The 138,684-nt window shown below is 50.3% G+C and overlaps 6 protein-coding genes across 10 annotated transcripts in view; 2 read left to right on the forward strand and 4 right to left on the reverse strand.

The window, feature by feature from the left end:
• Window positions 1–14,337: 14,337 nt before the first annotated feature.
• Window positions 14,338–16,666, reverse strand: Tff2 (trefoil factor 2). The gene is made up of 4 exons (XM_075978799.1): window positions 16,522–16,666; window positions 15,808–15,957; window positions 14,906–15,052; window positions 14,338–14,426 (listed from the first exon to the last, which is right to left on the reverse strand). Exons 1-4 carry the CDS (start codon window positions 16,598–16,600, stop codon window positions 14,413–14,415), a joined length of 390 nt encoding a protein of 129 aa, XP_075834914.1. The 5' UTR covers window positions 16,601–16,666; the 3' UTR covers window positions 14,338–14,412.
• A 12,390-nt stretch (window positions 16,667–29,056) lies between these two features.
• On the reverse strand, window positions 29,057–32,542 carry Tff1 (trefoil factor 1). Its single transcript, XM_075978800.1, has 3 exons — window positions 32,294–32,542; window positions 29,932–30,084; window positions 29,057–29,256 (listed from the first exon to the last, which is right to left on the reverse strand). Exons 1-3 carry the CDS (start codon window positions 32,367–32,369, stop codon window positions 29,240–29,242), a joined length of 246 nt encoding a protein of 81 aa, XP_075834915.1. The 5' UTR covers window positions 32,370–32,542; the 3' UTR covers window positions 29,057–29,239.
• A 6,381-nt stretch (window positions 32,543–38,923) lies between these two features.
• Window positions 38,924–58,888, reverse strand: Tmprss3 (transmembrane serine protease 3). Of its 2 annotated transcripts, XM_075978801.1 has the most exons (13): window positions 58,871–58,888; window positions 57,672–57,813; window positions 55,471–55,581; window positions 54,480–54,596; window positions 53,998–54,121; window positions 51,035–51,160; window positions 50,213–50,256; window positions 49,738–49,903; window positions 48,823–48,992; window positions 46,962–47,057; window positions 44,881–45,023; window positions 44,093–44,245; window positions 38,924–42,150 (listed from the first exon to the last, which is right to left on the reverse strand). In XM_075978801.1, the coding sequence occupies exons 1-13, from the start codon at window positions 58,886–58,888 to the stop codon at window positions 42,133–42,135; spliced, it is 1,428 nt and encodes a 475-aa protein (XP_075834916.1). In that variant the 3' UTR covers window positions 38,924–42,132. The 2 variants fall into 2 exon arrangements, 1 of the variants encoding a protein (XP_075834916.1); XR_012911223.1 differs by lacking the exons at window positions 44,093–44,245; window positions 48,823–48,992; window positions 49,738–49,903; ... (5 more) ...; window positions 57,672–57,813; window positions 58,871–58,888 and having other exon boundaries at window positions 46,962–47,198.
• A 9,374-nt stretch (window positions 58,889–68,262) lies between these two features.
• Window positions 68,263–108,237, forward strand: Ubash3a (ubiquitin associated and SH3 domain containing A). 4 transcript variants are annotated; one of them, XR_012911323.1, is made up of 15 exons: window positions 68,263–68,405; window positions 70,062–70,115; window positions 79,571–79,757; window positions 80,966–81,164; window positions 83,776–83,945; window positions 85,074–85,282; window positions 94,314–94,440; window positions 96,331–96,430; window positions 97,656–97,778; window positions 100,536–100,628; window positions 102,131–102,275; window positions 102,870–102,976; window positions 103,824–103,933; window positions 104,691–106,701; window positions 106,764–108,236. XR_012911323.1 is itself a non-coding variant. In XM_075979764.1 (14 exons), exons 1-14 carry the CDS (start codon window positions 68,293–68,295, stop codon window positions 104,826–104,828), a joined length of 1,875 nt encoding a protein of 624 aa, XP_075835879.1. In that variant the 5' UTR covers window positions 68,263–68,292; the 3' UTR covers window positions 104,829–108,236. The 4 variants fall into 4 exon arrangements, 3 of the variants coding, with proteins under 3 accessions (XP_075835879.1, XP_075835880.1, XP_075835881.1); XM_075979764.1 differs by having other exon boundaries at window positions 104,691–108,236; XM_075979765.1 differs by lacking the exons at window positions 103,824–103,933; window positions 106,764–108,236 and having other exon boundaries at window positions 104,691–104,820.
• Window positions 108,238–116,890: 8,653 nt separating this feature from the next.
• Window positions 116,891–134,191, reverse strand: Rsph1 (radial spoke head component 1). Its single transcript, XM_075979770.1, has 9 exons — window positions 134,042–134,191; window positions 130,603–130,716; window positions 130,395–130,500; window positions 125,942–126,032; window positions 125,355–125,490; window positions 121,718–121,789; window positions 119,055–119,214; window positions 118,147–118,281; window positions 116,891–117,087 (listed from the first exon to the last, which is right to left on the reverse strand). Exons 1-9 carry the CDS (start codon window positions 134,093–134,095, stop codon window positions 117,044–117,046), a joined length of 912 nt encoding a protein of 303 aa, XP_075835885.1. The 5' UTR covers window positions 134,096–134,191; the 3' UTR covers window positions 116,891–117,043.
• Slc37a1 (solute carrier family 37 member 1) overlaps window positions 133,922–138,684 on the forward strand; it is a 63,551-nt gene continuing 58,788 nt past the window's right edge. Inside the window, exon 1 of the mRNA XM_075979769.1 lies at window positions 133,922–134,142. The gene's annotated coding sequence lies outside the window, so the exon portion shown is untranslated. The remainder of the gene's footprint in view (window positions 134,143–138,684) is intronic.

Genomic DNA, 138,684 nt, shown 5'->3' on the forward strand with positions numbered 1-138,684 from the left:
GGTCCATAGCACCACTAACACCTGAAACATAAATGACCTAGGCTAGGTCCCAGGGCCTCCCTGTCTATCACTCTTAAAGGCAGAAACTCTAGCTCTGCACTTTCCCCAGAGAAGCTATTATTATTATACACTTTAATAAATCCCTAAGATACGTTTATTCAGTGTATTTTGATAAAAGTAGTATACATTTAGTTTTTTTAAATCAAATAATAGAAAGCCCCCTTCCTGTCTGGAGACATCTCTTTTCAGCACTGTCAAACAGATTTTTAAAAATGTACTTGCTTAAGTGTGTGTGTGTGTGTGTATGTGTATGTGTGTGTATGTGTATGTGTGTGTATGTGTATGTGTGTATGTGTGTGTGTATCTGCATGTATGTAGGGCCATGCAGAGGTCCGAAGAGACATCAGATCATCTAGAACTGGAGTTACAGACAACTGTGAGCCACTATGTGCATGCTGGGATTTGAACCTTGGTCCTCTGAAGGAGCAGTCAATGCTCTTTACCACTGAGCCACCTCTCCAGCCCCTTCCTAAGCAGCTCTTAACCAAAGCAGGTGCAGACTCTTTGTCTGTGTCCAGTTCGCCTTGCCTTACTTTCAATAAGAGGCTGACATTGCAAACTGTCCTTGAGCAGCCTGTGAGGATGAGGCTGGTGTGGGAAGACCTGGCTCCTAAAGGAAGAAACTGAGGCCTATCAGAGGCCACGCTGAAGTTGCTCCAGCAGCTAGGGCTAGCCATCAGCTCAGTGTGGGTCTTCCTTGCCTGGTCCTCGCTGACCGGCAGTGTGGCATCCATAGGCTTTAACAGGAACCACCTGAGAACCCTCCAGCACATTTTGTCCATCACCCCACAAAATGGCTGCATCTGACTGCTCCCACTTGACATCCATATTGGGTGTCTCATGGACCCCTAAAGGGGTGTCCAGGAGTCATCCTCCACTGACTGGCCAGTGTGCAAGGCCCGAGGTCTGATGGACAAGTCCAAGCCTGCAAGCTGGTCCTGGCATCAGAGATGCCGTCTCCCACATGGGGAGAGCACAGAGCCCGGAGAGACTAGAGCACACAGAGCCTGGATCAAAGACCAGACGCAGCCTTCAGATACTGAGACCCCATGACACCCAGTAGAGCCCTCAGAGGACCGAAAAGCCTTACGGCAGGAATTGTGACATTTTGTCACAATTGTGTTGTCAGGATGAGGTAAACTACCTGGGTTTTGAGGCCTGGGCATGAGTTCACTAGATGAACGAGGGTCAGAAGGGCATTGCGGTGGTACTGCCCGCTTAGCGATACTCATTAGCATCCCACAAATGTAGTCCTTGAGGCAGGTGAAGGCCGAACATGGTGTACCACCTCCCTTCTCTCAGATTACCACTCTCGGTTATCTGAGCCAGCAGTTAGGTGGAGGAAGGAGGCAAAAGCCAGGCAGCGTCGCCAGGAATTCGTGCTGGCCACCTGTCACTTGGTCTGCAGCTGCACCAGGAGTGGTCCTCCCTCCCTGTGAATGCATCTCTGGCCTCCCAGCCCTTCTGAGTCATCAGAACCTAGATGTGGATGTTTGGAGATGCAAACACCGTGACTGGTTCCGGGCTGCCCCATCTTTCCGTGACAGCTGCAAATGTGACATGCCAGCTGCAGATGGTGATCAGCCCTACATAGGGCTGGGTTTCCTGCCTTGAGCACGGAGACAGGATTCACCCATCACTGTTGGTCAGGAAGGTTCAGGCCCTGCTGTTCTGGGAAAATGATGTCCAGACTAAAGAATACTTGGGGGCCTGGCTTTGGCCGCCCTGGGGGACTGGCCACAGCCATCCCTAGCTCCCAACGTCTGTAGGAGGGCGGGGCTGTGGCAGGGAATCATCTCCAGGAACACCTTGTGGAACAGAGATAAATCTAAAACACAGTAGCTGACAGCTGCGCTGCAGGACACCACAACACAAACACGGCCCTGCCCTTCACCTGCAGGTTCACGGCTCTCACAGGGACAGCAGTCACCTCTAAAGAGCCAGTCCGAGGCCTTGCGGTAACCTTGAATCCTCAGGGAAGCCAAGAGCCCTTCCCTACAAGACCAGGAGGCACCCGAGGCACGCAGCTTTTCTCAAATGTTCACGAAAGCAAAGCTGCGCTGTGGGATCAGAGCCCTGGAGCAATGGAACGAAAACTCCTCTGCGCGAAGGCTGCCCACCAGCAACCCAGATGAGCCACTGTCTCTCTAGGGCACCAGACTTCATTTGAACTAAGATGGTGTCCACATGTGCGGGGCTGGTCAGTGTCCTCAGCGTGTGACTTGGTTTAGAATAGGGTCCTTGTGGATGTAATTCAGTCAACAGTGATACCATGAAACAGGAGGAAGGGTGGCCCTAAGTCCTACTGACAGGCATTCTTTTAAGAGGAGGAAAAGACACAGAGACAGAAGGCAATGGGAACAGAAACCTGGGAGAAAATGGCAGAACAAGGGGACAGAGGCAGGAGGGACAAGTTCACGAGCCGAGGAATGCCAGCAGCAGCTATCAGGAGTGAAGAGCTGCAAAGAGTCCCCTGATCTTGAGCAGGGTGTAGTAGCGTGCGCCTTTAATCCCAGCACTCAAGAGGCAGAGACAGGAGGATCTCTGTGGGTTTGAGGCCAGCCTGGTTTACACAGTGAGTTCCAGAACAGCTAGAGTTATGTAGTGAGACTCTGTCTCAACAAAACGAAGTCTCCTGCCCAAAGTCCATGCCCGGAACAACGCTCTGCCAACACCTTCATCTTGGTCTCATGGGCTTCAGAGTTGGAGAGCCAAGTCTCTTTCAGGTGAACTGCCTCTCATGGTCCTTTCTACAGTAGCCAGTGGCTCTGAGTTCACGTCAGCTCCTGCTCCAGGCGGGAAAGTCAAGACCACTGGTGCTTTCCAAGGCTTAGCTTTGCTGGCCTCCCCTCATCTGGTGACCTCCCCTCTAGGTGGCCTCCCTCTGGTGGCCTCTCTCCAGTGGCCTCCTCTCTGGTGGCTTCCCCCCTCTGTTGGCCTCCCCACCGCTGGCCTTCCCTCTGCTGGCCTCCCCTCTGTTGCCTCCCCGGAGGCCTTCCCTTCAGTGGCCTCCCCTCTGCTGGGTCCTCTCTAGTGGTCTCTTCTCTGGTGGCCTCCCCTCTGGTGGTTCACGCCATCAAACGTCTGGTTTTGCCTCTCCTTCCATGGTGACTACACTGACTTTTCATTCTGAAATGACTGAATGACCCCATGTCCTCTAAAGCTGCCTACTTCCATGGGAGCATGGAAATTCTGAACTTTTACAGAAAATACTTGAAACCCAGATCATTGGTCAAGAGTTGGTAAAGAACTTACACTCAAACTAGGGGAAACACAACATGAATTTTTAGGCAAAAAAAAAATGGGAAATACACTAAAACACAAACTAAGAGACCCAGCCTCAGTATGCAGTTCCGAACCACAAAACTAGAGCTGACTCGCCCTTCCCTGCACGCAGGTGCGCGTGCTTCAAGAGTGCAATGACTCCCAGCATGCCAGGCACATTAACAACAACCTACATTGGAAAAGCCTGTGTTTCAACAGGGAGAAACTGAAAACAACACACCTAACTGCCTGTCAAATGGAGAATCAGTTCCAAGGCACGTTAGACCCATGTTCGTGTGAATGTGTCAGATCTACTTTTATTGAAATAAAAGAAATTTCAAAAATTAAATCTGAGTGTAAATTGAAAATATTGCATATAATTTCTGTAGTTTACAAAACCAGCAAACATTACCATGTAATGCTGATAAGTAAGTGTGGGAATGAGACACGGTGTCTTCAGAGCCGGTGCTAGGGAGGGAAGAGGAAAATGGTTGTCAATCTGACAGACCTGGGAAGAGGGAGCCTCCGCTGACCAATTGCCCCTCCTAACTGTGGCATGTCTGTGAGGCTTTCTCCTAACTGCAGGTTGATGTCCATCCCACTGTGGACAGTACTATCCCTAGGCAGGTGGGCCTGGACCATACAATTAAGCAAGTTGGGTCACCCAGGAGAAGCAAGCCTGGAAGCTTCTGTCTCCTTGCGGTCTCTCCAGCCTGCAAGTCCCTGCCTTGGTTTACACCTGTCTTGGCTTCCCTTGATGATGTAAGCTGTAAGATGGCATATTTTCTCTCGTCTGTGTGTGTGTGAATATGTCTGTCTGTGCTGTGTGACTGTCTGAGTGTCTCTGTGTATGTATGAACGTAGGTATGCATGCATAATTAATCGAAAAAAAAGGAGCCTACTTCTCCTTTCTTCTGCCATCGTGTGCAACACGCCCAACTTTCAGAATCAGGCGATCCCTGACCAAGAAACAAAAGGAAACCATCCCATTCTCCAATGGATTCTGATGAAAACAGGATCAGATATAACTCTAAGATGCTGGAGGAGACCCAAGCCTTAAGGAAATGCCTTACAACCAGATCTTATGGAGGCGTTTTCTCGATGGAGGCTCCCTCCTCTCTGGTGACTCCAGCTTGGGTCAAGTTGACATAAAACCAGTGCAGATGTATTGCTCCCGCTAACCAGAGTGGGTTTTCTCTAACACGCTGTGCTAACCTCGCTTGCTCATCTCATCAGAACACACTGAGTGGACGTGCCATCTAGTCTGTTTGGAGAGTGCCCTGTGTGACGTTTGCACAGCAGCTGGCCAACAGTGTATGTCTAAGACCCTCTCCTACTGTTGACTATATTAGCTGACACATAGAGCCTGCTTGGAGCCCAGACTGCATTCCTGAGCAGGGGAGCAGGAACGACTTAGCAAGTCGTGAGGAGGTGGGAGAGGGGACTCTGTGGACCAAGTGCACTCTTGGTGTGTCACCCTTGCTAGGAGCCGTCTTAGTGTGTCAGAGCAAAGCAGGGTGGCTGTTCTGAGTTCTAGGAAGATGCTGCTCACTGTCCCAAGAGCAAGCAGGTGATTGCTGAGTGCCTGTTGACACAGGAGGACAAATGCCAACTATGAGCTTCATAAAATGTAGAATAAGAGTCGGGGGTGGGGGTGGGGGTGGGGGAGATCCCTTGCTTTTCACAAAATCCACCACTCCGGTCCCAGAATCTTCTCCAGCCGTGCCCGCAACGGTCAGCTCTACAGCACAGTAGACAGAAGGTTTTGAGTTCAAGGGAGACTGAATACACTGATAGCCTCAGGAAAGGTGTGGGCTGCCAAAACTCCACAGCCACGGAAAGGGTGTGCCAGAGGGACCAAGCCCTCTAGTGACCGCAGGGCCTCAGGCCACTTTGTCTCAGCTTTCAGGACAGGTTTGCTGGCTTCTTCTGCTTATGGGAGAGTCACCTCACAGCTCTCACCCCCCAGGAGGCTGCACTTTGCTGTGTGGCGCTTACTTTGTCAGGAGACAACGACCTTAAATCTCTTCCCACTCACTGGCATGCCCATGTCCCCAAGGATGCTTTCTCTCCTGGCATTTACTTACCTACGGGATACCCCCCCCCCAAAGAACTGAAGCAAATTGTGAGGTCTAGGGTCCAAATGTACCGGCATGGTCTCTGTGCCCTAATGACCTCATTTTCCACACCCGCACACCAAGGCCCATCACAGACTAGCCACACTCCCAGAGCCCTCGTGACCAACTGGTTGTTATATGTCTTGGGGAGTTTTCCCAGTGAGTTAATATTTGCTGAGTTCCTGCAGGCAGAAATACTATTGAGCAAAGGACAAACAGTCAATATTTATTAGCCATCGCCAGGTGCACAGTCTTCTGCCAGCTGTTGTAGAAGATACGGAGAGGACCTGGTGGAGCTGTTGAGAAAATGCTGGTTGTGGAGGGGCAACTCAAATTCCCACCCCAGGCAGCAAGGCCACCCACAGAGTCCCCGGTCCTTGGTGGCTTGACGTATTGGGAGGGATGGAGAGGTCACATTTCCCAACATGCGCAGTGGGTTGAAAGGGAAGAACATGGCTCTGTGGTCTTGGAACTGGCATATCACTTCATCTGGCAGAGGCAAAATGGCTCTGAGCTGGCTCTGCTGAGCAGAAGGGGTGAGAGAGAGGGACAAGAGAAGGAAAGGAACAGGAGATGCTGCTAAGGCACGGGACATGGGGCGGTATGGAGAGCTAAGACCCAGGCTGAGTCAAGACGCAGAAGTTAGGGCCTGTGTATCTCACCTTTGTTTAGTGGAGTGATGTTCCTGTATGCCCTGGTGCTGCTACTGGGGATGATGGATGTCAATGACCAAGTTGGGCTTTCTCTTACATTCTAGGAATCATTGGTGTGATAGGAACTAGATATGACTAGTCACTGAATACATTTGTCATACAGGCTCACTTAGAAAACGAGATTTAAAAAAAAAGTTGTCCTAGGGGTTTTAGAACCTGAAAAATTCCCCCTTTTCGTGGTTCTAAAACTATATCGAGTCATTCTATTATATTGTCCTTTTATATGTGAATTGTATTGCTATAATTAAATTATGTTGTGAAAGAAGGAGGAGAAAAGGAAGAATAGGAAGAGGAAGATGGTGACCGTGATGACTGACGGGAGAAAGACAGGAAAAAATCTCATTGGATGATAATATCGTAACTTAATTATTCACAGAATGATGTGGGATGCTCTGTATGCTGTGAATATGTTTTATTACCATTGATTAACAAAGAAGCTTCTTTGAGCCCATGGCAGTGCAGAATAGAGCAAGGTGGGAATTCCAAGCAGAGATAGAGGAGAAAAGAAGGCGGAGTCAGAGAGACGCCCAGGAACCACTGAAGGAGACGGACGCTGGATGGTAGATAGGCCACAGCCACACGGCAATACACAAATTAATATTAATGGGTTACTTTAAGATGTAAGAGTTCCTTAATAAAAAGCTTAAGCTAATGGGTCAAGCAGTGTTGTAATTAATATAGTTTCTGTGTAATTATTTTGGGTCTGGGTGGCCAGAAAACAAATGAGCAGCCTCCACTCAAAAAATGGCTCCCAAAGTGGGGCATGAATCCACATAAGACCTAAAAAAAAGCTTTAAAAATATAGAGGGCTTCTAGACCCCAAAAAATAGGAACCCAGCACTGTTTCTTGGTAGCCATATTTTTTTTTCAGATTTATTTTTCAGAATTTTTTTTTCTTTTTTGCTGCTGGCGAGTAGAGGTGCTTCAGTCCTTTAAGAGAGGTCTTCCTGACTCAGCATTGGCAGCGAAGATTGCACAGCTTCTTTAGGGGAGGGCTTCCTGGTTCGTGCTAGTTGCACAAACAGCTCTGGCTCTTTAAGGAGGCAGAGCACTTATACGAGGTCTGTGAGCAGTGTGTTACAAACTGTTTAATGGTAACATAGACCCACTGATTAACAGAACCCCAATGAGCAGGAAGTAGTTTAGAGAACAATGCCTAAATTCCCTAAATGATTGTTTATCAATGTTTGTTTACATTTAAAGGGGGATATGCTATAGAGATGAATACTTTGCATTGGTATGGATCTTGGTTTACTGATACAAATTTAAGGTCAATTTTGTTATATGTATATTTCTGCTTTTGATCAAGGTATTGTGTTTGTGCAACTCATTTAAAAATGTAATGTATAATTAAAAATACAGGTTAATAGATGGTCATCTATAACAATCAAGCTTGTAGTCACGCTAGTTAGGTTTTCTAGATATACAGAGCTATATTTCAGATGGTTAGATAGTCTTCAAATATTTCAAGGATGCACAAAATATGGCATTTGAATGTTTTAAAAACTTAAGACATTTTATGACAGTGACACCTGTCTGCTTCTGGCAGCACCAATTACTTCAGAGAGGTTGATGGGCATTGAAAACAATCATTATGAAGTTTGTCTTCAATGTGACAAGGGCAGCCGTTTGGGTAAGAAATTGCTCTTACCTGGACCGCTGTATGAAGTAGACTTGCAGGACCCACAGAAAAATGACTGCTCAAGTTGCCTAAAGAAGGTGAGACAGTCCTTCAGGGTTTCTGCTTCATGAAAGAGTCTGCCAGACATTCTGCAGGTCACAGAAGAAAGTGACTGACAAGCTGCCAATATAGGCAGAACTGTCTTTGAAATCTGCTTCATGAAAAAATCTGCCAGACACTAAGGGCCTGTAGGCTGAAGTTGGGTGCCCACAATATAACTAAGAATTTTGGGTGACTGTCCAGGCAACAAGATATCTCTGTCAATTCTAGAGTTTTAAAAGTTGTTTACAATGCACTTCCTGTTTACTTAGGTAATATTATATTCTACTGGAGTCTTTAGTGGAGTTTTTAAAAGATAGTTACAATTATAAAAAATAAATTAAATATAAAACTTTAAACTCACAAAGACAGGATAAATGATAAAGAATTTTACTTAATTTGCCAAATGTAAATGGACTAAATATTGTAACTAATTCTTGCTTAATAACTTGATTCCATATAGTCAGATAAAACGTAATGGTGGTGGGCTGTGTAGAAGAGCCACACCGTGGACAGGAGACCAGTACGCCACTGTCATTATCATGGTTATGGCCACCCTGTGTAGCAAACTCCACACGGACTTAACACTAGGGACAGTTAGACTTGCCTCACCGTGCTGGTCAAGGCCCTCTCTTCCCGCCACAGTGACCTCCTTCCATGGGCAAAGCTTTGGCCTCTGTTGTCCTTGAGTTCTCTCCCTAGCATCATCTAATGGGGGACGTGCTCCTGGCTCACCTCGCTAGTGACCCACAAGACAGAGGGTAGCCTATGCAGGGGGTACAGTGAACAGAAGAAATACACTTGGCTAATAAACATTGATGCCTGGCCCAAAGCACACACATCAGAAGTGTGTGCCCCTGTGGTACTGTCGAGGCAGACATTAGCTATCAGCGATTGCCTGTCTGGGCAGCCGTGGGGCTCCTGGGGGATTAGAACGTAGTCTCCAAGGCTGTGCAGTTGCCTGCCGTTCTGTCTTAACAGCCCCTGGCAAAGCAGCAGCAGGCAGGATCCTGGACTGGCTCCCTCTGCTGCTATGAGGGCCATTTAGATTATATTATAATATATTTAGATTTAGATTATAGTTGATACTCTTGTGTGCCCAGGCATATGGCAAACAATGCAACCATAAAGCAGAAGAGTTGATAAGTAACTCGTGGGCCATTAGGAGGCTTCTGGGTGATAAGGACTGGGGAGCATGAGGAGCCAGGGTGTCTACCCTTCCTGACCTGGCATGCCTCCCACAAAAGATCTTTAAACCCTTGCAGGAATCCCCTAAAGTCATGCACAGGGACTTTTGGCACAGCATAAAGTGGAACAAAAGGAGTACTGACGTATTTCATCAAAAATATGTTAGAACCGGATCCTATTTTTCTTCCTGGAGACACTGTGTTATGCTGTAGCAGAGTTTTAAGTTGCTGGAGTACAGGCCTGTTGGAAAATTCTAGGCACCTCTTCGGTTTGACTAACAGAATGGATACTGTCATTCTCCTCACTGGGTCTTGTGTGTTTCCTGCCCTCTCTGCTCCTCCCAAGTTACGCTGATTGAATGGAATTCAGTGGGTTACCGAGCAAGGTTTTTAAAACATCCAATGACCAGCGGTGGTTTAGCTTCCAGGCCTCAGAGCTGGGAGTAGGGGCTGTGATTTTAATATCAGACAAGACAGAAGTCAAGCAGACACAGCATGAAACACGACAGAGGGCCGTTATATGTTACAGTCTACAGCAAAGATGGGGCAGCACTAAGCGTCCTGCTGTGGGGGCTGGAGAAAGCCCATCTGCCCTGTAGTCCTGGAACCATGGGATTGGAACAGAAATGGTCCAAGGGCACCATCGGCAGAGGAAGCACCACTGAGATAAGAGAGGCTAAGTGGACAAACCTATTTACATATTTACAGAGTATAATCAGAAAGCTGAGCATATGGTTACGTGTCTGAGGCTCTAATCCCGAAATAACACAACCTCTTCATTAGCAGCATTGAATGGTGTATTTGTTTCCAAAGAAAACAGCAAATTCTGTAAAGTGGAAATGTTACTGTCACTTTATGATCAGGCTTGACAAAACCAGGAACTGTTGACATTTAAAAGAACAACAAATCAGTGAGAAGGCACTTGCCACTCAAGCAGGGCAATCTGAGTTCCATCCCTGGAATCTGTACGTAAGGTGGAGGAGGCAGGGATCCACAGTCTTGCCCTCTGACCTCTGTGTCCATGCCATGGCACATGTGATCCCACCCAATATGACAGTAGTAACCCAGAAAACAATAGAATTGGGTGAGATGGATACATTCCTCAGAAGACAACGGCTCCATGGGGTCATCCCAGCAGAGACTTAGGCCAAAGGATGCCGGGCAAACGTTCTGAGAAGCAAGCCCGTCAGAGTCCCCATGCTTAGAGCATCCGGGAGTCCTGAAAGGGCTCCACACACCAAGTAGTTCTCACGCTACAATGGCTGCTCTGGAGGAAATGACAGAAAAACCCACAGGTCTCCCCAAGTGGTGTCACACGGGAGATGCAGGCATTGAAGTCATAGATCTTCAGAAGAAAATGTAACAGGAAGTGTTTGTGCCTTGGGTTAGGCAGATGTTATTAGGCAGGACACAGAGAGTGAGTCACACACGCACACACACACACACACACACACACACACCTGGATTTCATCAAAATTAGGATTTATTCTTTGTCAGAGAGTGCCAAAGTAAACAGAAAGACCAATCATAGACCAGAAGAAAATATCTGCTCAGCACACAGTGATAGGAGACTTGTTTGTTTCATGGGTGTAGGCCTGGCCTGGCCTGGAACTTGCTCTGCAGCCGCCTCCCATCCTCATCCCCTCAGGTACAGGGATTCCAGGGAGAGCCACCACACGCAGCTGTATGCAGGATGTAAGAACACGGACAGCCAAGCAACTAAGCACCTGATTAAAAAGCTGGGCCTGGCAAGACAGCTCAGTCAGGAAAGGTGCTTGCTGCCAAGCCTGAGGACCTCAGTTCAATCCCCAGGACCCGCATGACGTAGGGCGAAAGCCAACTCCCCTAGGTGTGCCCCCCTGAACTCCACATACCTGCCCTGGTATATGCATGACCAAATAAAAATAAAGTTTTTAATGTTAAGAAAGTAAAAATGAACTATCTAGACTACCAGACTACTGCTAAACACAAACCCCCTAAAAACAAACAAACAAACAAAATAAGGTCATGCGATGTTCAACACCATTTGCTAATTGAGAAAAGTATGTTAAGATAAAAGGGGGCTGTGCTGTCACACATACTGATAACACCGAGGGCTGGGTGAACACAGAGAGCCTCCAGTCCCCTCACCCATTGGTTGATGGGCAGGAGAAATGGCGCAACTTTTCCCATCCTGACTGATAAAGTTCAACATACCCCAAAAAATGATGGGCATTTGTCCTAAAGATCAATTACCAAAGTAAGTCCAAAGATTCGACCAGGGGATCCTGGCAGCTTCCTTTCTAACGAGGGAACAACTGTGAGAAAGAGCAGTCACACGGCAGGATACACGGACAGGAAGCTCTGAAAGAGGTGGAGTCAGGGAGAAAACAAGTTGATTATTTGGTTCTTGGAGGGGCAGGCAGTAGACAAAGGACATCAAGATATTTGGGGCGGGAGCCGAGGGAGGGCAAAATGACAGTCTATTCTTGACTAAGATAATATTTACACAATTGTGTGTATTTGTAGAACTTGCTGAATTTACTTAATTTTTATTAGTTTTGTTTTGTTTTGCTTTTTCGAGACAGGGTTTCTCTGTGGCTTTGGAGCCTTCCCTGGAACTAGCTCTGTAGACCAGGCTGGTCTCGAACTCACAGAGATCCGCCTGCCTCTGCCTCCCGAGTGCTGGGATTAAAGGCGTGCGCCACCACCGCCCGGCTATTAGTTTTGTTTTTGAGACAAGGTTTCTCTCCATATCCTTGGCTGTCCTGGAACTTGCTCTGTAGACCAGGCTTGGTCTCGAACTCAGAGATCTGCCTGCCTCTGCCTCTGCCTCTCGAGTGGTGGGAATTAAAGACGTGAGCCACCCCACCACTGGTGCTTTCTTAAATGCGCATGACTCACATATTAAAACATCTGATTTTAGATAAAACTGCATGGTATAAGTATTACCCTTATGAGTTCCCCTAGTAAAAAGGCACTGGGTTGGAGGCATGCTGCTCCCTGAATTGGCCAGCAGAGGGCACCAAAGAACGGTGGTTGCGAAGTGGGACAGACCAGGCAGGACCCGCCCTTCAGCTTTTTTTTTTTAACTTTTATTGTGCTACATGAATATCAAACAATTACTGAGTGCTGAGCAATAAATAAATAAATATGGGGGTAACTGGCCATGACTCTTTGGGGAAAAACCTGGCAGTTATGACTACGAACTGTGTCCTGTCCTCGGAGCCTCCAGGAGGCCCAGTGGGGGTGGGGCGGGTCCCTTCCAGCACAGCTGCGCAGCAAGGTGATTCTCCTTTCCCAATCTTTAAGACTAACCGGGAAGTCGGAGTTGTCCCGTGGACAGCGGGGACGCCTTCCTAGGGCTGTTTCCACAGGCACGGGGGTGTGGGGAAACGGGAGGAGCTAGAAAGGGTGACAACCGACAGTATTGAAGGGCAAAGGGGGGCAGTGACCAGGAAGAAGGATCACGTGGGCAAATCCAGACCCACAGAGCCAGGGCAGGTGAATTGAGGCTCTCAAACCCCTTGTTCACAGTCTGCTAACGGCTGTGAGACCACCAGGCACCACCACCTTTGCTGCTTCTCAGAGATACCCAATGGGATCTCAGACACAGTGGAGACCTCAGAAGGCAGTGACACAGAAGGAAAGGCAGAGAAGGCAGATGCCACTGAGGGATTGAGAACATTTGAGGAAATGGGTTAAAGGGAAAGAGAGGCCTTTTGTTGTTGTTGTTGTTTTGTTTTGTTTTTTGGTTTGTTTTTTTTTTTTTCATGAGACACTATTTCTCCAGAGCCAGGAGGAACCTGTTGGTGGCCCTCTGGGACAGGCAGAGGGAGACACAATCTGCACACTGCAAGGGGCCACACAATCAGCTAAGTCAGAGGGTAGGGCAAGCAAGCGTTTTGAGAGACTGAGCAGGCTCCAAGCCTGTGACTGGTTTTATCTGCTCTTGTGTCCCAGTTATACACCGGAGCCTCTCCTGTACCACCAGGGCTCTTCTCTGTCCCATTCTTTCTGACTTCCCATCACTAGCCCCATTCACAGGCCAATAATGGCAATATGTTTTTTTCTCCTAGCTACCTGCCTTCTCATCTCCCTCAGAAACAGCTGTCTGAGGTCTCCAGGATGGCAGCAAACCGGATGTCACTCCAGCCACACCCTCGCTGAGCGGGAGCCCACCAACTCCCAGTGCTCCCCTCTCCCATGTTGCCCCATGCCCACAGAAAGTAGCCAGACTTGAGTCGGCACCCCTTTATCCAAGGAGTCTAAAATGTTTGGTTGAGAGACTTCACCCCAGCTCCCTGGCACCCCTTTATACACAAAGTCGGGATTATTTGGCTGGGGGCTTCATCCCAGTTCCTGGAATAAGCTCCCTCCCCTGGGAGTTGCCTCAGTCCAAACTCCACCTCTGAGAAAGCCAGCCAAATGGTGACCTCTCCCCAGGGAGGGTCACAAAAGCCTGTGAAATGGTAACTCTTCCCCAGGGAAGGTCAAGACCACACCCACAGGCTGTTTAAACGGCCCCTCAGAGAATGAACACTGGTCTCTGGGTTACCCGTGGTCTCCCCTTCTCTCTCTTCCCCTCTCCATGTTTTCCTCCAGCCATCCAGCAGTATTGTCATTTATTAAACATGGGCGTCTTTTAATTTGGTCTGATTTGCATCAGCGGAGAGGTTTGTTGGCCAGAAGAAAAATACGTAACACACATCAGGAAGAGGAGGCCGTCAGTGGACAGTCAACCATGTCAAAAGTGAGCAGCTTGCTGAGCATTTGGTAAAGTGAAGGGTTTGGGGAAGTGTAATTAGAGATCACGTGTTACTCCTACAGGGTCTGACGTCAGAGTCCACCGAGCTCTGTAAAGAGCCCCGAGTGTGGAGAACCATAGCACGGTGGATTCTCACGTCCGCATGGAGTGCCCTAGCAGTGTCCAGTGGCCTGCGGCTCCCAGAGGGCATGAAAAGGTGTTAAAACCATACCTCCGACTCGTGTGCCTGCACACCTTCACACACTGTCGCTCACACATGCACACTTGTGCACACACATAAGCACGTGCATGGATGGTGTGTACGCATACCCATGTACACACCGTGTACTCCACCCAAGCACACACACACACACACACTCCTACACATACTCACACACGCACATACACACTGCCATCATACATCTGCCTCGATGAAACCCAAATACAATTCGCCAGGCTTAAAAGGTTTTCTATATTGGGAAAAATGCTGAACCTAGCCACGGCTAGGCACAGGGTTAGGATGGTTTAAGAAAACCCAGAAGTCGATGGAGTCCGATTGAGACTTTCTTCTTCTGGCTTGCAGCTCCCAGGGAAGCAGCGGCTGGGCAGCTGTACCTCTCAGCTCTCAGTAATGACAGTCTAGAGGTGGAGAAACAGGGGGGTCAGTAAGCATGCCAAGGGGCCCCCGAGTGCCTGCGCTCAGAAGTGTGGCCGACTCCGAACCACAGAGTGGGACAAGGATGGCACCCAAGCCTCAGCGTTCTCTGCGGACCTGTTCTCCCCAAACCACGAGCAGTTTCTCAGGAGGACCTGCTGACCAGCATGTGTGGCCACACAACCCACAGAAACAGGCTGGTGTGGTGGGGCATATATAACCCTCGTGTTGGCAGTGGGCGGGGTGGAGATGATAGACAGCGCTTGGAGCTCACTGCCCAGCCAGTCTCGCCTCAGCGAACTCTAAAGAGAGACCCCGTCTCAAAAGCTATCGTGGAGAGGGGCTAATTCTGGCCTCCACACACCTGTGAACACACGCACATACACGGGAGGGGCTCCTGCTGGGAGTGGTTAGGAGCGGCTCATGCCAGACCCTGAGTGGACTCCCACCTGCAACCATTTACCTTCCACAGACTGTGGGAAGAAACACCAGGGCACCTCGAAGACCAGGTCAGAGAAGCAGCACTTTTTAGAGGCACACTCCTCGGGGCTGATACCCGGGAACCCACAATTCTTGCGGGCTGACACTTCCATGACACACTGCTCCTCTTCTGCTCACGGGAGAGAACGGCATGCAAGGCTCTGTCAGGCTGACCGCTCACTGAGGGCCACCAGTCCTGGCTTCCCCGAGACATCGGATTTGCAGCCTCCGTGTATCCCGAGAAGCTCCTTGGGTTGGTATCTCTCAGGACAGTAATAGCTAGGGACTGGCTATCCTTCCCACAGGAGGACGCTAAGGTCGGGAGGTGATCACAGGTGGGAACATCTGCAGAACCGGAACCTCAGGAAAAACCATGTCACCCTTTCCGGACTCAGTGTTCAGCTCTGTGAATTGTAAGCAGACCACTGAACCAGAAGGAGGCTTGAGGACACTGATCCCAAAAGGGATCTTGCACCCACCTACCTGGTTTTCCTTTAAAGTGCACTGGACACTGGGGAGGAAATTCCCCACCGTGAGTGTGTCCCAGGGGCAAGGGCCATGCCTGTGGTGGGCACACACACTGCTAGCCTCGTGCATGCTGTATTCAGTTTGGCTTGGCTTGGAACACATTCCAAAAAACGCTGCCAGAAGCCTCAACGCCCTTCTTAACGTCTGAAGTCTGTTTGCAGGGATGGTAATGCCATCTCAGCTGAGGCCTCCATTTCCCTTCGGAAGTTTCTTTAGAATTATGGTTTTAAATCTGGCGGGGTGGGGGCACTTGGGTCTGCTCACAGGCAAGGGTAGATGCAGGGCAGGGTGTGGGGTGGGGGAGGGGGACCGGTGCTAAGCTGACAGCTGGCAAGAGGTCCCGATCACCAAATTTACCTTGGTTTGGAAGTGGGTGGAAACACCAGGGGACCCCACCGACGCTGGAGTCAAAGCAACAACCATTATCAAAGCACTCGTCACTGGTGATGCCTGGGAAGCCACAGTTCTTTCTGTTCTCCGGTGTCATCCTGGAGCACTGGCAGGCAGCTGTGGACAGATCCATTCATGGTTAGTCCTACCCGGGGTGCGATATGCTTGCCCCAACCTGCTCTGGAACCTCAGGGACCTTCTAAAATCTAATGACCAAAGGAATGACATGGAATCTTATTTTCCCATGTCTGATGTCCTCCTGAGGAAACCACAGACTTTTGTTGAAACAGCTTCATTTGTTTAAAAAAAAAATGAAAGGAAGAAACAAGGTCACACAAACCTTCTGTAAAAATGATGACCTTGTGGGCCTGGGCAAAGATCAAGGTAGAATGTGACCAAGATGGCCCAGGGCAGCAGGTCCTTCTGTCCTTCTAACCAGGCTGACACCTGTTGACATGGCCCTTCTGAATAAGGGCCGCTGGGTGCACTTCACACAGCAGCACCCAGACTGTAGGGTGCTATTTAGCTCCTTGCATGTTGTCACCCTGCCTTTGTCCTTTGAGCAAACATATGGAAAAGCCCCACCTAGTACAGGTGATGGATGAACCCCAGCCCACCACTCATGCGGACGCATGCGGATTCACCTCCCACCCATGGGGTCACCCACAAACTTCTACTTACAAGGTTTCTGGCCCTCCACCAGAGCACACAGCCCCAAGACAAGGACCACTGCCAGGAGAGGGATACCTCGAGGTCTCATGGCTACTCCACTGTTCCTGGGAAGTCTGCAGAATGCCCAGTTGCCACTGGCGGGTGTTTTATTAGCTCCTGTCTGTTTGCTCAATGGGCCCTGATAACCACCCCCTACCAGTGGCCCCAGCCGTCTGGATCCTTTGTGCAGAGGAGCTGACAGCGCCACGTGGAGGCCTGGAGCCACACAAGGCTTTCAGGTTGGGTCAGGCTGGGCCCCATAAGCACAGCTGTCTCCGGCCTGCGTCAGGAAGCAGGGTCTTGCCAGGCTACTGACGTGGGGGAAAGGGCCACGTGTGCAGCTGGGGATGAACACCCTGAGGTCACACCCAGGAAGGGATTAGCCATGGGTTACCCTGGATAAAGTTTGTGGCTATCATACAAACATCTGGTTTTAAAAAAAATATTCGGAGTAAGGCTATTGGGAAAAGAACATTCCATCCAAGAGCCTTTGGGGGAGGGAGCAGGGAACATCTCACAGGACTGTGTGAGGCACCTCCAGGGTACCTAGTTTGCACTCCTGATGCAGAGCACACCCTGCCTCCCCTTGTTTCCTGCCAGCTCAAAAACTGTGGTCCATAGAGACTAGTTGGCGGGGCCCAAAGGAACAGTTGGAACAGGCAGCTTTTTTTTTTTTTTTATGAGCCCTGAAGATGGACATTCTCTCCCATGGGAGTATTTTGTATTCCCTCAGATAGTGCTCAGCACTGAGATGCCCACAGCGAGCTACTCTGAAGAAGGACTCTGTAAATCGGACACAGAGACCAGAAGCCAGGGAATCATAGCAATACAAAAGAGAAATGGCAGGGTGAAGGAGAGAGGGCCCGTGGATGTATTCCTTGAGGCTGGAGGGACCTACCTAACTGTGGGTGGCAGGCTGCAGAGTCAGGGACCACAATACAGAACCTGAAAGTCTTGGCCTCATCCCAGGCCTACATCCTCAGTGCCTGGCCTGGATCTTACCCCTCGGTCCCGAAAACCCAGCAGGAGTCATTTCTCTGTAGCACACCCTGGTCACTCTTTGTCATTCTGCTTGTTAGGTTTTTGTTGTTGTTGTTGCTGCTTAGTTGTCAACTTGACACAAGTCAGGGTCACCCCATAGGAGGAAAACGTGGTCCTGGGTTGTATAAGACAGCAGGCTGAGCCAGCCATGGGGAACAAGCCAGTGAGCAGCGTTTCCATGGTCTCTGCTTCGGTTCCTGCCTCCAGGTTCCTGCTTGGAGGTCCTGCCCTGCCTTCCTTCAGTCACTGACTGCCGTGGGATGTCAGTCAAGCAATCCCTTTTCTGTCCAAGTTTCCTCGGGCAGCAAACTAGGACTGTCATCAAATTTACATGCTTCTCCATCACTCGCTATCCAGAACGTCCCCATTCCTTCCTCCTCTCAGGCCCACATCCTAACCCGACTCCCCTGGCCCTGCCAGGGCTTCTGCTAAAGTCACCTACCCGGCTCGGCTGCTCCCCTTGAGCATCCTCCCATGCCCCTCTAGAAGCCTGTGCTCTGCCGATAACAACTCGCATCAGTTGTGATGGTGGGGCTGTGGGTACTGTGAGCAGCCCTCTGCTCCATGTGAAGCCGAGGGTACCGTACAACAATAGATGGCCATGTCTGTGGAATCAGACCATGGTCCCACCACAGAGGCTCAGATGGTCTCAAGGCTGCAGTTTCCACGTATGCAAAAGCTGGTGGGTGCTGTGGGGTGCAAGCTCTGAGCTGAACCACATCTATTGAACCTACCCCAGTGGGGTCCCCCTAGCCTGTCTCCCGTGTCATGAACATTCCCAAGGTCACTGGTCCAAAGCTTGGGACCATCTTAAACAGCTTTAGTGCTCTAGGCATGTCACATCCAGCCTCATGGCTGCCCAGCTCCGTATCTTCCGTACCTTCTTCCGGACTCTGGCACTTTCCCCTCCCCTCTCACTTAGAACCTGAACTCCATGAGGACAAAACACAGGTGTCTTTTCAGTTCCACATGCTCTCACTTCTAGCACTTTCTCTGTGGCTACTACAGCTATCACTCCCTCTAAATGGGAGAAGCTAAACTATCCCTCTGTCTGCACCCCTTCTCCTCTAGCCCTGCCTTCACGGAACTCACATCGCTCTGCCGCCCTGGCTGCCTCCTACCTTGGGGTTCACACCTGCTGCAGAACTTGGTAGTAAAAACCTCACGCTGCTGCCGCCACGCATGCTCTCAGACCGGCCATGACTCTGCAGTAATGTGATTCCTCTCTTCTCTTCTCTTCTCCTTCCCCTTCATCCCCCTGCACACCTTAGGGGTGATGGTGTCTTATCTATTCAGGGATAACGAAGGGCAGCTCCTTGGGTCAGCCAGGCATCTCCTTCTGACCACACAGAAAGGAATCCAGGCCAGCCTCTCTGGTACAGGACTCTAAAACACTGTCAAACGACAGGGATGCAGAGGAGGGGAGCAACAAGGCAAATCCCCCACAGCCGTGGAGAAAAGGATATAGGTAAGAAAAATTGGACCAAAGAAAACCCTAGAACTAGTCTGTGTAACATCTTTACACCTGGCGCCAAGACACCTGGTGTCATCCATCACTGGGGTGCTAATAGGATTGGGCAGCCCATCTAATGGCCCTACTACTTAAAGCACACATACGTCCTCTCTTGGCCAACAGCGCTCCTTGGCAGACAGTCCACGTCACTAACATCTCCAACCTTGAGGTTCTCCACTGTGACTTACATTTCCCCATCACCAGCCCCCTTATTAGCCCCTTGGGGCCTCTCTTCAGAGACACCTGCCTGGTCTCATGGCTTTTCCCCTGGAAACTTGGAGCAAGCCTCCACAGCCCCATGACTCTTACATGCTGTGCTTTATAATATGAACAAGGCATTGGTCTGCTGCCAGAATAATATGGAGCCATGATCTTTGGGACTACTGCTACATGAGCCCCACGTGCCTGCACAACTGAACCTGGGAACTGTTTGCTAGCACGGCTCTGTCTGGACAGCAGGGCCTGGGGACTCTCCTGTCAGCTACTCCCTTTGTAGGGCCTCTTCTTTCTAAAGAAAGTCTTTCAGGTGGGTTTGTAATTTCACACTCAGGAATATTTGGGGGGTGGGATCCTGCCTGTCAGTCACCTTCTCTATTGTTCCAGGGCCGGGTGGGAGGGATTTTTGAAATGGCACTAAACTCCTTGACAATGAGATAGTTCCTCCAGCCTTGTCATGCGTAAAACTTTAAATATGATTGCATTCCTTCCTTTGCCAAACTTCACATTGTTCTTATTCTTTTGCTTTGCTTTTTGCTCTGGACTCTTGCCATAAATTTGGGTAAAAGCATTCAGGAACAGGCACACCATAACCTGATTATTATCTTGTCTTGAGATTTCTTCCACCAAAGAAAATTAGTCCATGCTTTTGAACTCAGATTCACTTGATTGATTAGGACAGGGGCAGAATGTGTCCAAATTCTTCAGCAGAATAGAAACGAATGAGCTCTGGCTCAATTCTGACAAGGTTCCTTCTCATCTGAACTCTCACGAGCATGTCTTGGCTGTTATCATTTCTATCTATCTTCTGACAGGGATTTTGAACGCCTGCCAGAATGTCCCTTTCGTTTCTGCTCGCGGCATTCTAGCATTTGTCTAACGTTGTCTACAAACGCCTCTACGCCATTCTCAGACAAGTGGCCATGAGGTCAGGTTTAATCACAACACTTATCTCCATATTAAGTCTCACAGGAGTTAATCTCCCCTTTGGAGTGATAACATATTGACAGAAGCAACTCCAGGGAGTAAATGTTAATTTTGACTCACAGTTTGAGGAAGGTTTTCAGTCCACGATAGCAGAGAAGACAAATGTGATGGAGTGGTTGGTTCCATGGGTGTAAGAGTGTGTGACAGAAGTCTTCGCAGACCAGGGATCAGAGGGCTCAGACTAAAATAGAAGATGGCATTGCCATATGTTCTACAACCTCCAAAGCCAGATGTCCATTAAGTGTCCAAACCCTTGAGCCTGTGGGAGGCATTTCAGATCAAACCATGCCACTGTGTAACAACACAGAACATCAAAGTCTACTATACACACCACGAAGCAAGGAGATGTACCCAGCTACCATTAGAAAGGTATAAATACACAAATACCAGAAACTCAAATAACTTTAAGGAAGATAAATTCAAAGAAAAAACATCCATCAAATTGCTGGAAAATGATAATTAAGAAAATTCTTAAACTAGCCAGGAAAACCATCACATAAATATTGACTGACTTTTTCCTGAAACAATGAAAACCAGAAGCGATGGAACCGTGTAAAAGGCTGGACACTCCGTGAAAACATTCCTCAAAACAGTATTATTTTTATGTGCAGAAGAAGTTGCTCTTTCCAAATCTGTCCTCCAAGATATTTCACAGGGAATCCAGGCCGAAGTGTCTCCACGTGACCCGACCCAGCCCTTCTCCCAACCCTCAGGCTGGGCTAGCTCAGTGATGGCACCTGCTTTCAATATACAGCTTAATTGAGTCCATAAAGTTTCTGATTTGGTTTGTACTTTGTGGAAAGCCAGACTGACCCATGACTTTCTCAGAGGGACAAAGGGAACTTAAGTTCTGTGTCCTTGTCCAGGAGTGGACTTGGGAAGATCAGTCTATGGCTGGAGCCAGTGCCTCGGAGAACTCAAGGTATTAGCTTATCTCCCTGGGTTGTGGTTATCAGTCAGCTGTGTCTGGGGTATCACGTGTTGTCTTTGCCAGTGTTATTTGAATTAGCTCTGCTGGTCTTAACCATCCCCCCACACCTCATGGCTGCAAATAATATATAGGCTGCTGTGTTTCTTAATAAACATGCTTGGCTTAAGTCATCAACTCAAGAGGTCCCAGTTACTGCTTTTGTCTCCTTTATCTCTTGTCCTCTTTATTTCTTATCTCTCTTTGACACCTTTGTCTCCCACTTGACGCCTTGCTATTCAGTACCCTGAGTGCTGTGGGTTCAGGCCAGCGTGTTAATGTCTTGCCATGTCACTGCAACCAAACAGCTGGTAACGCCGTTTCTAGCTGGCAGGGTTTATCCGACTCACGGTTCCAGGTCTTGCGTAGGAAGGGCCGCCCACATGACGTAAGTCCTAAAATCAGTGCTCAGTGTTGAAAGATTCCATGAATCCCAGTTGGGTTTGGGAGTTTTGAACAGCTCAGACACAAGTGCCCCTGCCTCCTCATAGGTACTTCCCTTCAAAGGACTGGTCACCTGTCCCTGCTCATCCAGAAGTAGCTGGTTGGGTCTCTAGCCCACTGCTCACCCCCAGAACAGCTTACAGACATAATCCAGGCCGTCGACAGAAACCTTGGCCTTGACACTGCAGAGCCTGACCCTCATTCACAGCAGCCCAAGTGGCTTCCCATGGGGCTCTGCGTGTGTGCTGTGTCATTCTCTCCCTTCCATGAGTGTGAGTCACAAACTCATTGTTCTCACTTCCACTATGGGTGAAAGGTTGTCTGACCAACCCTGTACTCTGGGAAGGGGTCCCCTCCCTTTCCAGAGAGCTACACATTCTTATCTTTGGGCTATCTTCAAGGATGTTTGCAGGGATACAAACCACACGGTGTATTGTATCTCCCTCAGTGCCCAATGGGAATTGAGGGGACGAAGATCTTAACAGCCCTCTCTGGGTCCCAGGTGCCTGGAAGGGAACACCTGAACCCTTAACCATGGGATACTCATGGGTCCTTCCATGCCATAGGGTTCTGATCTCAAGCACGGGAGTGGAGACTCAAGTCAAAGGCCCAAGCTGGAACACGAGCCGTGCTCTCAGCTGACCTCTGCCTTAGGGGTAAGGATCACGGTGAACCATAAACACGGGGCTTCTACTCTGAACGTTAGGATGAGCACACGTGGCCTTAATGCTGCCTCAGTGGATCCCAGGTGAGGTTGCCACAGGCAAGGCAAAGCTGTGATCCATTCCCCACCCCACCCCCACCCCTGCCCTCGTGCTGGGGATTCTAGGGCCCAGCCGTGCACTAGCCAAGCGCTCTACCACTGACTGTGTCGCAGCCTATGTTTCAGGTTTTATTCTGAGACAAGTCTCAGCAAGTTAGTTGGTCTGGTCTTGAACTCACTCTGTAGCCAAGATGACGGGACTTAAATTCATGATTCTCCTGCCTCAACTTCCTGAACCACGGTGATTACTGACATAGACCACTGGGCCTGACCCTTTGCATCATTTTTCTGACTCTTTCCTTTTCCTTGACATTTGGCAACTCTTGACCAACTTGCTTGCGGTCCACAAGGATCAAGTCTTGGGGGTGTCACTTATACTAACCCCGTCCCTGGGTGTCTCTCTACTCTGATTCTTCCCTTCTACAGACTTCCCATTTCCAGGATAGTTAGCCAGTACAAAATAACAGCAAACAACCACAACACCAAACCTTTGATGAGTGGTGTATTGATCAGGGCCCAAGGGCTTCAACATTCAGTTTCCTAGGATAGCCTTGAACTGGTGATTCTCCTGCCTCAGGCTCCTGAAGAGCTGTGATTTCAGGTTTGAACCACCAGACTGGATCAGTAAGGGCTGAGTTTGTCCTCCATGGCCCAGATCCACAATCTAAAGCCCAACCCCAGTGTCTTTGAGCTGCCTGTATTTGGAGACAGTGTCTTTTTCTTGTTTATTGTTCTTTCCAAAGCAATTTACTCAAGTGAAACTGTTCACTGTGCCAGCAGCCGTCTCCCATGTGTGAGAGGCTTCAAGAAGACATAAGTTCTTGGCTTTTGGTTAAGATCAAGTATCTGGGTCTGAGCTTATTCCACCATGGGGTTCATATTTTCTGTCATCCATTGAAGGTGTTCTATTTTGAACAGATCTTGGTTTGTTTTTTTTAAGTCCTTGATCCTGAGAATTCTGCATGAGTTGAATTGTCTTGTCGGAGTATGAACTAACCTCTCACGGCAGGAGTCACTCCCCTCTGCCAGGACCACTGCTGTGGTATCTGTTTAATTAAAGCTCGCTGTCCCACCTTCCACAGACTTAAAAATCACAATTACAGCCATTCTTTCCAACACGGTGACTCGTTTCTAAAGGCAGAATTTCGGTTGGCGTAGGCAGTGACACACCCGTAAGTGCAAGGTGGCCATGACCCACAGAGCACGGGGCTTCTACTCTGAATGTTAGGATGAGCACACGTGGCCTTAATGCCACCTCAGTGGGTCCCTCGTTCTTATTCATAAGCTCGGCTTCCTTACAAAGTAGGGAACAGAAGCCAAAAGAACAGAGGGGCCGCAGGTACAGCGCAGAGCTCTGTCCACAAAGGATGGGTGGGCCCCAGGATCGATCCAGCTACGGAGATTAATGACGGGGTGACGTGGTGATTGCACAAGGCGCTATTAGCTCTCATCATTAATAGCTTAAACAGCCCGGTGGCACTAATTGCTGTTTACAGCCAGAGAACCTCATTTCTGCATCCCCGAGGAGGTGGCCTGTGTGTACACAGCCATGCCACCTTGTACTTAAGGGTGTGTCCCTGCATACGCCAATGGAAACTCTGCCTCTAGAAGAGAGCCACCGTGTTTGAAAGAATGGCCGTAATAGCGCTTTTTTAAGTGTGTGGAAGGTGAGACAGCGAGCTTTAATTGAATAGATATCGCAGCGGTGGTCCTGGCGGCGGGGGAGTGACTCCTGCCACGAGAAGCTAATTCATACTCTGACAAGACAATGAGCCCAAAGAGCATCTTCACTGAAATGGGATTTTAAAATAAAAACCATTCCCAGGGCTTTGCATTAACGTGTGCGTTTATGCCAGTAATTCACACAGGCATAGAGCACCCTGGGGCTCTATAGATCTTAAAGAAAATCAACTAGGCCTGGAGAGCTGGGTGAGCAACAGAAAATGCTTGCTACTCTTGCAGACGCTCCAAATCCAGGGCCAGGAATCCAGTGCCCAGGACCCACAGCAGACAGCTCATAGCCGCCTGTCACTCTAGCTCCTGAGAATCTGACATACTCTTCTGGCCTCCGGAGGCACCTACACACATGTCAAACACACCCACAGGTCTCTCTCTCTCTCTCTCTCTCTCTCTCTCTCTCTCTCTCTCTCTCACACACACACACACACACACACACACACTAACATCTTTTAGAAAAGGAGCGTAAGCATTTATAGTATTCACGGTTTGCACTAAATCTAGAAAGCTATCAAGTCCACAGTCACCCTTCAGATGGGACGCCGGCCTGCAGTGTGGCTTTAACACCATCAGTCACGTTGTTTGTAAAAGGAATGGGGAATGGGAAATTCAAAAGCAAATCCAAACACTGTTTCTTGGGAGTGGAGACTCTCACATCAGCCTTGGAAGGAGGACCCCACATAGCACAGGTCCCATGCACAGGCGAACGAGGATGCAAACAGTGCATTCCAGCCTCATAAACGAGGAGCTGCATTGAGTGTGTCCAGTCCTAAGAAATCAGAGTATCAAACGCCATCAGCTGCTCAGCTTGCTGTGTGATTGTGCCCTTCGAAGGTGTGATGGCCCTTAGGTCAGCTTCAGCTTCCTTTTCTGCACAGGCTCTATGGTCTAAAAGAAACCCCCGAAGGCTTCACCCACATTCACCTTGCGTCTGCACCATCAGACCCTTCAAGGTGGTTAAGAGTGTAGGAAGCCGATACGCTGGCCCTGTGCAAAAGAAAACACGGACCCATCTATTTTCAGTCACCTTGATCTGCCAGGCACACTGGCCATGTGACTTACCAAATCTGCTCACCTCAGGGAGTGCACTTACCATGCTGCTCAGAACCAGACCACAGTTTCATCAGCTATGAAGGAAGATGCAGGCGTCTGGGATGTAGAAACTCCAGCCTAACAACACTCAAGTTTACTTAACACAAAGTCTGGGAGTGTATGGTTGGGAGGTCAAGGCAACAGCTCAGAGAAGGTCAGGCTGTAGCTCTGGACCCTTCCATATTATCACAGAATGGCTGCCTACAACATATTATACCTTCATACCATAGCAGCCACAGGCAGGCTTCAGGGCTGTCCAGGGAGCCAGAGGGCAAGGTGGGAAATTCGTTCTCTCTCTCTCTCTCTCTCTCTCTCTCTCTCTCTCTCTCTCTCTCTCTCCAACAAGGCAGAAAATTCCTAAGTTCCTTCCCCACAGCCTTCACACAGATGCCCCCTTGGATCAGGACTGCCTCTAGCTGAGAGGGTTTGGAAAGGGAGTGATTTTCCTCATTCTCCATGAGTGAGAGCTAGGTGAGAATGGAGGGGAGGTGTGGGAAATGAGCACCCAGGGACAAGACCAGCTGTGAGATGTCATGGGAAGCCCCCTTCTTGCTGGGAGAAGACAGCACGAGGCGTACCTGCTGGGTGGACCTTAGAGGACACTGGGAGAAGACAGCACGAGGCGTACCTGCTGGGTGGACCTTAGAGGACACTGGGAGAAGACAGTACGAGGCGTACCTGCTGGGTGGACCTTAGAGGACACTGGGAGAAGACAGCACGAGGCGTACCTGCTGGGTGGACCTTAGAGGACACTGGGAGAAGACAGCACGAGGCGTACCTGCTGGGTGGACCTTAGAGGACACTGGGAGAAGACAGCACGAGGCGTACCTCCTGGGTGGACCTTAGAGGACACTGGAGCTGTCACCTCATGCATGGCTCAGCAAAAATGTGGGAGGGGGGGCATGGTGCAGACCCTCAGCGCTTTGTCCCAGGACTGTGCCCCAAAGAAGCTGGGCAGATTATTCCCAATCTGAGGTCTATGGGATCCTACCGAAGACAGTTCACTCTCGCCAGCAGCAGAGGCTGTGGTGGCTTGAATGAAATGTCCCCCTTTTGGATGTTAGGACACTTGGTCCCTAGTTGGTGTCAGTCTTTGGGGAGGTTTAGGAGGCGGGCGCAGCTTTGCTGAAGGAAGCACAACACTTGAAAATAAAACCCTGGGGCCACTTCCGGTTTGTTCCCTCTGTTTCACGCTTGCTTTTGAAGATGGGAGCTTGCTGCTATGCCAACCTGCCATGATAGACGCATCCCTCTGGAAATGTAAGCCCAATAAACTTTTCCTTTTATAAATTGCCTTGGTCAGACAGCAATAAAAAAGTAATTGCCAACTTGACAGGATTTAGAATCACCATGGAAACAAGTCCCTGGGCACACCCGTGAGGAAGTTTTTAGATTAGGTTAACCAGCGTGGGAAGACCTACTATAACTGTGAGAGACACAATTCTCGGGGCAAGTTCTGGACTGAATCGGAAGAAGAAAGCTGGGTGGGCAGCAGCATGCAGTCTCTCTGCTTCCTGACTGTGTGTGCAACACAACCCGTCAAGCTCGCACCACCGTGCCTTTTCCACCATGATGGGCTGTGTGCCCTGCAATTGCGAGCTCAAACAAAGCTCTCCTTTCCTTAAGTGGTTTTTGTTAGGTGTTTTTCTAACAGCAACAAGATAAATAGCTAATGCGGACAATTAGTCTCCAGACAGAACTGCACAGAGAAGGAGCATCTCTCTGATCCTAACGGCACATGCACGATGGGGAACACACGGTTTCAGAGCATGGGTGCTGTCGGCTGCCAGGATCTATGAGCTCTGGCTCTGCGCATGCGCAGAAGCCTTTCCTTCTCGTTTCTCAAAAGACGTGGTGATACCACTGTTTAGGACGCACTTCCACTGTTGCTGGTATTTTGAGTGACAGGTGATCTCAGTCACGTAAGAGGACTATATAGGCCATCTCACCTGAGCGTATTGAGAGTTTACAGACTGTGTTGTCTTTGGAAGCTCCTAGAGCTTGTCTCCCAGAGACACTGAAGGATGACTGTGTGTACTTGTTATAGGGGACAGGCTCCAGTCCCAAGTACTTCTCCTGGCTGTTCTCGTTTCTGAACTCCTCATCCTGATGTCTGACTAACATGGGGCGGGGGGCACAGCATCCAGTCCTTTGTTCTTTCTGGGAACCATGTACAAAAAGCACTTAAGAGTCCTATGGAGGACGGATCCAGAGCCCCAGCCTCCTTAGCTGCGCTCCCTGGAGTGGGCTGGCTGCCTCCAAAAGGCTCCTTCCCTCACTCCATGAAAGCCTTTAGAACTAGTGGGCCTGTGGTCCCTCCTCCATGCGGCTGCTCATCTATCATGGCCATACTAGGCTGGCAGTGGTATTGGCAGCTACAGCTGGCATTGTGCCCCATTATTTGCTCTGTGTTCTAACTAAGGTGAGAAGGGAGTTCAAGCGGATGGGGGATGTCCTTCTGTATATGTGTTGCCTTCATTGGTTGGTGAATAAAGCTGTTTCAGCCAATGGCTTAGCAGAGTAAAGCCAGGTGGGAAATCTGAATAGAGATATATACAGAGAGAGTAAGCAGAATCAAAGAGATGCCGTGTAGCTGCCGAAGGTGACAGATGCCAGAAACTTACCTGGTAAGCCACAGTCTTGTGTCGATCCAGAGATTAATAGAAATGGGTTAGTTTAAGATGGAAGAGCTAGCTAAAAATATGTCTTGGTTAAACAGTGCTGTAATTGATATAGTTTCTGTGTGATTATTCAGATCTGGGCTGCTGGGAGTGAATGAGCAATCTCTGTTTACAGAGCCTCTGTATCTTTTGACTCTTATTCTATTTTCCAGTTCATTTGTTTGCGGGGATTGGGCTTGATGCATGACCACACCATTTTCCTATTAACCCCTTCAGACATGTGGGTTTCTAAGCCAGTTTCTGTTAGAGGTAGTAAAGGCATTAGTGTGGCTGCCCTCACAGAAGCAAAGATGTTGCAAAGAAACAACCATGCCTCTTCATTTGGTTTAGATTGAGAAATACACTCCCAAGAAATTGGAATTCCCCCAGGAACCTCATGTGGGGGAAGGAAAGGCTGAAGCTGCCACTAGCCAAGCAGGGGGACTTGTCTCCTTGGAGGAGATTTACAACCTGATAGACCACCTTGGAGCCCAGACAAGGTGGCGGATGGAAGCACACTTTGACCATATTGCTTAGCTATGTCTACTTCTTGCCCTCTATCTAAGCCTAAGCTTTATGTCAGGGTTCCAAAGATAGACTAGGGATGGAGGACCACTAGGTCTCTTTGTTCCTCTTCCCAGTGTGGCCACACTAAGTGAACCTCTTTCTTCTGCTTTTTTCGTTGTTGTGGCTTTAGCGCTCCTCCCGAGGACCAGAGACTGATCCTGGTTTGTTAGAGTTTACAGTATCTCTAGTGGCATTGGAAGATCATTGATCAGTCCCTCCTCCCCTGGATGTCTGAGGACCACTCATGGTGGAGCACTCATGGAAGCCTGTGAGGTCCCTCAGCACAACCCTGAGACCTCTGCCCTTGGTCTCGACACCAATGATAACCAGCAACCTGTATCAGCTATAGGATATGTCATTTCACCCTCCCAGCCACCCGGTCCTGCCTCCTCTGGACAGTTCCAGCTAAGAGTGGTTCCATGACAAGGCGTCATCAGGCAGAATATCGCATTTGACTATCAAAGAGAGTAAAATGGCTTGTATTTAAAAATAATAATGAAGAACACAGAATAGCATTCATGTCTTTTAATTCTCAGGCCAAATTTGAGTTCTAAAAGTCAGAGAGGTTGAACTATGTCACCAGGCCAGATCCAGCCACAGAACAGGTGTATATCCAGTCAGTGGGTGGGTCAGATGGCTTCAGCGCCCAGATGTGGGTGGTGGTGCCAAGTCTTGATGTAACCAGCTCTCTCGGATGGACTCTAGAAGGGACATTCCTCTGAAGGGAGAAGAACAGACAAAGGTACTCATGAGCGATGTCTTTCTCTTTCAACAACTGTAGGAAACTTTGACTGGAAGTGCCAAAGGAAAATTCTTCGTGAAACACGAACTGTCAGGACTGGGGAAATGGCTCAGTTGGTGAAGTACCCGCCTTTCAAGCAAGAGGATCTGAGTTCGATTCCCACGTAAGGAGTTACACTGTGGTAAATGCTTATAATCCCTGTACTGAGGAGACAGAGAAAGGAAGGTCCCTAAGGCTTGCTGGCCAGCCCATCTGCTTATCCCAGTGAGGGATCCCATCTTAGGAAGGAAGGCAGATGGCTCCTGAGTAATGACACATGAGGTTGACCTTTGGCCTCCACACATGCATACACGTGTACACGTGCCCCTGCGTGCACACAGCCACTTACACAAGTGTACACAGAGAAGCTGTCTTGCCGTCCCCTTCACTCCTGCACCAATGAGCTTTCCCAAGTATGTAGTTTGGGTTCAGACAAACTGTTAAGTAAAAGCAGGTCCAACCCTTGCCAGGCTTTCAGCCCTGACCTTTCACCCCTAGACCAGGATTCAGCCATGTCACAGGCATCCAGGGACCGCCAGTGACACCTAGTCTCATGTAGTTCTCCCTACTAACTAACTCCTCATCCCCTATTGCGTTGAGAAGCGACTGTACCTTCTGGAGGGTTTTCGACAGCCATAGGTTTGAAACACCACGGAAATCCCCGGATACTGTCATCGAAACAGCAACCTCTTTCCTTGCACTGCGTGGCAGTGACACCAGGGAAGCCGCAATTTATCCTTTCTCGAGGGCTCACGGTACATGTTTCTACGGTAAAGGTAAAAAGCAGAGGAAAATTATGGGCTAGATTCCTGAAGTTGTCCACACAGCTTCCTCCTCAGAGGAAACAGGACCTGGCCTGCTGGGAGCCAGGCTTGAATATGCAAGGGGATACGGTCCTCCTCGTTTGCAGATGCAGGAAGACTGATCCTTCCCTTCAGATGCAGGGGACAGATCCAGGCCCAGCTTTGCACAGCTGCACCTGCAGGTGATAGATGTACTGTCCACTTACTAACGTCTGTGCTTGGTCAGTGAACTGTACTCGCCTAATAAATAAGTACTTGCTGAGCAGTATATATTCTGGTTACATCTAGGAACTGGTTTGGCAAAAGCCAGGCACTGCCTTGTGACAGAACACATAAATGAAAGCAGAGATCCCGCTGTATCCTTCCTTTTGTGCCAAGAAGCTGGTGAGCACTCCCAAAGATGTATCTTTGCTTCAGATTTGACAAACAGCCGAGTAAAAGAGGACCCCTGCCAGACGTTCAGGTCCGACCCTCTACCCCTAGACCTGGATTCAGAGGCTAACAGCCCCATGGAGGATGTGAACCACACCGCACAGTCATCCCAGTGTGTGGAGGATAAGCCCGGGGGTGGTGGTAGCGTTCGTGCTGGGATGGGGAGGGGGAGCAGGAGAGGAGTAACGGAGGACCATAAGACTGAACGAAGCAGGGACAGCTTCCCATTAGAGGAGGCTAAGCAGGTGACAATAGGTGTCCCAGGCACAGATCAGAGTCCAGAGGCCTGGGCATCCCTCAGGGCCCACTCCCAGGGCTGTTTGCTTGTGTGAGGATCTAATGAAGCGTTCCTGGAGAACTAGTTCCTGTCTTTCACAATAAGAGCAGGACCTATCATCCACTTGCTGGTGGCCTCTGAGGGGGCACCAGCCATTATAAAGCTGAGGTGACCACTGGCCACCCACCAGGACAGTAGGGGTCATAGGTCCTTAAGCCATGGAGAATCAGCAGCCAGGAGCGGGAGGGGGAGGGATGTTTCTCCTCTCCTGTGGCTTCCAAATTCCTTTCTCAGCAGGATTTACAGATCTCTGTCTGGCTCACACCTTTGTGGTCACAAGAGAGAATTATTGAAAGCGAGCTCCCTATAGGATTAGCACCGGCAGCCACTCTATTCTATAGCATACATCTTTACATATCTACAGATCTATCTCTATGGAAACAGGGTCAAGGACACCATGTGACCCTGGTCCAGGGAATGGGGCAGAGGAAATCAGGGAGACTGCATGACAGATGGAAGGGGGGGGCTGGAGGGAGCAAAAGCAGCAGAGAGAGGCACCCCTCGCCCTTCACCGTCTACTGCAAAGTCTTTTCTCCCTGACGTTTACCCTGCTGGCTCCTTGTTCCCGGCCACATGTTGGTACCAGCAGAGGGTAGTGACATGGCACCCTGCCTCCCTGTTCTCCCAACTACCTGCTCCCATTCAAGGGGCACAGAAGGTCCTGGAAGGTTAGCAGAGTGCCCTTAACTCTTTTCTCATGTCCATGGAAATCCTTGACTTGAAAACTGTCCTGTTCCCTCTTCCTTAATGCTGTGTCTAAGAACCAAGTCCTTCACAGCCAGGGAAGCACAGCTCCCATGTGGCCACTGTCACACACACACACCTGGGCCACTGTCACACACCTGCTATTGATACCCACAAAGCAGACACTGTTCCCATTCTGCAGGCAAAGCAGCTGAGACAAGGTCATGGGTCACAAGGAGGGATGAAGGCCAGGTGGATGACACAGGGCTTCAGGAGAGAGTTGGATTCCAGAGTTGGGTGCATTCTAGGGATGCAGGGGGCCAGGATATGGATAGATCTCTAGAAGGCCAGGTCCCAAGGACTTGTGCAGGGCTACCTGCCAGGGAGAGGCTGACAGGGGCATCTGGAAGTGCTGGGCTCACTCTAAACCACACCGAATGTTGCATTTGGAGCTAAGGCTCTAAGAACAGTGCAACACTGGCATCAACAGGGGAAGAGGGAGCTCAGCGCAGAGACTCCATTCTCCCGACACTCTCGGAGGCCCTGGGGGTCCACTCCACTACTTCCCTGCTTTGGGGAATCTTATAAACAGGGTAATGACCTTCAAGGGCTCAGACCAGCAGCTTCATAAGGGAAGGCTGGGAATAACAGGACCCAACAGCCTCTGGGCCCGGTGTCTATGGCTGTGGCCAACAGAAAGCGAGAGGACTCGACTTACCTTCCTGGTCCTGGGCGAGGCTGCTGAGGGCCAGCATGAGGACCACAGCGAGGACACAGGTCACCTTGTGCTCCATGGCAGCTTCACAGGAAGACCACGAGTGACCGATGAGCCTCTGCCCGAGTTCTTGGATTTATACCGCCGGCCTATTTGCCGAGAGTGAGAAAGCATTTGCCAAAGGAGGCTCCACGCTGAGTAAGATTAAAAGGTGTTTCTGAGATGCAGTCACGGGCTGAGAGTGCTGATAGGGAAGGCAAGTCCCTCTCATGAGATACACTGGGGAGTAGCCGGTGTGTCTCCCCCGACATGGCCTTGATCCAGATCCAGGTGGTATTAGTAAAGCCCTCCTTCTGGACTAATCTTGCTTTCTCAGCCAGAGCTGACTCATAGCAAGAGACCACAGGAAGGGCCTATTGCCGCAATGCCCCTTCCAAGTGATTCAGGGAGAGCCAATGAGTCCCCATCCCCTGGCTCTGACTTCCAGAGTGGGCATGTGTATAGTGTCAGCTACTTGGAGGTTCCAGGTCACCTGGGGGCAGGAAGCATGTGGCTGGACAAGATGAGACGGGGAAATAAGGGGCTAGCTCCCTGCAGGCATGGTTCTCTCTGCCACAGGGATGAACCTCTAGTCTGCATCTTTCGTTCATTTGCTTTATTCTTATACATACATATGTGAGCAAGGTGTTCTTAGGTCCCTTGCTGAGGAATCCCGCTCAGCAGAGGCCTGTCTCAATGACAACTTTGGGCTCTGAAAACGTGGCAAGAACACAGAATCCTCATCAAGGTACTGCACATGCGTCCTGAACTCACCTCAGTGATTCTTTTTATTTTCATTTTAGGGTTTTTTTTATATTTTATTTTTTCGGTTTTTTTGTTTTGGTTGTTGTTGTTGTTTATGTTTTGTTTTGTTTTCAAGACCGGGTTTCTCTGTAGCTTTGGAGCCTGTCCTGGCACTAGCTCTTATAGACCAGGCTGGCCTCAAACTCACAGAGGTCTGCTGGTCTCTGCCTCCCGAGTGCTGGGATTAAAGGCATGCACCCCCACCACCTGGCTTATTTTTTATTTTTATATTTACAACTATAACAGGCTTACTGCAGATGTTGTGGCCATAGACTGCTATTCCATTTATTGAATGGAGTCCTTTTAGAAAGGGGGGGAAGGAAAAACAGCCTAGTACCTGCTGCTCCCTGTCCTCCAGCCTCTGCCTCAATGTCCCCAAAAGGCCTTCTACCTCTGGGTCGTAGTCTCTAAGAGGATGCCCAGTACCCTGACTCGCCCTCCACCTCTGCCTTCGTTATTGATCTCATGATCCAGTGCACACAGCCGCCCCGTCTATCTGCTCATTATTTATACCCCTCCCCTAGACTGGAAGGTTCCTGAGAGCAGGGACTTTGTTGTGTTCTCAGAGTGATGCAGCTCCAAGACCACAGCATCAACAGTCGGCATCAACAGTAGCTGTGAAACTGGAACACATGAATGAATGAATGAATGAATGAATGAATGAATGAATGAGCTACAGCAGAAGTTTTTCCTTTGGTGATAGATTAAGGGACCTGCATGCTATCCTGGAAGAGGATCTTACTAAGCAAGCACCCAGAGACCCTCAGGATGCTGAAGCAGGGCCAGGGGAGAGGAGCCTGACAGGCAGGAGTGGGGACCTTCCGTGAGAGAGCTGAGTTCCTTACACACGAGGGATGCCAGATTCCCTTGGTTCAAATGAGAGTGCTCAGAAAGCAGAGTGGAAACTGTGGGGCAGCTGGGAGAAAGAGGGGACACGGCTTGCGGAGCTGAGCCACACAGGGTACAGCGCACCAGTTCTAGGGCTCCAGATTCCTGCCGACCCCTGATAAACATTCACACACGTGGAGAAGCAAGATGAGCTCTGCCCAGCTGTTTGTGATCGTGGGAGACGGGGAGAGGAGAGGGGGCTCATAGATGCTCATTAGCAAAAGAAAGGGAAAGGGGGTGTCACTTTTGCGTCTAGTATGACCTAATCTACATGTGGTATGTGTTGGGGACCTTACATAAGAGGGAAATGAACAGACGACAAGGAGACGCTGGGAACACAGTTTAATGAAAAGAGTCCACTAAGACTGTGGGCGTCCATACACGTCAAACACTGGCCACACTAGATCCGCACCCAAACCAAACGCGTGCAAACACAGATGAGGCTCAGCCTTGGCATCGTGGCACACAGAAGGAGGAGGAAATGGAGACATGAGTGGGAAGCCTTCCATGCTTCTGCCAGGCTGTGTTTTGCCGAAGAAAATATTCAGGTTGAATCCCAATATCTGTCTCTGGGTTTTTATTATTCATGCTACAAGGAAATTCTTCAGAGACCAGTGCAAGCCAGTCCCTGGGATGGATGTGGGGATGCCCAGCGAGTCATCTCTGCATAGGTAACTGGTTTCTTCTTTGCAAGTCTATCTTCTTTTGAGAAGAAGCTGGGGAGGGGTCCCTAGCTTCTGTATTTGCCCTTGAGTGACTGAAGCTGATCTTGCAGGGACGGCAGGCATACGCTCCATTCCTCCATGGCAGTGTCACCTCCATGTCCCTTCCAATGGAAGACGAGAGCAGACTTACTAAGTAAAAGCCCTGCTTTTACCACGGCGTGGGACGTGGAGGAGAATGCAGGACTGATTACCTATGGTCAGGGAATCTGCGTCAGTATCTCACCAGCTCTGGGGTTGAGTTTTCCTACCTGCAAAACAGAGCGGTCAGGCCCCAAGACTCCCCCAAGACTCTCATGCGTTGCTGGTAGAGATGTAGACCACCATTGCCAGTACAAAATACCATGAAGGGACGCTCAAGACACCGGAAATACAATCAACCACCCTCTTTGGGGTGTGTGTCCAAAGGAACGTATGTGAAGAGACACTATACACTGTGTCCACCACAGCTCTGGGTGCACATGGGTGCAGTCAAGCAGCCGTCAGCTGACTAGTAGGTAAGGGACGGACAGCACACAGGTACGACGGGCTACCACTCTGCCATAAAGAAGAACCCGTGACATCCCTTATGCACTCTGGTCCAGCCACTAAAGACATCAGTCACTACAGGGACCAGAGAGATGGCTTAGTGGTTAAGATCACTTGCTGCTTTTCCAGAGGACCTGAGTTCAGTTCCCAGAACCCACGTAAAAGTTCGCAACCACCTGTAACTCCAGCTCCAAGGGATCCAGTGCCCTCTTACAGTCTCTGAAGGCACCATGCACACACATGGCGCAAGACATACATGTAAACAAAGCATGCACACACAAAAAAATATTTAAAAATTTTTAAAAATCAGTCTGGAGTTTCCTCGAAACACTAAAGACAGAAGCAGCATATGGCCTAGGTGTACTACTCCTGCATGGGCACCCAAGGGACCTGAAGTCACATCACAGAGACACCATCTGCATTTAGAAGCCCCCTACCCCAGGCTGAAGTGGAGCAGCCTTCATCTATGAAAGTCTCCAGATGATGCTAAGAAACAGTCTTTGTCGTGCTCCGTGAAATGAGTCAGGCACGGATGGACACACAGACACTGCACCATCTCACAGATCAGCGAAATATCACAGATGTTGGAGTGGCCAAAGGCTGGACTCTGGAGCAGAGTGTAGAATGGTGGTTCTGAGGGCCGGGAGGGCGAGCGGAATTGAGGCCATGCTGGTCAAAGCGGGAGAAACCTAAGCTGAAGAGATCACTGGAGCAGTGCTTATGATAAAATTAGCATGGGAAACTCTGAGAGTGTATTTTAACTATTCTTACATCAAAACCTAAGTCCGTCTGCCAATACATATGTTGAATAACTTGGCGTGGGCCAGTGGGATGGTTCCAGTGGGTAAAGGGGTCTGCCACCAAGCCTGATGGCCTCAGCTTCAGCTCCAGAATCCACATACTGGAGGGAGAGAAGTGACTCCGGCAAGTTGTCTTCCGACCTCACACAGGCACCATGGCGCACGAGCAGCCCGGCAAAAATATAAAAACATGTATAAAAGAGCAGTTTGGCTTACTTGTCTGATAGGGTAGACGTTTGTTTTGTATGTGTTGGAGGTAGCAGTGTGGAGGACACGAGGTCCTTGTGTGCACAGGCGAGCGCTAGGGAAGCCAGAAATGTTAAACACACAGACTGGCCTCTTCAGCAGAAGGGATGTGTACTGTTTTCCAGCTGGAGAGCCGGCACGGGATGTAGTTAAAAGCCTGGTGACCGGTGTTATCTGTAGCGCCAGGCCTCACCTGATTCCCCAGAACTATTATGTTGATCCTGACTCTTCCTGCCCAGGCCTTGATCCTGAGCTTTGCCTCTCTGTCAATAGAAGTCCTCCACATGGAAGAGGTCAAATGTACTTTGCCAAAGACTTATCCTGAGGAAGGAGTTTTGATGTAGTCAAAGCCTTACACTTTATTATGACAATTGTTCCTGGGAAATCTCCAAAGCTGTACTGTGTTTAAATATGTCAAAAATAAACTCTCCGGGGTCAGACTCTAAACCTTTGAAACAACACCAGCTAAGTCGGACAGAACTGGATTTTCTTCCTGCCTCACATGGACCGTTCATTACTCTGCTTGCTCTGGGGTTTGCCGAGATCCACACACGGCAGGGCCTGCACATGGAGCTCACACAGACCTTGAACTTGTGGTCTTTGTGACTTGTTCTCCCTGGTACTGGGATGACCGCCAGGTCTAGCTGTACACGGATATTTTGAAATATTGTATTAAATATCATAAATGTATATAATTTTAATTCCTCTATTTTAAAATTAGTAAAGAAACTAAGATTTATCTATTTAAAAAGAAATGACTTAGGAAGGAGCCCCAACAGCTTCTAAAGTCTTGAGGCTCCAGGCTGATTTGATGTGGGATCCCCAGTTCATCAGCTAAAATGGGGGCCAGGTTCCTGAGAAAGAGCCCTAGAGCAGTGGTTCTCAACTTGTGGGTCGTGACCCCCTTTGAGGGTCAAACGAGCCCCTCACAGAGGTTGACTAAGACCATCCAAAACCAAAGATATTAATATTATGATTCATAACAGTAGCAAAATTACACTTCTGAAGTAGCAACAAAAATAATGTTATGGTCAGGGGTCAGCACAACTTGAGGAACTGTATTAAAAGGTCACTGCGTTAGGAAGGTTGAGACCTACTGCCTAGAGCTAGGCTGCCGGCCATTTGCTGGCGTCTGCGCTATACTGAAGCCTTACCCTCCAGCTGCTGACACAGCGCCCTCATTTGAAAACAGGTCTTCACAGGTAATGGAGTTCAGGTGGAGGCATAAGGTGACTGTGAATGTTTCCCCATAAAACAAGAAACCTGACACAGAGCCTCCTGGGACTTTGTGGCGGCAGCCCGAAACCAGTGCGATCTGGATCCCGGAGAAGAAAATTGTGCCGCACTTCTGAGACCACCAGCGCTCCATCCAGAACCCCGGAGAGCGGCTGTGGACTGGAGCTGACCCTGGTCTCCCCATCCAGGCAGTGAGGTCCCGTGCCCTCCCACATGGGAACCCTCACGTGCAGATCTTGGAGGGTTATCATCATATCGTGCCGCCCTTCTGAGACCACCAGCGCTCCATCCAGAACCCCCAGAGAGCGGCTGTGGACTGGAGCTGACCCTGGTCTCCCTGTGCGGGTAGTGAGGTCCCGTGCCCTCCCGCACTGGAACCCTCACGTGCAGATCTTGGAGAGTTATCATCATACATGGAGACTCATCATACCACTGTGTTACATCCAAAGGAACAGGTCACTGAGGTTTAAAACAACCCGAGAGGAAAGAAGACTCAGCACAGGTGTTAGCCGACTGGATGAGAGAAGGAAGGTCCGTGGCCCTCTCTGGATTCTGCTTCCCTAGCAGCTGGAAGTGAAGGATTGACTGTCATCGCAGAAAAGGCAGTATTTTACGATGCAATTCACAATTTGCTCTCCCCAAATCAAAAGGAGAGAAGCTACCTTCCTCTCCTGGCAGCTGAGTCAGAAGGTAAGATATTGGCTAGTGTTTGACTTTGGGGGGTTCCTTGGGCCCACACCCCGCTGATGTGCTTGCATGGCAACCATTTCCGCACACCTTCCCTGAAATCAAACACAGGCCTGAGGTGAGTGGTGAGTTCCTGTAATCTCTCAGATATCAGGTGCGGTGAGTGGAACCACCCAGTCCTGCCCCGTGAGTCCTCCTTGCCCCACCCCATAAATCCCAGAGCCTCACTCTACATGGACCAATGAGGGGACAGAAGATAGCCAGGCCTACCAGCGGTAAAATGGGGGCCTCCAAACCCCATGCCTTGTCCTTGTTGCCTCTTGTCAGCCTCCTCCTCTGCTTCCCATAGCACCAACCTTCACTAGACAAACGAGCCCAAAGACGGACACAGTCAGGATGTAAAGCAGGAGTCAACTTTAGGGCTTCAGTGCTGGCTCCAGCTTGGCCACCATCATGGCACATGATTGTGATATGTTTTAGTGGGTGGTGTGGATAGTTCCTCTGCAGCCTTCTTTGATACTTTTGGTCTTTATTTCTATGAAATGAGACAATTAAAATGAATTTTACACACCCACATAACAAACAGCCGTGAGAAGGAGAGCTAGTTTCTGAGACCAGAGCTCCAGGGACCTCGCCTTTCCTCCCACACTCTACATTAAGGTTGGTATTGTGAGGCAGTTGAATGTGGTCCAAGTAGGGCAGGGGAAATGGGTATATATTCCACTGAGGACTTCAGGGTTCCTTCCCAGCAGCTGATAACAGCAATGGGACTGGGTAGAGGATCAGCAGAAAAAAAAATCAAAAAGCCAAACTGCCTGGTGGAACCTAAGTGGTGTGTATTAGACACTTCAGCCAACAACAGCTGGATTCAGCTCTCCAAGACAGACCCTAGAGAGAAGAGACCACAGAACACACATCAACAAAATAAAAATAACATAAATCTCCCAAATTAGTAGGGTCAAACTGGGAATTAGCAACAAACAATGGGGGCAGGGGCTAATAAACACATGGTGTATTAAACCCTCAACTTCTAAGCAACTCATGAAGTGTAAAGGGTGTTTCAAAAAAACTCAAAAATATATAGAACTAAATATACGTGAAAACACATTTCATTTCAAAACTTGTGGGGCTCAGCTGAAGCAGGAGTGAGATAGTATAATAGCATTAATGTATATTAGAAATTAGGAAATTTTCAAACCAATAACTGATTCACGGATAAAAGTTCAATAGGGCCAGGCATGGTGGTGCACATCTTTAATCCCAGTGGTCAGGAGACAGAGGCAGGCAGGTCTCTGAGAGTTGAGGTGGTCATTCTGGCTGCATAGTGAGTTCCAAGCCAGCCAGAACACAAAAAGATCAATAATACTGACAAGCCTATATTAAAACTGACAAAACTTAAAAGAGATTAAGACCTGAGCAGCTGATACAACTAATACAGCAACAGACATCACTACAGACCCTACAATCACTAAAGGAGCCGAGAAAATTACTTGTTTTGGCTCATGATGAAGTCAGATAAGAAAGAACAGACCAATTCCTCACCTCCCAACACAACCCTTAGCAGCCAGAAACTCCCTCTGATCTCTGAAACTGGAGGCTCTGTCCCTTCAGACCCCTGCCGGCTGCCTTGACTATCTTAGCAAGCCTCCTCTTGTACTACCTTTCTTTATTATCCTGGCTAGTTAATGTCAACCTTACACAAGCCAGAGTCACCAGAGAGGACGGAGCCTCAGCTGAGAAAATGCCTCCGTAAGATCTGGCTGTAAGGCATTTTCTTAATGAGTGGTTGATTGGGGTGGGCTCAGCTCATTGTGGGTGGTGCCACCCCTGGGTTTATGTTCCTGGGTTCAATAAAAAAGTAGGCTGAGCAAGCCATGAGGAGCAAGCCAGGAAGCAGTGTCCTCACCCTCCTACCCCACCCATCTCATGGCCTCTGCATCAGCTCCTGCCTCCACGTTCCTACCCTGTTTGCGTTCTTGCCTTCACTGCCTTTGATGATGAACTTTTATATGGAACAGTGAGTGAAATAAACCCTCCCCAAGATGCTTTTGGACATGGTGTTTCACACAGCAATAGTATCCCTAAATAAGACGTCTATTTTTTTAAGATCTATTTTATTTTTATTTATGTGTGTGTATGTATGTCTCTGCAAGTACGTATATGCACATGTGTGTCTTGAAGGGCAAAAGAGGGTGTGAAATACCCTGGAACTGGAGTTCTAGGCAGTTGTGAGCTGGGAACAGGACTCGGCCCCCTGCAAGAGTCGCCATTGCTCTTAACTGCTGAGTTGTCTATGCGGCCCCGACATCTGGTTTGTTGGAGCCACAGCATGTAAGGGCTGCCATTGATGATAAAGACCTCCAAATACAAAGCACAGTGTGGTGTCGTCTACAACTGGGGCAAAGCAGAGGAAAGCCCTCTACCACCTCACTGAAGTGTGGTGGGATACTCAGGAGGCAGGGAGTCCCTTGCACTCGGTATTGATCGCCATACGGTTTTATGACTGCTGTGCTGTATTATCAGTTATGACTGTTGTCCATCTCTTCCTGTGACTGACAGATCAACTACACTACAGGGGTGTGTGCATAGGGAAAAAAGCATCAGCATAGGGCTAAGAGTTACCCGAAGATCCAGGCACTCACAATGGCTCTTGGGGGCATTTATTCTAGTCATGGAAATCTGAGTGGTGGCTCTGATCCGGACAGGGTTATGTCCAAGCACAAGGGCTGTGTGGCAGTTTGTTTCGGCGATGCCCCCCCCCAGCACCAATACTCACTCTCTCTCTCTCTCTCTCTCTCTCTCTCTCTCTCTCTCTCTCTCTCACACACACACACACACACACACACACACACACACACTTATTTTCTCTTGCAGCCACAAAGCAACTGATTCATATTCTTCTGAAGACTTAATCTATGAAAAGCTCAAATGACCAGTGGCTACTTCCCGTGTAACCCTCCTCTGTTAACTATGTAATATGGGGCCGTTGGATTGTGGGCCACGCAGGAGAGGCCCAGGCGCTGTCAACTATGGTACATTAGCAGAGTGCGTGGAGGGATGGGGCAGCCCCCAGTGGCTTAGGACCTTCTATTGAACTTGCTTTTAGTGTCCTCTGGTCTTGTCTTCTTCCAGACCTGTGTCATTACTCTTTGGTGCCATAAGGGATCCTTATGTACTGAGAAACCTGTTCTAACGGGAAAATGCAAACTCCTGACACGTGCATGGTGGGCTTTCTACGTGAGCCCATGATTTCAATTTCTGTGAGCCGTCACAACTCATTCACTCAAGCCCAAGGACAAGCCGTGCTGAGAGAAGGGGCACCTTCCAGAAGCAAGGGCTGGTAACTCATCAAGCACCAAACACTGTGAGAAAATAGTGGGGCAAACCCATAGTCTGAGTCATTCACAAGCTAAGTTGCCCACCTCCTGAAATGGGCAGGTGTTGGGTTGAGAACTGGCGCCCAGGGATAGGACCAACAGGTGACTCCATCTGCAGCAATCCACACCAGCAGTTCCTGACCTCCTATCTCGCCAACTGGTGTCAATGGTTTTGCATAAGAGGTTGCCTGTGTTGGCAGCGGCTCCGAGGGGAAATCTAGGAGGATGATGGGGAAAGGCGCCGCTAACATGCAAGAGTGGGGTGCTTTTGTCATTATGAAGCACAGAAAGTTCTAAGGTCATTTCATCCCACACCCCAAGGGCCAGAGGCTTTAGCAACAGGCAGCTCCAGGTACAGGGGTAAGAAGGATGCTCTTCCTGCTGGCTCTGCCTCAGTGCAATGGGCAGAGCACTAAACGCTGGTACTCGCATCCACCATGCCCACACAGGAGTCCAGGGAAGACTTGGGCTGTGTCCACCCTTGGGAGCTCAGGTGCTGATTTGTCCTCTATTCTTCAAGTCTTCAGGTCTCTCTGAAAGTAAAAACAGAGGTCACCATTTCCCCCCTGCAAGCCATGCCTTGGATACTGTGACTCCGTGGGCACCTAGATTTTCCATTAAATGTTATCAATGGTCACTGGGGGGCTGGGTCTCTGAGGGAGGACGCTGCTAGCTCTGGATGGCTCCCATCTAGAAAGACCTCTGCACTCTTCATCTCTGCCTAAGATGGTCCCCAAACTGTTAGGAGATTGTCCCCAGACTGCTAGGTCTCAGCTGCATGCTCTTAAGGCCTAACATAAGACAGAACAGTTTTGGTTTGCCCTTGCTAGATAGGGAAACGTGAAGGGTTGAACGAAGACGATGGAGTGGGGACTTCTAGGCTGACAGGTGGGACAGTGTGCAGGTGGCAGGACTCCTGGGAGAGCCTCTAGTGAGACAAATCAAACCTGGCAATCCTCCTACAGAAGGGAGGGGCTTCTGGCTCTTCCTTGAGCCATTTAGAAAGAGATTGAAAAATGGGTGTGTCTGTCAGGTGACGTCTCCTGCAGGTCCTCAGTGGTCAGAGGCAGCTGATGGCTAAGATGCCCCGAGCGGCCCTCAGAAACCCTAGCCAGCCACCATAGCGAAACCCCTCAGAGAACAGACCCTTCCAGAAACTGCCAGGCCTTTTCCTGATTGCCAAGAATTCTTGGTACACCAGCCTTCCTAAAATGATCTTCAAAACATGAAGATCACCTGGTTCCCTACCCCAGATCCCCAGCAAGACTGACGGGAAGAGGGTCCCAGGGGTCTTCAGTTTTAGCAAACAGCCAAGGAAGTTTACTCTGTTTGTCCCTCTGGACAGAGTCAGGCTGAGGTCCTGGTTTGCATATTCCTAGGCATCCTTACTAACTTGGGAGCCCTCATTTGTCCATGATTCCCACCTATCATGAGGAAGGTTGTAGGACCCATCACAATGCAGAGGGCATACTGGCTAGGACCGCATCCCTGTCATGGCTTTCCAGTCTGAGCCCCTGGCTGCCCCACCTTCCTCCGTGGGATTGTCGTCTTTTGAAAGTTTGTCTGTTACATAAATTTCACCCCTTAATAGTTAGGAGAAAATGTCTTTGACACTGGGCTCGGGGGTGGCGTGAGGCCAATCTGTGATCAAGGTATTAAGCATTTGCTTAGTGCTTGGTCCCTAGATGGGCCTAGCCTTCCTGCAGCCCTTTCCCACTCTGAGGAAGAGGGGTCGTGGACACCTGGAATTCATCACAGCAAGGCCTGTGTCTATCGGGACATCTCTTTGCCTGGTGCCAAGGAGTCTCAGTTCCCTGGAGGTCTTCTTGCTGACCAGGGCCTCTATGGCCTGCCCTGCTTCCCTCTCCCTGAAGCACAGCTACTCAGACCCCTCTTGCTTAAGAACTCTGTTCCATAGCCAGGCAGTAGTGGCACACGCCTTTAATCCCAGCACTTGGGAGGCAGAGGCAGGCGATCTCTGTGAGTTCAAGACCAGCCTGGTTTACAGAGTGAGTTCCAGGACAGGATCCAAAGCTACAAAGAAAAACCAGAAGAAAAAGAACTCTGCTCCACTCTGGCTCTCAGCAAAGCATCAACTCCACAGGGGCAATCGGAGAGCGGCCTTACCTGGCTTTACCTCATCCAGACGCAACCCACCTACCCTCTCCTCCCTGAACACATAGCACCCTAAATACACCCCCATTCCAAGGGGACACCTCATCCACTGGTCAGTTTTTTCCCTGCTGAGTCAAGCAAGTTCACGCTTCCTGTCCCTCCCCTGTGTGCCTGGATAACACCCATGGGATTAGCTGTGCTCTAGGACTGATACCCAGAGTCACCAAATCAATGCAGAATCAACATCCTTTCCGTTACCCTCCCTGGCTTCCTGTGGCAGAACTGTGGTCACACTGGGTGCAGGGAACACGTGACCTGGAGAGTCACTCCACCCACCTCCCTCTGGGGCACCACACCCACCTCCAGCTGCTCATGAATCCAATCCAGGAAGGCGGTGATGCGGGTATAGACCCCAGGCTTGTTCACCTCAGCACAGCCAATGCCAAAGCTAGTGGCGCCCACAAGCTTCCACAGTCTCCTCTCCTGGCACACCAGGGGCCCCCCACTGTCTCCCTGGAGAGCAGAAGGAGGCAAAAGGCTAGGGGATTGAGCAGCTATGCTGTGCTGGTGACACAGACTTCCCTTTTCAATTGCCAGTGGGTAACACCACGTGCACACCTCTCCCTGAGCACTTCTAGAATGGATCTGCTATTCTCAAGAGGTGGCTCCTTGCCTGTGTGGGAAGGTGTCTCCCTCCAGCTGTGTCTCCCTCCAGGTCCCAAATGCTAAACTAGGAAGGTCAAACGTGGCCTGTGTAGCTCACAGAGCTGGAAAAGGAAAGGTCTGGATGAGAGGGAAGTAATTCTGTGGCCACAGGTGGCACTGAGTCTCACCCCCTGTGGCTTTTGGAAACCCGGACCTGTCAGCTCACACCGGCTTGCTGCTCTGGTTGGCTCCCTACACCCTCAGGCTGGAGAGGAGTAGGGAAGACAACGTCCCATCCCCTGGAAGACTGAGAGCCTGGGTAAACACAGGCCGGGCCACCAGGAAAGCCACAGGCATCTTAAGCAAATCTCTTCCTTGTGCCATGTAAATTTGCTTTTTGTTCAGTCACAGGGAAGCTGGCAGTGGCCTGTCCCATGGGCTGGGTCACTACACTGGGTCCTTGCCTGCTGCCCCTGTCCCCGGGGTAACTGGCAGTCCTTTACCTGGCAGCTGTCCACACCGCCCTTCAGATAGCCTGCACAGAGCATGGACGGGGAGATGATGCCGCCGTACACATCCCTGTGGTTGCAGATCTTGTTGGAAATTAATGGGACAGCCGCGTGGTTCAGGACAGGGGAGGCGTCACCTGCCTCAAAGCAATGAAGAAACATGTAGTGAGGAGTCTGGCTTAGACAGAGACAGGAGAAGGGAGTGGCAAGGGCCATGCCACATAACAGTCTGTAGCTGGAACAGCGGACTGTTGTGGAGCAGATGGGGCCAGGAGAGCCCCTACTGAGTGGGCCATGTGTTCTCACCTCCGTGTCAGGGACCCTTACTCCCCTAAGAGACTCAAAGTGGAAGAAGTAGACAGACGTTTCTTCCCACAGCCAGCCACACCCTTGACCCACCCTGGCCAATCCCCATTACAGAAGGGAAATTGAGGCTCTTGAAGGCCACACATATCTGGACAGAGGTGTATGTGGTCAGCAGAAATGCACCCCTCCAAATATAGGTATGGGCCCTGGACCTGTGGACATGCCACTAACCAGGGAGGTGTTTAAGGGTACAGGTGTGAGAGCCTTGATGATGTGGGCAGGCTCCTAAGAACTACAAGGGCTTAGCAGAGACTCAGAGAGGGCAACAACAGAGTAGCAGGGCGTAGCAACAGATCAGCACATTGGCCTTGAAGCTGAGGATGAGGCCATCAGCCCAGAAGTGTAAAAGAAAAGGTCATGGGGCAGCTGTCATCAGAGCCACCTGAGGAATCAGCCTGCCAGCCCCAGCGACCCCTGAGGCTGGTTGGTCAGGGTAACAAACTCAAGCTGGGCACTGAATCCCAGAGTTTGAGAGGCTGAGGCAGGAGGGTAGCTGTGTAGTCCATGGCTAGCCTGAGCTACATAGTGAGTTCCTGGATAGGCTGGGGCTGCAGTGAGTCCCTGAATGAATATGTCTCCCAGGGGAAACACTGACTTCCTGCATAGGTTAATTACAACCCCCTTCTTATTTGTCTGACTGTAACCAAGACACATGACCCTCTTTGGATGAGCCTCTGCAGAGGCCGCTGAAGTACAATCTCGAGACTAGGTCAGCTCTCATGTAGGGCAGGCTCTAAATCCAACAACTGATGTCATGGAGACAGGGATCAAGGAACTGAGGAGATGGGTCAGTCAGTAGAGGGATTGGTTCAATACCCAGAACCAGAATCCACACTGGGGAGCGGGAAGAAAACTCAGCCATCTAAACATTGGAACCGGAGGAACACATCAGCCAGCCAAGGAACCTGAGAATGGCTAGAGCCACCAGCCGCTGGGGAGATGCCGAGGTGGACAGATCCCACCTCGGGCCTGCGGACACCTCCATCTCAGGCCTGTGGACATCTCCACCTCAGGCCTGTGGACACCTCTACCTCAGGCCTGCGGATACCTCCGTCTCAGGCTTTAGAACCGACAGGACTTGCCTCTGCACTTTTGAGCTTTTGGAGTCATCCAGGCCACAGTGTTTGCTACAGTTTCTAGTGAAAGCAGGCTGGCCCAAGCCTAGAAAATGCACGCAGGAAAGCCCTTGCTGGGAACCCTGAGCCTTGAGACCAAGTCAGCACTGTCTCTTGATGCAAGGGACACAGACGTCTCTGGTAGGTCTGTGACCAGGGCTGACAGTACTACCATTACCAGCGCCGTCGAGGCTCCTGGGTAGCACCTTCTATTCTGTACTCCCAAGAGAAAACAGCTCACCCTGCCAGCTCTTACATCAGTTCTTTACCCTGTACCCTCCATGCTGGATAAAGCTTGGGGGTCATCAAGGTGTACTTTATACACTTGTTGCAGCTTAAAAAGAGGCAGGAAGGGGTGGCTGAAGGCCTCTCTGTGGACCAGTACCCACACTTTTCCCTCACAGCCCATTTCTCTCCAGAGAAGCCTCACAGCGTCATGCCGTCCGAAGACAGGCAACACCACGGTGGCCCATGGTTACTCAGCAGACCGTTGTCATGAACAGTTGGTCTGCACTAACCCTGAGCTGGGACCTCCAAGTATCCTCACAGGACCATCACAGCAGGACTCTGGAGGGTCCCTACCAGACCACTGACCTCCATCCTCCGTGGCCCCCCATCCTGATGTCCAGCACAGTTTCCCATCAGGAAAGTTCTCTTCCGAGTTGGGCAGACAGACGGGCTGGATGGTCTCTGTTAGAATGGGAACAATGATGTGAAGTTGTTGAAGCCACCGTCCCAGAAATCAGCTGACTTTGGGTTCAGGTCTCCTAACCCTTGGCCATTGAAGGCAGCTGGCTCAGAGCTGAGGCCCCACCCACTCATTGCCCAGAGTCTATAAAACTCAAGGGTAGTGCTAGACTGTGGTGTGAGCCCAGAGCCCAGCTGTAAACGCTGGCTGTAAAAACCTGGACAGTAGATGGTTCAGGCTTACGGGCTATGTGATCACATGTCGTCACTGTTGCTGGAACCATAAGAGATGTAAAAAAAAAGGGGCTGGTGGATTTATGACAAGATTTTACTGCTCAAATGTGTATTGAGTCACACTTGGCCTTTGGCTCTAGTTGGCCACTCCTGGTCCAGACTTTGAATGTATATATAGAACAGCACTCTGGGGACGTTCCTGCTGTCCCTGGTGTTTGTAGTGACAGCAGGCTGGCCTGTACCCAGGCTGTGCCAATGAGGCCCTAGCAAAACCAAGTGACTACATGTGCCCAGGGCTTTCATGTAAGCAGCTCTTGAGATGCCCCTCCCCCAGCCCACATGGTGATAACAGGGAAGTGGGGAGAAGCCGGGCAGTGGTGGCACACGCCTTTCATCCCAGCACTTGGGAGGCAGAGGCAGACGGATCTCTGTGAGTTTGAGGACAGTCTGGTCTACCGAGCGAGTTCCAGGACAGACAGCCAGGACTACTACACAAAGAAAGAGAAACCCTGTCTTGAAAATCAAAAGAACAAAAAGGAAGGGAAGTGAAGGGAGGGGAGGGGAGGGGAGGGAAGGGAAAGGAAGGGAAGCCTAGAACCTTCCAGATGCTGGAGGAAGAGGTAGACTCCTGCCACACCTTCAAGCTGTCCCCAGGCTGGGACCCAGCAAGCTCTTTCCACTGGAGGTGCCCTACAAGAGACTCCATGTAGCAAACAGCAGGACAGGAACAGGAATGTGCTGTCTGCTCTGGTCCCTAAGGGCAGGTGACTCTCTACCACCACCTAGAGGCACCAGCTGGCCTGGCCTGGAGAAGCTCTTACATGCAGCTGGCACCAGACCCAGAGACCAGAGTAGAATCAGGAAGGCTATGAAGGCATGAAACTTGGACTGGGAAGATGGCTCAGTTGACAAAGTGCTTGCCTTGAAGGCCTGAGTTTGATCTCCGAAACCCATGTGAAAAGCCAGATGTAAAGGCATTGAGCCTGTTAGCCAGTGCTAGGGAGGCAGAGACAGAAAGGTCCCTGGGGCTCAAGGGCCAGTCAGCCTACTAAGCGACTCCAGACCAGTGAGAGACCTTACTCCCCCCACTCCCCGCCAAAAGCAAGATGGAAGGTCCCTGAGGAACAACAGTCAAGGTCATTGTTAGTGCTTGCCTATGGCCTCCATGTGCATGCACACACATGTTCACACATGCATACACACACACACACACAGCTCAGTGAGCAAAGACAATGCACTGATGTCAGCACCCAGCTGAATCAAACACTGAGATTTTCTGGCAAGGATAGTAAAGCAGCCATTATAATGATGCTTCAACAAGCGTCAACCAATTCTATTGAAACAAATGAAAAGCAACGTCTGGCATGGAAGCCGAGACATACCATAGAAGCCCAGACATACTGCAGGAGCCCAGACATACCGCAGGAGCCCAGACATACCGCAGAAGCCCAGACATACCGCAGAAGCCCAGACATACCATAGAAGCCCAGACATACTGCAGGAGCCCAGACATACCACAGGAGCCCAGACATACCATCAAATGTGAGCGGCTCAGCCAGTTTCATGAGGGCGATGTCATTGCCTAGCCGCTTCGGCTTGTATTTGCTGTGGTAGATGATCTTCTCCACCAGATGGGAGGGCACGGGGCTGTCCATCAGGGACACAAGACCCACCTGGACGGTCCAGGACTTGGGGTGGTACAGGCTGAAATGCACAGACCAAGAGGCAGAGCTCAGGGCACTCCCAGTCATGCTGAGCTCTGGTGTCCCAAGAGCCCAGGGAGATGGCGAGAGATGTCACCAGGTGGGAGATGGCCTAATATCCTGCACATCTGTGCCCCGCATTGACCACATTCCCAAGTCCTGCAGGAGCCCAGAACACGCCTCATGTGCACCCCAGACAAGCCATTCTCTCCACACCACCCAAGAGATATGCATTTGAGAGTTGGGCTCAGCTTTGCTCCCAGCAGAGGCTGTCCCGGCCTTTCTCCACTGGACAGTAGCCAAAACAGGAGATAAAAAGATAGAGAATCAGTCGCTGGGTCTGGGATGCTTTCTGTGACTTCCTTGCCATCTGAACATTTGCCAGACCCAGCTTGGTGGGGGTGCAGTGTTCTCTGGGTGCCCTGCACTTCCACCCCATGGTACCCTGCTGTGCCATAACACAGATGCCAGTAATGAGCTACAGGAAGGCCTGGGAGGCTTAAGGTTTCTTTCTGCCCCAATCTTCCTCCTTTTTCTACCTTTTCTGTGCCAGCCCAGCTCATGTCACTCCCACAGAGAGCAGTCCACTGTGAGGACTGACATTCACGCCTACACGTGGCTCTATGGTGTCTGGCTTCCTGCCTTCCTGTCTGCCCTCAGGCCAGACCACCCCATCTCTATCTGACCCAAGACTAGATAAGGCCCTGGGAAGAGCAGAACCCACAATAGCAGGCCCAGGCACTCACTCGTAAACACAGTGTGCAGCGGTGACAATCCACAGAGGGGTGATGACTGAGCCCCCACACAGATGGTACCCCTGGAACTGGAGGCTGACCTGCCAGGGCCACTGGGCGAGCGAGGACATGTTTCCACCCACAATGCGAGGACTGTAGCCGGTTCTCAGGCCACAGGCTACAGAAGGAGAACAAAGGCTTATGGGTAATGCCGTCAGCACCCTGAACCCCCTACCTGGCACTATTCCAATTCCCTACCCACTAGAAGGTCAGGCACACAAAAGACTCAGAGGTATGTGGGGTTTGTGGGAGGCCTTGGGAAGGGCTGTTGCAGAGAACAGGCATGCTCACCCTGCCCATCAATGACCCCTTGGTGCCTAGCCCCACACTGGCACCTAGGGGAGGGCGTCATAGTTGTCCCCGAAGGGAGGCCATGACTCCCCAAGGCCAGGCTTCCATGTGGCTCCCCACCTATTTAGACACTTACCCGAGCACCTCAAGGTGACCACGCGTCCCGAGGCACAGCCTTCCCTGCAGTGGAAAGAACAGTTCATGGACAGCCAAGAAACAGCTGTTGGCAGAGCAGGGGTCACACATGCCAGACTGGGGGCCAGGGTGTCCAGAGGAAAGCCTGGCTGCAGGGCGCCTGCTGTGTTTTCTCCCTGCTTCAGCCTGGGCTCCAGTTGAGATGTCTCAGGTCTGTCTGGGTACCCGACTGTTGCTAAGGGAACCTGGTTTTTCTTTATCAGAGTTTTGTGGTTATGGGGTGGTGGGGCTGGGGGTAACTGGTGGATGTGAAAGCACTTTGTGAAGGATGCTGTTTAACTTCCTCTTCTCTGCTTGCTTACACACACACACACACACACATGCATGTACACACACACAAACACAGGCACACACACACGCATGCACACACAAACACATACACGCACATGCATGCACACACAAACACACACACATTCTCACACACACAAACACAGGTACACACACATGCAAACACACATACACACACGCACATGCATGCACACACAAACACACACACAAGCACATGCATGCACGTGCACACACACATTCCCCTCGGTCTGATGACACGCCTGCCTGTCACTGGGCATCACTGTTGCTCTTTTACTGCGCTTCTTCCCCCCACCACACACACAGAATCTTGCTTTCCAGGGTTGGGGGGATCACCCCTGGACCCCAGCTTATACACCACCATTCTAACCATAGCAGTGAGCTCCACCCTTTCCTCTCATGGAGCGCTGTGACTCAGCACCCATCGGACAGCTGTAGCACCTACCTCACCACTTACCTCAAGTACACAGAGTGGTGCAACGTGGTCACCTTGTCATCTGGCAAGAGGTGATTGATGGACACGAAGTCACCCTGGAACTGCTCCTCAAGTGCGTCCACTCTGAGGTGGTCCGAGCTTACATAGCTGCAGGCGCATGGAAACCCAGACCCAATAGTCATGGTGACTCCAAAATATCAGTCACCCCACACACGCTCACCAGGTTACCAGCATCACACTTGGAAGACCTCACTTGGTTACCCCCAAAACCATCAAAGGCTGCATTTTGCTGAGGAAATACATACACCTTAGCCCAGCATTCCAGGCTGGCTGTGGCCTGGGGGCTAGCTTGCTGTCCCACAGTCCCCCAGCCTGGCTGGCCCACCCATCCAGCTCCAGTCACAAAGAAAGACCACTTCCTGCCACTGTTAGGAAGTCCCCACCCACCCCTCTCTGGTGCACTTGGTTTGGCTGGAGTCAAGGCTCAGGGGAGGCAGCTAAATGTCTAGCTCCTGAGGACCAGGAGTTAGGGGAGTAAGAGAGCCTGTCCCACCTTGTCTAGCCCTGTCGTGGAAGGCAGTGACTGGAGGACCCTGGGAGCAAGCATATGGGCTCAGTGTCAGGAGACAGGCATATACATCCATAGTGCAGAAGAGAAATATAAGGAGACCAGAACAGGGTAGAATAGCTCAGCATATACCCAGAAATAGAAAAGGAAAAAAAAGTAGCCTTGGAGGAGTCCCCAAGGAAGGTGGGGAACAAAGCGTTCTGCAGGTGGCTAACTCCTCACTAACCCGGCAGTTTGTCACACAGGATGCCGTTCAATTGCTGTTAAGTGCCTCAGCCACTCGCGTAAGTACAGTGCAATGTTCAGCCAAGCATGGGTTTGAAGAAAACGCAATCAAGATATTTTCCAGGCATTGCCTCCCAGGGGAGGCTGCAGCAGGCCGCCTTGGTGTAAAGGAGCCAGCTTTTGCTGGGATGTCAGGTGATGGGGAAGGTGGGCAGGGTGATGAGCAGGGTCTCGTGAAATGCGGAAGGAACCTAAGTGTCACAGATGGAGCCCACAGATCGCCTCAGAGCAACAGCCACCCCCACCACAGCCACGGTCACTCCTACCCCCTAGTGACCGCTGAGCCCCCTCAGCCTTTTAAGGCGGGCGCTGACATTGTCCATTCTAAGGGAGGAGACTGGGCAAGTTCCGTAACACTGCCCGGAATCTGCACCAATTTTTGAGCCAACTAGCTTGACTGTCTGATTTTGGTTTGGGTTTGGGTTTGTTGGTTTGTTTGTGCCCTGTCCACTGCTAAGGAGAGAGGAGGGAGGAATAAGCAAGAGCGTAGAATAAAGTCGGAGAGGCCGGGGTGAGGGGCTGGGGCTGTGTTCATGGTCTGGGAGAAAGGGTACAGGGACAGCTTGTGTCCCTCCCAAACTCTCAGGGGAGAAAGGGAGGCTAGGGTGGGATTTAGAACCAGGAGCTGTTTGCCCTGTCAAGTGGCTCCGTCTGAAGACCTGAAGTTCCTATCCAGGGCCTACAAGGGACGCAGAGGACTTGAGCAGGGTGTGCCCGGCATTATGGCAAAGGCCTGGGATTGGGAAGGGGAAATATTCCAGAGAGAAGAAAGGGACTGAGAAAGAGACTGACAGGAAACAGAGATACCTGATGGGAAAACTGGGGCTGTTGGGTGTGTGTATGTGTATCTCTGTGTGTGTGCACGCACATGTGCATGTGTGTGTGTGTGTGTATGTCTGCATGCATCCATGAGTGTGTTTTGTCCTGTTTGAATATCCTCCTTTTATCTAAGGAGTAAACCTACATAACTTTCAACACTGTCTCTGAGTGACCTTTGCAACGGTCATGGGATTTTAGTTGCGTCATGTTTGGAACCCAGGAAGGCATGGTGTGCTGAGGAGGCATGGCTGCGGGACCTCAGCTGTGGAGCACTAGGGTCCCACTGGCTTTGATCCTCCACAGACGGTTGTAGTCACGTAGTTTTGAGGACCTCGCTTTCTTAGTTACAAACCGGATGCACTTCCGAGTGCGCCACTGTTGATCTTTGCTCAGTTCCTAGATGCACGTGGAAACTTGGGAACCTGCCTGTGGTAAGCTGGGACCTACAGAACTGAGAAGTTAAGAGGGAAAGGCACCCTGGGAAACAGGGCAGGGGTCAGGAGGAATGGCCATAAAAGAGAGGGAGCCCCCAGTTGGGCAAAAGCGTGTCGTTGCAGTGTGGACAGCCAGTAGCTGACTCCCAAACCTGAAGACAGAAAGACACTGTCTCAGATGGTCTCCTAAGGCTACAGGTGTTTCTGAATAACGGTATCTTAGGGGCTCCTGAGGATGTGTGTGCAGACGTGCATGTGACCAGCGTGACCATGTGCAACAAGGTTCCAACATCTGCTCTTTACACTGCAAAGCACTGAGCCAGAAGTTCTGGGCTTACAAACTGCTTTCTGTTATTTTTTATTTTTAAGGTTTGCATGTTTTGTTTGGCTGTTTTTGTTTGATTGATTGATTCATTGGTTTTGTTGTTGTTGATGATGTCGGACAGAAACTTACTATCCAGTTCAAGCCAGTCCCAAACTCTCCATGTAGCCCAGGCTGGCCTAGAATGCGCATTGTTCCTGCCTCTGCCTCCCCAGTGCAGGGATTGCATGCGTGTCACCGTGCCTGGTTGTTGCAGTGCTAGAACGGAACCCATGGCTTTGTTTATATTAGGCCAGTACTCTACCAGCTGAGCCCAGGCCCAAGGACGTCAATTGCTTTTGCATCTGAAGTCCTGACCTAGCCATGAGAAGTCCCTTCACACACAATGTTCTGTGTGTTCAGTCACCTGACTGCTCGGGGTTTGTCTTGCTCCCTGTGAAGGAAGACAGGGCCAAGTGCCACCAGGTTGCCATAAGAGTGAAGTGTGGCATGTTGAAGCCTCGAGAGCTCTAGTCTGCCCTCATTCTGTCCTCCTTGCCCTTTGGCCTTGACTCACCTGGGAAACCCCATCTGGGCACAGGCAACCTTGGCATAGTGGTTTTTCCAGTCATCAGAGCACACGGTCCTCCAGGCAGCAGCCGTGAACACCTGGAGCGCGGCTCTCTGGCCACTCACCCGCACTGGGGATTGGGGAGATGGGCAGTGAGGACCAGTGCAGGCTGAGGCTGGGCAGAGACTGACGACAACCCCACTCACTCCACACACCCCCTCTTCCAATCTGACTGGCTCCTCCCAGAGCTCCTTCCAGACAAGATGCTGCAGTTCCCACGGCCTGCACCCTGAGACCTCCACAACCTGTCTAGTCCCCCAGGTGAATGCAAACACACAGAGTAATACTCCCAGGACCTAGCTAGGCACATCCCGGCTGAGGACAGGGCAGTACAATGGCTACACCTTGGATCCATCTCAGAGACAGGAAGGGAAAGCTGGGCTGTGGTCACTCTCTGTGACTTCCATCAGTGACCGGGCACAACTCACCACATCGGTACTCATCCTCCCCGTCCTTGCAGTCAGAGACCCCGTCGCAACGAGCTGTCAGTTCGATGCACTTGAAAGACGAACGGCACCTGTACTTCCCAGAGCAGTCGAAGTGGACTGAGAAGAGGAGGAAAATGTGACCACTAGCAAGCGGCCCCTTGGGTGTGCGGCACTGATATCTGTGCACCTGCCACGTGGTCTTGAACCTGCCCATCAATAATGAGACCTGTGTTGAAACTGCATCCCTGGCAGCAGCCCTGTTTCCTTCAGCCCTGTTTCTGGCCTGAACTCCGAGGGGTGGGACTGTTGCAGTCATGGTATTACTACTTTCAGAAAGCACAAATCAGGGTGCATTCAGACGCTAAGGGTTCAAAGTCAGGAGCAAAACTACATGGCAGTGGCCAACACACCAAGCCAGCCCAGCAAGAGCCCCAGCTGAGACTTTTCAACCACTCTGCTTCCTTTTACTCTGAGCCTGAAGCCAATCAACTGTGGAACACACGGCTGAGCAGGAGGCAGTTTATGCTGCCCTGTGCTGCAGTTACTTCAAGGAGAAAATGAGAAACTATATACTCGAAGGGAGCCCCTTCCTCCCTATGACCCACTTTTCCAAAAGCCCCGCATACCTCCGTATAAAAATAGCCAAGGAGCGTGGTATGACTTGAATGGAAGTCTTTGTCCGCTCCACCCACGCTCCCCCTTCCCATCCCAGAGTCCTGTTTCATCAGCTGCCTTTGAGTAATTCTAACTGTGCAGGTACCCTAGCGGCAGAGCCCGGAGCACAGCCAGCGGCTCCTGCCTGTCCCCACACTGGCTTGACATTCACGCAGGCAGACAAATCCCATAACCATCAAATCCAAAGGACATCAGCCACCAGTAATTAAGGCCGGACAACAGCAAGTACAGACGGGGGTGGGGGTGGCGGGACTCATGCAAGTTTAAATGCCAGAGCGGGTATTCGAGCGCCTACTAAATAATGGACGGTACTCACTGCCCAGGCCGATGGCCAGCGCCAGTATCAAGGCAATGATCCCAATGACGATGATCGGAAAAAACTTCAAGGGCAGCAGGGACAAGATCTGCGCAGCCACCGCGTCTGCATCTGAACCAGAGGAGTTGGGGAGGGTGGGAGCCGAGGAGCACCCACTTTGAGTGGCATAGAACTTAGAGCTAGCCTTGTGTCCCGTCTCCTCTCTGTGCAGAGAAAGTGCCAGCCCAAAGACAGCTCTTCATTAGATGAATGCCCATGTTGTCTAAGTCAGCCTCACCCTCCCAGTTACAGCCTTGCTCTCCGTCCCAGCTTAGGAGACATGGTTGGGGGTTGAAAGGTATCCTCCAGAGGAGCCCAATCCCCGACAGCCAAGAATGGGATCTTACTTGGCGGCCACAGAGGGCACAAATTAAGATGAAGTCCTTAGAACAGGCACTAATCTTGTACGACTGGTGTCTTCGGGAAGAGGGAAATTCCAACACAAATACAGACGTGCATAGAAGAGAAACGACAAGAAGAGATGAGAGGAACAGATATCCACGTGAAGATGAAGGCCGAGGATAGAGTGACATGTCCACAATTCAAGGAGCCCCAAAGGCTGTTGGCCAAAGGTCACTGTCTACACAAGGCCGGGAAGGTCCTGTGTGCATCCATGGGAACAAGACCTTACTAACATCGGGGTTTTCATGCTTCCAACCCCTACAAAGGGGGCAAGGAGACTCTATTGACTGAGCCACCTAGCTGTGACATTTTGTCCCAACAACCCTGGAGAATAGTTGAAGAAAGTCCCAGGTCCCAAGGATGTGTCCAGAGAGGGTAGTGTGACTTGTAGATTTTACACCATATGCTTGAAGCAAGAAGGGCACTGGGCTCTCTTAAATTATCTCAAGCTGGCCTTTTCCCGGAAATAAACAAAAAATGGACCTGAATTCATCCTGACATCACAGTGACTTTGCTGGCACCTCACCCATGGGTGCTCGCAGTAGAAGGGGCCACGGGCTTCTCACATGGTCCTGGGGTGGAACACATCCACTTCCCAATTAATGAGATAGGAGCTGTATCTACACAGCTTAAAAGAAGACGTAGTTTTTGACCCAATAATGTCACTTCTGGGAATGTATCCTAAATGTTGCCATGGGTGTACGCAGATGTCTGCCTCCACACACCCCGTGGAGGAGGGTGCTGTTCCTGAAACTGGCAAACAGGAAGCAGCCTGAGCAGCTGACGAAAGGGCAGCAGGAAATCCGCAGCCTGGCTGTGGTATATGTGAGATGGACCTCCTAGGGGTCTTTTCCAATTTCACAAATCCACTCCTCCCTCCCTGCCCTCCGTACTCTGTAATCATCCAGATGGTTTAAAAGGAATCCTTAGGGGCTCCTGGATGCCGGTTGTTCAGAGCTACAGCTGGAACTGTCCTTCCCTCACCCTCCCCCAGCCCCGGGGGTCATCACCCTCATTGCTCCTGAGCTGGCCTCTCCAGACCAGCAAGCCACAGAAGGCTCTCAGCACAAAGACCCCATAGAAACAGGCATCAGGGGGAAAATGCCTTACCTAGTAGGCATGTGATTTGAGGAACCAACATCCCTTCTTTTGGTGGCTACAACACTCATTTTAACCAGGCACTTAACCCTTGGTGACATATAGCTTGCCTGAGTTGTCTGCAGGGGGCTGTGGCCATTGTTTCTAAGGACTTCCTGGGGGGCTAGAGTTTTCTTAGCCAGCATTTGCCCTCCTTCTGAATGACTCAGAGCCAATGTGAGGCTTGGGCCTCTGAAAACCTCCAAGAAGGGATGAAAACAAAACAAACAAACAAAACCCCACTGCCTCCAGGGACTTAGCAAGCGCCGCCGGCAACAAAGGGGCTCCTCCTGAACACCCTCCAATTCTTGTGGTTTTGCAAGATCAGGAACCAGAGGTGTTGGGCTCCTAAAGTGAAAATACCCAGGGCAGGTGGGAGACAGCAAAGTCACAGAGTGCCCGTCTAGTGTGTGTAAGACCTGGTTCAACTTCCAGTACATAAGAGAGAGAAGGAGAGGGGAAGAAGAAAAGATAGAGAGGGAGGTGGGAGAGAGAAAGAGAGTGAAAGAGTGTACAGGGAGATTCCAACTCTCCCCACTCCCCCTCAACAGACACAAGGCACACAGGGACCCTTGACCACATACACCACTTCTGCACAAGGCCCGCATTGCCAAGCCCCCTACCTGGCGCCACAGGACTTATTTTCAAATCATCCAAGCCGAAGAGCGATCTGAAGGAGAAGGGGGCTTCAGCCGCTGGAGGATCATTCTCCCCCATAGTGACTATCTCAGGGCCTCTGGTGCTGGCTTCTGGCTCCACCTCCACCTGCTTAGCCAGGGGTACGTGAGATTGGTCCCTGCGGAAAGTGTGGGCACTGGGGGTGCCTCTGTCCCATTTGAAATCCTTTCAGTCAGACACGAAGCCCACTCCTTGGGGCTTTGTCCCAAACAACAGTCTACTGAGAACACAACATTCCCTGGGCCGCGGTCAATAGCAGAGTGGCTTCTAGAGTTGATAAAAAGGGCGGAATTTTGATTCCTCTCCAGTAACAACGATGGCGCCCTCTGCGTAGCCAATCTTAAAACCAATCAAGTGACGCTTTTAAAGATAAGTCCCTTGGCCAGACAGAAGCACTCGGTCATTCTTCTTAGAAGACCGTACCTATCCGAGCGATTTCTAAAGCTGTTCTCCTCTGTTCTCTAACATTTTGATTTTTCTTTCTAGCCACAGGATTTACCTGTCGTAGACATAAGATGTTCAGAGACTCAATGTGTGTAGGTAACACGAGAGAAAGGGCACAATCGCACTGTTAGTAGCGTCCCACAAACACTATCCTCTCCTGGCTCACGCAGGCATGACCTGATTGAAAACGAGAAAGTACCCGAGCCCTGGGGACCTGGGCCACCCAGCCAAGCGAGGAGTGGCTGGGAGCCTCTGCCTCAGGCCAAACCCACACAGGGTTCTGGTTCCTACAGTAGAGACTTTTCCAGAGAGGGCTGAACAAGCACAGATATGTAAGGTGCTCCCAGGTGAGTCCTTGGCCAGTCCTCCCGAGTCCACAGCCAGGGTGTGTGGGAATCTGCTTCCGACAAGGCTGAGGTTGACAGAAGCCCCCGGAAGGCTGGGGAACTCCAATAAGGAACCTATGTCACCACTTTCTTGGCTACCTGTTGTGTTTGTCCATATCCCAGATGGAGCTACACAGCATTAAAAACGAACCTTGTTTCTCACAACGTTTGTAAACTCTAAGCTTTCTGGAAAATCGGCTCTGGGTATGTATCACCTCCAAGCAGCCCTTGGTTGGCAGGTCCCACATAGGAAAGCTGAGAAGTAGCTCAGAGCACATCCTGGAAGTGTCCCCTCCCCTGGGCCCCTCACTTACTATTTCTGGAGCCGCCATCATTTGAAGCAGTAATAATTTCCTTTCTCATTATAAACATGAGCAGGAGGGTAAGCAGCTGGCAGAGGGGAGTCCAGCAGGAAACTATTGCCACTGAGTCACTCAGCCTTGTCGACTCCGTCACCGAGGCCAGCGGCATCGCCGTGGCGCCTCTGTAACTCGAGCTGGAGGTGGTGATCAGGTGGCCCTGGTGGTATGGCCACAGAGATGGAGAGAACAGCTTGCAACTGAGCAGAGCCAGAACTACAGGGGTGTTGCAGAAGAATGGAGGGCCCAAGGACACTCCTTTTGTTAAGATGACAAGAGGGCCACCCCCAGTGCCAAGCAGACAGCCCCATGGAAGGGCAGGTCAGCACTCGGCTGGGCAGTGCCATCCACCCAGGTGACTGAGCCTCAGGTTTAATCCTACAGCTGTTCTGGGGACAAAAGACAGGGACTAAACCATTTACTTGTAACATTTTTGATGTCATTGTTTTTAACAGCTGAGTAGTACTCCACTGTGTAAATATACCACAATTTCTTTATCCATTTCCAGTTGAGGGACATCTCGGTTGTTTCCAGTTTCTGGCTATTATGAATAAAGCAGCTATGATAATATTTGGTTGATATCCATGAGAGGCCTGCCTTCCTCTGGATAGAAATGGAGGAGGGGTGAGTGGGGTTGGCACAAAGGAGGGGGGGACTGAGTGGAGAAGAAGGGGGGAAACAGTAGTCGGGTTGTAAAATAAATAAATAAACGGATGAATAAGTAAAAAAACAGGGACTACCTGGTGTGGTGGCACATGTTTTGAGTCCCAGCACTCAGGAGGTAGGAACAGGGGGATCTCTGTGAGTTTGAGGTTAGCCTGGTCTGCAGAGTAAGTTCCAGGATAGCCAGGGCTATTACACAGAGAAACCCTGTCTTGAAAAACCACAAAGAAAGAAAAGAAGGAAGGAAGGAAGGAAGGAAGGAAGGAAGGAAGGAAGGAAGGAAGGGAAGGAGAAGAAAGAAAAGAAAAGAAAAGAAAAGAAAAGAAAAGAAAAGAAAAGAAAAGAAAAGAAAAGAAGGCAGAGACTAAAGTCCTCCGTGCTTACAGGTCCTTCTTTACCTTTGACTAATGTTTCTGATCCCATTTATTGAGATGGTGATAGGAGACTTGGTTCTTCAAGCTTTCTTTTCTTTCTCCTAACTGAGCATCTTAGACAGTTTTCTAGAATGTTCTGTCATAACCCCCACAGTGACCAGGGTCAGGAAGGGCTGATTGTGAACCTAAATGGTTGGACAGTGCTGAACAGACCACAGATAATCAAAAGCCAACAGGTGGCAACACAGAGGTCAAACGGGTCTCCCAGCATCCTCAGCACCGCTTGCACGGAGCCAGCGAGTTTTCTTTGGCAAGTATTGGAGAACTATCCATCAGGAGGGCTTCCTTCTTCTGTCTGGCCTGAAAGACAACTTTTTAAGGTATATGAGGAAAGAGTAAGCAAGCTAGAAAATTTCCTGGCTGACAAGAATGAGCTTCCTCCTCCCTTTTCTCTCTTCCCTCCCTCCCTCCTTTCTTCCTTTGTTTTGTTCTTATTTGTTTGCTTCCTTTTGTTTCCCAAGTCAAGGTCTCATTGTGTAGCCCAGGCTAGCCTCAAATTCTGCTGCCCTAGCCTCAAGTTCTGGGATTACAGAGAAATGAGTAGGAACATTACATAGTTTAATATATTATAGATATAAAGATAATTGCTAAAAATTATTATTTGGAAGAGGAAAAAATCATATTTGAATAGAACTATTTATCAGACCCCATGTTAACTTGTTTCTCCTCTGAGTAATGTGGAATGAAGCCCCTTGGCGCACACACCACATAAAGCCTCACCTGTGTTGAAGATTTTATAGACTGACTAGAACCTTACGGGGTATGGTGTGTGTGTGTGTGTGTGTGTGTGTGTGTATTGGAATGTTGCAGCTCAAAACCCAAATTCTCTTGAACTATCTTTAATCCCATTGTGGTCATTTATCACGTGCCTCTTTGTTGGACCTAAAGTTCTTTCAGCTAACAAATAAAGCCCTTGGGGTGTATTCGCTTAGCAGACCAGACCACTGGCTTCTACCAACCCTAAAGTTAAGAATGCCCTCAGATACCATCTGAGACATAGGGGAGCCACGACTCCGCTTTCCTGCCTCCCATCTGTCTGATGTCCCTGGCGAGGTGTCTGAAAATGCCTTCCTTTAGACTGCCTTTTGTTCTGTGACTATAAAAGTTTCCACAATGAAACGTTACCATTCAGGGCAACTCAAACCCATGGACCCACGAGACTCCCCAATAAATCACAATGAACTATCTCTTAATTCCCTTTAGAGACAGAGATGAGCTGGGCCTTGACGGCAGCAAACTTTGTCTATTTCTAACCCCCAAATTCAAGAGAAGGAAATTGATTGGGAAATTCCTCTTGAGTCCCTCAGGGGAAAAGAATGTGTGGAGGCCTGGAGGTCTCTACGGCAAAGGAAACAGGCCAGGTAAGAAAAAGCCCAAGGAGGTGCCTTCTGTGTGGGATATGCAAAGGAAAGAATGTAGCAGAGAACAAAATGGTGGTTGTGGTAGAATGAGGAGAAGCGAGAAGAAGGTGGAGATTTAGATAGGTAGAACGGGCCAGAGTCGGGTGTCATCTACAGAGACAGTGTAGCACTGAATGCTGGGAAATCTGGAAATCGATTTCAAATGGCACTTGTTGCTCCTGCAGAGGGTGGCGTGTGGTCCCCAGCACCCATACTGGAGGGCTCATAACTGCCTGTAACTCCAGCTCCAGGGGATCCCCAACACCTTCTGTACACTCACACACGTGTGTGCACATACATACACACAAATAAGATTTTTAAATTTTTTAAATGTATTTATATTTTATGTATGAGTGCTCTATATGTACACGAGCATGCCAGAAGAGGGCATCAGATCTTTTTAGAGACGGTTGTGAGCTACCAAGTAGTTGCTGGGAATTGAACTTAGGACCTCTGGAAGAACATCCAGGGCTCTTAACTGCTGAGCCCTCTCCCAAGCCCCCAAATAAAAATTTTTGAAAAAAAAATAATAAATAAATAAATTATGTGACTATGTGTGTCGATATATGTGTACATAGAGAAATTTCTAATTAAATAAAAGTTTAAAGATATCATAGAAAAATAGAATAAACTCACTTTTTTGTTTGTTTGTTTTTTGAGACAGGGTTTCTCTGTAGTTTTGGAGCCTGTCCTGGAACTCGCTCTTGTAGAACAGGCTGGCCTGGAACTCAGAGAGATCCACCTGCCTCTGCTTCCTAAGTGCTGGAATTAAAGGCACGCACCACCACTGCCCAGCTTAAACTCACATTTTTAAGGAGAAACATTAAAGTCTCTCTACAGCAGGGAGTGCCATAGAGGTGATATCACATAGATTTAGCTTCTTGTTTGGGGTTTGACATAGTATAATGTTAGGTAGAGAGACAGAAGAAAGAAGAAGATTGGAAGGGAAAGGGGATAGATGAGATAAAAGGAAGGAAATATATATAAAAAAAAAAACCTTGTAAGAACCAGTGAGCAATAAGGACATGAAGCTGAATGTGGTGGCACATGCATTTAATCCCAGTGCTCAGGAGGCAGAGACAAGAGGAACTCCATTAGTTCAGGGCCAGCCTGAACTACACAGCAAGTTCCAGGCTAGGCAGAGCTACATGGTGAGACCATATCTCAAAATAAAATAAGAATAAGAATGTTAAAATAATAAAATAAAATATCATCATCACTCCCAGATGATATCTAGAATTCTAAATATAAGTTATTAGAATCAGTAAATATATTTAGAAGACTTTTGGATATAAAGCCCGTAGGAAGCAGTACAAATGTGGTAGCAATTTACCGTCAACAAAGCATGGCCAGGGATATCTTAAAAAGATATCGTTTATAGGGGCACCAAGGTTTGCCCATTACCTAAGGATAGTGCAATATATACCGCATACCTCTACCCAGAAACTTGCAGCAAAGTGGAAAGAGATAAAGACTAGCAAGCCTGTGTCAGGAAAGTTATTAAAGTTATTAAAAAATTCTTGAGAAACAGTTTAACAAAATAGGTTATATAAATTAATCCATACATTAAAAATTGCCAACAAAGAAACTTTTAGGCCCAGGACACTGATGAATCTGTACAATTTTTTTTTTAAAGATTTGTTATGTATGCAGTGTTCTGCCTGCATGTCTATCTGCAGGCCAGAAGAGGGCGCCAAATCTCATTACAGATGGTTGTGAGCTACCATGCAGTTGCTGGGAATTGAACTCTGGTGCTCTTAACACCTGAGCCATTTTTCCAGCCACCCCCCCCATACAAATATTTTTTAAAAAGAAATTATATAGTGTTTACAAAAATTCAGATAACTGAGAGAAAGGGGGGTACCTCTTAGTGCGTTCTTTATACTATGCCGAAGACTTAGGGGGCACCCAGCCCTGATCTGCAGGGGTGCAGACTTTCAAAACTTACAAAGTCCAGAGGAAGATCACCAGGTGTGGATCACCTGACACAGAGAAAAGAAGTAAGCCAGATGCTGGTGGCGCGTGCCTTTAATCCCAGCACTCAGGAGGCAAAGACAGTAGATCCTGTGAGTTGGAGGCCGACCTGGTCAACAGAGTGAGTTCCAGAACAGCCAAAACTGTCACAAAGAGAAACCCTGGTCTGGTTCCAGGCCTCTGGTTTCTACTATGCCATCGATGCTGGGCCCTCACTGAGACTCTTTTTGGACATCCTGCTGTTGCCCTGTGCTGTGAGATCCTGCAGCTTGGAGTCTTTGCAACAATCACAGGCAAGTAAAGGGACTTACTGCGTGACTTATTGGTCACACGGCAACTTCCATGACGAGACTTATTTTTCCTTTTTTCCTCTTAAATTTTGTTTTATTTGAGGGGTGGTTGAGGGTAGCAGGGTCAGCAGGCAGATGTGAAGGGACAGAGAAATGAACAGGACCAAGATGCATGATGTGAAAGACACATTGACTAAATAAAAAGAAAGGGGAAAAACAAACAAACAAACAAAAACAAAGAGAACCCCTGTCTTAGAAAAAAACAAAGTAGCCAGTCAAGCCAGTTCACAAACACTGATACAGAGTCCCTTAATCGAGTGTTAGCACTCTGAATCCACCAAAAGTAAAATGCATAAATGCACACGTGCATTAGTATCTATGTTTATAGAAAAGTGTGTTAAGAGTCGAAGATGAACCTTAGGAAACAAGATTGACTTAGCACTGAGAAGCATACTTTTGCCTTCACTGGAAATAATATGTCAGATTAAGGTATAGTATAATCATATACAGCCCAAATATTACAACAATTCGAAAGGAAGAGGAAAGCCACTGGTATTTGGAGATCAGGTCATATTATGTCCGTAGAAAATGCAGAAGGATCTCTGGAGTTCTGGGAGCGATAAGTAAACTCAGCAAGATCTTCGAATGTGGGTTCCTCATACAAAGACCGGTTGTACCTCTCTACCGCTGCCATACACAGTGTTTTAAAGTATCAGTTACACGGGGCTGGAGAGACAGCTCCGTGGTTAAGAGCACTGCCTGCTCTTCCAGAGGACCCCGGTTCAGTTCCCAAAATCCACACGGTAGTTTACATTACCATGGTAGCTCACAACTGGCTGTTATTCCACTTTCAGGGGGTCTGACTCCCTCCTCTGGCCTCCATGGGCACCAGACATGCATACGGTGCACATACATGTGTGCAGACAAAAATAACCATACATATAAAGATTATATATTTACCTAAAAACAGTCACAGTGGTACACTACTAAACTCCACAAATTTGGGAGGTAGCGGGAGAAGGATCAGGAGTTCAAGGTCACACATAACTGTATAATGAGTTTAACACCAACCTGAGCTATATAAAAGCCTGTATCAAATATACACCTATATAGGCTATATAGATAAATAATTTATAATAGCATCAAAAACATAAATGAAGGAGCCAGGAGATGGCTTGGCGAGTAAAGTACTTGTCATATGGCCCTTATAACCTGAGTCTTATCTCCAGAACCTGCACAAAGATGGAGAGGAAGAAGCAACTCTACCATGTAGTCATCTGGCCTCCACAAAAAGCCATGACATGCGCGCACTCACAGGTAGACAACAGACATGTCCACACAAAAAAATTATAAAATATTTTTAATTAAGAAAAGAAACTGAAAATTACGAACACTACTGGAAGAAATTAAGTAGGGAGATATACTCTATTCGGGGAATCGGAGACGTAATGTTATGAAAATGTCAGTTTTCTTTCAAATGACCTGCAAATTCAATCTAACCTCACAGATTGTTCTGGCAAGAAAAAAATGATGCATTTGTTTTTGTTGTCTTTAGCATTCCTTTCATTTCTTTATTTTTCTTAAAATCAGTTTTATTGAAATATACCCATTCTAAATACTCAATTTGGTAGTCCTGCAAAAATACGACACTTGTGCAGATACCGCTCAGTCAGGTCTCTCGGGCCATAGCTCATCCCACCCTACATTAGGCAACCACTGATCTGCTCTCTGAAACTATAGCAATCATATCTCGCCTAAAATGGCATTTAAATAGCCCCAGACAGGCAGTGTGATGGCGCCTGCCCCTGCCACTCAGCAGGATGGGCTCTTGTCTGTTCCGTCATGATGCAGGAAGCAGGGCTGTGGTTCTTCCTGCGGATGAGCACCGCTCCCTGAACTCAAAGCTCCGCACGTCTGTTCGCGGATGGATCTCGCTTGGACTGTTTGGATCGTTTCCCTTTAGGGACTATGATGAATAAAGCCACCAAGGACGTTTAAAGATGGGTTTTTGTGTGGACACACATTTTCACTTTTCCCTGGTAAAATCTCAGATCAGAAAAGGTTGTGTAGTCAGTGTAAGCTGGCTGACCTTTATAAGACGCTGTGTCAACGTGTTTTCCGAAGGGGTTGGACAAATCACGACCTCAGTAACGGGCTGTTTTAAGAGTTCCCTCGCTTTGCTGAAGGTTGACCTTGTCGGTCCTTTTGACTTGAGCTCCAAATCTAGCTGGTGCTGGGGAAATGTGCTGCGGTCTTTATTTTCATCTTCCGGTTGTGAACGAGGCTGGATCCTTCTCACCGCAGCTCCCGTCTTCACCAGGCGTCATTTAGTTTCCCAATTTTAAACTTGCTTATTGGTGCTCTCGTTAGCTGTCAGAACGCACACTTCACACACACACTGTATATTCTGGGTCTCAGACCAAGAGTGTAGGCGGGGAACATTTTCTCCCACGCTGTGGCTTACCTTTTCTTTCGTTTTCTTTATCACACTTTTCAAACAGTAGACGTTTACGACTTTGATGAAGTGGAACAAGAAAAGATCATGGATTAAGCTTGTTATGCCCTAAGAAAGTTCTATAACGTAAAACACAATATACATTTTTCTTCTAGGCTTTCTTTGGGATGATTGAAGTTTCGGGTTTTACACTTAAGCCCGTCCTCCATTTTGAATTAGCTCTATACAAGCTGTGTAGTCCCTTCCCAGGGAATCACAGTGTCCGATTAGTGACAGTAAATGAGAGGCGTCTGCACCCTCCGTGATACAACTGCTCTCTGAATTTATATTTAAAAAGCTAAGAATGAAGAACAGTCTCACAGACACAAAACCAGAGCCCTCCAACACCACAGCAGCTAAAGGAGGAACACAGAAATGAATAAATCAGACAAGAGAACACGTCAGAGCTAGAAGCAAACTACATCTGTCAGTCAGTCACATGGCGACAATCCGCTGCCATGTCCTGGTCTTGTCAACGGGAAAACGGAGACCCTTCAGCCCTCACACCATACACAAAATGGTTTCTAACCCACACCAAGCTAAACAGAAATGGCAGCTCCAGCAAACCTTCTAGGACAGAGAGGAAGACAGCGTGTTCACTGATGCAGAAAAACAACGGTTTCTGAAACGGGGTGCAGAAGATGCCAACCAGACTTTCCACAGAGTGATTTAAAAAAAACTGACAACCCAAGGAGGAAAATTAGCAGAGAGACCCAAGTAGACTCCTCCCGGGAGAGGCCAAGCCAAGGCCAGCTGGTCTGTAAAGCAGCACTGGTATCACCTTTGATGAAATGCAAATTACAACCACGGTGCACAGTGAGATGCCTGCTTCTGTACCCAGAGCAGAGGGCTAAAAGGGCCAGGCCGCCCATCCTCTGCTGGCTGGAGGGTAGCCAGTCGCCTCTGCCTGTGTGTGCATCAGCAAAGATATAGACGGAAGAAGAAGATCACGTTTGGTAGAATGCTACTCAGCAATGGCAATGCACAAACTACAGAGCATGCAAGAGCATGGATACGTCCCAGAGACATGATTTGGAGCAAGGAATCAGGACGTGAAGAGCTTAGGAGAGCATTTGCCTAGCATGGATAGGACCCTGAGTCCAATCTCTGACACCACAAAGAGAGAGAGAGAGAAGAAAAGAAAAAAAACATGAACAAAAGAAAGGAAGGAAAAAAGGAAAAGAAAGAAGGAAGGAAAGAAGGCAAGAACACATCATACCATGACATAGCATGAGTTCCAGTGTTCTAGTGGCATGAGACTTGATGTTAAAGTAATGGCGATTTGTGGGGGAGGGGGAGACCCACCAGAAGTGGCGGAGTGGGGCGGATCCTCTAAGAGAACGGAAAGTTCTGGAACAGGGTTTCATAACCTGCGTGCTGTACAGACTGCCCCAGGTTCTGTGGCAGCTGTGGTTGAAATCCACTAGCTTCCACCGTGTCCCCAGCCCTCTCAGATTTTTGACAACCACAGGTGTCTCCAGACACGGCCAACTGTCCCTTTAGAGGGGGGGTGCAACACTTAAATGCCCTCGGTCTTCCGTCATTGTTTCACTGGTCCTGGGGAAGAGAGAATGGGTTCACTCTGTGGAAATTCCTCGTGCTGCATACACAGCACTGGACTTTAAAAGCTCTTACTTCAAAAAAAAAATTCAATAAAAACTAAAAAAAAAAAAAAGGTTTTTCTAAATTTTTTTAGAGCAGGCAGAGACAGGGCATACAGTACACTTCAGTGTCATGTTGTAGACGTTGTTGCTAAGGTCCTGGGTGGCTCGGGGTGGGTGCCCAACGGAATCCATGAGAGAAACCTGTTCCAGACTTCTGCTCCCTCGACCTTCTCAGTTATCCCTTCTCCCAAATGCTTCCCACGGACACAGCAGACCCCAAAGACGAACTTCACAGCCGACCAAGCTGTGGAAAACAGGTGGGTTTGGAAAGACGCCACTGTGGACCCGCAGGGAGAACTCAAGCCCAATCATTGTGCAAACAGGATATTCGCTTGTGTCAGAAAGATCAAAAAAGACTTGAGGTTTTTCTTCACAGCCTCAGCCTGCCTCCTTCTCCGCTCTCACTTTATCTGGTCCTTGCAGTGAGCAGGCGCCTCTTGCCCAGCAAGCAGGAAGACATGGCTGCGGGGGAGACGCAGCTGTATGCCAAGGTCTCCAACAAGCTCAAGGGCCGCAACACCTCCTCGCTCCTGGACCCCCTCCTGGCCATGGGCTTCCCCACACATACCGCGTGAGTACCTGCAGCTGCCAAGGCCGGACAGCCTGGCTTCCCTGCCTGGGGTAGACCCCTCTGTTCCCCCTGCCATACCACTGGATAAGCAAGTGTTGCTGACTTCCTGCTAACGTGGTCACCTTATCGTGTGAGATGGTGGCTCCAAAGAGGGCCCCCTTCCTCCTGTTTATACATGAAATGATCTTGACCCTTGGAAGATTAGCTCCTCCCCCTGACTGAGAGAGACCCTGAAGCATGTGCACTTTAGAAGCCATGTGGGTCTCTGGCTGCCCACTTGTGGGGCTTGGAGGAGAGCGCGGGCAGATCTAACTCTCCTGCGGATCACTGACTCCGAAGGAGACGGGCAGTTCAAGGAATCTGATATGAGCCTCCATGGCTGGGACCCCCTGAGAGAACTTCCATTTGAGTTTCTAAGCAGCCGAGGGAAAGCCATTTGTCTCTAGGGAAAGTGTCTGGAATGTCCAGCCACCAAAGAGAATGAGGGAGCAATTCCAGGGACAGCAGGCTCAGGAAGACTTCGCTCGTCCAAGTCCCCAGGCCCAGAGAGGGCAGAGATGCTGCTGACCGTGGTCACATCATCCACTGCATACCTGCTTCTTAGCTGTAGTCCTTATCTCCAGGGAGACACAGGTAGGAAGTGTGCTTCAGGGAGCCCAGGTCTGGGGGTGAACCAAGCGCTCCTTCAATGCGATAAAAAGACCCTGGCCACTGTGGAGGACGTGGTATTGAAGCTAGTCTCTTCTTCCCAATATCAGGAGAGCTTTGTTGCCACTAAATGGGGAACAGAACCCAGCCCGTCAGGAAGCCATCAGTCAAATGCTCACCCGTCCCACTGCAGATGAAATCACCAAGGTCTAAAGAATAGCCTGTGGCCAGCCTAGATCAGGAGCCGGCTCTCAAAATCCCTGCTAGCTCAAACAACAGACACCCGTGTCTTAGAGCGCTTAGTTGGGCTCAGAGTAGGGCTCACAGCATGGCCTCTCTGGCATGGTCCCTCCGGGTGGCTATATCCTCGCTGCTCTTCACACAGATAGCTGGAGTACTGGGCAGCACTGCCTTGGGTTCCAGTGGGGACGACTGTGTCAGCCAATGACTGCGGGATCTGTGGCCCACTCTGGTCTGTTTGGCCCAGCTCAGCAAAATGCAAGTCGATGTATTTACATCCCAGGTCCCAGAATGAATAAGACACATGGAGCCATGAGGAAAGCAGCACTGAGCATTTGAGAGTGGGGGACCCAGGAGAGGGATGTGGACCAGTCTGCCCAGTGGTTGGGTAAGGGATACTTCCTGCTGAGCCATTGGGGTGGGGCTGCCTGTGTCCGGGAAGCACAGCCTGTCTCCGCTGACTTAGCAGGCACAAGTAGACAGGATTGGCCTTGTTGCAAAATAGCGGGGTGCAGAGAGAGGGCAGAGGTCAGGTTTTGAGTGCTAAGACTCCGAGGGCCCAGGAAGAAGAGGTCAAGCCATGGGAAGAGAGTGAGTGGGGTTGTAGCACGAGTCACGGAGTCTCCTGGGTACCTGTCGGGAAGTCCAGCAGCTTGGCCCTGGTAGGACACAGCGTGGACAAGCAGCCTCTGCACTACTGGGACTCATTCCTTCCAAGGGAAAAAAAAAATAACTGAGCCTTGACCATCCTGTGTTCACAATCTGCAGGCTCAAAGCGCTAGCAGCGACAGGGAGGAAGACGGCAGAGGAGGCGGCAGACTGGTGAGTGGAATGGGAGCTGCAGGCCTACAGGGGTAGGAGGAGGTTGGGGTGGCGCCACCTGGACTCTATTGCCCGGGTGGATCCTCTGAGGGCAATGCGGTGTCTGTTGAAGTGAAGCAAAATGATGTCCACTCCCACTCAGCCCACTCTGAGCCCAGGGAGGAAATATAACCCTCCTTAAGACAGTAGGAGAGGACCTACAGATATTCTCACGGAAAAGTCAGATTTAGGACTCTAGAAGGATCCTGCCCAGCATGGGTTCCACTCCCTAGCGCAGAAGCATGCTCACACACACACACAAACATATAAACAAAAAAAAAAAAAAGAAACTGACTTAATCCAAATCTGACTTTAAAAAAGTTCTGGTTTGCTGGGCGGTGGTGGCGCACACCTTTAATCCCAGCACTCGGGAGGCAGAGGCAGGCGGATCTCTGTGAGTTCGAGACCAGCCTGGTCTACAAGAGCTAGTTCCAGGACAGGCTCCAAAACCACAGAGAAACCCTGTCTCGAAAAACCAAAAAAAAAAAAAGTTCTGGTTTATGATGTATGTTAAATAAGTATGAAGGTGTCATTTTTGTTGACATAGAATTCACCATGCTCTCAGGCCACTGAAGATGGAGGGAGAATTTAAACAGTTGAGAATCCCCAGGGTATCTCAGGATACACCCGGAATGGGGGGTAAGGAAACACGACCTTCCTTAACACCCACCCCAGCTACCTGCCATCACCGTCAGCCCCCTGCCTGGGGAATGTGGGGTGAATCCTTGTTCTTAGGAGCTCCTCCCGGCCTTGCTATAACTTGGTGCCATCCTCCCACCCAGCTGGGAAGTCCCTCCTGCTCTTATCTGAAGCAGCCACAGTGCCAATCAAAAGCAGATCCTGGGCTTAGCTGTGGCTCCGTGCTGAGGGCTTGCCCTGAGAGCGTGCATGGGGACCTGGGTTCTATGTTAGTCTCCTTTACTGTTGCTGAGATCAAATTCTGACAAAGGCCACTTAAAGAAGGAACAGCTAATTTGGGAGTGTTTGGGTGCGCTCCCTACCATGGCGGGAAAGCCGTACAAGTGTGAGCCTGAAGAAGCTGCTCTCTTCCTACCCATGGAGAGAAAGCTGAGAGAAATTTGAGTGTTGGTGCACACAGCATGCTCAGAGGTGCCAGCCCTCCCCCCACACACTGCTGGTGCCCACCTCACTCTCTCCATTTTGCTCAGCTCTGTTCCCCTACCCATGGGGTGGTGCCACTCATTCAGGTTGACCCAGCCTAGAGGTTCCCTCATGGACGAGCCTGGCAGTTGGTCTTTAGGATTCATTCTAGAGTCTAACAAATGAGCAATCAATATTTACCATCCCGGGTTCCATTCCCAGACCTACCAAAACAAAACAAAAGTCCTTCCAGCCCTGGATAAAAGCCTGTGAATGGGTTTCAGGGTTCTGTGATCTAGGAGAACCTCTTCTTATAAGACCACAGGCAGGGGTGCACAGGCAGAGGTGCACAGGCAGAGGACACACAGGCAGGGGACACACAGGCAGGGGATGCACAGCAGGGACACACAGGCAGGGGTGCACAGGCAGGGGACACACAGGCAGGGACACACAGGCAGGGGACACACAGGCAGAGGTGCACAGGCAGGGACACACAGGCAGGGGTGCACAGGCAGGGGACACACAGGCAGGAGACACACAGGCAGGGGATGCACAGGCAGAGGTGCACAGGCAGGGACACAGAGGCAGGGATGCACAGGCAGGGACACACAGGCAGGGGACGCACAGGCAGGGGACACACAGGCAGGGGACACACAGGCAGGGACACACAGGCAGGGGTGCACAGGCAGGGACACACAGGCAGGGGACGCACAGGCAGGGGACACACAGGCAGGGGACACACAGGCAGAGGTGCACAGGCAGGGACACACAGGCAGGGGTGCACAGGCAGGGGACGCACAGGCAGGGGACACACAGGCAGGGGTGCACAGGCAGGGGACACACAGGCAGGGGTGCACAGGCAGGGGTGCACAGGCAGGGGACACACAGGCAGGGGACACACAGGCAGGGATGCACAGGCAGGGGACACACAGGCAGGGGACACACAGGCAGGGGACACACAGGCAGGGGTGCACAGGCAGGGGTGCACAGGCAGGGGACACACAGGCAGGGGTGCACAGGCAGGGGACACACAGGCAGGGGTGCACAGGCAGGGGACACACAGGCAGGGGACACACAGGCAGGGGTGCACAGGCAGGGGACACACAGGCAGGGGACACACAGGCAGGGGTGCACAGGCAGAGGTGCACAGGCAGGGGTGCACAGGCAGGGGACAAACAGGCAGGGGACACACAGGCAGGGGACACACAGGCAGGGGACACACAGGCAGGGGACACACAGGCAGGGGACACACAGGCAGGGGACGCACAGGCAGGGGACACACAGGCAGGGGACACACAGGCAGAGGTGCACAGGCAGGGACACACAGGCAGGGGTGCACAGGCAGGGACACACAGGCAGGGGACGCACAGGCAGGGACACACAGGCAGGGGTGCACAGGCAGGGGACACACAGGCAGGGGTGCACAGGCAGGGGTGCACAGGCAGGGGACACACAGGCAGGGGACACACAGGCAGGGGTGCACAGGCAGGGGACGCACAGGCAGGGGACACACAGGCAGGGGACACATAGGCAGGGGTGCACAGGCAGGGGTGCACAGGCAGGGGACACACAGGCAGGGGACACACAGGCAGGGGACACACACAGGCAGGGGTGCACAGGCAGGGGACACACAGGCAGGGTTGCACAGGCAGGGGACACATAGGCAGGGGTGCACAGGCAGGGGACACACAGGCAGAGGACACACAGGCAGGGGTGCACAGGCAGGGGACACACAGGCAGGGACACACAGGCAGGGGTGCACAGGCAGGGGACACACAGGCAGGGGTGCACAGGCAGGGGACACACAGGCAGGGGTGCACAGGCAGGGGACACACAGGCAGGGACACACAGGCAGGGGACACACAGGCAGGGGACACACAGGCAGGGGACACACAGGCAGGGGACACACAGGCAGGGGTGCACAGGCAGAGGTGCACAGGCAGGGACACACAGGCAGGGGACACACAGGCAGGGGACGCACAGGTAGGGGACGCACAGGCAGGGGACGCACAGGCAGGGGACGCACAGGCAGGGGACACACAGGCAGGGGACGCACAGGCAGGGGACGCACAGGCAGGGGACACACAGGCAGGGGACACACAGGCAGGGGACACACAGGCAGAGGTGCACAGGCAGGGGACACACAGGCAGGGCTGCACAGGCAGGGGACACACAGGCAGGGGACGCACAGGCAGGGGACACACAGGCAGGGGACGCACAGGCAGGGGACGCACAGGCAGGGGTGCACAGGCAGGGGTGCACAGGCAGGGGACACACAGGCAGGGGTGCACAGGCAGGGGACACACAGGCAGGGGACACACAGGCAGGGGACACACAAACAGGGGACACACAGGCAGAGGTGCACAGGCAGGGACACACAGGCAGGGGTGCACAGGCAGGGGACACACAGGCAGAGGACACACAGGCAGGGGACACACAGGCAGGGGACACACAGGCAGGGGACACACAGGCAGAGGTGCACAGGCAGGGACACACAGGCAGGGGTGCACAGGCAGGGGACACACAGGCAGGGGCGCACAGGCAGGGGACACACAGGCAGGGGACACACAGGCAGGGGACACACAGGCAGGGGTGCACAGGCAGGGGACGCACAGGCAGGGGTGCACAGGCAGGGGACGCACAGCCAGGGGTGCACAGGCAGGGGACACACAGGCAGGGGACACACAGGCAGGGGTGCACAGGCAGGGGTGCACAGGCAGGGGACACACAGGCAGGGGTGCACAGGCAGGGGACGCACAGGCAGGGGTGCACAGGCAGGGGACACACAGGCAGGGGTGCACAGGCAGGGGACACACAGGCAGGGGTGCACAGGCAGGGGACACACAGGCAGGGGACACACAGGCAGGGGTGCACAGGCAGGGACACACAGGCAGGGGACACACAGGCAGAGGACACAGGCAGGGGTGCACAGGCAGGGGTGCACAGGCAGGGGACACACAGGCAGGGGACACACAGGCAGGGGACACACAGGCAGGGGTGCACAGGCAGGGGACACACAGGCAGAGGTGCACAGGCAGGGACACACAGGCAGGGGTGCACAGGCAGGGACACACAGGCAGGGGACACACAGGCAGGCGACACACAGGCAGGGGACACACAGGCAGGGGACGCACAGGCAGGGGTGCACAGGCAGGGGACACACAGGCAGGGACACACAGGCAGGGGACACACAGGCAGGGGACACACAGGCAGGGGACGCACAGGCAGGGGACGCACAGGCAGGGGTGCACAGGCAGGGGACACACAGGCAGGGACGCACAGGCAGGGGACACACAGGCAGGGGTGCACAGGCAGGGGACACACAGGCAGAGGTGCACAGGCAGGGACACACAGGCAGGGGTGCACAGGCAGGGACACACAGGCAGGGGTGCACAGGCAGGGGACACACAGGCAGGGGACACACAGGCAGGGGACACACAGGCAGGGGTGCACAGGCAGGGGTGCACAGGCAGGGGTGCACAGGCAGGGGTGCACAGGCAGGGGACACACAGGCAGGGGTGCACAGGCAGGGGACACACAGGCAGGGGACACACAGGCAGGGGACACACAGGCAGGGGACACACAGGCAGGGGTGCACAGGCAGGGGACACACAGGCAGGGGTGCACAGGCAGGGGACGCACAGGCAGGGGTGCACAGGCAGGGGACGCACAGGCAGGGGACGCACAGGCAGGGGACACACAGGCAGGGGACACACCGGCAGGGGACACACAGGCATGGGTGCACAGGCAGGGGTGCACAGGCAGGGGACACACAGGCAGGGGTGCACAGGCAGGGGACACACAGGCAGGGGACACACAGGCAGGGGACACACAGGCAGGGGACACACAGGCAGGGGCGCACAGGCAGGGGACACACAGGCAGGGGGCGCACAGGCAGGGGACACACAAGCAGGGGACACACAGGCAGGGGTGCACAGGCAGAGGACACACAGGCAGGGGACACACAGGCAGGCGACACACAGGCAGGGGACACACAGGCAGGGGACACACAGGCAGAGGACACACAGGCAGGGGACACACAGGCAGGGGGTACACAGGCAGGGGTGCACAGGCAGGGGACACACAGGCAGGGGTGCACAGGCAGGGGACACACAGGCAGGGGTGCACAGGCAGGGGACACACAGGCAGGGGACACACAGGCAGGGGTGCACAGGCAGGGGACACACAGGCAGGGGGTGCACAGGCAGGGGACGCACAGGCAGGGGTGCACAGGCAGGGGACACACAGGCAGGGGACACACAGGCAGGGGTGCACAGGCAGGGGACACACAGGCAGGGGACACACAGGCAGGGGACACACAGGCAGGGGACGCACAGGCAGGGGTGCACAGGCATGGGACACACAGGCAGGGGACACACAGGCAGGGGACGCACAGGCAGGGGTGCACAGGCAGAGGACACACAGGCAGGGGACACACAGGCAGGGGCGCACAGGCAGGGGACACACAGGCAGGGGACACACAGGCAGGGGACACACAGGCAGGGACACACAGGCAGGGGACACACAGGCAGGGGACACACAGGCAGGGGTGCACAGGCAGGGGACACACAGGCAGGGGACACACAGGCAGGGGTGCACAGGCAGGGGACACACAGGCAGGGGACACACAGGCAGGGGTGCACAGGCAGGGGACACACAGGCAGGGGACGCACAGGCAGGGGACGCACAGGCAGGGGTGCACAGGCAGGGGTGCACAGGCAGGGGACACACAGGCAGAGGTGCACAGGCAGGGACACACAGGCAGGGGTGCACAGGCAGGGACACACAGGCAGGGGACACACAGGCAGGCGACACACAGGCAGGGGACACACAGGCAGGGGACGCACAGGCAGGGGTGCACAGGCAGGGGACACACAGGCAGGGACACACAGGCAGGGGACACACAGGCAGGGGACACACAGGCAGGGGACGCACAGGCAGGGGACGCACAGGCAGGGGTGCACAGGCAGGGGACACACAGGCAGGGACACACAGGCAGGGGTGCACAGGCAGGGGACGCACAGGCAGGGGTGCACAGGCAGGGGACACACAGGCAGTGGTGCACAGGCAGGGGACACACAGGCAGGGGACACACAGGCAGGGGTGCACAGGCAGGGGACACACAGGCAGGGGAGACACAGGCAGGGGACACACAGGCAGGGGTGCACAGGCAGGGGTGCACAGGCAGGGGTGCACAGGCAGGGGTGCACAGGCAGGGGACACACAGGCAGGGGTGCACAGGCAGGGGACACACAGGCAGGGGACACACAGGCAGGGGACACACAGGCAGGGGACACACAGGCAGGGGTGCACAGGCAGGGGACACACAGGCAGGGGGTGCACAGGCAGGGACACACAGGCAGGGGTGCACAGGCAGGGGACGCACAGGCAGGGGTGCACAGGCAGGGGACGCACAGGCAGGGGACGCACAGGCAGGGGACACACAGGCAGGGGACACACCGGCAGGGGACACACAGGCAGGGGTGCACAGGCAGGGGTGCACAGGCAGGGGACACACAGGCAGGGGACGCACAGGCAGGGGACACACAGGCAGGGGACACACAGGCAGGGGACACACAGGCAGGGGACACACAGGCAGGGGACACACAGGCAGAGGACACACAGGCAGGGGACACACAGGCAGGGGGTGCACAGGCAGGGGTGCACAGGCAGGGGACACACAGGCAGGGGTGCACAGGCAGGGGACACACAGGCAGGGGTGCACAGGCAGGGGACACACAGGCAGGGGACACACAGGCAGGGGTGCACAGGCAGGGGACACACAGGCAGGGGGTGCACAGGCAGGGGACGCACAGGCAGGGGTACACAGGCAGGGGACACACAGGCAGGGGACACACAGGCAGGGGTGCACAGGCAGGGGACACACAGGCAGGGGACACACAGGCAGGGGACACACAGGCAGGGGACACACAGGCAGGGGACGCACAGGCAGGGGTGCACAGGCAGGGGACACACAGGCAGGGGACACACAGGCAGGGGACGCACAGGCAGGGGTGCACAGGCAGAGGACACACAGGCAGGGGACACACAGGCAGGGGACACACAGGCAGGGGACACACAGGCAGGGGACACACAGGCAGGGGACACACAGGCAGGGGTGCACAGGCAGGGGACACACAGGCAGGGGACACACAGGCAGGGGTGCACAGGCAGGGGACACACAGGCAGGGGACACACAGGCAGGGGTGCACAGGCAGGGGACACACAGGCAGGGGACGCACAGGCAGGGGACGCACAGGCAGGGGTGCACAGGCAGGGGTGCACAGGCAGGGGACACACAGGCAGAGGTGCACAGGCAGGGACACACAGGCAGGGGACACACAGGCAGGGGTGCACAGGCAGGGGACACACAGGCAGGGGACACACAGGCAGGGGTGCACAGGCAGGGGACACACAGGCAGGGGACACACAGGCAGGGGACACACAGGCAGGGGTGCACAGGCAGGGGACACACAGGCAGGGGTGCACAGGCAGGGGTGCACAGGCAGGGGGCGCACAGGCAGGGGACACACAGGCAGGGGTGCACAGGCAGAGGACATAATGGCAGTGCCTTCACCAGATAGGGGAATGCCCAGAGTCCTGGCAGTCTGACTGCAGACTGACAGTGGATAGGCAGGGCCTCTACAAGATGTGGGGAATTCCCGGAGTCCAGGAAATCTGGCTTCAATGTCAGCCTCCAGATTCAAACTATACACTATAAGTCAACCTCAGTGCTGGGAGGGACCTGGATGTCACCTGCCGGTAACTGCCTAGCCAAAAATGAGACTCATCAAGGAAGAGGGATGAAGGCAGGTCTCCTTCCCCTAGCCGAGAGTAGTCCTGACATCTTACAGGAAGCAGGGAAGCACAGATTAAGACACCATTAAATCAAAAAGTAAATCAAAGGACGCTGTTGGAAGGGAGAAGAAGTGGGAGCCGCTCACTGTAAGAGGGACACTGTGTTCAGTGTCTCTCAGCCCTGGGAACATGGGACGCTGACTACCTAACTCCACACAGTTCCACCCTCTATGCAGGATTAAATAAAACAAAACAAAAAAAATTAGATACACACAGAGATCTTGATGACTGTACTAGATAGAAGCTTTGGAAAAAATGAAAGCAATTAAAAATGTCCCTGGATTTGGAAATGGATGGAAGCAATGTTCCGTATGTGTAAGGTGGATGGTGAGGCAGCCTTGGAAAGACTCACGCTGGCAGTGTACCAGATGTCTATTCTCCACGTGAAAGAGCTCATGATTTAGACACGTACACAGTGCTCTATGGACTGCCTGCAGTGTACCACCGGGGTGAACTCAGGAAAGGGGTCCACAGGGAGTCAAGAGGTGCAGGCCCCATCCCTTTGCACATCACCATCACGGGAATTTGTTTCCGCTCGAAAGCTGCAATCGCAATGGGTGTGTGTTAAGGAAGCTGACAACTGCTTGGCTATTTATGCCTTACAGAGATTTTTCCATGAAAATCTTGGTCTGTGCTTCTTGCTCTTCCCTGGGGAACAAATGTCTTGGAGTAGAATTATTAATTGAAGACACTGAGCGCTTTCCTCTGCACATGCTGGCAGGTCGCTCTAAGTAATGGTTGCACAGCTGAAGCCTGTGGTCTTGTTGCACTTTAGACACAATGGAAAAGGCCTTGACCCTCTGAAGTAGACACCTATGCTAACTTGACCAGTGAGAGAAGCTGTGTCTTTTTCATTTTTACCTGTGTTTTAGTGAACTTGTACTTGGTGCTTGGTGCAGTCTTTTATATAGAATGATTTCCTCAGCCAGGTGTGGGGACCGGCAACAAGGAGGCTGAGGCAGGCAGAATCACCACCAGGCCTCCGTGGTGTGTAGACAGAGCTGTCTCAATAAATAATAAATAAACACTTTTTAAATATAAATAAATAAATATTTCTTGAGTCAAAAGAAAACTGTGGTTTTCACCGAAATTTTGTCTAATCTTTTGTGGTTTCAATTTTTCCATTTAATTTGAAATCGGCAATGAAGTTAAAATGTGAAAATTTTCCCTGCATTTTAATAGCACAAAAGTTCCTGTACCAGGCCTCTCCTGAAGACTGGGGTCTGAGCCCCTCTGTCTTTGACTGCACTGGCAGGCTCTAATGGGGCTGAGAGTGTGTGCGATTGGTCTAGCCTGCAGCCACATAGCCCACCACTGGGCACCACTTGCAAGGTTGGCCACAGCCCTGCCATGTTTGTGTGAGATCAGCAGGCCCCTAACTTTGGGCTGGTGTCGCTGCTGCTGCACGTCCTCCATGGAGACAGCTCCAATTGACATGACAGTGTTTTTTGTTGCAGGCTGCATGGCCACTGCAATGACCCTTCTCTGGATGACCCCATCCCCCAGGAGTACGCTCTCTTCCTCTGCCCCACGGGGCCCTTGCTGGAAGACCTCCAAGAGTTCTGGAGGGAGAGCAAGCGTCAGTGTGCGAAGAACAGGGCTCATGAGGTCTTCCCTCATGTGACACTCTGTGACTTTTTCACGGTGAGTCCACCCAGAGGCATGCTCTGGTGGTAAGCATGCTCATCACTGCAGCTGACGGCAGCTGTCTCTGGTAACTGGGCAACAACAGAACACAAATGATTTATTTTAATCAAGACATTAGCATGAGCTGGCTCCTTTGTGGGGATCTTTTCCCTCCTCTGGCCGACTTCTCTTCATCCTTCAGGACCCAATTCATTTGAGAGTCTTCAACCCCCAGGCAGAAGGAGGTACAACCCCAGGCTCTCTGCATCTTTCTCTTAGTTTCTCTAGGAGCACATTTGGGTGCTGTGAAGGTGATAGGCCCCTCTAGGAAGACAGATGCTGTCCTGGTCCTTGTCTACCCAGAGACTAGCAAAGTCCTCAACAGAACAAGAGCCCTCCGTGTGATGAGAATATTGAAGAGGACTGGTGTGGGCGGGACACAAGGGTTTTTCCTATGTCCGGGCCTGGCCCTCTGAGAAAACAAACAAACAAAAAACATGGTAAAAATCACCAGCCTCCTCAGCGAGCATTGACAAGGCAAGAAGATGTAGAGATTTGTTGGACCAAAAGAAGAAGGCCTAAGGCCATAGAGGAGAACCCAAAGCCGTTTCCTCTCTACCTCTGTCTGGTGAGCTAGAAAAGGGCCCACCTGCTCCTGGGACAGCAGGACAGAGCCTTCCCCTGCCACTCCACACTGCTAGAGGAACATAAAGCACAATGTGCAAGAAAGAAGCTTCTGGAAGCTATCCCATGGAAAACAATATCTCCCAAGCATCCACAAAGCACCCCTGTGCACCGGAGACTGAGAAGTCTCCGGGGACAGAACTAAACCGTTGCTTTCTGGAGGTCTGAGCTGGGATCCCATGGGACACCGTGAGCTTCCTCAGAGTGGACTGGAGCTAATTTCCAGAAGGTAACACATTTAAACTGAGGCAAGCAAGGAGCACAGAAAGAAAGAGGACAGGGGACAGTGTCAGGGGAGTCCCAACCAAGCATATAAAGGGGATCATATTCCAGAAAGACTCATACCCAAGATGCCTCAAGTAACCGAGCAGAAAATATGGGGGTTGACTCTTTACTCCGTAGCTATAGGGGCTGCATTGGAGTATCCCAGAGCCTTGGATAGAGAACAGCCCATAGGGATTAAGCCTTGATTCTCAACAGATAAATTAACTCAACAGCCCCGAGGACACGCATAAACGCATTCTCTGCTTCTCTTCCCTTAGTGTGAAGACCAGAAGGTGGAGTATTTGTATGAGGCTCTGAGGCGTGCAGGGAGCAGGATCCTGAACTCCTTCCCTGCCCTGGTTCCTCTTGTTCTCCATTCCTCCATCAGTTACCTCGGCTTCTTCATCAACGACAGCCCTGCTGACGTCATCAGAGAATTTGCCATGGCGTTTGCCTCAGAGGCATCAGTCTTGGCAGGTAGGGAGGCCCAGCTGTGGGCAGGCACACTGTACTCTTTGGGTCCTAGAAGAGCCATATCTATGGCCTTGATGGATTAGCTCCTGTCCACGGTGACGGCTCTTTAGTGTCCGTCCTCCGAGGGATAGTTTGGTTCATGTCTGGAAACGGCATACCAGTCACTCACGGCCTATGCCCCCAGAGGGGTCTTCTAGGCCTCGCCTTAAAAGGGAGAAGGAAATTCTAGGGGTGTGTCTCAGTTGGTAAGAGTACTTGGCAGGGTATGAGGGTTGATCCTCAGTGCTACGTATCCCAGGCATGAGGTTCATAAACCTGTAATCCAGAAAGGGGAGACAAGAGGAGCTGAAGTTCAAGGACATCCTTCACCACATAGCAAGCGAGACATACTTTTATTACATGAGACTCTATCTCAGAATGGAAGGAAGGAAGAGGGGAGGGAGGGAGGGATTGAGGGAGGGAGGGAGGGAAGGAGGAAAGAACAAGCAAACACAGGGAAAGAAGGATGAGGAAACTATCTGCCCAGCAGGAATCCTGTCCAGCATCCCTGTGCTAGGTTACACAAGGTCCCCTGCCACCAGGAACTTCAGAACGGGACCTTATTTAACAGCGGGCTCTTTAAAGACGCAATTAGTTGAGATGAGGTCACACTGGAGGAAAGTGACCCCCCCCCAAAATATTTTATTTCCTGAAAACGACACATGGAGATACCAAGGAGGCCGCTTGACCACAGAGGCAGAAATGGGCAGGATAGGGCCACAGGCAAGGGCTGCCTGGGGCCGCTAGGAGCTGGAGGACACCAAAGGACCCACCCCAAGAGCCTTCAGAAGGAATGTGGCTCTGCCCACACCTGGATTGTGAACTTTGGCCTAGATTTCTAAGACAATACACTCCTGTTGTTTTACGCCCTTCAGTTTGGCTATCCTGTTGCAGCAGGAAGTTGAGTGCCATGCTCACCCATCCTGGTGGCCTGGAACTGAGCATTCTGCCTCACTGAATACTACCAGGGCTCTGATTGATAGGCCCCACTTCCCGAGAGCTGGCCCTGACCTCTTATCCATCTCCTGGCCCTGAGCTTGTCCTTACTGCCTTCCCAGGTCGCTCCTCAGTCTGATCTAAGAGGCTATGAGTCCCTCCTGGGATGACAGCTCAGGAGTGTCCCGAGTCCCTCCCTGCCCACGCTAGCCCTCTCGGCGAAACAGAACCCAGGTACACAGGGCAACAGAGGAAAAACAAAAGCCTGTTCAGAAGTCAGAATGACTCAGCCCTGGGTCTCTGGGGAAGCCAGACCAGGTCTTTTCCAGACCCTGCTGACTCACAAGGGGAGCCCACCCTCCCGAACTGCTAAAAAGAGTCACAAAAGGAATTTCCCATCACCTACACACACCTTCGTGCCACCTGTCCTGACTGCCTTCCCAGAAGCTTAGGGCTCAGGGACCTGGCCAGGGTCTAGCTGGTGTTAAACATTCCCCGTGTGAAGAGTGCTGTGGTGTACCTAGCGTCATGCTGCCTTCCAGGACTATCATTGGGGAATAACAAGCCCTGTTTGCTTCCTGTCCTGCATAGAGAGGTGGCAAACAGTTTCAGGGCACTGAGAGTCCCCCGTGGACTCCAGAGTCCCAGAACCAGCTTTCTTTTTCCTAAGTCCTAGCTGTCATAGAGGAAACTGAGTCAGAGCATGGCACTCAGTCAAGGCCCCTTGGTGACAAGGACAAAAGAGCCTTGAAGTCAGGTCCCCCACAGCAAAGCCTGTGCCATCCCTATGAAGACACTGGACTGTCTCCTCAGAGTCTGAAATGCTTTATGGTCCAACTGACACCAGACCTGGCTGTTCCCGTGATGCCAAGGTGTCCTCAGGGTCAGAGGCCATCGCAAGGCCCTGGGCCTTAGCTCTACCAGGGCCTCCGGGGAGGAAAGTCAAGTGAACATTAGACGGGCTGCGGGTTTTACAGGCCATCCCTCAAGGAATTTTCCTCCTGAGACTCTTCTTCAAGCAAAAGGCATTGGTCTGGAGTGAGGTTGTAACTCAGTGGGTAGAGGGTTTGCCTAGCAACGATGAGGCCCTAGGTTCAGTCCCTAGCAACACATAAGCCAGGTATGGGAGTGCACACACCCTGGCACTCAGGAGATAGAGGCAGTAGGATCAGAAGTTCAAGGTCATCCTCAGCTACTTGTCGAGGTCAAAGCAATCTCTAGGACACATGAGATTCTGTCTCAAACCAAGACCTAGACCTAGCATGTAGGCCCTGCTGTATGTGCAGCTGAGAATGAAGGGGCCATTGCTGCATTGCTATCATCCAAACTAGCTTGCAGACTTGGAACCACATCTCCATGCCTACCTTTTGTTTTTCTTCAAAAACTCTGCAAGCATCCAACCACATCCTTCCTAACAGGGAGAGCCCAGTCCCTGCCGTGTCAAAAAAGCGCCAACACTGAGGAGCAGGCACGGTAGAACAGAGGCATGACCAGAAAGGATTTCTGCCTGGTCCAGGCAGGCAGGGCTGATTCAGGAACAGGTTCTGAGCACCCCCAATCTCACCCAACATCCAGAATGGGTCCCCAACACCCTATGTTCATTTGACATTCCGCATCTTACATTTCTTTGACTCCACAGACTGCACCGTCAAGCCCTGCACCAAGCAACTACACCTGACCTTGGCCCACAAGTTCTACCCTCACCATCAGAGGACCCTGGAGCAGCTGGCCAGAGCTATACAGCCCAGTCACACCTGCCAGTGGACAGCTGCCCTGTACTCCCGGGACATGCGTTTTGTGCACTACCAGGTGAGAGGACCCGGCCTGGCTGGTGGGCTGGCCCAGACTTCCTTGCTAGTAGGAGGTGAACAAAAGAACACTCCTTGGCTGTCACTCAGCTCTACACCCCTCCCTGAAGGGAAGAGGGGGATACCCTCTGCTGGATTCTAGAAAGTACCATTCCTTTCTAGATGAGTCATTTCAAAAGACAGTGAGAGCTCTTCCGTGGTATTAGAAAGGCCATTGTCAAGATGGGTCAATCCATGCTTTGCTTATGCATTCACCCTGCGTAATGATTTTGGTGGGTTTCATTCCGAGGTTCCTTTCCTAAGAGCTGATTAGTTGAGGAGGAAAGTATACCACACAGGGAATAAGTAGGAGGGAGTCTCCAAATCCCTTGTCGTAAGAGATTGTGAATAGCTTCACATGAGGGAAGGTGGATATACACATTTGGTCACACTGTAAGGTCTTTCCTATAAGAGAAACAGGTATGAATGTGTAGATAGACAGACAGACAAACAAACAGATAAATGGTGGATGAGTGGATAGATGGGTAGGTGGGTGGCTTTGTGAATAAGTGGATGGATGGATAGATGGATGGATGGATGGATGGATGGATGGATGGGTGGATGGATGGATGGATGGATAGATGGATGGAGGGAGAATAGGTGGGTGGGCGGTGAATGATTGAAGGACAGGTGGGCAGGCAGGTAGATGGATGAGTAGACAGATGGCTGACTGGATAGATGAATGAATGGAAAAATGAATGGGCAGATTGTTTGACAGACTGATGAATGAAAACGTGGATGGAGGGATAGATGGATAGGTGGAAATGGGTATGTGAGTGGATGGGCAGATGAATGCACGGGTGGATGGGTGGAGGGTGGGCTAAAGGATGAACAAACACGTCAGTGGGCAGATAAACGGGCAAGTGGGCTGGCAGATGAGTAGGCAGATGGGTGGAAGACAGACAATGAACTGTATTGGTATTTGGCACTGTTCTACACTGCTCCACGCTGGTTGCACACTGTGTATTATAGGCAAAGGCACGATGGGGCTTTGGAGGCATAAGACCCATCAGAGGTGATCCGGCTTCCTACTGCTATTGCTTCCCAGCCAAACCCTCACTAAGACCTGGGTCCACTGCCTCCCTTCTAGACCCTGAAGGTGCTGTTCCAGTACAAACCCCAGAACGCGGATGAGCTAGTCCTCAGTCCTGGTGAATACATCTTCGTGGACCCCACTCAGCAGGAGGAAGCCAGTGAGGGCTGGGCCATCGGGATCTCACATCGGACTGGCTGCCGGGGCTTCCTGCCAGAGAACTACACCGAGCGAGCCAGTGAGGCTGACACCTGGGTTAAGCACAGGTGAGAACGTCCTCCCTCTGTCAGTTATCACCTGACACAGTGAGCTTCCAGATGGTTCCGTCCTTAGGAAAACAGTCCCCATACTGGCCACGTTATCCCTCTGCGCGCACGGTAGGCGTATGGTCTATTTATGGTTTCTGCTGATAACCCTCCGGAAATCAGATTGCTTCAATTACTCTCCTGAGATAGCACCATGAAATAACTTCCTTTTTATGAGCACCAGACAGTGCACACAGAGGTCAGAACTGGGCCTCGTAGTGTTCTAAGGAGGGCTAGCAATTTTCTAGTGTTCTATAACTAAATAACACAGATTTAACTGGGTCCTCTGCTGGGGGTCCTACAAGGCTGTGATCCTGGCATGGCTGGCTTGGGATCCTTCCCTGAGCTCATGTGGTTTTTAGTAAATGTATTTCCCGGAAGCCAGCATACACTTGTTCGTTCGTTTCTTCCAGCTCGGTTGTCTGATCTCTCTATTTCAGCATCTAGCACCATCTGCCAAGGCTAAGGATTTTCAAAGTGATCATAACTAGAGTGGTGGTGGTGTTGGGAATGTGTTGGCTCCTCCTTCACGGAGCTTGGTGATAGCTTTGACCCTGTGCTTAGAGTTAACCTGAGCTACTTAACCAACTCCATTCTTTCCCAGTTCTGTTTCCCACGAACAATATTGCTAAGCATTTTTCTGCAACACAGAGATCTTTCCCCAGCTTCCTATGTCTGTGTCTCAGGCCCGTGGGCATCCCTGGGCAGCAGCTGTCGCCTTCACACTCTGTGCACTCTGCCAGAATAACCATGGCTTTTTATTTGCTTTTTCCCTGTGTGTGTTTACAAGCACACAAGCATGCTGTACCTGTGTGCACTATGCATGTTTGCTGGACATTGTCTGTGGACAGATTTTCTAGCCTCACTGTATCCAGGGAGCTCTTTCCTGTCTCTCTATCAAAGCTGATTCACAAGGCAAAAATGTGGAAACCCTACAAAAATCATGTTTTATTTATGTGCCTATTGGAAGCTGGATAAAGAGTGTGGTAAATGTTCTGGTAGCTAAAACCTCTGTTTAGAATAAATTAAGAAGCAACGTACTTTGAATATTCGAAGCGAATGATTGATTTTAGTCATTTTTACCAAACCATATTTTAAAAGTGTAGTTGTGACTGGCAGAGGCTCGTGGGGAAAATGACTTTGCAAGAAGTTGTTATTTTTAAAAACTGGAGGTTTTTTTAAAATACTAAATAAGATTAGATGAGTTCTATGCTACTGTTTCTTCCTGTTAATTAAGCTTACATCTGGGTTGCTTGAGAAGCCAGGGACAGCATTTGTGCCCTAAGGCCACCAAATGCAGTTGACAACAGAGTAGGCCCACCACCACCCCTACCCAGGCTACCCTGGGACATACTGTGTTGCTATATAGCCAAGGATGACCTTGAATTTCTGATCCTCCTGCCTCCATCTCTAGAGTACTGGTATTACAGTCATGTGCCATCACATGGGTTTCATGTATGCTAAGCAACTGAGCTAGCCGCAGACTCTTATATGTGCTTATGAATCTGTTATATACCCTGATATAAAATAGCTTTTAAAATGCATGGATTCAGCCAGTTCTGCAGTGGGCCGTTCCATGTCATCTTAGCCTCATATGCTAATTCATAAGAGCTGAGGAGCACAGCTATAAACTCGGGAAGGAAAACTCAGCCATGATTCCAAGGCTTTTATATCAATTGTCAGTTCATGAGCCACAGTCACAAGGGCCCGTAGCTGAACACACCCTCCTGTGAAAGCTGAGTTCCCAGCTTGAGTGGTGAAAGGGAGATCAATGTCACAAACTCAAGGAAGCTTTTACTTCCTACAGACGCCACGTGATCAATTAGCTGCTTTAGAAACAGCAAAACATAGGACCAGAGATGTTGGCATCAGACTCCAGGAGGCTGGGGGTCCTTTAGTGCCCCCTCATCCTTCTCTCCTCGCTAGGGCAGAAAATCTCACTGTGGTGGAGAAACCATCAGGCAAGGAACAGGCTGGATTCTGCAGCTGCTGTGGCTAGCAACAATTCCACTTCCTTTTCCATGTGTCACCTCAGAAGGGTCCCACCTTGTGACCCTGACCTTCCTGCAAGACCAGCTTCTGTAAGGAACCAGTGTATATTCCAAAAAATTGCAAGAAAAAGCAAGTTCTGGCTGAGTGCTGTGGTGTACCCGATGGGGTCCCCCCTCTTTCTCACAGGATAGCATCAGGCCCCAAGCTGACTAGGGTGACTGTAGGCTGGGTCGGCTATGGTTTCTATAGCTGCTAAACATTCTTTTAAACATTTAAAGAAGTTTAAAATCGGGGCATGGTGACACTCAGCCTAAATCCCAGTACTTAGGAGGCAGCAGACTTCCGAGTTCCAAGGCAGCCAGGGCTACACAAAGAGACCCTGTCTCAAGAGAGGTTCGGGCATATCTGAATGAAAGTGTTAATCACTGGGGAATGCAGTCAGACAACAGTGTGCACAGATAGTTGAGCTGTGGGCAGACAGCTTGTATAGACATTTGCCATGTATCTCTCAAGGCACAGGGCTCACACAAGGCTTGCTTGATACAAACAGCAAGAATCACTGGCAAGCCACCGCCCAGGGAAAGAGCTGCAAACCACGTGGAAAAAGGCCCCTTCCTGCTCAGAGGACACCTTCCCAGTCCTGAAGGTGGCTGCCATGTGAACACATTGTAACCCACCAGCACCCATGTAACCTCTTCAGGGTGGCTACAGGATTCTGAGGACCCAGGAGTCCTGACCCAGCGCCCACCTATTACTTAGAATCACCTGTTACTGGAAGGTGGCTGTGGGGGAGGGCACACTCCTGAGCTACCTCAGTTTCAGGCATCTTCACAGAGGGTGGATACAGCCTAGCTAGAGATCACTGAGGCAAGAGCTGAGAACTAGAGCCCAGGAGGACCTGAGGCTGACTTCCGACCACGTGAGGACATCCCATCACAGAAGACATGAAACCCCACGAAACAAGCTGGTGACAGGAGACTCCTACACAGCAAGAGCACCGTTGCTGAATGAGAGGTAGCCCTCCAAACATACATATGCTGAAGCCCAGGTGTGCTTTTTTTTTTAAAAAAAGAAAGACTTTTAGATACGGTAAAAACAAGATCTTATAATGATCCCTTACCCAACCTTATACTTTGTTCAGAAGGGCAATCATTGAGGACACAGGGGGAAGATGCCATCTTATCTTCAAGCCCATGACAGAGTCCCCAGGATGAATCACAAGCCCCTTGACCTTAGACCTCCCAGTCTCCAGGGCAGTGAGAAAATGAAACCTGTTCCGTAATGGAAGCCCCAATCTGTGTGACAGTAACCCTGGGACTTTGTCTTTGAGATGACTCACACCAAGGTGACCCCCTTCTAGGAACAAAAGGGAATGGAAACCTCAATTTCTACAGCAAGTTAACCACTAAGTGGCTCTCTTAAGTCCACGAGAAAAACAAAAACGACAAAAATGTCGCATGCCCGCCCTCTCTGCCTTCCCCAGCAAGGCTTGCCTTTTTAATGGAAAGACAAGCGGAGACTTCCTCTCTGACTGTAAAGTTCACAGATGTCACTCAGAGATAACGATGGCTTCACTGTCTGAGTCGTGAGCCCCGGTTACACAGGTGTCCCTGCTGTGCCCTCAGGAAGAAGAAAGCCACCAGCACTTCCTGTGTCGGGATGCTTCCGCTGTACCTGCTCTGAGTGACGTGCTTGTTGCAGAGGGGCTGTGTCAGTGGCGCTAGCGTGCGTCACTCTCCATCTTCGGGACCCACTCACGCCTGCATTCCAACCCACTGGTGTCTGCAGTGGGAGAATGCATGAAGAAAAGCCTGTGTCTTTTGGGCTATGTGCCCCGCCTTTAATGACTGAGCCATCTCTCCAGTCCAAGACCATCTGGAAGAGTCCATAAAAGGTTACAAATCAAGACAGGACAGGACACGATGACAGGCACAGAGGACTAGAACGTGTGGGTAACCAAAAAATACATGATAAGACTAGATAGATAGCTCAGCGGTTAAGAGCACTGGCTGCCCTTTCAGAGGACCTGGGTTCAATTCCTATGGGCTCACAACTGTCTATAACTCCAGGCTTAGGGGATCTAATGCCCTCTTCCAGCCTCCATGGATATCAGGCATATGTATGATGGAGAGTGAAATTACCTAGCGCAAGTGAGAAGGAAACACGGAACACGCAACAAACCCGCTTAGGAGTTTATTGGGGGAGGGGTACAGACCCGGTGAGGTCAATGTATAGAGAGAGAGGGCTGAAGATGGGTCCAGCTTTTAAGGGCTGCCTAGCACGTGCACCCAGGGGGATGACGTGGTTACATCATACACAGATGACAGAGATTACGCGTGCTTGCAAGGGCTCACACAGCTGTGTCATACGTAGGTGATGCAACCATGCCACATTTGGGTCACACCTGAGGGCTTGTCCTCACATGTGTGTCCCTGGAACCCAGAAGTGTCAGCCATATTGTGGCTGAAATCATAACGTTCCACCGTTTTGTTTATTATAAAAATTTGGAGAGTTTGGGATCTTTAATGGGTGGGGATGGGGCAAAAATTTGGGGAGTTTGGAGTCTTTAATGGGTGGGAATGGGGCATCATAAGGTCTCTAGTGACTGACTGCTCCCTGCTGATTTTGTGGGCATCGGAGAGTTAAGATGCTTGACCACGTCCTGGGGTGGCTGATTACTTTTGTGTTTTTCCTGGGCTCTGTGGAACTGGCTGGCTGGCTTGGACCTTACAAGATGCTGGAAAGGCAGAAAATTATGTCTGGGAAAAATTTTAGATCCTGGTGATTAAGGGAGGAGAGTCCCAAGATGGAAGATAGAGGGAGGTTTGGGGGGAATGGAGAAGGGAATTTCTCAGGGGTTCCCAAGACCAGGAATGAAAATGGAAGAATTAAATGATACTTATTCTGGACATTTAGAGTCTGGTCCGTTTAAATAGGTCCAGTTGGCTCCCTGGAGCTTATAAAAATGTTTGAAAAGAAATAAATTTTAGACATATTAAAAGCTTATGATTATGACAGTATTGTGTTGGAACAGAAGACGGTGGGGAGGAGGGAGGAAAAGAAGGGGGAATTATTAGACCCCTCAATGTTTTACCTGAAGCAAATCTTAAGGCACTTGTTCTCTTTAGCATCATGGTATTACCTTAACATTAGGAGACACTGCTGCAATCAGTGATAGCCTATTATGTTAAAGTCTGTTTTGTGAGTTTTTGGAGTCTGGGGCTGTGAATGTCCTCACACTCATTATTGTTTCTTACCACCTGGGCTTTTTCGTAATCCTTGTACCTCCAGCTCTATGTTTAATGTTGGCCCTTGTAATAACAACTGAGTGGTTAACTGGAAATTTAAGTATGACACTGGAGATATAGAGAAGTTGGTAATACAGATAGGAGAAAGAGGAAGAGGGAGAATAGACGGAGTTTTTGGCACAGGAGAGTTGAGTGCGGTGATGAAACTTTTATTTTTCTGGAACTGGAGAAAAGGTGGCTGATCTTGGTGTCCTCTGGAACATAAGGGAACAGGGCCCTGTTTGAGTTACTGTATACGAGGGGGTATCTTGATCTGGAAGAGTAAAAGGTTTAAGGTGAAACAGGTGGATCCAATGAGAGAGTCCCTCAAGCTTGGCAGCTGTGGGAGTTACAAGAATTACTTTAAAGGGGCCCTGCCATTTAGGGGAATGGGGTGAGGGGCGTTGGTCTGGGAGAGAGAATAGAACCCGATCTCCTATTTTAATAAGCAGTAGGCATGAATTGGCACATGGTTGAGGTAATGAGTAGTCAGTAAAGTCCCATAATAGGGAGCGAGGATGGGAGAGCAGCAGAGTACGCAGATGATTAGGAAAGGGAGAGGTTTTAGGTGAGAGGCCGGGGGTTAAAACCAGCTGCCCATATATGAGTTCAAAGGGCGAGATGGAAAGGGGTCTTTTGGGGAGAGCCCTAAGCCTAAGAAGGGCCAGAGGCAAAAGTTTTATTCAGGCAAGGTGAAGCTCCTGTGACATCTTAACAAGAACATTTTTTAAGGAATGGTTAGTTCGTTCTACCTTCCCTGAAGACTGAGGATGGTTTGGGATATGAAAATGCCAAGGAATGTTAAGAGCCATAGATAAAGTTTGAGAGATCTGGGAAGTAAACTCTGGGCCATTCATTATCTGACTGAAGAGAGGTTGGGATTCCAAACCAGGGGATAGTTTCTCTGAGAAGAACATCAGAAACTGTCTCAGCCCTCTTGCTAGTGGTGGGAAACGCTTCAATCCACCATGACATGGTGTCCACTAAAACCAGGAGATATTTAACTTGTCTGACTGTGGGCATATGAGTAAAATCAAGCCGTCAGTCAGTTCCTGGAAGGGAGCCCCTGGCCTGGTAGGTAGGAAAAGGGAAGCTATGATATTTGATCTTGGGATCAGACTTTTGACAGATTTTACAAGAGGCAGTGATAGCTTTTAAGAACTCTAAATCCTTCAGGGGTGAGTTGGAGGTGAGCCCTGACAGAATGAAACAGAGCTTTGCTATTAGGATGAAAGAGCTGATGTAGGTAGGGCAGAATTTGCTGGATATCAGGGTGTCTGTGAGAATGTGGGCTGTAATGTATGAACCCCCTGAGGTGATTGAGGTAGGTTTGGGCTCTGGAATGCTGCTGTTCTAGCTGCTTGGTCAACCCGGTTATTTCCCTTAGAAATAATGGAACTGTTGGTCTGATGAGTCCGACAGTGAATAATTCCTAAAACTTTGGGTAGATGGGAGGCTTTTAACAAGTCCATAATGTAACCTGAGTTAGTTGTGGATCCTCCTTTCACTGTAAGAAGCCCAAGCTCCTTCCAGACAGCTGTGTGAAATAGGAAAATAGGCAATGCATATTTGGAGTCTGTGTAAACATTTAAAGATCGTACCTTTGCCAACTGGAAGGCAGGGGTAAGGGCTATTAACTCAGCCTGCTGATTAGTGGTATGGGCAGGGAGTGCCTGTGTCTCCATCACCCCAGTATCTGACACTATGGCATAGCCTGCCTTATAGGCCCTTTCACATAAAAAGGAGCTGCCATCTGTGTACCAAGTGTAAGTGGACTGGGACAGTTTGCCCTCCTGTATATGTGAGGGGTGGAGAGGTAGATCCTCTAAGGTTTCTATGCAGGAATAAGTGTTAGACTGAGGTAGGAGATTTGAGACATTAAGGGGTAGACAGCATTGAAAAGTGAGTGTGGCGTATTCTACTATGGAGGGAAAGAACTCGGGAAGGGGGTAAGAGTTGTAAGCCTTTGTAAGTTAAGAGCTGGAACAGATTGTGGTGGGAGAAGATAGTGGTGGGTGACCCAAAGGTTAGTTTTTTTTGACTCATGAGTTAGAAGCTCAGCGGCAGCTAAAGCACATATGCAGGGTGCCCAGCCCTGAGTGGTGAGGTCCAGCTTCTTTGACAGATATGCAAAGGAAGGTCCCAGCTGATGTCCTAGGACCCCAAGGGCATATCCCTCCTTCTCTGTTACATAGAGGGAGAAAGGACGAGTTAAATCTGGGAGATGAAGAGCTGGGGCCTGGATAAGGGCTTGCTGGTTCTCTGGAAGGGTTTAGTAATGGGATGGAGAAGGGGCTCATGCAGAGAGCCCAGAGCAGGCTCGTATAATGGGTAGGCAAAGAGAGAAGGAGAGGTAAACCCCCAGAATTTCCTCAGTACCGAGTATTGTGGCTCCATTGTCCAAGAGAAAGGAGATGGGCCATCCTGATACCATGTTTACCTGTGGCTCCCTGTTACAGATGACGGTTGTGGTTGTCATGGCACCAATGTAATTACCTGGCACAAGTGAGAAGAAAACACGGAACAAGCAACAAACCTGCTTAGGAGTTTATGGGGGAGGGGGGGTTGCAGACCTGGTGGGTCGATGTGCAGAGAGAGAGAGAGAGAGCTGAAGATAGCATGTCCAGCTTTTAAGGGCTGCCTAGTGCATGTGCACAGAGGGATCACGTGGTTACTTCATATGCAGATGACGGAGTTCATGCATACACCCAAGGGCTCACGCAGTTGCATCATATGTAGGTGATGCAACCATGCTGCATGTGGGTTATGCCTGAGGGCTTGTCTGCATTTGCATGGCCCTGGAACCCAGAAGTGTCAACCATACTATGGCTGAGATCATAACAAACACATACACACAGGCAAAGCTTCCATTTACATAAAACAAAATAAAACATTTAAATGCATGAACTATGTCAAAATTAATAGACTTTCTGAACCTGGATAATAGGTTTCTCCACCAACACAGTAAGCCAGATTAAGTCAAATTGAAAAAGTATAAGAACAGGCTTATTTGAACAAAGCAACTCCTGGATGGGTTCTCCAGTTCCAGAAATAGAGGCTGGAGAAGCCACACACCCAAACTAAACCAGGGAAATTATATATGCTGTAGGCTAGGGGTGATGATGTGTCTGCCACCAGCTGGATTGCCCAGGTACGGTCAAAAGCTGGAATGTTTAGTCAGGGACACGGGCTGTAGACAACAGGAGAGGAAGTTGCAGTAGTCACCAGGAATGGAAAATTGGGGGTTTTTGGCACCTTTTCTTTGTTGGAGATTCTCCGAGAGAGTGGGATGGGGCTTTCCAGATCATTCAGGGGCAAGTTGGAGATTCCAGCTGAACAGAAATACGACAAAGTCACAGACAGCCCAGGACTTGGTCACAGCTGTCAGGCAGACAGCGGCAGCCAAGATGCAGGATGAATGATGCCATGTAGCTCTAGACAGGTTTCGGGCTGGAACCATGGGGAGCTGTTGGTTGCCATGTGATAATCTGTTGTAAGAAAAGAGCTAAGAAATAAAAACATACCTCATGGATGGTTGAGGAGAGTCAACCACAGGGGACCTGTCCACTTCAGAGTCACTGCATGCTGCAGACTTGACTTTATTTCGTGGTCTTGATCCTCACTGCAGAGGTTGATGAAGATATTCCCAGGAACATCTATGATCAGATACCATGGTTATGTCTCTATTCACTGCCTCTCCTCTTCCCCCACAGGACATACACATTCAGTCTAGCCATGGACCTGAACTCCAGGAAAGACGGTGACGCCAGCAGCAGAAGAAATGGGGAGTTCCACCCTCCATCCATGTCAAGGAACATTAGCAGCATACAGGCTCTGCAGGTAACAGGACCCTGGGTTTTGCTTGTTTGTTTGTTGTTTTATTTTGTTTTTTGTGAGTAAACTGTGCTTGCTGGTTTAGCACCCTGCTAGACATGACTGCCAGAGTTTGGCTTTTCTCCCAAATGAGGATGGACCCCCACACATAGGAGCCCCTCCTGAAGAATGATACCCACTGCTAAGGCCCCCCCAAGATACTCTGCAAAGCACAGGCTTCCCCAAGAGCATAGTAGGCCTGTGCCCTGGACTGTGAGGTGCAAAGGACAACCCAAAAAGGAGGGCATAGACACTGTCAGGCAAGAATTCAAACAAAATAAAATATGGCCTCTGTACCCCATTGATTCAACCAAGTAGGGGTGGAAAACGTTATAGAAGACTGCTTCTTGTCTTCCTCAGCTTCCCAGTATTGCAACAGAATACCTAAAATGGCCAGCTTCACAAAATGAAAGGTTTGTCTTGGTTCATTTGTTATGGTCTCGGAGTCTTCAGTCCATCCTCATTGGGCCCTGTTGCTTTGGGCCTGTGGTGGTACAACTTACCATGATGGATACAGACAGTAGAAGAGACTTGGCTGCCTGATAGAGGCCAGAAAGCAAAGAGAGGAAAGGCCTGGGTCCCAATAGCTCTTCAAAGTCTCTAGTCCAGTGCCCTGTTTCTTAAAGGTCCCTGTCTTGGTAGTACCATAGGCTGGTAAGCAAGCCTTCTACATGCAAGCCTTTGAGTAACATTCAAGATCCAAACTGACTGTGGTGACATATATCTAATCCCAGTACTTGAGAGGTAGAGGCAGGAGGATAGCTGTGAGTTTGAGACCATCCTGGGGTACATAGAAAGTTCCAGGGCAGCCTGGGCTACAGTGTCAGAACATGTCTCAAAAGAAAAACAAGGAAGAAAGAAAGGAAAGAAGGAAGGAGGGAAGAGGGAAGGTAGGAAGGAAGGAAGGAAGGAAGGAAGGAAGGAAGGAAGGAAGGAAGGAAGGAAGGAAGACAGAAAGACAGACAGTGGCTTCACCAGTTCTGAGCACATACAGAGTTTCCCTGCCATTGTACTCTAACAATACAGCATAGCTATTGTTCACATAGCATTAAATGGCATTAGGTGTTTAAGTTGCCTGCAGATGAGTTAGAATACACAGGGGATGTGTCTATGTTCAGTGCAAATATCATGTCATTTTATGCAAGGGACTTGAGCATCTGTGAATTTTGGTCCTACGGGGGTCCTCAGCCCACCTCAGGTGCCCTTCAGGATGGCTGTCCTACTCACAAAGACCACTTGGACAAGCAGAGACTGGCCAGCTAGAGGAAGGCGATGAGGAAGAAGAGCAAGGCTTCTTGCCTGGGTGCTCAGAGGCAAAACACACACCTGGGCACTACGAGAAAGCTGCCCTGAGACAGATTCAAACATGGGTAGTCCTGGAGGGCTCCTCAGAGGAGCAGCAAATGAGGAAACAATTAATAGATTAATAAATGAAAGAAAGAGAGAGAGACAGGAAAGAAAGGAAATAGCAAGAAAGAAAGAGGGGAAAGGAAGAGAGGGAGGGAAAGAGGTAGGGAGGGAGAAAAGGAAGGGAGGGAGTAATAAAGGAGATAGATAGATAGATAGATAGATAGATAGATAGATAGATAGATACTTGGAAGAGACAAAAAAAAGTTGAAAAGTACATGTCTGTGACAGAGTGAGTCCTCTTTTCATCTCCTTTATGATGTCATGGTATCCAGGAAATTAAACTTAGGGAGAAACGGAAGCAATCCCCCAGCCTCATCACTGTGGAGGCTGGCAGCCTGACTCTAGCTGCTGAGCATCTTGTGAGAGACTCTGTCTCTAGGCAACGACTGGTGGATACTGTAGAGGGAGTCTGACTGACGACTCTGTGTCCCATTGTTTCCACCCCAGGCTACCATCATGAGGAGAGGGGTGCTGGTAATACGCCACGGGGAGAGAGTGGACCAGGTCTTTGGGAAGTCGTGGCTACAGCAGTGCACTACCGCCGACGGTGGGTTGGGTCCAGAAGACTCTAGACAGCCCACGTGTCCTCGAGGAACCCTAAATCCCAACAGTCTGTCCTGTGGAGCCACCGCGGCAGAGCTGCTGCGGGAAATGGCAGTGCCCCAAGGCTTTGATGTCCCTTGTATGGATACGGAAACCCACCCACATACACATTGGTCACGTGTCTGAGCCAAGCCCTTGGCATCAGCTCAGTGACCTGTGACAATTCTGATTTCCCCTTTTCTCTGGTGAGACAGGTTACGCCGCTTGTTTCTGGTCCCACAGCTCAGAGCTAATGGTCAGAATTTCCAACAGGTTGACAGATTTTAGAGGTCACTGTCAAATTCAAGGAGACCAGGGTGTCATGCAGCCCATATTCTGCATTCAAACACCTGACTAAAGAATTTCCAATATGGGGCACTTCCAGCCAAGTGTGTACTGTCCTAGCAGCAGCAATACACACTAGAGGCTTCACACTACACACTGATACCCCCTCAGAAGCCTGTCCTGGAGAGACACATTTCCTCCCCTTGTGTGAGTGATAAGCGCTGAGAAGACAAAATGGGTCCCTGGTCCCTGGGCTCAAACCCATGTGTTCTGCATTTGAGAATATGTCACAGGCCTGAAAAGCAATATTTGCTCCATGAGCTGAGTTCACATCACAGAGAACATTCTAGAAACAAACAACACTGGCAAGGCTTAGACAATAACCTTCCCATGTGGATCTCGGTTTAGGGGTCTTGAGAGACAAAGGGATCTGACTCAATGTTCCCAGATGTCTTCTGTAGTAATATGAGCGCGGCGGCAGGGTTGCGTCCCCAAACACCCCAGCCGCCTGCCCTGCCCGGCTAGCTTATGCCCCGAAATAATTACACGGACACTGTATTCTTTTAAACACTGCTCTGGCCCATTTCTAATCATCTGTGTAGCGCCCCTAGGTGCGCTTACCGGGAAGATTCTAGCCTAAGTCCATCCTGGGTCGGAGCTGGGGCATGGTGTGCGTCTTCCCTGGAGCAGGTAGCATGGCGTCTCTCTTGCGTCTGCTCCCGAGAGGAGAGCTGTCGGGTCTGACCTCACTTCCTCTTCCTCCCAGCCTTCCCTTCTGTTTACTCCACCCACCTAAGGGTGGGCCTATCAAATGGGCCTAGCAGTTTCTTTATTGCTTAACCAAGGAAATCAACAGATTGATATATGACACTCCCCCATCAGTCTTCTACTTGTTTCTACCTTAGGAAAATACTACAGGCCGGACCTGAACTTCCCCCGCAGCCTGCCCAGGAGGAGCAATGGCATCAAAGACTTTGAAAATGATCCGCCTTTATCGTCCTGTGGAATTTTCCAGGCCAGACTTGCTGGTATGTTTAAGAGCATTCCTACCAGAGAGTAACAGTGCTAACAATGATCTTAGCTGTACACACTGAGCCCCCGCCGTGCATCCTTTGACATCAGTACTGGCATCTTCCATACTCTGCCCTTCCAGGGACACAGAGATGGTCTTAGTTACTGTCCTATTGCTATGAAGATATGTGACCATGCAATTAATAAAAGGAAGCATTTGCTTGAGGGATTGCTTATAATTTCAGAGGGTTAGTCCATGAGCATCATGGCAGGGAGCATGCCGATAGGCAGGCAGGCATGGACTGGAACAGTAGCCGAGAGCTTACATCTGATCCACAGGCAGGAAGCAGAAGGATCCTGGGCCTGACTTAAGCTTTTTAAACCTCAATTCCCTCCCCCAGTGACACACCTCCTCCAATAAGGCCACACCTCCTAATCCTTCCCAAACAGTTCCACTAACTGGGGCCCAAATATTCAAATATGTGAGCCCAGGGTGGGGGCACTCTCATTCAAACCACAGAGCTGTCAGTGATTTTATCCAGGGTCACACAGTTAGGGACCAAAAGTGCAGCAATCTGATCTAGTAATGGATGGTTGGTGATGCAAGCAATAAAATATAGGGAGGGGGCACTGTAGAGAGAGGACAATCAATGAAAACTACATACACCAAGAGCATCACTTACAAAATTAAAACCGAGCTGAGGAGATGGCACAGTCAGCCAAGGGTTTGCTGTGCAAGCACAAGTTTGATCCTCAGAACCTACATGAAAAAGTTGGGTGTGGTGACACGCCCTCATATTCCCCATGCAAGAAACACAGAGACAGGTTGCCCCCCAGGGTTTGCTGGCCAGCCAGCTCCTAGGCCAGCCAGCCTAGCCTACACAGTGAGTTCCAGGACAGTGAGAAATGCTGTCTTAAAGGGTGAAGAGCATTCTTGAGGATGGCTTTGGAGGTTGACCTCCGACCCCCATATACATGCATACACACACACACACACACACACACACACACACTGTGAAGGCACACTCCTTCACAGGTTATATTGCACTGTCCCTCAGAACTTTGAGTTAAGAATGGCTAGTCACTCCTTCCATGAGATCTAATTTGGGGAGCTGAGGAGATTGCTGAACTTGCCTGGTGCACATCTTATAAATTCGGAAAGCTGAGCCTAAGGGAACAAATGGACAGCCCAGTCCCTGGTTGGCCAGCTAAAGGAACCCAGCAGAACCAGCTCTCCTCCTTCTCACCTACGTGAGTACACATTGTTTCCCTGCCAGCTTTCTCGATGAACATTCTGCATTCATTCTATGACTGTTTCAGGCTCCCAGTGAAGCAACAGTTGATTCTGGGCTTGGGACACACAAGCTGCACACAGCTGAAAGGATCCCTTCTCTCTTAGGGCAATGTGGCTGATGAACACATGTGCATGCATGTGTCGTGTGTGTGTCTCCTAAAAGTCCTGTCTTCATGCCTAAACACTCATGGAAATGTTTGAACAGTTCTCAGTGTGTGTGTCTTGTATGGGTGGTGAGCATCCCAAGCTGCTGTATAAGTACCAAAGCCTGGGTGGCTTAAACATCATTAGTCACCTGACAATGCTAAGGTTGAAGTCCCCAAGGTCATGGTACCAGCAGATGGTTCCTTCTGAGGCTATAAGGAAGACCTGTCCTTCTCTGTGGCTCCATGGCATCTTTGCCCTGTGCCTTCCCATCATCCCTCTGTATCTGTGTCTCTACTCAGCCTTCTCCTTTACAGAAGACACATTGGTATAGAGTCCAGCCTTATTTTAACTTGTTCTCTGTTGCCCCATGGGATGCTGGGGGATAGTTTCCAGGATCCTCCATGGTCATAGTCAATGGGTACTCAAATCCTTTATATTAAAAAACAAAAGACCATAAATTTTGCATGAAATCTGCATAGTCAGCACAATCGTGTTTTCTGATAATTTTGAACCCTATCAATCCTTAGATACAGATCACAGACGAGGAGGGCTGACTAAAGTCCCATCCTCGGGCACCAGGGGTAAATACTCCAGCTTGCCTATCGCTGACAATCCCCAAGCCTCCTGGCTTTCATGCCAGATCCCTCTTGTGCCATGGAGCTTCCTTTGCCACCAGCTGGGCTTCTGATGTCACATAAAAACACAATTGGATTACAGCTTGTCATTCCACAAGCCATGACTAGCCTTGAAGTGACCAACTAAAAGACCGTAACTATATAAAGCAATGTTCATGCTAAGCCTACAGTGCAGACCTGACTTAAGCAGCGCATGGTGGATTCTCAGCCCACAGAGTCACTTCTATCTGGAGCCCAGGTCTCCTTCTAGACTCACCCAGGCTGTGAGCAGAACTCAGGTCCTTAGGAATGCAGCCCTGGGACCTTCCCTGGCAGCTACTGGCCACGCTCTGCTTCTGAGGCCACACCCATGCCTTATAACATGGGCCCCTCCATGTTTCAACACAACCAAGGACTATGGGTCATATGCCAAGTACATCCCCCTTTGGTTTCCTCTCATTCCTGCTCTGTGACCAGCTAGGAGGAACCTCCACTACCCGTGAGTTCACTAACCCCGGGTCAGCCCCCTCCACCATACAATACAATGTAGTCACAAGAACAATTGCTGATCACAGTTGCAATTTCTCCCCTAACCTGGTGGGGGATCCCGCAGATATGGACAGCCATGGTAGGAGCCTCATTCTTCCCTGCCCACGGCCATGACAAGCCCTCATCCTGGGCTGGTGCATGAAGGGTGTTTCCTACTTCCTGTTTTCCAGGAGAGGCTCTGCTGGACAGCGGCATCAGAGTCACTGCCGTCTATGTGTCACCGGCCCTGCGCTGTGTGCAGACAGCCAAGCACATCCTGGAAGGTGGGTCATTGATCTTGAGGCCACTCTCTGTGGGGATTAAGGAGGGGTGGGGTGAATGAGATGATGGGCAGGGAAGGCCACATCTAAGCCAATAGGCAGTTAGAAACTGCCTTCTGGGGCTGCTTGAAAGAAATGAGCAACTAACATTCTAGAACGCTAGGGTTGTAGGACCGACCCATGGGAACTGGTGTCAGAGGGTCAATGTCTGTCATCATACTTTGCTCCTCTGGCTCCTTTCCCCCAGGTGTCTCAGTAATTATAAAGGAACACGCACGAACCTAGAGAGCTGGGGCTGTTGTAGACCCTTCTAGATCCAACATGCATGACATCCAGGAGCAGGGTTGATGCTCAAAGGGAGCTGTCCAGCGTCACCTGGCTGTCAGGGACCCATTAGCAGATCCCCTCAGTCATGCAATGTGATATAGCCACGTGGGAAGCTGGGGGTCACACGGGTTCTGCCCACACTTAGGGGGTCATGAAAGTGTACACAGCAGGGGATGGAGACCCTCCTTGTTCACTGCAGAACAACGTTCCCGTCCAAGGTCAGCAGTTAGGAGGCAGGGTCCCTGCCCCCAGTCAGAACCCCTCTCCATTACAATTTCATCCCAGACAGCCTTACTTGATGGGTCTTTCGGTCAAGATAGAAAATGCTTGGGGAGGGTGAGCTGTGAGGAATCGGAATGTTCCAGGTGTTTCTCTCCAACCCATTACCTCTTGCCCACCAGGGCTCCCTGTTACTATCACCGTATCATTCTATCAAGGCTGTGGCATGGGTTGAATGAGCTGTATCTAGAGTTAGAGTCACACCCTATGTTGGGCCTGCTGCCTATGGTGTCCCCTAGCAAAGCAGTGTAGTCCCTGCCTGGTGGTTTGGGTCTCAGAGACAGCAGTGCTGTGCTTACATCCCAGGATGCCATTTGCCAGGCAAGAGACACGTTTGTGAAGGGTTTCCCTGGGCTCGTGTATAGGTTGGTGCCCTAGTTTGTTTTTCCATTACTGTGATAAAACACTAACCAATCCAACGGGGGGAGGAAGAGGTGTATTTGACTTATACTTCCATGACACACCCACCAGTCAGAGAAGCTTTGATGGGAACTCAAAGCAGGAACCTGGAGGCAGGAGCTGAAGCCATGGAGGAGCTCAGACTGCTTTCTTACAGTGCTCAGAATCGCCTGTCTAAGCACAGCACCACCCACGGTGCTTTTGGCCCTCCCATCCCAGTAATTGATCGAGGAAACAGGCATAGTGGTGCACACCTTCAGTCTCAGCACTTGGGGTACAGAGACGGCAAGTCTCTGAGTTTAAGGACTCTATGTAGTGAATTTCAGAACAGTTAGGGACTCGCCCTGCAGACCACTCTCAAGGAGGCATGTTCTCGATGGCGGATCTCTTCCCAGATGTCTGCCTTGTGTTGAGCTGACAAAACCACTAACTAGTATGGTGGGTCTAGCATGAAGAAACTTCTTTAGGTGACGTCCACGCTTGTTTTCCGCTAACCCCAGAACTCAAACTTGAGAAGAAGCTGAAGATAAGAGTTGAGCCTGGAGTCTTCGAATGGATGAAGTGGGAGGCCAGCAAGGCCACTCCAACCTTCCTGACCTTGGAGGAGCTGAAAGAGGCGAACTTCAACATTGACCCTGATTACAGGTAGGTGCCTTCCCATTCTCCACCACTCACGCTTCTCTAGGTCTTCTTAAAGAAAATCTAGCTACTAGGTGGGGCTCTGCGGTGAAGAGTGAGGGAGAATGAGCCATGGATATAGCATAAGCAGCGGGGAGGCCATGGGAAATGGCTTGAAGGTTGTGGTCTTGCTCGGCTAAACCAACAAGACTCCTGGTGAGGCAGCTTCAGCTACACACATCACCTGGAGACGATGGAGGCTGGGGAACCTGACCATATGTGGGAGATGGGGTGCTCCTGCTAAAACTGACCCCATAAGGATGGACACAGATGGACCTCATCCAGAAAGGGGTCCCAGTGAAGGGGAGTGTCTTTGTCCTTTTCTGGGTAGACTAGGAGTTACAGTTTTCCTGTTGCTCAGTGAGCATCCATGCTGGGGGTAGCATAGTCCTCTGCTGGTACGGAGCACACCCAGGAGCCCCTGCTGGCCATGCCCTCATGAGCCCTGCCTGGTAGGCCATCTGGAGGATCGTGGTCCCTCTTAGCCACTCCAGCACACACACAGATGGCCACCAGAAGGCTCTAGGACAGCAGCCATGTCTCTCTGCACCCTCCTTTCAGGCCTGCCTTCCCCCGCTGCTCCCTCATGCCAGCCGAGAGCTATGACCAGTACGTGGAAAGGTGCACCGTGAGCATGGGACAGATCATCAGCACATGCCCCCAGGACAGTGAGTGTCCCACTGGTTTGAGGAGGAACACCCTCGGGGTTCTCTGGGATGGGATTGGCTGATTTCTGGGCTGTTAATGTCCCCACCCCCAAGTTCTGGCCAGGATAATATCTCCTCTCCACCACGACAGGGAGTAGATGCAGCACACATACCCCTTGTTACTTGGGCCTGCACGCTCTGGTGCTGAGCACTGATGGGCCCTAAAGGACACCAGGATCTTCAGTGACTATCCATGCCCAAAGACTAGATTAATTTGAAGGGAACAACAGGAACCCGGAAAGACAGAAAGATGGAGCGGCCGATGCCTAAGAAAAGTGAGGCTGAGTCACAGTTCACCTGCCCTAACCACCAGCCATGGTCCCAGCTCTCCCAGCTTCACCTTGTCCAGCACAAAGACACACAGAGGTGCTGGGTCCCACACCCATCATGTCACCTGAGAAGGCTCCTGAGCCCAGGGACACTGCAAATCCTTATCTAATGCAGACACCGTCTCAGGCTCCCAGTGACAAGGCAGCTAAAGAGATTGGATTGGTCTGGGTGGTAGCCAACACATACCCCTCCTATGGCTGACAGGACCTAGGCAGCCAGCCACAGAGGAGAGTGGCTCGGATCCCCTTTATGCCATCTCTGAAGCTGGCACACAGGCACTGAGCCCTATCCCCAGGCTGCAGGTGGGAGGCAGGGCACTCCAAATCACGGACAAATGTCTGAGTCTACCCACCAACACTGCTTCCCAGTCCACCACCTCACACGGGCACGGTAGCTGGGCCTGCAAGACTCTGAGGAGCCCTCTGTCTTGCAAAGCGCTCTCTGTGCCTGCTCTGACCTTGGGGTGTGTTGTCTACAGTGGGTGTCACCCTCATCGTGAGCCATAGCTCAGCACTCGACTCCTGCACTAGGCCACTCCTCAGGCTCCCACCCAGAGAATGTGGAGATTTTGCCCAGTTGGTAAGAAAGGTATGTGTGCCTCTTATGCCTTTACCGCCGAGTAAAGCAAGCACAGGGTTGTAGCACTCTCTGTAGAAAGAAAACAAGCATCCAACTGAACCAGGACTGGCAGCACCATGCGAATGTGCCCACCTGCTCCCGTGCAGGGCATGTCTGCTGGAGCCGTGGGACGGGCCCGTCATTCTGTCACTGCATGGCGGTCTCAGATTTCTCCATGCATATTGGGATTTTTGCAAATCTTGGCTGACCAAAGAATTCTTAGACATTAAAAAGTGGGTGAGGTGGGGTAGGAAAGGCATGTGGACAGGAAAGCCTTCAACACAAGGATCCCCGGGCCAGATCCACTTACAGATGAAGGCATGGGGGTCTAAGGGTTCACTTTGTTCTCTATTCCGTGGTCTGAAGCCTCAGTCCTGAGCCTGCAGTGACGCAGGAATAAGGTACTCTGTAGCTAGCTGGCAGGGTTCCATAGGCTTGTGGACCAGGTAATTCTGTAGGAAAAGAGGACTGACCCATGGCTCCCAGAACGCTTAGCAGCCCTACTCCAAGTTATGACCAATCTCACCCTGGTTCCATTGTTGGGAGGGCCGATCATCCCCAGATGGAAGTAACATGATAGAGGTTGGCATTGGTTCCATGGCACCCTGGAAGCCTGGCACCATCTGGTCTCCTCCATAACATAGAAGCATTATCAGTGGGCTTAAGAAGCACCCTGATGTTGATTGACATGTAACAGAACACAATAAACATTTTAACCCTCTTCCAGATCCCATCTCTGGGGATGTGTTTCTGTGAAGAAGACAAAGAGGAAGGAAAATGGGAGCTGGTGAACCCGCCAGTGAAGACACTGACCCACGGGGCCAACTCGGCCTTTAACTGGAAGAACTGGATCTCGAGCCACTGAGCCAACACCAGCTAGTCAGCAAGAGGTGACTGCGCCAAGCCAAGGCATGAGGCTGTGATGATGATTACAGAGGCATCCTAGTCCCTTGTCTGCCGCGACTTGGAGAAGCACAAGATACACTTGATATTCGGGGGTATTGCCATGGCTCATGCCTTGGTTACTGCCAGCTGTGGATCTGCTACCCTGCCAGCCTGCCTTTGGAAATCAGAGCGGAGGTCCGGATTAGCACACCACATTGCGACATGCGTGCTGGGCTGAAGAGAACAGAGGAACCGCCTTCCTTCCAGGAACTAAAGACTCCCCACCCCCACACTCGAAGATGCCACCCTTCTATTTTGTATGCTCTCAGGAGCCCTCCTTCCTTCTGTGGCCATCACTCTTTAGCCAGGGCCACACCAATTGAAAGAGGAACGGTGGTCAATAAAAGAAACGTCCCACCAGATCAAAACCAGGACAGCCGCCCGCACCAGCATGTGTGTATTGGCTCCTGCTAGGACACATTGCTGCCAGCATGGTTGTGATCTGTGATCATAGCAGCACAAAATTCCTAATGCACATGGACTAGTGTGTGGCTCTGGAGGTCATTGTGGGCTGTGTTCCTCCATGGAAGATAGAGGACCCCCTCCTCAGCTGTCTCCAGAATCGAGAGGCATCTGTACTTCCTGCCATCATATTTATAATGTTCTATTGCAAATCAATCAATCTAGGGAAGCTCTAAGGCATGGCTACACAGCTCCTGCCTTAAGCCTCCTGTCTCCTCCTCACAAAAGACCCTAGGACAAATTGTGCTCAGTAACCTAGAATCTTCTGCCGTCTCAAGATCCTTGACAACCATGCCTTCAATGTCCCTTAGCCACAGAGGTCACAGAATTAGGACATGCGTGTCTTTGGAGGCTGTTCTCCAACCTGCCTCAGCCTCTGTCCATCCAAGCACATTGTGGCTATTGCTCAGGGTCCAGACATAAAGATCTGAGCCCAATACGCACACTTTGTGTGGGTCATTTTTGGCTTCTCTCTTCTCCACAAGCAGGGGGGCTTGGGGCTGTATGAGGGGAAGGAGTGTGACCCCTGCCTTTGCCAGCACAGGGGGAATGTCTATTCCTGAGTGGCTCTGGCTTGGGAAATCTTGGTCCAGCGGTAAGTGGGATTCTCTGTGTAGTGTCCTTCTACCTCACACTGCGGAGGCCATCCCATCCCCAAAGCCCATGCACAAATGTCTTACATTGCTGTCATCCCCCACACCAGGATGTTGTTTTTTTTTTTTTAATGGATCTTTCTTCTTCACCAGCCCCCGTTGCAAAATTCTGGTTACTCTTCACTGTTGCACTCTGGGCTATGGCTGAAGGCAGGAAGGATCTGGAAGGGAAGGCAAGCCGAGAGCAAGAAATGGAGAGAGTAAGAAAGGAGATTTCTTGGTGTTCTTTTCCTTCTTCTCCCAGGGCGGGGCCCTTGATGTTTATGAGCTCATCTGACCCCTGCTGGCCACACTTGGGAAGGACACCTTCCCCAGGACACTGCGTGGCCCGCCTTCCAATCCACATTCTTTGACTTTTTCATTTCAGAGCCAACTTGAGTTTTTAAAATAGGACTCCTATTGACGTGTGTCATGGGCGTAGCTACATTCTTTCCTCCCGAGTTCAGCCAGTACGCAGTTCTGCAGGGTTCACCCTATCTGTGGGCAGTTCAAAGGCTCAAGACACTCCCCTACTCCTGGGAAAGGCTGGGGGAGCAGCTTGTGGACTGGGCCACCTGAAGAGCTGTGGAGTCTCACTGCAGCTGCAGGCTGAATCGATTATTAGTCACATAGAAGTTCTGATCCTGCTGCTGTGTGAGACTGTATTTGGAGACTCTGTGTGTGTGTGTGTGTGTGTGTGTGTGTGTGTGTGTGAGAGAGAGAGAGAGAGAGAGAGAGAGAGAGAGAGAGAGAGAGAGAAGAAGAGGGAGAGAGAGATACATTTAAGCACTCATGTATGCCCAGGCTACAGGGAATATATGGATGTCAGAAGCAACTTTGTGGAATTTGGTTTCTTTACCCACCTTTATAGTGTCTTCATTACAATTCTGTTGCTATGACAAAACACTGTGACCAAGACAATTTAAAAAGCATTTAATTGCACTTCCAGTTTCTGAGAGTTAGAGTCCAGGATGGCAGAGCAAAGCAGGCACAACTGAGAGCTCCCGTCTTGATCCACAAGCACGATGTGGACAGTGTGCCCACCGGGAGCCGCACAAGGCTTCTGAAAGCCCCCCCCCCCCCCCCCGAGACATACCACCTCCAACTTCCTAATCCTTCCCAGATAGTTCCACCAACAGTGGACCAAGTATCCAAACATGAACTGTGGGAGCCACCCTTATCCAAACCAGTAGACTCTGGGGATTGAAGTCAGGCGGCCAATCTTGAGCCGCAAGCATCTTTACCTCCTCAACCATTTGCTGACCTGGAGATGGAAATCTTGAAAAAGACATCTGAGGTGAATGAGGTCATCAGCATGGGCCCAATCCAATCTCACCGTCCTTCTAAGAAAAGGAACTCAAGTTACAAACACGGACACACTGTGGCAGTTGAATAAGAACGGGTCACATAGGCTCGTGCATTTGTGTGCTTGGTTATCAGGGAGAGCCACAACTTGAGAAGGATTAGGAGGAGTGGCCTCGTTGAAGTGGGTTTTAGGGTTTCGGAAGCCTGAGCCAGGCCCAGTGGCTTTCTCTCTTCCTGCTGCCTTCAGATCCAGATGCAGAACTCAGCTACAACGTCTGCCTGTGTACCACCTCGCTTCCTGCCGTAATGATGATAGACTAAACCTCTGAAGCTATAAGCCAGCTCAAACCAAATGCTTTTTTTTATGAGAGTTTCCATGGTCGTGGTGTCTCTTCGCAGCAATAGAACATTGACTAAGACACACATACAAAAGGGTGAGCCTGTGAAAACACGGTAGGAGACACTTTCTGCAAGCCTCAGGAGGAGGCAGACTGTGACATCTTGGTACTGGATTTCCTTTGGATTAAGCCATCTAGTCTATGTGCACTGTATGAGAGACACAGATAACTACTGCACTGCATGAAGATTATTGCCAAGAGCATCAAAACTGTACCAGCCAGAACTGGACACTGGGCAGGCTATGCATTTATATGAAGTATATAATAAACAGTGCTATCAACTGGAACTGTCTCCAGGGCGTGCATGTTGCATTGAGCATCGTAAACAGTGTAGAAATGATCTGTATTGTGTGAAGGATGTGTGCTGACTGTGTGCAAAGACAGCCCCTTCCTATATAAAGACACTGTGTATCCCAGGATCCAGGAGCCTAGCCACAGCGAATACCAGGAAGTGACTACAGAAAGCACAGACCAGACACTGGAGTTGGGGAAACCGGTCCAGCTACTGACTAGAGCAAAGGCTATTCTGAGAACAGGATGTGGTCATATCTGACCACACGGTCTTCCACTGTCCCTAAGAATAGGTATGTCAACATCAGAAAGCTCTGCCCAGGACATGGCCCTCACCTATACTTGTTGACACTCTGTGTTCCACTTCCTTGTCTGTGAAATGAGCAAACATAAGCTTCTCTGTGGGTTGTTGCAGAGTGGCGATCAGCCAACTGGGAGACGGAACCATCTTCTCTAGCTGCAGTAACGGCTCTGTTGCTGTTCATGTGGCAGTTGTATTACCCAGAACTTTCTAGAGTGCCTCTCTGCTCCATGGACAGGTGCCTCAAGTCTAGTGTAACTAAATGCCAGCAAGCAGTATCAGTTGTGCAGAAGGAAAAGGCTGTACCACCTGGCGGTTAAGAAAATTGACTAAGATAGATTTTTCTACATCCTGGGAGGGAAAAAAATCATATACCAAAAAAGCAAAATAGCAATTTTGTTGAAGTCAAAAATTCAGGGTAAGAAAAGGAAAGGGGGGAAAAATCTAGAAATGGCTCTGAAAAAGAGGAAGACACCAAGAACGGTTTTCACAGACCCTGCTTTCCTGGTGTCGTTTTTCCCCTCTCAGTTCATACTTTTAACTCCTCGGGAACTGAGAGCAGCGAGCTGTGCCTCAGTCACACTGCTGGAATGGCTGGTGACAGGGACAGCCTATGCCAAACTTGTCCTAGACAGTGAAAGAAACAGGTCTAATATCCATAGAACGGGACCACAAGAGAGAGATGGGATGATGTGGCTGTGTGTCAAAAGAGTGGAAAAGGAATGGAAGGGAATGGGGACAGGGGTAGTGGGGGGGGGAGAAGAGTGGGGGAGGTGGAATAAACACAGGTTATTCTCGAAAATGCTGTCATGGAGCCCACTTTTGCATGCCAATTAAAAATCTATGAGTTACAGAGGTGGAGAGATGACGCGGTCAGGAGAGCACGTGCCACAGAAGCGTGAAGGCCTGAGTTCCACCCACAACCCATGCCTGTGAGACAAGAGGATCTCAGGTACCTGCTGGCCTCGTTAGAAAATCAGTGAGCTCCAGGTTCAAAATATAAGGCAGGCAGCAGTTCACCAAGACACCTCTGAAGTCCACATGTAAACGCACACACACATACCTACACACACACACAAATGGAAATTTAAAAATAATTTAAATAATATCAATAAGTAAATAACAGTACTGTTAGAAGGAAAAGGAAATAGGAGCTAGTAGCAAAAAAGGATGAATGCTCCCAGCAGAGATAAGCAGATCTCTGTGGCTTCGAGGCCAACCTGGTCTACAAGAGCTAGTTCCAGGACAGCCAGGGCTACACAGAGGAATCCTGTCTTGGAAAAAAAGAAAAAAAAGGATGAATGACTTGGTGATTGGCATAAGCTATTATCTTAGGAGCAAATCATCCTGAAGTAAAATGTACTTTAAACCTGCTGAACACGTGAACACAAATATGTACATACAGGCATCAAACTTTAAGTATAGGAAAAACAACAGCAAGTCTCCTACGCTTTTCAAAGTGATACAATGTGACATGAAGTATCGCATCAGCAATAGTAAGCAGAGGCTTTAGCTCTGGGACAAGGGGGGTCTACAGGGACAGGCTCTCCTCTCCTCCCAGGAAAGGCTAGGATACAAGTCCCCTCAATGCACAGGCACACCTCAGGCTGTTACAGGCTCACTCTCATGCCACCGCCATAAAGCAAATGCTGCATTACCGTGAACCACACAGAATTTCTGGTCGCCCTAGGTACACCAAAGTTACGCCATACTGTTCTCTATTAAATAGAGTCTGATAGCGAGGTGTTTTAAAAGACAGTGGATATCCCTTAATTTAAAATCTTAATTTAAAATATTGCTGACAAACAAACAGTAACAGCCATCTGAGCTGTCGGGGAAACAGTGTCAGTAGATCTCAATGGGTTTGTGTGTTGTGAAATTACCACAAACCCTGAGTGGGGGCGGGGGGCATAAAGAGAAACCCGCCGCAGTGTTCTACGGGCAGCAATAATGCAAATAACACAAGACCTGCTCCTTGTGGTAGTTACTTTTCCGTGGCTGTGAGAAAACACTCTAACCCCTGGTGTTTTGAATTCTGAAATATTTATCTATATCTCCCTTTTGTTCACATTTCTCCCCTCTACTACAGATACTTAACATGTTTGGATCCTCACATTTCCACGCCCATGTCCCTTCCACCCTTCTGTGATCTGGTATGGAAACCTGCCACACCAGGCAAGGTTTGACTCTGGGATGTTTGACTCTGAACACTTAGTAGCTCCTCCTTGTTGGACCAGGTCACACAGCCCGCCACTGGGGAAGTCGGGGCAGGAAAGCACACTGCTTGCTGATTCAATCTCAGGCTCACGTTTGACTTTCTTTCTTTTTTCTTTTTTTATTGATTTTATTGAGCTATACATTTTTCTCTATTCCCCTCCCTTCCTCTCCCCTTCCCATTCAACCCCCTCCCGTGGTCCCCATGCTCCCAATTTACTCAGGAGATCTTGTCTTTTTCTATAAAAAGACAAGATTAGATCCATGTATGTCTCTCTTAGGGTTCTCATTATTGTCTAGGTTCTCTGGGATTGTGATTTGTGGGCTGGTTTTCTTTGCTTTAAGTTTAAAAACCACTTATGACACTTGACTTTCTTTTACAGCCCAGGAGCACCTGCCTGGAATGCTACCAGCCACGATGGGTGGGGGACCTCTTTATCAACTAGCAATCAAGACAATCTCCACCCAGGCAGGTCCACAGACCAACCCAATAAAGTCAGTTTCTTAGCCAAGACTCCTGTCGGGTGACTCAGGGCTGTGCCAAGCTGACAGTTAATGCTAAGTGGGGCATTCATCACGGTCTTCAAGAAACGCGCAACAGGCAATAGAAGGCACCAAACCCCGTAGCTGCCTGTAGAAAAATCTGCAGTTATTTTTCGTGGGTTTTAATATCTCTCAGAAGTCACTAAAAACAGAAGGAAAGAAAATCAATAAACACATAAAAGACCCGACAGCACTACCAATCAACTTGTCCTAATCAATACTTGCGGAGAACCTCACCACACAGCAGTATAATTCACTTCCTTTTCAAGTACAACTTGGCCTATTTGCCAAAATGACTACATCCTAGGCTATAAAGCAAATTGTAATAAATGCAAAAGCATTTGAATTGTGGGATAATATACATTTCCTGTCCACAAAAGAACTAGATTAGAAAAGATGACAGAAAACTTAAAAAGAAAATCCACATAGTTGTAAACTAATAACATACCTCTAACTAATTCCTGGGTCAGAGGGGCAAATGGAGTGGGTAAAATGAATCGGCCATCAGAGGTGTTTGCCAACACGCCTAATAACATGGGTTTGATCCTCAGGACCCACTTGGTGGAAGTGGAGGACCAACTTCCACAAGCTGTCCTATGGCCTCCGCAGGCATGCCATGGTGTGAACATACATTTGCACTGTCCTGTGGCCTCTGCAGGCATGCCATGGTATGAACACACATTTGCACTGTCCTGTGGCTTCTGCAGGCATGCCATGGTGTGAACACACACATTTGCACTGTCCTGTGGCCTCTGCAGGCATGCCATGGTGTGAACACACACATTTGCACTGTCCTGTGGCCTCTGCAGGCATGCCACGGTGTGAACACACATTTGCACTGTCCTGTGACCTCTGCAGGCATGCCATGGTGTGAACACATACATTTGCACTCACACACTCTAAATAAACCTTTTTGTTTAATCTGGGGACATTTTGAACGGATCAAGAATAGGAATACAACCTATCAGAATCTGTGGGATGTCATTGCAACAGGATTATAAAAAAATTAGTACCACACTAAAAGTAATTATTGGAAAAGAAACCTAAAATATTTGGTCTCACCACCCTAACTAGAAATATAGTAATTTGATGTTAGCAAAAGAAAGGAATTCTCAAAGACCAGGGCAAATATCAATGCAATAGAAAACAGAAAAAAAAAGATTAAAACTAAACAACACAAAAGCTAGGACTTCATGGATCTCTGTGAGTTCGAGACCAGCCTGGTCTACAAGAGCTAGTTCCAGGACAGGCTTCAAAACCACAGAGAAACCCTGTCTCGAAAAAACCAAAAAAAAAAAAAAAAAGCTAGGACTTCAAAATGATCAAGAAAGCTCATAGACCCCAGCTGAGCTAATCAGAGCTAAAGAAAGACAGCCCAGATCATCAGAAAGGGGAGGGGCATCACCACTGAGGCCGCAGATGTGAAAATATAACACCAAACTTATGCCAACAAACCAGGCACTTGAGACAGGCAGTCCCCTAAGGACACGGCTAACCACATCCACAGAGGAAAATAACGAGGGCAGGCAGGTGCAGGCCATAGACCTGCCAATCAGAGCTTAGGAGGCAGAGGCCAAAGGGCAGCTACAGCTCAATCCAGGCTGCTCTACACAGGGAGTTCCAGGTCTGCCGGGCTGCACAGTGAGTCCCTGTCACCAAAAAGACAGGGAGGGAGGGAGGAAGGGAGAGAGGGAGCAAGAGAGGGGGAAAGAGAAAAGAGTGGGAGGGGACAGGAGGAGAGGGAAGAGAGGGGAAGGGAAGGGGAGGAGAAGGGGAGGGAAGGAAGGGGAGGGGAGGAAAGGGAAGGGAAGAAGAAATCTAAGTTAAGTGGCTTGGGGGTAGAGCACCTTCCCAGCATGCTCAAGGCCATGGGTTCTACCTCAGCTCTGGAAAAGCATATTGAAACACCCTACACCTGTTAGCAGAAAGCATACCGCACAGAACGACAGGCCTGCATGATTTCTTTGATAAATTTTGCCATGCAAACTGCTCCCAGAAGGCGGATGTACTTTATCGTTTATAAAAAACATACTTCGGGATGCTGAGGTCCCCTGCGCTGTCAGTGTCTGTGAGTTTAGTGGCCACCTTTCGAGGCCCAAAGATACACTACAGTACAAGATGCTGAAGGAGGTGGGGTGTCGCGTGTACCTGAAATAATACTGGGATTGTTCTGCGTTTGGGGGAGCTATTGTTAAACCCATTGTATATAATTTTTAAGACCAACTTCATTGTAGATGTGTGTGTTAGAGATAGCACGGTGTAGACAGGCCTCCACCAGGCTCTTGAGAGATATCATTATGGGAGTAACATTAAGCACTGTTACTGCAGTGCTTCTATGAAACTGAGTACTTGAAGGAAGGACAGATCTCTCTGTGGGCCCAGCAGAGGGCAGCATTTAGCATGATCCATGCCTCCCACTTGGAGAAGCACAGAGGTTCATTCCAGGGTCCCATGCCCAATAGTGATGGTGGAGCCCCCTGGGTGTGTCCAAGACTGCCACAGTATTTGAATGATCGCCTGCTTCTGAGCTATTTGGAGGAGCAGCTGGGAGATAGATACACCTGGGACCTACATGGGATTCCTACACGGAACAGATGCCTACACGGGAGCAAGGCTTTGCCATGGCACCAGAAGTACTGGGCTGTCTCATTCCATGAGCTCCAGGTGAATCATCCCCTCTCTTCCAGGGCTTGTCAGTAACTCCTGGGCCTCCACCCTGCCTCTCTTCTCCCATCCTTCTACCTCTCTTTCCTTTACTTGGGGCTTATTGACACACACAGACATACAGAACCACAGGCTCAGGGTGACACACACACACAGAGCCACAGGCTCTGGGTGACACACACACACACAGAGTCACACAGAGAGCCACAGGCTCAGGATGACACACACACACAGAGCCACAGGCTCAGGGTGACACACACACAGAGCCACAGGCTCAGGATGACACACACACACACACAGAGCCACAGGCTCAGGATGACACACACACACAGCCTCAGGCTCTGGGTGACACACACACACATACACAAAGCCACAGACTCAGGATGACACACACACACACAGAGCCACAGGCTCAGGATGACACACACACACAGAGCCTCAGGCTCTGGGTGACACACACACACACATACACAAAGCCACAGACTCAGGATGACACACACACACACAGAGCCACAGGCTCAGGATGACACACACACACAGAGCCTCAGGCTCTGGGTGACACACACACACATACACAAAGCCACAGGCTCAGGATGACACACACACACAGAGCCACAGGCTCAGGATACCCCATGCTGACCGTGTATCTTCTGCCCTCCACCCCAGCTCCAAACACTGCCTTTTGCTGACAGCCCGATTCATAACTGTGCTCACAGAATAAGCAAATAAATATAACCCCTGAGTATAATTGCACATTGTATGGTCTCGGCTGCTGTTTTTAAGGTGGTAATGAAATTACCATTTACAGCGTACTTTATGATATTAATGCAGCCTGCAATTGGTGAAGTCCAGAACTTTCTTGCACTTACAAAAAACATTTTGTCTTAAGATCTCCTGAGTAAATTGGGAGCATGGGGACCATGGGAGAGGGTTGAAGGGGAGGGGAAAGGCAGGGAGGGGAGCAGAGAAAAATGTAGAGCTCAATAAAATCAAAGAAAAAGAAAAAAATACAGTTGAAATGCCACTACAGAAAGGGACATGCTCTAGCCCCAGCAAGCAGCAGAACTTGGCAGTTTTGGCCGTGCAGTTCTGGCTTTATAGTCAAGAATAGAAGAATCTCTCTGTGTGACTAAGAAAAGCCTCTGAGGCCAGGTGTATGTCAGAGGTGTCTCTGCATGGAGGTTCCAAAGTTGAAGCCTGGATTGCCATGGAGACCCCAAATGTCGCAGATCCCAGAGCCATTGGATACCTGCTGAGGAGGGCGCTAACAGGGAGTGGAATGAGTCCAAGAGAAAGGAGTGTGTTGTAGTCACCAAGGTTGAAAGAAGTTGGAGATCTGAAGAGCATTCTGACATCAGACATGGAGATGCAGAATTTGGAGTTTTCCCAGCTGGCTTTTAGTCTTATTTTGGTCCAGTATTTCCTCACTATCTCCCTTTTCTCCATCTTGGAATAGTAATGTATGTCCTGCGCTATTATATGCAGGAAGTATATGATTTGTGTTTTATTTTTTATGGGTCTACAGTTAAGAAATTGTATGAATCTCAAAAGAGGCTTTGGGACTCTTAAACAATGTTGAGACTGTGATAGACTATAGGGACTTTTGAAGTTAGACTAAATGCTTTTTACATTATGCTATGGTTACAAGTCTGTGGGGGCCAGGGAGTGGAATGCAGTGGTTTGAATAAAAATGGCCCTCATGGGGAAAAAAATTTCATCTTGCATTTTTCATAAGATTCATAGAATCCAGCAATTTGTGTAATCTGTTTTTATATACTCTTAAAAGCCCGAATTGTAGGAAATTCCTCTCTGATAAATCTTTTACTCAGAGATGCCCTGTGGATCACTGTGAGGAGTTTGACGGAGTCACACGGTATCAGTAAATCTCCACATCTGTGTACATGCAGTGTTGTGAGCACCACATCTGCATTGCCTCATCCAGCTTCTGAGTGTCACAAGGAAAAATATTACACAATACAGACACACACACACATACAAAGAGCTGGCTTCCCACACAGTGGGGACCTGAATCTGCGCTCTGAACCATCTCAGTCTTTGGATTAGACCACAGCATCCTATGAAAAGTGACCTCCCACCCAGTGTGGCCTATGACCCAGAAACCTCTGCACCCCTGAGAAACTGAACAAATGCACACGCGGGTTTCCCCAGACTTGCTGAATCACAGACTCGGAGGTTTCCAGCCATCTGTGTTTCCTCTCAAGGTGAGTTTCCCACATGGAGAGGGAGCCTGCACAAGAGCTTCGCGTCAGCATGCCACAGTGTCACCACCCCTCGATCCCTCGATCCCTCGATCCCTCGATCCCTCCGCTGTTCCTGGTGGCTGCCCATCAGGCAGGTCAAAGCACTGGCTGTCACAGCTGCTGCATGCCGGTTAGAGATTGTGCAGAGTACGGAGATTGGGTGGGGTGACTTTAGAGGCTGAGAACCTGAAGATCTAGGGGGTACACTACTCTGACATGGCGTCCTCTTCTGGGATTTAAGACTTACTGTGTGAGGCAAATATTGAGAGAAACACACAATCATCGTCCGTTTTGCTAACGGAGGCCTGAGCAGTTAGCAGTAAGGATGAGTCAGCCCCATGGAAACCAAAATGCTTCCAAGGTCGGCTGCAGTGTCTCCAGGAAATGAGAGATGGACACTGCCACTCCCTAGCACCCTGTCCCCCAGAGTCGAGGGGACAAGGACAAGAAATGCACTGGGCAGTACTGGGGAGCTCTGGAGGAACTGACCGCCCCTGCCTCAAGAGGAGGTGAAACTGTGTGGGACAGAGCTTCGGGGCTTCTGCTTTAGCCCCCAGGAACAATGCTGGGGAAAGGGAGCAGCTCAAGGGAGCGAAGGGAGACACCAGCTGTGAGTCCCTAAGTCACTTGGCCATGAACGAGGCGGGAAACTGCAGTTGCCAAAGAACCTGAAGGGGGCGCTCACTACCAACGCCTGTGCTTAGCCTGAGGCAGGGACCCTGCTGGGAGATGAAAGCCCAAGGAGAGGGTGGAGAAAGAGCGCAGACAGCTTTCTTATAGGGCCTGGGGCACACTCCAGAAGCCGTGTTTTATGTGTGGTGCACACCAGAAGTCCACAATCCTTCACCCTCTCCACAAAATGATGCCCACAAGCAGCTGGAAACCAATCCACAAAAGCTGTGGCGGAGGCTCCTTCACAAACACTGAACACTGAGAGATTTATTTCCAACTGCAAAACAACTTAACTGAGAGAGAAAGATTGATGGCTGGTTGGCACCAGCCCCAGCTGCCCGGAGTTAACTGAGGCCGGACTGGTGTGCCCCTGTTCCTCCACCTCCTACGTCTTACTCCTGGAGGTCTGACTGCTCTTCGTCAAAGTTTGGATTTCCTGGGAAAGAAAGAAAACACAAGAGAAACATAAAAGTTAATGATAAAGATGATTACAGGTATTTAAGCACTTACCCCTGTTTTCTGCAAGCTTTCAGGTCCCTGGGCTAAGGGAGGCTGCCTCTTAGGTGTGTTATTACAATGTTCACATTAGTTATTGCTGAAAAAAATCTAAGTCCGTGCGTGTATTCCCACCAGATACGTAGAAAACCAGTTTTGCCTGATTTTGTTGTTTCCGATATTTTTTTTAAAGAATGGGAAATATATTCATTCTTAATTTACAGCCAAAATCAAATCAAAAGGAGCGCTGTAGTGGTTTCAATGAAAATACCCCCCATAGGCTCATAGGGAGTGGCACTTTTGGAGGTATAGCATTGTTGGAGGAAAGTGTGTCACTGGGGGTGGGTTTTGAGGCTTCAGAAGCTCAAGCCTGGCCCAGTGGCTCACTCCTCCTGCTGCCTGGCCATTTGGATGTAGAACTCAGCACCATGTCTGCCTGTTCACCACCATGCTCCCCACTGTGATGACCACAGACTAAACCTCCAAACTGTAAACAACCCCTAACTAAATGCCGAGGTCATGGCATCTCTAACTAAGACAGGTCCTTATCCCATGCTGCTACCTTTAGCCAGGGAAGCAGGCAACCTCGGGTGCACAGGCTGTCCCTAAGCCCTCTCCTAAGAACAAGATCAGATTTACCCTAGGAGACAAGAACCCCACCTGATTAAATCAAAGGGGTCCCGGTGGGGAAAGATTTTTCAAAGACTCTGGGAACCCGAGGTGGGACCCCCTCTCTGTGAACTGCAGAGGTGTAAGTTTTCAGATTCTCTCTAAACCACCTCCCGACACGTCTAGTTCTGAGGGAGAGCGTTAAGAACCAGTCCCACCAGGCCAGCTCCTGCCCCGGTCAGGCTCAACTGGCAGACAAACTGGTCTTGAGCTGAACTTAGGCTGGTCTGAGGAGAGCACAGTGGAGGAAGGAGAAGCCTGCCCCTCCTGCGGTGTGTGGCTAGCCTCGGGTACACAGGCTCTGTCCACTCCACAGGGCATGTGTTCTTACCCTGCTCCATGTCATAACCGTTCTCTTGACTCTCCTGCCGGAACGTGTCCATGTCTTCCTCGCCGGTCCTCGTGTCCATCTCGCCCTCGAAGCCTTCCGGCAGACCCGGGGTTTCATCTGAGGCGTCACCCGTACCTGGGATGAAGACAGGATGGATGACAGGATGGGGTCACCAGGGAACAGGAGTGCAGGCATGTGTGTCAAGTGGGTCCCCTGGTCTGCTCAGCAAGGTCTCCTGCTCCTGACCACAGGGCCTCCTTTCCTGGCCCAACGCTCCAGCCCAGGCCTGGCCATCAGATCACCCTGCCCCATCTCCCAACTTTCTCCACGAGACCACTGCACAATGGGCACAGAAATGCTGCCTCGTCCTTCTTCCCACAGGGACATGTGACCCCATTTGCTATCGGCAGTCATGCCCACAGAGAGGCTTTGCCAAGGGAACTCTGGTTACTGGGGAATCACCCAAGGTTGCTGAGGCCTTACGTCATAGCTGGACATTCCTTCCAACCAGCTGGTCTGCACGCTTCCCCTCTGTTCCCTGGGAGACTCCCATCCCAAACACTTGCCCTTATAGTATCCTGCACCCAAACTGACTCAGAGGCAATTTTCCAGAGACACCAGCTGCACCAGGTCTGAGGACAGGTGTGTATGTCCCTAACAACCTCAGGGAACTTGCTCTGCAACCCTAGCCCTGACAAGCCCAGGGCGCTTGCCCTGACAACCCAGAGATGCTTTCCCTGACAATCCCCCCGGGGTGTTTGCCCTGACAACCCAGAGATGCTTTCCCTGACAACCCCAGGGCACCTTCCCTGACAATCCCCCCGGGGTGTTTGCCCTGCCAATCCCCCGGGGCGCTTGCCCTGACAACCTCAGGGTGACTGCCCTGACAACCCTGGGATGTTCTGTACCAGCAGCTCCCTGTGCTTCTTCCTGGCCTGGTCCCTCAGCAGGAGGCTGTTCCTCGGAGAGGGTTGGAGTCCAGAGGGCCAATTCTGTGATTTTGAGAGCTTTCCATTTTGGAACGATACTCACTAATGTCTCCTCTTCCTCCTCCTCTTCTCCTCTTTCCTATTTTAAGTACAAAAATATGAAGTCATCAACATTGTTATCATTATTTGGTCTGGAATATTAAATGACCCCAGGGAAAAGGTGGGCTCTGAACTGGGACTTGAAGCTTTCAGGCAACACCATGCCTGACCAGAGCAATTGTGACTGCTGGTGGCATCATCTAAGGACTGAAGACAGATCTTGTATGAGCCAGACAAGACAGGAAGCCACGGAGCATAACCAGGACACTGTGAGGGGCTCTCGGGCTCGTCGTGTACCTCAACGGCTGAGGATAACCGAGGAGACAAGTTTTTCAAACCTTGCTTCACTCCAGTCCCGGGCTCTCCATATAAACCATAAAGCAACACCTACTTAAGAAAGCCCTAAGAAGCCCAAGATGTCCGCATGGTGGCAGGGAAATGCACACACACAGGGGCACACGCACACACACAGGGCTCTCCTGGCATGGGTCAACAAAAGTGGACTGGGAGGTCAACATTCGTAAACGGGTAATTCCTCCAGGGATTGGAGTTAACATGTCATTTTTTTTTTCAAACATATCTGTCAACTCCTCATTTCTGTAGTTTTCTTAAAAGTTCCAGAGATCAGAACAGCGGCCTAATGAGTCTACAAAACCTCATGGCCACAGGTGGGAACAGCTGTAGCTGTAGGCGGAACCCCAAACATCTGCTCGCTCACCCGGAAATAGCTTTCCATTCAGCAGGACGACACAAGCACTCAAGGACCATGGTGCCCAAGCCCGCCCTGCCCCGGAGTCCCCCTACAGGCTCTGAAACACACATGCTGGCCCCACCACACTGCTTCTAACTCAACCGGCCATGTTTGGCGCCTAATAATTTGCATAGGTTCCCAAGCGACCCTGAGGTTGCTAAGCCGAGGACCAAACTCTGAGAACGTGGTCACAGAACACCTGTGCTCTGGCAATAGCTGAACCTTCCCCAAGTGGCAGATGTCTCTGCAGTTGCCAGCATAACTGATGGCTCATAACCTGAGTCCCTGCCAAGGGACTGACCTCCTCCCATCCGGAAAGCCACAGAGCCCTAGACGGCACAGCACACCCTTCCCCAAACAGCCCACACCTGCTGCCTGGTTCTGGTTCAGGCCGGTCCTAGCTTCAGGGCTGTCCCAGCACAGGCCACCTTCTGTTTCCCTCCAATCCTGCTTCCTTCACAGCTGATCCTAAGGCACCCTCAATAAACCAGGCGTGCGTGCCTCAGAGTGTTGAGGTTGACTTTCTCTGTGTTGTGAAATGAACTGTGTGCGACCCTCTGACAGTGTGATGTTGTCCTAGCCCCCAGGACCTAAGAACATGACCTATTTGAAGATTAGGTAATTCCAGTAAAAACGAGGTCATTAATACAGGCAGGATTTTTGTTCCTTCTGCGTAATTGTGTCAAAATACCCGAGAGAAGAACTTCAAAGAGGGAAGGAGTATTTGGGCTCCAGGGTTCAGAGGGTTCAGACTGTCACAGTGGGACAGTTTACAGCATGATCCACAGGAAACGGGGACGGGAACAAACAGGAAGGGACCAAGGGGAGACCTAGCACCCTGAGATGCATTTTCTACCTCCAGGGATGCATTTCCTCCAACTGCATCCCACCACCTAACGTGTCCAGAATTTCCCCAAACGGCCCCACCGTCTGGGATCAGCATGCATTCATGGGGGCAGGGAGCATTTCTCATTTAAACCAGAGCAGCTGATAACATGGATATACCAGGGAGAGGCCCTAAAGTGCTTCTGTTAAGTGAAAAGCAAAATGCTGAGTCAAAAAAGGAGAGACCTTCTACTGAGTGTGCTCTTCCTCTAAAGCCCCACTCCTTGCTGCGGTGGACCCCATGCCAGCCCAGCTCAGACAACACCCTCCCCCCACCTTCCCTCCATTCTGCTCTTCCAGACCCCTGCTGAGGCTCACAGTTTGACGTCCCTTGAGGCAGTTTTCTTTTAAACTCTATAATTAAATTGTCCTTAATCATAAAAAAAAATTCCAAACTTCTTACAGCAGGAATAAATAAGTCCAAGGCCCAAACTAGTACTAAGACCAGGAAATTTTACTAACCCTCCAGCTATCTCCAGGTATAGTCAGACATTAATACACACAGACACATACACGTACATACACACACACACACCTGTGCCAAGTGCCTAAGCACAATGACACTGATGCCAGTCAGAGAATGCCAATCTGGTGTTAACATCTGTGTCAAATGCAGCAGAGGAACGTATTGCTAACTAGGCTTTAGGAGCGGTCGCCCACAGAATGTGAAGAGCCACCTGACATGGGTGCTGACGGTTCCAACATTCAGACACCATTCTGGGACTGACACCTGCCGGAACTCAAGGTTAGCCAGTTCCTAGCCACAAAATCTAGCTCTGACCCCATAGGCATTGTGAAATGACATCCATCACTTCAGCAGCGGAGCTCCTAGGAGCATGCTCAGAGCCAATCCCCTTTTACCTAGTGGGGTCAAGGTGACCGGGCAGACACGAATTCTTCAACTTACCACATCTGTTAGGCGATATTCGCCATGCTGCTCACATCCGATGTCAAACACGTACTTTCCACGACCAACAGGCTACGGGGAGAAAGGATCTCAATGCACTTTATGGTCGACGTCAAACAGAAAGTACCAAACACTTCCTATGCCAGGCCCAGAGAGCCATCCCGAATGATCACATCGTGCCAAGTCTGAGAGGGGTTACAGATGCTGTGTCAACTGACGGCTAGTGGAACTGTTGGAGGGTTTGTTTCTGAAGGTCTCAGCCATGTTTTACTGCATTTAAAAAGAGTAAGAAATATCTCCACTGTAGAACCTACAGTAAATTGGTGCCTAGGGGGCAGATTAGCTTGAGAGAGGCTGGCTTCCAATGCTTTGATCTGTTTGTTGTAACACTGGATTTAGTGCAAAGCATTTGTAAATTATTTATTTACTCAGTGATGGGGGTGGGGTGCACGTGTTTCAGCAAAGTGTGTGGCAGTCCGGGGACAGACAACCTGCCGGAGTCGGTTATTTCCTGCCACCGTGTGGGACCTGGGTATCAAATTCAAGTTGTCAGACTTGACAGGGGGTCCCTTTACCCACTGATCCATCTCACCTCACCAGCTACCCCCCATGAGATTTTTAAAACAAAAACCTGGTCACAATGACACGCACTGTCACCACTTTGACTTAGAAACCAAGTGTGAGCCACTCCCCAGATTTACAAGTGTTTCCCACGCCACCTGCTGTCAACCTAACCTTTGGCTTCACCTTGAACCATGAATTATGATGTGCCTTCCTTGTTTACCCGCATTCGCCGTTGCTATGTCGACACTGTTGTTTACACAGGCAGTGGTGTGAACGTGATGTTTTGCTGTGTTTTGACACTGCGTCTCATTCCGTAGCTCAGGCTGGCTCGAAGTCTCGTCACTGGAGCCGTACACCACCACGCTGGGCTGTCAGTTTCCTAGTCATTACACTCCTTCTTATGAAACTAAATCCATGTTTCCTTGGTGAGTCAATTTAGGGGCTCTTTTCTCATTTCTGCATTCGTAGATAGTCACCTGTTTCGGTTAGTTTTGTTCACGGTGACATTTAAATATTCCTTCCGGAAAATACCTTTCTCTATTTGCTGAAGGACAAACTAATTTTACTGTTCCCTATCCCTTTTATAAAGTGGTAAAGCAACTGAGACTTTTAAAAATACAACCGTGAGCGGTTCCCTTAGCCATCAGTTGACAGCAGCGTCTGTCACCTTCCCAGACTTTGCCCGGTGATGCGATTCAGAGGGGCATATCTAGTTATCTATTCCTCGGCCCGTCCACCGCCCTCATTTCTTCACTCACTGCCAGCAGGGTCCTGACTAAGCAGTCAAGGACTTGTTCTCCCGCTAGTCCGCCTCCTTGTCAGCAAGGACAGGGACGGGAGAATTTCAGAAACACAAACAAGTGCTTAGAGAATGAACAATGTCTGACCTGGCTCGTAACCAGGGAAACACACAATTTAGAAAGAAAAAAAAAAGGCTTGCACATCAGATTTGGGGGAGGGAACAAAAGCAAAGGATGTAGCGGATAAATCCGATGTCATGAGGACCCGTGATGGGGACTCAGGTTCTGTTGGCGAGGGAGTAAATTTGTGCAGTTTTTCAAGACCACGCACGATGTTCGCGGTGTTTCAGAACATCAGCCCTTTACATTCAGCAATCCCAGGATCTAGCTGTGAGGGCGCATCCTGATTGTCCACTTAACAACGCCTGTGAAGGAGGAGCCTCCAGCACAGAGGTGCCTCCATCGGACTGGCCTGTGGGGCACTTTCTGAACTGTTAACTGATGTAAGAGGGCCCAGTCCACGGTGGACAGCACCATGCCCAGGCAGGTGAGCCAGAGCTAAGAAAGGTGGCAAACATGGCCCGTGAGCAAGGCGGTAAGCAGTGTTCCAGGTCTCTGTTTGGAGCTCCGGCCCTGCTGGATTCCTGCCCTCGTCTAGTTCCTGCCCTGGCTTCCCTCAGTGATGGACTATGACCTGTGAGATGAAACAGACCCTCTCCTTCCTATGCTGCCTTCGGTCATGGTGTTTATCACAACAGAAAAGTGACTAGGACGCTAATCTATTTATCAGCATGACAACCAAGTCTACTGCCTTTCACTCCAGGGTCAGGCACCACCTCTGCCTAGAAAAATGGAGCATGCTTTCTGGTGAGCAGGGGTTTCTAACAGGAGAGCTAACAAAAGCAGACACACGGAACTGAATGTAGATTAGGATGGTTCAAAGTCCCTTTCCCTTTAAGGGTCAGAGCAGAGGGGATGCCCTCGCCCCACACCTGAAAAACCTGCGAGGGCTTTGGTGTCTCGTGTTAGATGGCTTGCTTGTGTTACAGAACAGAATGGCGGCAGGGAGGGCATTCGTGGCATGGCCTGCTGAGCCAAGACAGGAGCTCTGTCTGTACCACGGGACCTCTGGTGAGTTTTATCTCACATGCCCAGATGTGCAAGATGATAGCAGGAGCACCCTTGTGTCCTGGTGCCTCATGAACGCTCAGAACTGATTCTGCATAAGCTGATGTGTGTGTGTGTGTGTGTGTGCGCGTGTGTGCGCGTGTGTGTGTGTGTGTGTGCATGTGTGTGCGTGTGCGTGTGTGTGTGTGTGCGTGCGTGTGTGTGTGTGCATGTGTGTGAGTGTGCGTGTGCGTGTGTGTGTGCATAGTATACAGAGGCCCTAAGAGAGGAGCAGGGGGAGGGACAGTGGGGACAGGAATGCTAACATAAGGCACTTTATGATTTTTTGTTGTTGTTGTTGTTGTTTCTTTCCCTTATTGGTTTTTCAACACAGGGTTTCTCTGTAGCTTTAGGGCCTGTCCTGGAACTCGTGCTGTAGACTAGACTGTCCTTGAACTCACTGAGATCCGCCTGTCTCTAAGTGCCACTGCCCAGCCAATTTGGGTATTCCTGAGTAGTTTGTGTAACTGTAAGCTTTTTACTAACAGACAGAGCAAAGCCTCCAGGTCTGCTCTCCCTTTTCAGACTGGCTAGTCTAGCCTATTGATTTCCCCAACAGTTGAGGTTCAAGTTACATGTAAACGAAACAGGGCACTCGGAGAGTCTGAAGAGGAGTGATGAAGGAAGCTGACCATACCCCATGTCAACTTCCGTATCAGTGTGCTCAGAAAACTCTCTCTTTGGGGAGTCTCCCTCCAGCCCTGAGCAATGCTCTCACGGATGCCTGGGTAGAAGGCTTGCAATTACCGAGTCTTCCTCACTTTGCACAAGACAGTCACCAAAGCTAGAGCCCTCCCAACAGCAGCTGGTGAGCATGAGACCCAGGGCAAGCTCTCTGGGTCCTTAAAACCCTCCCAACCAAGAGTGGCAGGCTGGACTCTGGCATGAGGGGAGCTCTGGGATCCGCCTCCCATTAGACATGGTTTGCTGGAGGGCAAGAGGCCATACAGCCAACAGAAGATACCCTGGTACCAAGGGCACTGGCCTTAGTAAAGATACAAAGCACTCCAGGGGCCCAGGGAAGCGGGGCCAGCTTTCTGCCTCCACCCCAGTTAACTCCGTGCTCTGTGGACATTAGAAGAGCTTGGAGTGGTACCGCTGTCCTCATCTGGTGGGCTGGAAGGGACCCTGAGAGTTTAGTGTTAACACACAGCACGCTCACTTACATTTTTGTTCAGGAACTTGCCCTGGTATCTGTGGTTCAGGTGGATGAGCTCGGCAGCACCCTCCTGCTGCCCGTTCACCCAGCTACCGACGTACTTACTGCCAGTTTCTGCATAGAAGTAGGTGCCTTGCCCATGCCTGGTGAGGACAAGACAAGGGCACTTGGTCACTGTCCGATACAGGGCACTGACCCTAAGACTGAGGGGGACCTAAGTCAGCTCACAGGCAGCTTGTTTCCAATATCTGTATCCACTTGAAGGCTTGGCCTGCCACCCACACATGCGACATTAACACAAGCTTGGGGCCAGCGGCTCCTAGTGCATAGAGTTTAGCTGCCTGCACATGAACCCATTTCTCCGGGAGGAGGCAGGATTGTTTGACCTCTCTCCACTAGACTGGCCCTTTGTGTCTTCACTTCCTGGGGCTGTGGATGGAGGACCCATGTGCCCTGACCCACTCTGAGGAGACTGGAGTCCCTCCTCTGCGGCACCTCCCTACACACCTGACCTGCAGCATGACTGCCTTAAGTGGGCGTCATCCTGTTCTTCCACCACGAGTGGACCCCTGAGACTATAAACAGAAGCCAAACCTTTGATGATTGAACCAATCCCCTGTGTAGGTGTCATTATTGATGTAGTAGTATACGCCATGGCCGTGCCTCTGGTCGTCTGCCCACTCCCCTGCAGAGGACAATACACAGACACAAAGCCAGATGAGAAGAACAGACTGAAGCCCTGGCCCCCACTAGCCCAGCGGAATTCAAGCAATGTGCTCTGCAGAAGAGAGAACTTTGTAACATTTGTATCCTCAGAGCTAAACCTGCTGCCTCTCTCCTGATTTCCCTCCACCCACCCCCACCCCCTTCCTCTTGTGCCAGCTTCAGGGAGCGCTAGCTAAGGAGGGCTGAGTTAGGAGTCCGAGACACAGATCTGGAGGGTGTACGTATGTGCTGTGAGCCCCAGCCGCTTTCACCCTTTCTCAAGTTGGTGGGCAAACAGTCAGGACTCAAACCAGCTTGTCTGAACCACTGCCAGTGATCTCCGCCACACTCCATCAGCCTTGCAGGTGCTTGGCCACTCAGCCTCATTCTGTGCCCCACCCAAACACCTGGTCCCAAGGCTGTCCTCCTACCAACTGCTTCACTCTCCCTCACACATTCCCTTTCCTGGGCTCCGTGGCCTGCCTACTCCCCTCCGTGTGGGTGGGTCCTGCTAATTTCTCATGCACTTGACAGAAGACCCTAACACTGGAAAAAGAGCGGGAAGTTTGGAACGCTTGGATTGACAGCAAGGTCAGCAACAAGCTGTGTTGTCCCCAAAGGGGATTTGAAGTCAGTCTCTCAAAAACTCCTCAACTCTTATAGCTCACACAGGAAAGAAACCAACCATGGAATTCTCACTGTGGACATTACCTAAAACCTCACATATGACCAACAGCAAATCAGCACCCAGATAGAGCTTTCTAGAACGCTACTTACTAGCATACTACCCGGACGGAACTTAGAACTGAACTACGAAGAATGTAAAATTAAGGTCAGTTTGTTTAAAGAGAAAAGGATGATCCCATCTTCTATTCTCGCTACTGAAAACAAGGCAGACTGCCTTCTTCTGGAGAGGATGTTGGCTAGCGGGAGCAGAGGATGCCCGCTTTGGGGTGGGGGATGGGGGAGCTGGATTCAACCCCAGGGCTAAAGAAAAGCCAAGACAGTGGTGGGAGAAAGCTACTCGAGGACGCGATGAGGATGTCTGCCATTAATTAAAACACGCCCCAGGTCGCCTGCTTAAATTCTGGGCTGTTTATGATAGTTAATTTCTTTAATTTAAGAATGTTTAATTTATTTCCATTTCCCACTACAAATGAAGATTCATTTTTATAGCAACTTTATATCCTTTTCCTTAAAGAGGACCCTAGGATGTGTGTGGACTTCTGGCTTACACAAACGCTAGAGACATTTCCACGTAAGAAGAATGCATACGATGCTAACAAAATGTTAGTTATCCAAACTGTCTGTTCCCGTGAACAAACCCCAAAGTTTATCCAATATATATCCTATAGGATTATCCACACTTCTCCAACGTTTACTTAACAAAACATTCCGGCCGCCTTGTGAGCTAGGAGAACAGCTGCACAAATGGGCAGCACACGGCCCTCCCGAGCTTACACCTGGTGAAGACAGAAGCCAATGACATGTGATAAGCAGCCTGGGGCAGAGGCAAGAGCAGGACCTCAAAGACAACGATGGCCCAGCACAGAGCAGCCTGGCCAGGCATACAGAGATGGGGGTGGCGACTGCCACAGGCTCAAGACGGGGACGAGGTACCACAATAAGATGTGAGACAGGGACAGGAGCAAGAGAGATGGGGAATCCAAAGATTAAGGTAATTGATCATGGGATGGTGCACAGCGTGGCCGAAGATCTGGGGTTGTCCTGGATCTTCAGCGGCAGTGCTACTGTATCTGCGTCTGCAGCGTCCCCAGTTTCTATGTGGAATATTCCCACTGAGGCCAATTTGGAGCTGTTTATGGAGCTGCAAAGAAGAGCAAAATTGGCTTCTCCAGCTACTCAGAGCTGCTCTAGCACACCCTGGGGCAAAGTGGCCACAGCTGGAACAGTTGCTTCAGGCAGTTTCCCTCCCCGAAAAAGACCATAACAAAAGGAATCCATCTCTTTTCTGCCCTTGGGAGCCGGGCTCCAGACTGGCGTGACAAGAAAAGCGTGTGTTTTGCAGAAACATTTCAAAAGTGAAAGAGGACACTTAAACTGCAAACATGCTAGATTTCACGTGGGTGAGGCCCCAGGAGCCCGTGCAACACCGCCCAGGAAACCCTGTGCCAGGTGAGTGGGACTTCTCGGAGGAAGGAGGCCTGCACCTGCTGTAGGGATCGATGGCCGGGAGTCAGGGTTCCTGAGTGGCTTTTAGAAACCTATTTATTATTCCTGCTTTAAATTTACATTTAACTTTTTCTGAATTTTTAAAAACCATTCCTTCCTACTCTCTCTCATCATTCTTGGTTTTCTCACCAGACCTGGGATATGTGGGTGGGGGTGGCTTCCAATGAAGCCCTCAAGACCGTGTGAACAGTGAGATTTGATGAGACTTGGGGTTGCGGAAGGCATGTGTATGCCAACATGGCCGTGCACACCAACTTCCCAGGAACAGAGGCTTACACTGGATCCTTCTAGAACTCACACTGCATACCCGTTCATCTGACTAGTAGTCAGTATTGTTTGTGGTTTCCTTTCTAATAAACAATTAACAGTGCTTCTGTGAGTTCCACACGCCGTAAGGGAAGACCACCAGACAGGAGACAGGGTTAGGGGAGCACCTAGTTAGCAATGAGCTGGGCAGAAGTGTGACCAGCCAGGGAACTTCTAGCTTGACTTAGCCTTGGGAGGATAAGCCGGCCCTGAGGCTGTGGTAGCTGAAGCCACAACAGAACTGACTCATTGGAGAGGCGTTGTCCACAGACAATGGAGGGCTGCTTGGTGTGAACACCCAGGCTTGAGCTCATGAGTCTGGTGTGCAGATTTTTCTCTTCAGCTGGTTCATGTCCATGTTAAGAATTCCTGATGCCTCTTCCTTCAGTGGGGAGGCGCTGTACCCACCCTTGGGTAGGATCACTATGCCTAAGTCTGTATTAAAAGATCTTTAATAAAATCCCCAGCTCTGCCTCAAAGAAAGACTTCTCTAGCCCCTCCCTCCCCTTTTAATGTACTTTATACGTAACCCAAATTGTATTAACATCTACACTAAGATCAAAAGTGACAACAAGATTGGGCTCCCAGAGATCTGGGAAGAATTAAATTAATCCCTGAATCAAATTGTTCAAAGCTCATTAAAAAGCAGATGGTGCTTCTGGTTAACCAAACCTGCTAAAGTTTAGGAACAAAACAATTTAAGTCCCATGTCTAAGGCAGAGGCACAAATGCCTCTGCCCCATCTCAGAGTTTAGAATAACCCCCTTTCTTTGCTATCCGTTATTTCTAGTTTTGTCTGGAAGCAGGGCGGGTAACTGTTGTGGTTTGGAAAGGTGTCCCCAAAAGGCTTGGTCCCCAACTATAGTACTGTTGGGAGGTGTGGAACCTTGGAGAAACAGCACCTAGTGAAAGAAGCCAAGTCATGGTCATGGGGGACATGCTCATCCCCCCTCCCTCTGTTTCCTGGCCACCATAGGGTGAGTAGCCAGAGCTACAGAAGACTTCCAGCATGAAGCTCTGCCTTGCCACAGGCTCACATCAGGGGCTGGAGAGATGGTTCAGTGGTTAAGAGCATTTGCTGCTCTTGCAGAGGACTCTGGGATTAGACTTGTGCCCACCAGGGGGCACTAGTACATAGGGACTGGAGGTTCTCAGAAATAAGCTAAAAGTCTTCCTGAGGCATGGCCTTAGCATGTAAGCAATTGGAGACTGGGAAAGATACCATACTAAGGCAAAATGCCTGGATAAAGGACTCCAAGGTCTAAAAAGAAACATGACCTTCAGAAGATGAACTGAGCAAATTAGAAAACAACAAAGACAGCTTCAGAGGGAAGATGCCATAGACTGTCATGGGTCTACGCCACACCCAGAGCTTCAGAGGGAAGATGTCATAGCCTGGGTCTAGGCCACACCCAGAGATTCAGAGGGAAGATGCCATAGGCTGTCATGGGTCTAGGCAGCACCCAGAGCTTCAGGGGGAAGATGCCATCAGCTGTCATGGGTCTAGGCCACACCCAGAGCTTCAGAAGGAAGATGCCATAGGCTATCATGGGTCTAGGCAGCACCCAGAGTCTGTGCTCACCCAGGAATCTCCTTTCATTTACTCTAAGTCTCTGGCTTCCAGGAGGGCATGTGCTGCCACGGGACCAGCCAAACTGTTAGATGTTAGTTACTTAAAAGACTTCTAGCCTCTATGACAACAGAGGAAGGAGCACATTTTGTTGTTGTTGCATGGTAGATCTAGTGAACTCCCTTATACACTTTAGTATCTACAGACAATCTCGATGGCAAAAGCAGCCTGCACAGCAGGAACAAGAATCGTCTTCATGGTGATGTATGTTACCTTCGTATCTGGATCCATCTGGATAGATAAAGGTGCCTTGACCGTGCTTTTTATTTTTAACATATTCTCCGATGTACCGGGCACCATTCTTAAATTTGTAGACCCCCTGAAACACACCGATGATACAGTTCCTATCAGTCCTGAGTCCCACAGGCACCAAGACAATATTTAATAGAGAAAACCAGTTTCCTAAGTCAGCAGTTCTGACCTGGCCATTTCTTTTTCCAAACTCATAGTGTCCTTCATATGTGTCTCCATTGGGCAATCTTGCTTTCCCGTTTCCGTGCCGTTCTCCCAGTTCGTTTCGCTCCCCCTCATATTCCTGGGCAAAAGAAATCAAGGTAATTGTGGCTGCTGCTCAGTAGCGCCAAGCACAAGCCAAGCGTTTTAGAGCTATGGCATCACTGAAGCCTCCCGGCCGTGGGCACTGTCACATTGCCCTGGGGAGGCAGGTAGCCAAGCCTGGTGGGCAGAGCCCTGGTCCAAGGTCTCACAGTCAGTGCAAGTGTCCATGGTGGGAGCCTCACTCCCACCTCCAGCAGCTAAGCCCGTGATTAACTATGCCAATCCTGACACTGTAAACATGAACCCATGCGTGGAGAATGGTAGGTGCAGTATGTCATCACAGGAAATCACTTAAAAGAACACATGCAGGTGGGACAGGTCCCCAGCCTTCAAAAACACCTCCCTCTTTACTTTCTCCAGTCATTCAGTACTTAAAGAAATGCCCTGCTGGACGGTGGTGGCACATGCCTTTAATCCCAGCACTTGGGAGGCAGAGGCAGGCAGATCTCTGTGAGTTCGAGACCAGCCTGGTCTACAAGAGCTAGTTCCAGGACAGGCTCCAAAGCCACAGAGAAACCCTGTCTCAAGAAAAAAAAAAGAAAGAAAAAAAAGAAAAAAGAAATGCCCTAAGAGAATGGCTCTTCCCTGATGGGCTTCCTGGAGAGCCTGTGGTCTGCAGAGGTCTGTGTCCTGCTATGAAGTTACGCAGTGAGGGAGAGGGGAAGGAGTGGCGGAGATTCCAGTAATCTTCTTTTCAAACTCCCTATCAAAGGATTTACAGTTCAAACACTTTTGACCCTGGAACTGGAGAGATGGGTCAGCAGTTAAGAGCGCTAGCTGCTTCGGCAGAAGACCTGGGTTCAGTTCCCAGAACCCACATGGTGGCTCCCAATCATATGTAATTACAGTTCCACAGGATCCGATGTCCTCTCCTGGCCTCCTCAGATACTGCATGCATGTGATACACAGATATGCAGAAAAAACACCCATACACAAAAAATAAAATAATCTTTTTAAAAAAGAAAAAAAGAAACAACTTCTAATCCAATCTGAAATAGCTAGTTGTCAGTAGATCAGATTGGGGTGGAGCTCAGTGGTAGAGGGACTGCCTAGCATGTACAAGACCCTGAGTTTCACCCCTTACACACACACACACACACACACACACACACACACACACGAGAGAGAGAGAGAGAGGAAGAGAGAGAGAGAGAGAGAGAAACATGCACACAGACACAGAGACACATATATTCACAGACACACAGAAACACAAACACACACACACAAGAGAGAGAAACACATATATACACAGACACAGAGACACACATTCACAGACACACAGAGAGAGACAGACACACAAACACACAAGAGAAAGAGAAACACACATATACACACAGAGAAACACACACACAAACAAACATACACAAAGATGTGTGCAAGCAGTACCACCTGTAAGGGCTGAGGCAGGAGGATCACAGGATCGCTTGAGCCATCTAGTTAGAGGCCAAACCTGAGCCACATAGCAGACCTCTGCCCCAACTCCAAAAACAAGTAAATAAAAAAGTAGTACAAGCTTGTAATTCTCCTGCTTCTCCTTACTTTGTAAAATAAATGTTCTCTGGTTCATAAACAAGGATGTGTTGCGCATATATTATGGAATGGAATGGCCATAATGGTGCAACATGGCCAGCTTAGAATATCAAGCTACATACTTTAAACACACACAATTACACTCATTTAAACATTTTAGAACATAATATATGGCCTTGGATCTGTGTCTGTTACAGGCACAGGACATCAAGTGGAAGACTTTAAAAGCGAACAGGTAGGCATTTCTTGCCTTCTTCTAGCCCCCTTTAAAGCCCAGAAATTCCTGCCTGGAATATAAGCGTGTGACATTACAGATTGCTTTCAGGGCTGTGTCCAAGCCACAGTGTGGTGGTTTGAATGAGAATGTCCCCATCAGCTCCGCTCTCTGAACACTGATTTCCCACTTTGTGGCACTGTTTGGGGAGGCAGTGGAACCTTCGGGAGATGGAGCCTTGCTGGAGGAAGTAAGTCACTAGGGACGGACTTTTAGTGTTGATAGTCTCCCCTGACTTTTGCAGTCTGCTTTGTGCTAACATTTGAAGAGGGGCATTCTCAGCTTCCTGATCCTGCCAGCGTGTCTTCCCCTACGCCTGTGGTTTATTTCTAAGCCTTCCCCACCATGATGTACTCTTATCCTTCTGGAATTGTAAGTCCAAATAAACTCTTTCTTCCATATGTCACCGTGTTTTATCACAGCAACAGAAACAAACTAACACACGCACTGTGCAGAGTCCCTGCTCCCATCCTAGAGGCCTCCCGGGATGGCCAACCCTGAGCCAAAGGGGTGGATCCCTGCTCCCATCCCAGGGACCTCCCAGTCTGCCCACCCCTGACTGAGAAATCCTTTAAGCTGATCCACAGGTGGTCTGTCAACATACCTGCATGCTTAAACATGGTACAGATCAGTAGGACCAGATAGGGGACAAATGAGAGATTTTGATAGCCAGGGCTGGAAACTGGATGTGAGCAGAAGCAGACCATAAATTAGTGACCTCTGTGCATGTGTGTGTGGTATGTGCGATAAGGTGGATATGTACATGTCCCAGCAGTTACTTGTTCGTGTGCACGTTCATACCCATCTGTAGGGGCCAGAAATTGACAGGCACTGTCTTCCGCAATCCTCTCCACTTTAAATTTTAAGACAGGTTCCCCCATACACACCCCTGCTGAAGCTGGAGCCCACCCACGTAGATAGGCTAACCAGGGAGCTTCAGGGATCTTCCTGTGCCCGGCTTTTTACATGGTAGCGGGATCTAAACTCAGGTCCTCAGGCTTCACATGGTAAGCACTTTACTGACTGAGCCATCGCCCTGGGGACTGGTCACCCTCTGATTTAAGGAGGAACAGCCGGCCGCAAGGCTCTCAAGAAAGGGCACATCGCGGGTTTGCGAGTCTCTCGCTCCCCTCTAAGGTGATTCCAGTGGCTTGCGACAGTTCAGAGAAACTGATTCAGACCTACGTGGTGAAATCTTCAAAGTCCTGGACACCCCAGCACCATGCAGGAGTTGCCAGGAAGCAGCCTTCTCCATCCCTTTTCTCATGCCCTCTGCCTAGAAATCTTCGCCTTTAATGGGAGGCGGGATGGGAGCGGGGAGGGGGGGTGGAAACAAGACGTCACGGCGTTTCACCTTTCACAGCGACTTCCTGGACGCACCGCCGCTCCTGTGGCCGGCGTGGTCCTGTCCCCGGCCTCTCGGTCCTCTGGTCCCCACGCCTCCCGCTCCAGAGCTGCGGCGCACCCCAGAAGTCCCTCCCTGGCCAGGAGCTCTCACCCCAAGATCGTTCTCTCCTTCCTCCTCTAACTCCTCGGAGCCCAGGTCCGACATGATCTGGTCTCAACCAGGATCTCTGGAGTAGCGTCTGTCTCAAGCAGGTACCAGCCACCCCACCCGCGTCTCGCGTCGCCATGGAGACGCTGCCCGGCCCGCTTGGCTCTCAGCCTAAAAGGGTGGCGGGAAAGGGCGGGACGAGAGGCGTGGGAGGAGCTAAGGGCTGGGATAGTGTCCTAGCAACTGGAAGGGCATCTCTGCCAATCGCCGCCGGGAAATGGGAGGAGCGGGGGGGGGGGGGGGGAGGGCTTGGTACTCACGCAGATCTTGCCCTCTAACCTAGACACTGTCACTGGCCTCTAGAATGTCCTCAATGATCTGGTTTATAGACGCCACAAGGAGCCACCTAAAATGCGGACCCCCAGAAGGATGAGAAGCGCGGTTCAACTCTGAGCCCCGCCTCTCGGTCCCTTGGGTCCTCCGGGGATCTGCAAAACCTTTCTAGGTTTTACGGTTGAGATGTTTGTGGTCTCCAGAGGCGTGTACACTCGAGTCTTTTCTGTTTTCCGTCAACACGTCCACACAGGAGCGATGAGCTCTGTCCTCTTAAGCGGATGCTCACTGCCTAGGGCCAGGGTTTCAGTATCTCAGCCAACCTCTGCTCAGGTGACTCCTGGTCTGTTCCACATTCATTCTGCCCTGTCCTCGGGTGCCTCCTCTAGTGCCTCTGGCTTCCTCTCAAACGCCCAACCTGCCATGCCGCTCACACAGGCCCACTCATTCACATGGACTCTCCTTGGCTTCTTCTCCTGGGAGGGGGTGTCCCTCCAGTGCTGTAGTACACCCTTCAAGACCCCACTGGATCCCCTTCCCACTCCCATGCTCAGGCTCAGACCTTCCTACTCCTCCACTAAGCCAGACTTTCTGCAATAGTGTCTGGCCTCCTAACATCCCACAGCTTCCTCTGTTCAGAAACCCAAATGCACACAGGCTCCCTTGTATGTCCCCAAGCTCCCCTCTCTGCACTAATGACACCGCAAACAAATCAAACTACCCAATCCTGGTTCCCTACTTCTGGCAGCCTAACTGACTCCCTGGGATACTTAGGGATACTTGGGATACACTGGGAAGCATACCAGCACACCTTTCTTCAAAGATTGGCTAAGGGGCTATTGCTTCAGTCAACTTCAGGATAAAGATATTCTGGAGGAAGGAAAGGGGACTGGAGCCTGGGGAAAGGACCCCAACACTGTCTCCCATCCATTGCAATGGCGAGCGTGTGATAAAATGTGAACCTTAGCTTGAAGGCAGTATGCAGCGTGCTGATTGGCAGACATACACACTGGATGCCGGTCTCTACAGACCCAGCCTACACACCCCCACTGTAACCGCCCTGTGTGTGTGACACTTAGAATCTGCTCTGAGCGCCTTGCGTGAACCGTCCTTGTCGTTGGGGTGGCTAGTTCCGGTGGTCAAGCTGATACACTCAGGAAGAAGGACTCTCAGTGGTGGAATTGCCGGGTATTTTCTCACTTGCTAATTGGCCAAGCAGGTCCAGCCTGCTGTGGGTGGTGCCATCTCTAGGCAGGTGGGCCTGGCCTGTGTAGGAAGGTAACTGAACAGGCAGGAGGGAGGGGCCGAGTAAGTGGTGTTCCTCCTGGCTCTCTGCTTTCTTTCCTGCTCAGACTTTCCATAATCGATATCAATTATGGTCTGTAACCTCTAAGCCAAATAAGTCACCACTGCCCCTGAGTCGCTCTGAGCCATGCTGTTTGACCCCAGCAAATACAGCAGTCACCATGCTGTGTGGGGTTTTATACCCGAGCCTCTGTACCCTTTGACTGGCATCCTTGTGAGTTTGACCTGTTACATCCCACAGTGCTGGGGTTTAAATATCTCCTGCAGAATGCAGGTGTTGTTGATGTATGCTGATGACTTTTCCATCACTGTGACAAAATATCCAAGCTTAGCCCATGGTGATAGTGGTTTTAGTCCATGGGTAACTGGCTCTGCCACTTTGAGGCCTCCGTCAGCATTCTCTGTCGGTGGAGTTTTTCTGTCCCGCCAGCCAGTTCCCAAATAACTGCACAGATACTTAATATTAATTATAAGTGCTGGGTCGATAGTTGAGGCTTGTTTTCAGCTAGCTCTTAGAACTTGTCAACCCATTTCTAGTAATCTATGTGATGCCCAAGGCTCGTTCACCTCATGTACGTACTTCCCATCCTGCTCACCCTGTGTCTCATGGCATCGCCGACTCCACCCTTCTTCTCCCCAGCATTCTGTCTTGAAAATCCTGCCCAGCCATCCTCCAACCAACTTTTTACTAACATGAGAGCAGCTCATCTTCACAGTGTGCAGAAGGATTTTCCCACAGCAATTACCACAACCCTGGTCATAAGGTCTGCCTCTGGGTGTGAACATTTGTTTGGATTAAGAGCAAAAACATAGAGTATCTACAGAGGAATAGGGAAATGAATTAATTCACGTTTTTATCCTGAACCATGGAGAGAGAAATTCTCAGTTTCTCTGCAGCTGTCCGATGATCGTGTTACCATGTACAGAAACGATAAAGGAAGCTGAGCATGTAGATCAGCCCTGGGTCCATGTTACTAGAACTGAAAGGTGAGGCTTTATCCGAAGAGAGTCCCAGCTCTGACACCAGGACTCCGGAGCACGGCCTGTCCTCACCCAGCATAGAATATGCTGAAGAAATTCGAACCCTCACAGCTCTCTCCCTTACATCTGCATGTCATGTCACCGTGGGAAACAGTCATGACACAGGAGCCCCCTTTTAGGGCACGCCCCCATGATCTGACAGCCTCCAGCTAGGCCCATCATTTTAAAGGTTCTACCACCCCATATCAACGCCGCAGGCTGGAGACCAAGCTTCAGCATATGAGCCCTATCAACAGCATCCAGGCTGTTACACAGGAAGTTCCTGAAGCACAGGACATATCATTTATCCCTTGCCCTTGCATCTTTCTGTAAACACATAGCAAGGAGACCATCCTGGGAAGGACTCTGCATCCCTGATGAGATAGAAACAGGGTAGGAGTTGAGTCTGAGTTTCACTTCAGAATATATACTTTTATGAGAAACTTAAACCACAACTAGGGCAAGAAAAAGCTATTTATTTTGAGTCTGGAGAGGCAAGGGAGCCAGTGGTCATCGCCTGCATGTCAGGGAGAACAAGGGCAGACAGAGTATGATGGCCAGAGAAGAAATGGCTCGACCTTGAGCTCCTGGAGCATGTGGTTAGATACTGGCCACGGTGCGTATTTGGCCTTCTCGGTTGGCCCTAGTTTAAAATGGGGATAAACATTAGGAGAGTTGCCTGCTATTAATCAAGTCTTGGCCATTTTGGTTGTTACACCTGTTATTGTTTGACTTCCTGGGTTTTTGGAGAGAGAGCAGCTGATGTCCTCCAAGCCTGGCTTAGAGACAGCAGTTGATTCGTCAATGGCGGACGTTGTTGGTTTTGTTTATGTTTGAGACAGGAGGACCCAGCTGACCCAAAGCTTGCTCTGTAGTTATCCTCGAACTCCCCACCTTTCTGCTTCCATCCTCCAAGCTCTGATTGCTGTCTTGTACCACCATGCCTGGCTCTGTGTTCTGTTTGGATACATGGTCTGGCCATTGCCCATTTCCATAGCCAGCCTCTTGCGTGGTTTTGCAAATTAGAATTTGTATTAACTCAAAATATTTTACAGTGCTCTTTGTTGCTTTGGGGATGTAGTACTTTAAACAATGATAACACAATCATTTTATCCTATTAATCTAAGTTCACCTAGAAGTTTGGTCTAAATGGGGAGAAAGAAGATTGTGAAGTAAGCCTCAGTTGATGGAAACATTAATTCCTGAAGCTACCTTAGACTCTGGGCTCCCATTGCTGGTTTTACTTTGAGGCACCCTTAGGAAACCCCCCCCACCGCCCTCCAGCCTCAGTTTCCCACTCTGTAAACCAGAGCTAATAAGCTTTTGGGGGTGAGAGATGATGCCTGACTAGTGTGTTATTGTTATAACAGCCAGGTGATGTAAGCAAGGAGGACATACAAGAATTCTCACAGCACCACTGCATGACCACCCGTGTGGACAATCACGCATAGCCTTCTGGAGCACACACTGCAGACCTTTCCATTGACCAGGGTCTCCTCCAGAAGGCTGAACTCAGTCGAACCCACAGGCGCAAGCACTGGATGAATAGACAAGCCACGAGCAATTAACATACAAGGCCCTAAAATTATAGTTTCTTAGTTCCAAAGATGAGAAGATTATCACATATGTTAACAGCCTCTCCAGGGAGGAAAAAGCTGGGCGTGGGGACACCCGGGTGAGCACCACTGCATCTGTATTTGTTGGCAATTTCCACATCTGTTTCAACTGAGTATGTCTTATTTCGGTAGTGAAAAGCGTTTTAAATGTCAGAAACCTGGAATGGCAACATAATCATAATGTGAAAACAAACGTTAGCTTTTGGGACCAGACAAGTGTCAGAAACTCAGGTTTCCTGTCGGCGCTAACGAGGACAGGAGCAAACACGTGCTAAGTTCTGAGGCTCAGCTGGCTCCGTGTAAGCGTCCCGCATTGTCTTAGAAGCACTGGTTGCCACTTCATCGTTGTACAGATAAGAACGAAGTCAACGA

This window comes from Microtus pennsylvanicus, chromosome 7 (assembly GCF_037038515.1).
Source record: "Microtus pennsylvanicus isolate mMicPen1 chromosome 7, mMicPen1.hap1, whole genome shotgun sequence".
Classification (NCBI taxonomy): Eukaryota; Metazoa; Chordata; class Mammalia; order Rodentia; family Cricetidae; genus Microtus; species Microtus pennsylvanicus.

Excerpts from the sequence above, each read along its gene's own strand:
- Tff2 (XM_075978799.1), bottom strand. The coding sequence starts at position 16,600 with ATGAGACCTCGAGGTATCCCTCTCCTGGCAGTGGTCCTTGTCTTGGGG. Across the intron at positions 15,958-16,521 it reads GGTGGAGGGCCAGAAACCTT|CTGCCTGCCAGTGCTCCAGG; the intron begins GTAAGTAGAAGT and ends ATCTGTCCACAG. Across the intron at positions 15,053-15,807 it reads CCACCCACTTCCAAACCAAG|AAGAGGAGCAGTGTGTCATG; the intron begins GTAAATTTGGTG and ends TCCCGTGAGCAG.
- Tff1 (XM_075978800.1), bottom strand. The coding sequence starts at position 32,369 with ATGGAGCACAAGGTGACCTGTGTCCTCGCTGTGGTCCTCATGCTGGCC. Across the intron at positions 30,085-32,293 it reads CCTCGCCCAGGACCAGGAAG|AAACATGTACCGTGAGCCCT; the intron begins GTAAGTCGAGTC and ends CCTTTACCGTAG.
- Tmprss3 (XM_075978801.1), bottom strand. Across the intron at positions 49,904-50,212 it reads GGTCACCTTGAGGTGCTCGG|CCTGTGGCCTGAGAACCGGC; the intron begins GTAAGTGTCTAA and ends CTCCTTCTGTAG. Across the intron at positions 44,246-44,880 it reads GCGGTGTGGACAGCTGCCAG|GGAGACAGTGGGGGGCCCCT; the intron begins GTAAAGGACTGC and ends TCTGCTCTCCAG.
- Ubash3a (XM_075979764.1), top strand. The coding sequence starts at position 68,293 with ATGGCTGCGGGGGAGACGCAGCTGTATGCCAAGGTCTCCAACAAGCTC. Across the intron at positions 79,758-80,965 it reads CACTCTGTGACTTTTTCACG|TGTGAAGACCAGAAGGTGGA; the intron begins GTGAGTCCACCC and ends CTCTTCCCTTAG. Across the intron at positions 81,165-83,775 it reads AGAGGCATCAGTCTTGGCAG|ACTGCACCGTCAAGCCCTGC; the intron begins GTAGGGAGGCCC and ends TTGACTCCACAG.
- Rsph1 (XM_075979770.1), bottom strand. The coding sequence starts at position 134,095 with ATGTCGGACCTGGGCTCCGAGGAGTTAGAGGAGGAAGGAGAGAACGAT. Across the intron at positions 119,215-121,717 it reads AATATCGCCTAACAGATGTG|GAAAGAGGAGAAGAGGAGGA; the intron begins GTAAGTTGAAGA and ends TACTTAAAATAG. Across the intron at positions 118,282-119,054 it reads AGAAGCACAGGGAGCTGCTG|GTACGGGTGACGCCTCAGAT; the intron begins GTACAGAACATC and ends TCTTCATCCCAG.